The following is a 144,179-nucleotide window of genomic DNA, read 5'->3' as shown; positions in this document are numbered from 1 at the left end:
GCCTGCATGCACAGACCTTGGGGCTCATCCCTAACCTTAGAAAAAAGTTATTTCCCCGTCTTCTCTTTTATTCATTCTAAGATTTTATTTTTAACTCTATGTGTGTGTGGATGTGTACACATGAGTGCAGTGCCTTCAGAGGCCAGAAGAGGGCATCGGATCCTTTGGAGTTGGAGTGACAGGTAGTTGTGAACTGCCAATGTGAGTGTTGAGAACTAAACTTGAGCCCTCCAGGAGAGCAGCAGGCACTCTTAACTGCTGAGCCATCACCACAGGCTTCCCATCTATATTAAATATGACCCCTTGTCTACAAAAGATTTTTGTTGTTGTTGTTATTTTTGTTGTTGTTGTTGTTGTTGTTTTTGAGACAGGGTTTCTCTGTGTAGCCCTGGCTGTCATGGAACTCACTCTGTAGACCAGGCTGGCCTCGAACTCAGAAATCTGCCTGCCTCTGCCTCCCAAGTGCTGGGATTTGCTTGAATGTGGCACTGCTACCCAAACTAAACCAAGCAGAAGCCATGCTCCAGACTGGCCTTCTCAGTCAGTCCCTTCCCCTTCCCTCTTACTGTAGTAGGGCAGTTTATGGTGAGACTTAGATGCCAGCTTCTCCTTCCTCTTATAGGGCTGTATACCTCTGCACTTGGAAGGAGGGTTGTCCCCCACCCTGCCCTATCCCCACCTGAGTTCCTCCTGGTTTGTCTCCCTCTAGGTTCTGTTCTCTTTCAGGAGCTTTGGGTTCTGTGTGGACCACAACTAGGTGAGCCACCCCAAGCAGCCCATGCCTTCCTGTGTATGTTCAGGGAAGGCAGCCATGAGGCCCTTCTCTTGTCACATGCTCACTCAAGAGAGAATGTGTAACTTCACTAGCTGCTAAAGGATGTTCCAACGTGCATGGAGAGGGTTTTCATAAGCAGCTGAGGCCAAGCTTCTGGTGCTCACAAGGAAAACTGCAGGCAGCAGTGTGACAGAGCACACCTGATCTGCCCTTGACCTTCTGTCTGCCTTCCGCTCAGAGAGAATGTCTTCTCAATACACATTCTCTTTAGAACACTGTGATTGGATGCCTCAGCCCTAACCGTGTGTTGGGAGAGGTGACGCTGTCCTTAAGGTGCTTCCCTGGGCTGGATCCTCAGAGCTGGGTGTCAAGAGCTGGGTGGGGGACTGAGGAGACAGTTCAGGGACTGAGATCATTTGCTGGACCTGAGTTCAAATCCCCAGTAGCCATGTAAAAAGTCTGGGTGTGGTCACATGTACCTGTCACCCTGGTGCTATGAGGCAGAGACAGGCCTAAACCAGGAGCTTGCTGGCCAACCAGCCTAGCCCAAAACTTGAGCTCCCTGTCTTAAGGGTGTAAGGTGAAGAGAAATGAAGCAGGACATTTGACATCCTCTGCTGATCTCTGTGGGTACATACCTCCCCTCCCTATCCCTCCCTCTCTCTCTCCTTTTCCTCCCTATCCCTCCCTCCCTCCCTCCCTCCCTCCCTTCCTCCCTCTCCCCTCACAGGCATGGTGTGGTGTTACTGGGGAGGTAGAAACAGACAAATTGTTTGGGCTTGCTGGCCAGATAGTCTAGCCTAATTAGCAAACCCCAGGCCATGGAGAGATCCTGTACATACATACATACATACATACATACATACATACATACCATTATATGACTACTGAGAAATGACACCTGAGCTTGTCTTCAGACTTCTATGTGCATATATATATATACATGCTAAATGTTCACATGAACGCAAACACACACACATACACACATACACACACACACACACACACACTCACATCAAGAGGTCAATGGTCAGTTTTAGGTATTTCCCTCAACTGCTTCTCTACTTTATTTTTCTGAGACACGGTGTTGTCTCAAGGAAACTGGAGCTCCCTTGTCCAGCTAAACTGGCTGGCCAGCAAGCTCCCAGGGTCTGCTGTCACTACCTTCTGCCTTCCAGTGCTGGGGTTACAGGCACGCACCACCATACCTGGCTTTGTATGTGGGTGCTGGGGCTTGAATCTGGGTCCTTACCCATTGAGCAATCCTCCCCAACCTCGTCTTCCTTAATAATAGCACTGCTCAGAAACTCTCTGGAAACATGAAAACTATTGAAGTTCTCAGAAAATGGAGCCAACTATTTCTAGGTTTCTGTCTCCATGTAGTGAAGGTACAGATATCTGTGTTTGTTTGCACATGTGCAGGAAATATGTCCAGTTATAATGGCAGCAAACAGGATGGTGTCTGACTCAGGTTTCAGTGACAACTCTTCTTGCTTGTCACATTGACACACCTGGAAAGAGAGGGTCTCAGTTAAGAAATTGCCTCCCAAATGGTTGGAACTGGAAATATCATCCTAAGTGAGGTAACTCAATCACAAAAGAATACACATGGAATGCAGTCATTGATAAGCGGATATCAATTAGCCCAGAAGCTCTGAATAATCAAGACACAATTAACATATCAAATGATTCCCAAGAAAAAGGAAGGAGAGGTCCCTGGTTCTAGAAAGGCTTGATCCAGTATTGTAGGGGAGTACTAGGACAGAGAAATAGGAGGGAGGTGATTGGGGAATGGGCGGAGGGAAGATGGCTTATGGGACTTATGGGGAGGGGGGAACTGGGAAAGGGGAAAACATTTGGAATGTAAACAGAGAATATAGAAAAAAAAGAAATTGCCTCCCTCGGATTGGCTGTGGGAACTATTGGTTGATCATTGAAGTCAGAGCATCCAGTCCACTGCGGGCGGTACCATTCCCTAGGTAGGTGGCCTTGGGTTGTATAAAAAACAAACTGAACACAAGTCAGAGGGGGCAAGTCAGTAAGCAGCATTCCACCATGGTTTCTGTTTATTCCATGTTCCTGCTTAACTCCTTCCTGACTCTCCTCAGCGATGGATTGTAATATGAAAGCATAAGTCAAATAAACCTTTTCCTCCTCAAGCACATTCCTTGTGATGCTTATGGGTTCCTATAACAGCGGCTATGGGGCATCTGTAATACAATTGCCACTAATCCATGGTGAGCTTCTAACCACATAGGCAGAGCTTTATTTTTAATGTGAAGAAGTGAATACGGTTACCATTGTACAGTGCCTGATAAACAGGACACACCACAAACACGGGACATTGAAGCACAAACATGCAGTTACCACCCAGACCACCAGATGGCGACACATCAAAGGATACTACAGAACAATGCTCAGGTCTGGACTTTTCAAAAGGAAAGAAGAAAGAATACTTGAACCTGGAAACGGAAGAGGAAGCACAAGTGACATTTTATTTTGGCCCTTTAGCTATTGTGTAAATGGATCATAAACACTCAAAGTAGTTGAAAAAAAGCTTGAGAGCAGTAAAGCCTGACCTCTGTGTGCGCACTGACTCTTGGGAAATCAGATTTGGTCTGAGGACTAAACTATTTTGTCTGTAAAGATAGTAAGTGGTCCCATTTGGTTGCTATGCAAACAAGTCCCTGCCAAGAATATTTACATTCCCATGTAGTTTCCATACCTCTCCATCAAGTAGGTGATAGGGAAATGGACTTGTGGAGACATGGATGTCAGGGTTGGGGGGGGGGGGGTCTGTCAATTAATCTTGGCTTCAGAAGACTCCTCTGTGCTGGATGCTTGACCTCCATGACCCTGGGCAGAACATCATGGCAGCAGGGGTGTGTGGAGGAGTCTCTCTACCTCACAGTAGATAAGAAACAGAGACAGCCAAGGGAGCATGAGGTCCTGAGTTTGAATCAGCACACTCAGATGACAACTGTACACAACTGTAGCCCTGGCACTGTGGGAGACAGAGCCTAGTGAAACTGTGAGCCTCTGGCTCAGTGAGATACTCTCTGGTGCAGTAACGCAGAAAGTGGGAGATAAGACATCCAGTGCCTCCCTTTACATCTGCACAAGAGCTCACACTTATGCATGTACCACACACACACACACACACAGTAATACTACAAAGAGCCAGGCCTGGTGGCTTGTGATCTCAACAGCTGGGCTCAGGGGTCCAATGTGTAGCTCACTAGCAATCATACTTGCTCAGCCTTGGGGCAATGGCAGATCCTGTCTCCAAAGAAAGAGGTGAGTGGCGCCTGGGGAACGACCCTGGCCTGTCCTTTGGACACTCTCGCACAGGAAGTCCTAGCCCCGTATCCTCAATAGGACCCTCAACTCTTTCCTCCACTTTTAGTCCCCTGTGCCTCCAGGACCCTTCATTTCAGAGGCACCACTGAACCCCATGTATGAGGGAGTGAAAGGGCTTCCCTGAGTGGTCACGGTCCCACAGGCTCGGAGCTTGGCTGTCAGGACAATAGTTTGCTATAAATTAAAAACAACAACAAAACAAACAAATAAAACCCACTTTTTACCTGGCCTCAGGTCCTACTGACATCATAGCTGGGTGTCATTAGTGTGTCTGCAGACCACCCTTCCCTTGGAGGTCTCCCTAGCCATACTCAGTCACCTCAGTGGTAGTCCCAGACCTGGAACACAGCTTTGACTATCCGTTCCCTGTTTCCCATTCCACTCCTCCCTCTCGGGCTGGGCAGCCTGGAGACCACGCCACATGAGGCCCATATACAAATAGCTTTCACATTTTCCAGCTGCCTCCAGCAACGACCGTGTTCTGCCCTGTCCTAGTGCCCGAGGCTCTGAGAGAAGCTCCTGCTCCTGCTTTTCTTTCCACATCCCGTGGCCTGCAGAGAATCAACCTCTGGGGCCTTTGCTGATGACCTCATGGGGAATCACGGCCTGCAGACTTCCTGTTTTTATACTCTTTTCTCCTCTGCTTATTTTTCCTACTTTCCTGGGCTTTGTGCATTTCTAGCTCGCCTCCCTTAACCCAGCTTGCAAAAGCTCAACTTTATTTTCTGTGATTATTTTAAATACGTATTTAGATAAGGAAAGGAATGCTCCCCTGTTTTTCCCTCATTTGAGGAATTGCATTCTCCCTCCTCATTCCCTGTGGTTTATTCCCACACTACAGTTTTCAGCTTCCACAGCTTAGAAGAGACAAACTCCAAGAGCTAGGTCTGCCAGTGCCAGGTACACACCAGGGTGCTCTCTCTGATGGAGATCCCTCTGCTGGATGCCACAGGAGACGGAGAGGTCTTCAGCTTCCCACAGTTGATCTCCTAAGTTCTTTAAAATACAATACAGAGTTTCAGCTTCAGAACCACATGGGCTCTCCATTTCTTGAAGATTGAATCCAAATTCCTTAGCATTTGTGGAAGATGCTTCATGGCCAGCCCAGTATAACTCCACCACTGGCCTCATGGCTGGTCTGTCTGCCTCCGCCCCACATCTCCAGCTCGTGTTCCTTCTATACGGTTCTCAGCCGTCCCCTACATGCTAAGAATAAATACCTTTATACTGACTCTAATGGCTTAGAGCCATCTTACTGTTCTGTTTTCCTGCTTTTTTGTTGGATTGCTTGTGTTTATAGGCACTTACTTGTGGTTATTTCTCCCATCCCAGCCCTAACCAGGACCAGTCTGGCTTTGCTTCAGGGATCAGAAGAGAATGGGTACATTTAGGGTAGTGTGTAGATGTGTGTTTATTTTGGAAACAAGTGAATTTCTCTTTGATTCTCTGTGTGTGTGTGTGTGTGTGTGTGTGTGTGTGTGTGTAAGAGAGAGACAGAGAGACAGAGAGACAGAGGTTTTGCTCATTGTTGTCTTTGGATATGGTTGTCCTCTACAGCCCATGAAGCAAGGCCCTGGGGGAAGGCATGAACTGAAAAGGTTGGCCGCTCACATGCTGATCTCCCAGAGCAGAGAGCACGGATCATTTAACAAGCCAGAATCTGGGCCAGGTGGGGGAAAGAAATACCATCTTCGGGGACTTACCTTGTTAAAGATTCAGATTCCTAAATTGGGAAAAGATCTTCACCAATCCTACATCAGATAGAGGGCTAATATCCAATATATATAAAGAACTCAAGAAGTTAGACTCCAGAAAACCAAACAACCCTATTAAAAAATGGGGTACAGAGTTAAACAAAGAATTCTCACCTGAAGAACTTCGGATGGCGGAGAAGCATCTTAAAAAATGCTCAACTTCATTAGTCATTAGGGAAATGCAAATCAAAACAACCCTAAGATTTCATCTTACACCAGTCAGAATGGCTAAGATTAAAAATTCAGGAGACAGCAGGTGTTGGAGAGGGTGTGGAGAAAGAGGAACACTCCTCCACTGCTGGTGGGGTTGCAAATTGGTACAACCACTCTGGAAATCAGTCTGGCGGTTCCTCCGAAAACTGGGCACCTTACTTCCAGAAGATCCTGCTATACCACTCCTGGGCATATACCCAGAAGACTCCCCACCATGTAATAAGGATACATGTTCTACTATGTTCATAGCAGCCCTATTTGTAATTGCCAGATGCTGGAAAGAACCCAGGTATCCCTCAACAGAAGAGTGGATGCAAAAAATGTGGTATATCTACACAATGGAGTACTATTCAGCCATTAGAAACAATGAATTCATGAAATTCTTAGGCAAATGGATGGAGCTAGAGAATATCATACTAAGTGAGGTAACCCAGACTCAAAAGGTGAATCATGGTATGCACTCACTAATAAGTGGATATTAACCTAGAAAACTGGAATACCCAAAACATAATCCACACATCAAATGAGGTACAAGAAGAAAGGAGGAGTGGCCCCTGGTTCTGGAAAGACTCAGTGAAACAGTATTCAGCAAAACCAGAACGGGGAAGTGGGAAGGGGTGGGTGGGAGGACAGGGGAAGAGAAGGGGGCTTGCGGGACTTTCGGGGAGTGGGGGGGGCTAGAAAAGGGGAAATCATTTGAAATGTAAATAAATTATATCGAATAATAAAAAAAAAAAAGAAATACAAAAAAAAAAAAAAAAGATTCAGATTCCTGGGCTTGAGCTCCACCCCCTCTAAATGCAAGTCTCAGGAATCCGCATGTTCATGAAGCCCTGAGTTCGGTTTGCCCTAGTGTGACACTCTGACCCCGGGGCTCTAGGAGCTGGAGGCCTCTAGGCACACAGCCCTGAGTGTAGACTTTCAGTGGCTGCGGTACAGCTCTTGTCAGTGAATCCATCCCTTTCCCCTCTCCCAGACCGTGCTCCCACAGGCTTGCTCCTACCACAGGCTTGCTCCTACCACAGGCTTGCTCCTACCACAGGCTTGCTCCTGGTGCCTGTCTGGTCTTTCTGCCGCTTCTCCCCACAAGCTGATTCTGGCTCCAGTCCTTGACTGTGTCCTTGACATTCTGTCCCCAGCCCATGTTTTCCGCCCCCTCCATGGTCAAGCCGAAGGTGTCAAAACCGATATTTCCAGTGCAGTTGCTCTCCTTGGCCTCCTGCCTAGGCACACACTGCCTTCCCGAGCTCTCCCCAGCGCGAGGCCAGGCATCTCAAATTGCACATCTGTTTTGTGTATCTTCTCCCTTCACTTCCTGTGTCTGAAAAGGAGGCACCTGGCACTGATCAAGACACCCAAGAGTCACCCCACCCTTTCCACTTACTAGCTGCCTCACCTAGAACAAGCTACTTGTCTCTCTTGCCTCCATTTCCTCAACTGAAATGCAGTCACAGTGGCAGTACCCACCTCACTAGGTTGTGAGGAACAATGAGGTTCTGTCCATAAAGTACCTAGAATGATACCCAGCATTCTCAAAGTGGATGATAAATGCCAGCTATTGATGTGTGTGTGTGTGTGTGTGTGTGTGTGTGTGTGTGTGTGTGTAACGACTACCACACTAATAAATTCTCAGTTCTTAATAATTGGGAACACCACTGTGCTCTCTTCCTCCTCTATTGTCCGCTGACAAGGTAGCCACTAAATCTATTTTCTATCTTCAACATTCCTTCTTCTCTGTAACCAGCCTCTCCTTCCCCCTCACCTCTACTCCACCAATCCTCATTCCTTCCCTCAAGGAGCCCAGGTTCTGCTCTCTCACCTGAATTCCTGAATCCATTATCATTCCTGAGACTCTCTGAACGCATCAGACTACCTCTCCTCCCCTCTTACCTCTGCTCTGGGAATCCGCATTTCTGCCTTCAACTAGTCCAGCTTGATCTCTCACCCGGATTCCTGAATCCTTTATCACCTCCGAGACTCTGTGAAAGCATCAACTGAGCATCAGCAAATCTGACTGACTAAGTAGATGACACGGGATGAGTAACTTTTGGACGGATGGATGGGTGGATGGATGGATTGATGGATGGATGGATGGATGGATGGGTGACTGGGTGTACGTATTACCAGTGGACACTGGACTGGGTGTTTCCAGGTTCTTAGTATCTTATTCTGAGAACTGAAGAAATCTCTAGGATGGTCAATGTTAATTGTCAGCTTAACAGAATCTAGAAATATCCTGAAAAAGAATCTCAATGAAAAATTGTCTAGACCAGTTGTTCTCAGCCTTCCTAATGCTGCAACATCATGTTGTGATGACCCCCAACCGTATTTACTTTAATTGATACTTTGTTGTTATAATTTAATTTTGCTACTGTTGCGAATTGCAAGGTCTGACATGTGGGATATCTGATATCTGACCCCTGTGAGAGGGTTGTTTGACCTCCAAAGGAATCACCACCCCACAGGATGAGAACCACTGGTCTGGATCAAGTTAGCCTGTGGGCACATCTATAGGGGATAGGTTATCTTGATTATGTGAATTGAGGTGGGAAGATCTGCCCACTGTGGGTGGCAACATTCCCTAGGCAGAGGATTCTGAACTGTGTGAGAGTGGCACTTAGCTGAGCACTAGTGTCCATGCATTAATTCCTTTCTCTCTGCTCTTGACTAAGGACCAAATATGACTAGCTGTTTTAAGTTTCTGTCACCTTGCTTCTCCACCAATGATGAACTACAACCTGGAATTATGTGCCAAATAATCCCTCTTATTCTTTAAGTTGCTTTTGTCAGGGTATTTTATTACAGCAACATGAGATGACTAAAGCTCACACAAATAGCATAGCAGCAAGGGATTTTGTTCAAAGGCAAGGTGGAAGCACATATTACATACAACCAAGGAGACAGTGCACTTCCAGCAAGGGTGCTCCAGAGCCTCTATTTACACCTCTAGCTACATTTTATGGATCCAGCAGGATAGGGAGTTGGTTCCTATGAGTAAGATATGGGTGGGTTTTCTGGAGTTTGGTGGTGGTGGTGGTGGTAGTGGTGGTGGTGGTGGTGGTTGGTTGATTGGTTTGGTTAGTTTGGGTTTGTTGTTGTTTGGTTTTGGGTTTTTTTTTTTTTTTTTTTTTTTTGAGACAGGGTTTTTCTGTGTAGCCCTGGCTGTCCTGGAACTCACTCTGTAGACCAGGTTGGCCTCGAACTCAGAAATCTGCCTACCTCTGCCTCCCATTGCTGGGATTAAAGGCATGTGCCCCCACTGCCCGGCTAGCTTTCTATTTTGATTGATACACTTGGGTTATGTAAGTCTTTGCTCATTGTGCATGCCATTTCCCATAATGTGTCTGATTTTACTCATTTGTAGGTATATAGAAGGTGGTAGGTAGGGGTTTTCCCTTGATTTTTAACTCAAAGGACGCTGGTTACTTTACTGGATAAATGCCCCAAACCAGCCCTAGTTTGGATAGGTGCACTTCCCTAGTTCCAGAGTGTGTTATAAAGGGGGTGCTAGAGACTTACTAGGGTGAGGTGAGCTGTAGCTTCATTTAAGAGGAATGTTTGTATATAGCCCAAAGCAGGTGAGAGTCCATGGTTTTGTAAATTAATCTTGCAAAAGACCTGCCTCCTGTGATTCAAATCAAACAGATTGTGTCAATCCCCACAGGGGTAAAACACCTTATGAATCTGGGAGGAGATGAATAGTCAGGGACTTGGGATAATGAAACTCTGATTATGGTGGATTCTCCACAAAGTGTTTCTGAACAGAAAAATGGCAATATATCTGGGAAAGCATCTGTGTGGCTAGCTTTAGGTCAACTTGACAGAAGTTAGAGATATCTGAAAGGAAAGAACACCAATTGAAGGAATTCCTTTATAAGGTCCAACTCTAGGTCATTTTTTAATTACTGGTTGATATGGGAGGTACCAGACCACTGTAGATGGTGTCATCCTTGAGCTGGTGGTCAAGCTGAGCAAGCCAGTAAGCGGCACCCCTCCATGGCTTCTGCATCAGCTCCTGCCTCCAGGTTCCTGCCATGCTTAAGTTCCTGTTCTGATTTCCTTTGATGATAAACTGTGTGATGTGGAATAGCAAGCCAAATAAATCCTTTCCTCCCTATCCTAGTTAGGGTTTTACTGCTGAGAACAGAAACCATGACCAAGGCAACTCTTAGAAGGACAACATTTTATTAGGGCCGTCTCATAGGCTCAGAGGTTCAGTCTATTATCATCAAAGCAGGAGCATGGTAGCTTCCAGGTAGACATGATGCAGGAGTTGCTGATAGTTCCACATCTTCATCCAAAGAAAGCTAGGAGAAGACTAGCTCCCATGTGATTAGGAGGAAGGTCTCATTGCCTACTTCTACAGTGACACACTTCCTCCAACAAGGTCACACCTACTCCAAGAAGGCCCCACCTCCTAATAGTGCCACTCCCTGGGCCAAGTGTATTCAAACCACTGCATTCCCCAACTTTCATAGGTCATGATGTTTCATCACAGCAGTAGTAACCCTAACTAGAACAGCCTGTCTCCCAGATGGTGTGGAAGCTGCAGAGACAGCAGAAGAGTCAAGGTCCTCATATGGTCAGAGTGGCTCAGTTATGCTCAGAGGAGAGAGGCTCCACACTGGAACCAGAGATTCCCCACTGCTGAGAAGGACACTGCAGAGGGGCAGAGATGTTCCACGTGGATTTTCTGACCATATGGAGCAGACCCTTTGACTCTATTTCCTTCTTATTCCACTCCCTTTGAGAGACCTGCCATTTTTGATGAGTCATTTACTCTGAGGAGCAGGTAAGAACTGTTCCAAGATAGCCTTCTCTTTGATTTTGCCATTAGTTTTTTGTATGTGTGCTTGTTTTGAGGAGTGTGCTTCCTGGGAGTTTGTTCCTAATAGTTCAAGATGTACAAACATGATGACTCTCTGGATCTATAAGATTGAGGACCAGATCGTTCACCATAGATACCAACTCATGTAGTCTTTAGGCATCATGAAGAACTAAGCAGAAAATAAATCGGGGGAGGAGTCTCTTCAATACGTAGTTATTCCCCAGTGACATAAACGATGTCTGGTGAGTCTTCTTACAGAGATCTGCCTTTCTCTTCACTGCTCCTGGGAAGTGTGGCCTCACTCACTGGGAACATCGATTACCAATCATCCCTCTTCCAATCGACAAGTTTGCTTTCCTTATTAATGGGCTTCTGTCTAGTTGATAACATGCAACAAAGATGAGAAAGATATAACATGCACACTGCCACTACTTCAGGTCATCTTCTAATGAATCATGGCTTTCTTTTCCATTATTTGGCCTATTAGCTCTTCTCAAGAAAGCACTCCAAGGGACTGGAGAGATTGCTCAGTGGTTAATAACATTTACTGCTTTTACCAGAAAACCCAAGTTTAGATACCAGCACCCATTCTCACAACAACCTGTAACTCCAGCTCCTGGAGATCCGATGACATCTTCTGGTTTCTATAGTTACTGAGTATGTGTGCTCATGCATGCATGCATGCAAGTGCGAACACACACACACAAACACACACACACATGATTTCATGTTTTTACAAGAGTGGTGTTTCAATGATCTATTATTATATAGCATACCGAGTGTCTGTGGCTTAAAACTATAATTCGGGTGTTCATGTTTGTTTGTTTTGCAGTCAAATTGTATTTCTGTAGCTGTGATTGTTTGTATATGCTTGGGTCTGGAGTGGCACTATTAGAAAGTGTGGCCCCGTTGGAGTATGTGTGTCACTATGGGCGTTACAACTCTCCTGCACCGTGACTGTCTGGACACTGATAGGCTCCCACCTTGATGATAATGGATTGAACCTCTAAACCTGTAATCCAGCCCCAATTAAATGTTGTCCTTTGTAAAACTTGCCTTGGTCATGGTGTCTCTTCACAGCAGTAAAACCCTAAGACAGTAGTAGCCCAGGCTAGCCTTCAACTCACAGTCTTCTCATCTTCACTACTACTAAGTGTTCCAGGCCTGCTAGTTTGCTTGTAATTCTAAGGACAGCCTATTGCCGAGCTAAGTGATTCTTCTGCAATAATGCCTGGCCCCAAGCATCAGGCATCTTTATGGTGACTGGAGGATGTCAAATGCTCTCTCATATGTCTGATCTTCAGAGCTGTCTATTGACTGGGCCTTGCATCTCTATCAGCTCCTGAGGCTTTGTCACATGGGATATCCCAGTGGATACATACTTTTCTATACTCCCCTCTCCATGTTTACAAAGGTCTCATTGGCCAAAGCTAATCATATGACAAAGCCCAGCATTAATATATAAAGGATAGCATAAGAACAAGACTCAGGAAGGCATGGCTCATGGAAGCCATGATGTAACAGTATATCCCACTCAGGATGTTATCGTATCAGAAACTCCCTGAGTATTTAGTATGAGCCTGGCCCAGCTTGGTGGTGAGCACAAGAAAACCAACTCATTGGGAAGACCTCTGGAGATCAAAAAGGCTCTGATGTGTAGGAAAGGCAGGAGAAAGACTCCCAAATACATAGCATCCCTGTCCGGGAGCCTACGGATGAAATGATCCTGGTGTGTCTGTGTGCCCTTGTCTATGTGTCTGCTAGGTAAAGGCTATGGAGTTAGATAATTTCTCCCGACCCTCCCTCGTGTTGTTCCGTGCAGTTGAAGCTCAGTAAAATATCCGTTGCTTCCCTGGTGATAAGTCCTTCCAGGCTTTTCTTCAGACTCTCAGACACTCAAAAACAATCACAGAAGTGTCTGCTCCACAAAGAGCTCCTTGAGCTTTTTTTCCCCTCTTCTGGAAGCCCGGCCAAGCCTGAGATGGAGGCCCATGCCTGCTGACTCTGATATTTCCTCCCTCCCCACATTCTTGCTACCCACAGCTGCTCTAGTCCAGAGTGAGTGAAAGTTCAGAGGTCACATACTTATGACCCAAAAGCCTCTCTAGAGTGATGACAGAGAGCTCACTCAGGGAATAAATAGCCATAACTCCTACTGATGCTGCTCTCGGGCCTTCTTGTGAAGTCTGCTCACGTCCTTATCAGATCACCCTGCTAGCCTGTGTCACTGGACAGGATGTAACAGACAGGGAAGCTGAGGCTCAGAGTGAGGACTTACTTCCTCAGTGAGTGACAAGGCTGGGAAGCAGAGCTCTGGCTTTCTGATTCCAGGTCCTGGCTCACCGTGAATAGGAATGCTCGCTATCCACAAATCTAGACGGGCTGCCTCCAGGCTCTTCCTGAGTTTTCTCCTTCCCACTGACAGCCACCTTTAAGCTTGCTTTCCTAAGTATCCGCATGCATGAGGAGACATCAAACACCTCAGAGGCTGGATTCTCAGCCCATTCTCCCAGGTCTCTTTGCAGGGTCAGCTTCCATCCTGTGAATGATGGAGCCAGGTTCCCTGAGCTGGGAGAGAGAGGGCCATTTTCACTCAAAGAAAATGTGATACAGCAGAGACGTTCAAAGCACCATCAAGGGCCGGTTTGGATGGAGCGAGCCATCAATCCAGGAAACAGTGCTGTCTGTGGAAGTTCAGGCCATCTCGCCTTCGTACGGGGAGTGGGACACAGGTCTGTTAGCTTGCTTATTTATTTTGTATAAGTATATATTTGTATGAGTATATATTTGTGTGCAGGAGTATGTGAGTATGTGTGTGTGTGTGTGTGTGTGTGTGTGTGTGTGTGTGCCAGCAAGCACGCAAAAGGCAGAGATCAGCACCAAGTATCTTCCTCAATCTCTTTCTCCAAAACTTTTTAAAACAGTATCCTGCCACAGCCAGTGCTTACTGTCCCAGTGACCCTTCTGTCTCACGCCCAATACTGTTAGTGTGTGCCTTTATGATCACCATTTTTACAACTGAGAAGACAAAGCTTGACTGGCCATCTCTTTAGAAAAATAACATGAGGCAGTTGCTGAGAATCTGTTTATAAGATTCGGAAGCACTAAACACTGTGAAAAATCACAAACAAATTCTCAGAACCGCACCAGAAGAATCTTACGTAATGAGAGAGGAAATGACCAAGAAGCCAGAGAAAGATGGTAGTGGCTCTTCTTTAAGAGTTAAAAGATGAGACCAGAGAGGGAAAGCAACTTTCTCAAAGCCCCACAGACTATATTGGAAAAACTGCAAGCCTGCGCCCTCACCCCAAGGCCAGCTCAGTTTCATTATATTCCTTCTTGGTTTTTCTATACTACAATGCATTTCCCCACCAACCTGCTTCTTGCCCCAGCAGCTCTTTGGCCACTTGGGAACTCTCTTCTTGAGAAAGGCTATTAGTTTACAGATTAAGAGACTAAGTGTCTCAATTTGATTTTTTAAAGATTTGTTTTATTTTTAATTACATGTATTGTATATATCTCTGCGTGTGCACATATGTGTGTAGGGGCCCACAAGGCCAGAAGATGCTGTCAGATCCCTTGGGACTGGTGTTACAAACGTTTATGATCCATAAAACAGGCAATCAAACTGGTCCTGTGCAAGAGCAGTGGGTGCTCTAACCTCCCCAGCCCCCAGATGTCTCCATTTAAATTGAGCTACTAAGGTGGTGTCAGAGGACTCCCCAATTGCTTTCTAATAAATATGATAACTTGTGCTTCCTTCTAAGGCCATGTTGGAACCCCTCCCCCAATACCTTGAAAACAGAGATGTTAGGAGAAAGGTGGTCTTGTGAAACGATGGGTCTGGAAAGTCCCATAAACTTAGGACCATTTAGACCCCCATTCACCTGAAGCCAGGATGAGCAGGAAGGTCTGGATGTGCGCTGATGGCGAGCACTGGCGAGCAGAAGGTTCAGCACACATGCAGGTGTCTCAGACCCAAGAGTGTCTCACCCAGCAGGTGAGTGATTTCTTTTAAGAGGTTTCAATCAGAAGCACCACACTTTTAACAAGCTGAGTTGTCACTGTGGCTCTGTCCCACTGATGGTGTTTCTGGGTCCCCAGAGGTACAGATGCTCCTTCCTTACCATGGATGGTGCAAACACCACTGTACTTGTGTGGAGTCCACTGTCTGGGCCATCTATCACCTCCTCAACCTCCACATTTCAATGCTTATGTCCTTCCGTATGCTGATCTTTGGATTGAGATTTCCTAAAGCTGGGTGAAAGAGCTTGGACAACTCTGAGCCTGGATGATCAGCTGAGCCAGCTGACCAGTGAACACCAGGCATCTGTCTGTCTCCACTTCGACGATGCTGGGATTACAAGTGCACACAGCCATGTCTTGCTTTGTACGGTGGTTCTGGGCATGGATCTCAGGTCCTCATGCTTGCGAGACACTCTGCTGACTGAGCCATCTTCCCAACCACCAATACAACATTTAGAGAAAAAAATGCCACACCCTTCATACCCAAAGACAAAACTCATTATATACCAATATATAGTATTTCCAGTGATGGGCAACTGGAAAGTTGACCTGTTTTTACTTTGCTTGAAAAATGTACATTTCTCTGTATTTTGTTTATATATGTATATTGTACTGGCTAGTTTTGTGTGTCAACTTGACACAGGCTGGAATTATCACAGAGAAAGGAAGCTTCAGTTGGGGAAGTGCCTCCATGAGATCCAGCTGTGGGGCATTTTCTCAATTAGTGATCAAGTGGTGAGGGCCCCTTGTGGGTGGTTCCACCTTTGGGCTGGTGCTCTTGGGTTTTATAAGAGAGCAGGCTGAGCAAGCCAGGGGAAGCAAGCCAGTAAGAAACATCCCTCCATGGCCTCTGCATCAGCTCCTGCTTCCTGACCTGCTTGAATTCCAGTCCTGACTTCCTTTAGTGATGAACTGCAACGTGGAAGTGTAAGCTCAATAAACCCTTTCCTCCCCAACTTGCTTCTTGATCATGATGTTTGTGCAGGAATAGAAACCCTGACTAAGACATATATATTATTAATATAAAATAATATATTAAATTAGAGTATTCTGATAATCTAACATGGTATTGGTCATGACTGTTTAAAGCAAGTGAGGTTGTGGCTATTTGAACATTTCTCCTTTTACTCATATGTATTTTCTTGAATGAGCAATAACACTTTTTAAAATTAAAAGGCAAATTTTTTGTTTTGATTTTTTTGGTTTTTTTGAGACAGGGTTTCTCTGTATAGTCCTGGCTGTCCTAGAACTCAGTCTGTAGACCAGGCTGGCCTCAAACTCAGAAATCTGCCTGCCTTTGCCTCCCAGAGTGCTGGGATTACAGGAATGCACCTCTACCACCCAGCTTGTTCTGATTTTTTAATGCATTGTTTGTTTTATTAATAGCATCCATTTATATGAAGTATTAGATTTGAATTAATTGAGTTTCATTTACTTTGTAAGCAAAAGTTTATCAAAGCTTTCTGCCTAGAAAGCTCTTCTAGAAAACTCTTCTAGAAAAAGATATTGAAAGCATATCTTCATTAAAAACAGCAGTTAAGTAATAATCTCACTAAGCTGAAAACAGAAATGCGATAAAAATTAGTGATAAAAGGCAACTTTTTAATGTTTAACTTTTTCATTATCTTTGTTCTAAATGGCACATCTATACCACCATGGAAAAGAAGCAATTTTACCAAACATATACTTAGAAAAAGAAGGGGCCTGGCTATGCTCATTAGAACTCAGGCAAGCTGAAGAACAAAGACAGTCCTCTGCAGGGCACTAGTGGGCTGGAAGGGAAGGAACCTTCATCTCGGACATCATTTCAAAGGAATTCTTCTTTAAGCACAGTACCCACAGGAGAATCCTACAAAAACTCCTTTTTCACTTAGTTCCAGCAGACAGATGGCTTAGACTGGCCTGGGAAGAAACTCGCTGGGCGCCCTGCACATGGAGCCATTGTTGCTGATGAGCCTGACCAGCTGGGAGGTGAACTCTGTGCCCTATCACCTACCCCAGGGAGCTAGGAGCAGCTGATTACATACCCTGCCCCTTTCTTGAATTCCCACTGTGCACAGAACTCTGGGCTCAGTTCCCAGTGTGCTTTGTTTCTAAGTAAAAGCAACAAATATTCGTGTGTATTCAGAGGTCACAGAGATGCAGTTTGACCCAAGGTTGTGGATTGACACTGTATGTTGGTAACTACCTATCCTGGGCAGTGGGAGGTAGATTCTACTCACATGTCCCCTCTCCTCTGAAAGTTGGGTATCTGTTTATCTCCTGTCAGGACACCCCAGAGCAGGAAGCTCTCCCACTCTCCTCCATCCTCAGCAGTTTGTGTGGGCTTCCACGTTCTTGTTGGCTGCCCCCTGAAAAATGCCTTGCTTGTGCTGTTATTTTTTCTTTTATGTTCAAGTCTCCTGGGGTTCCCTTGACTCTTGTAGTTGGTTAGAGTCCAAGTATGGACTCCTCTGCTTGTGACCAGAGGCAGGACAGTAGGGTAAGACTGGTGGGAATTAGGGAGAGGGGGCTTTTCCACATTTTAAAAGATAATATAATAACATGGTTGAGGTTGAGATAGAAATACTTCAGAAGAAGCGTGGCTGTGAGACAGAGGGAAAAAGACAGATCCCACCATCCCACCAACTGGTGGCTGGTGGGAACTCTGCTCCCACCCCCGCATCCCTCACCCTAGCCCAACACCAGACACCCTTCCAGACTGAGTAAGGCTAAGCCATGGAGTGGATCAAGGATTGGAACCTGCCTACCCGAAGAAAGTAAGAAAAGTGTCTATAAGGGCAAGATTGGATTTCCTTTAACATCGGAGGGATATAGTTGTGATGGGGCGGGGGAGGCAGGGAATGCCACCCTGTCTCTTCCTAGGAGATGCTCCTGTGAGCCTTCCCTGTTGGATGAGGTCCACCTTGCCTGGGTCCTTATCAATCATGCAATCTTATTTATCATACACCAGTCAAGTGCTGGTGGGTCCAATGTGGTAAGTGGAGAAACAGAGGCACAAGCCAAGGAGTTTGTCTAGCCTCTCCTACTAGTAAGTGGAAGCCATTGGACAGCCCATGTGACTCATGCTTCGGGGCTTTTGCTCTTCAACTGGATGCAGATGTTTGAGAAGATCAATGATTACCCAGGTGTTTCCTGGGCTTTGTTCCTGTTGCCTGTGAATGCTGTCCCTAGGTTCTGACTTCCCAGCAGCTGGGGTCTCCCAGCCTTGGGAGCAAACAGGACAACCCAGTGTCTTGAGTGGAGCCACTTGTGTACTTGGCTCCTACTCTCAGTCCTGTGGAGGCTTTACAGGTGGGGCACTCATGGAGATGAGTAACTTCACCTCTCATGCCCAAGACCAACAGCAAAGCAACAGCTGGCCGAGGTGTTTGTAAGTAATGTTTCCCCTCAACAGCACAGCCCGGATTTAGGTTCTTGAGACTTCCTGAGAGGCCACCCCCTAGGAGCTTTAATCCTTCCTCCAGTGTCCTTCCTGCCACCTGTAGTCTAAACTTAGTGGCAAGCACGCCTTCCCCACCACTTTGGCAGGCCATCTTGCTGCTAATGAGCAAGCACGTGCTCCTCCCTCATCAGGACCACCTGAGAGAGGAAGCTTGAGCAGGAGCCAGTGACAATGATCTTCCTGTGAGCTTTTAAATTTTCATTGATTCTATAAATAATACACAATTGGGAAACTGTACTTGTCTGTCTCTATCTATATGAAAATAAATAATGTCCTTACCCCTCTCTCACTAGAAGCCTTCACTACCAATGTTTCTATTCAGACTTCTGTATATTTGTATTTGAATACTATTTTTAATTCTCATAGCAATAAAAGCATACCAATAAAAGCTTTATTGGTTTTTAACCAAAAAAATTCAGATGAACAAGAAACACTCTAAACCTCAGAAGTAACAGTTAACGTTTTACTAGGTTTCTTTTCAGTTTTTTTCCCTGTTTATTTCATGTCTACTGGGTTGACATCATGTCAATTAATTCTCTTTCCATCGCCTCTTGACATTTGTTTTGGGAAATAATCAGTCACCACATTTTAATTCCAAACCGTTTCTGCCATTTCTCAACACAATATTCCATCATTCCAATGTACTATAATGTGATCATTTTCTTGGTTGTGGACATTTAGATTAGAATGCCTGCATTTCCCACCCCACCCCCACCCCCAAATTATAGCTCGGTGGTGTACAGCCTTATCCTTTTAGACAGCATTTAGAATTAAGAAGTGTGAGGCTGGGGATTGATGACTAGATAGAAGACTGATTATCTTGTAAAATACAATGGACATTTTTAATCACTATGACCTTTTGTATAAGAATTATTTTCCAAAAGAGCTTGAGACATTTTACTCACCCTCCTCCTGGAGGTTTAAGGAGTAGACAGGCAGGCAGCGTTCTTGATGTGCGTGAACCCAAGTTCAAAGATAGAAAATAAATTGGGGTGACTGGAGAATTGTGGTCTAAAGGGAAAAGTCAGAGAGGAGGAGCGGGTATGAAGCTCTGCCTCCTGCAGAGGAAAGAGCATGTAGGATGGGGATATGGGAATGCAAGCCTGTTGGCGCTTTCCCCCAGATTTAGTGGGGAAGTCATTATTCCTTCCTCTGCTCCTTTTCCTGGGCAACTGACTTCTGTCCACTTCTTGAGGATACAGGACTGGGGCAGTTGTACCAGCAAGCCCTTGAGGTGGCACGGGTCTCCCTAACTACATCACCATCTGCGATATGCGAGCAGAGCAAAACCCAGTAGGAACACGGAACCTTCAGGATCTTGTACCTAAGCTCACAACAAAGGCTCTAGTAATGAAGCAACTTGTCTAAGAGGTGACTCACAGGGAGTTTGTCTCTGCTTCTCCATTCTTGTGTGATGATAAGTAAAAATGACTGAATTTAATTTGAAAATGTTCAGTCCATTCAGACAGGAGTCTGTGTGTACATGTGCTCTGTGTCCATACCCTTGCTAAGAGTCAAGGGTGTGGCTGGTGCATGGCTACCTACAGCACTTAGGCAACTGCAAACATCTAATACGGAAGGCTTCGGTTCCTGCCTCTCAGGTATGCATTAACAGGGTGAACTGTTGTTCTTGTCTTTACTAATTTTCTGGATGCTCTCAAAAGAAGTCAATTAGCCAGAAGTCTCCACCCACCTGGGCTCTGGTTTATCCATGAGCTCCCTTATTTTGAAGTATTGTGATCTATCACGGAGAGAATTGTAGCACCTCTCTCTCTCTCTCTCTCTCTCTCTCTCTCTCTCTCTCTCTCTCTCTGTGTGTGTGTGTGTGTGTGTGTGTGTGTGTGTGTGTGTGTGTGTGTAAAACGGCACTTGGCATAGAATTACAAGAGACCCAAGGTCCAAAGATTGGGAGCTAGAGCCATTGTGCATGTATTTAAAATGGAGCACGAGTTCCATGATGTTGCTTGAGTTGGCACTTTTGTCTTCAAGTGAGACCTTTCATTCAGTCACTGAATCTTTCCTGAGAGCAGGGATATACACTTACATACACTTACATGCCCATATTTTGAGGATAGTATTTTTGAGACAAGTTTTATACTAGCGCCAAGCCTCTGCCTCCTGAGTACCTGGATTGTAGGTATGAGTCACTTCCAACTTGCTTCTGTGTATTTGTACATTCATTGCCAATGGACTGATCAGTTAAGGACCATGCCTGGGCACCAAGCACTAGCTATGTGCACTGTGCAGTGTGCAGTGTGCAGTGTGTAGCATTAGAACCCAAAGAGATAATAAGAGCTTGTGGAATGGCTACCTTCCATATCTTACAGTCTAGTTACAGACCCATGGCTGTGCCTAAACAAACAAACAAACAAACAAACAAAAAAGCACCCACATTTATAGCGTTAAACAAAATCTCATGGATAACCTGTGGAAGAGGGAAAATGGGATTATTTTCAAATGAGTTAAGCGGGCATAAGTGACATCTACACTTTCTCCTAAGATCTCAACAGCAAACCAAGACACTATTCTTCCAAGTCGACTCTGCAGAACCAATTAGTGTATTGGGCTTTGTTACAAAGCATGGGTGAAGGGTTATTTACAGGAGTTGGGTACTCTTCTCCCCAGCTGTCCACAGCTGGAAAGCCTTTACCCAATAGTGGCGTAGGTTTCCCTGTAGCTGCATAAATGAAGCCCCACAAGCCCTGAGTCCTCCCAGCCCACATACTCCAGACTCTTCCTCCTTGAGGATACAAGCTATTGTCTTAACAGTTGCCTGTACTGTAGGCTGTATACTCAGGAGGGTCTACTGACCATCTTACCCTCTGTGAGGGGATATAAATAATCATTAAAACCAGCTGGGATGATCCTTTTGAAAGGGATATAGTTGAACTTGTCAGGATGGTAGTTGCTTGGCTTGAAGAATAGTCACTCACAACAGGTAGTGAAAAGAAAGTTAACCATGCCACCTGTGGTGGTTTGAATACACTTGGCCCACAGAAAGTGGCACTATTAGTAGGTATGGCTTTAGTGGAGTAAGTGTGGCTTTGTTGAAGGAAGTATGTCATATGGGAGTGGGCTTTGAGGTCTTATGCTCAAATTCCTCCCAGTGTGGAAGAGACCCTCATCCTAGCTGCCTGAGGGAAGAGAGTTTCTTTCTGGCTGCCTTTTGGACCAAGATGTAGGACTCTTGGCTCCTTCTCCAGCACCATGTCTGCCTGCACACTGCTGTGCTTCCTGCCACAATGCTAATAAACTGAATCTCTGAAACTATAAGTCAGCCCCAATTAAATGTTGTAGTTTATAAGAGTTGCCTTGGTCATGGTGTCTCTTCAAAGCAATGAAACCCTAAATAAAGCACCACTCTCTGAATTGGAAAACTTCCAGAGGAGAGGTTGTGATTTCCAGATTGTGAGCCTGAAATATCACTAAGAGTTGACCTCTTTTTCCAGACCCTGGAAGGTACTTTGGAAATCGCTGGATGGATGGAAGGAGTCATTTATACAATGAAACTCTATTTTTAATTTTTTTCATTGAAAATGTATGTACTGATCTTGCAGAGGACCCAGCTTCCGTTTCTCAGCACCCACATGATGCCTCACAAATATCTGTAACTCCAGATTCAGGGGAGTTCTCTTCTGGTCTCCAGTCCTCCAGTCCTCCAGTCCTCCAGTCCTCCAGTCCTCCAGTCCTCCAGTCCTCCAGTCCTCCAGTCCTCCAGTCCCCTTCTGGTTTCCGAGGGCTCTGCATGCATGTAGCACATATTTATAGGTAGACAAAAGATTCATGTAAACATAATATAATTTTTTAAAAAAAACTTTTAAAAATTACTTCAGAATAAACTCATTAGTTAGGATGGCCTTTCATCTTGACATTTTAAACATGCCCTAGCCATCTTTACACACCAATGTCTTATATTTTATTATATGATTATAAATTCATTACATAATAAAATCTATGCCAAAGCTGGAATTATTGTTTCCAAAGATATGAATAAAAGTTGTCAAGGATTTCAACACACTCCCCATGACAGTAGCTCTCTTGAGAATGACTTCTCTTTTGTTGTGCGTTGTTACAACAGAACATCTGATGCTGGGCAATGAGGAAAGACCTAACCACAGGGTCTCAGCAGCATGCACCGGCATGGTGAGGGCCTTCTTGGTTGTCACAACATGGTAAATAAAGAGAAAAGAAAATGACTGTTCACAGAGAGGGCAAGTATAAAAGGAAGGAAGCAAGAGAGAAGCGGGGGAGGTGTTGGTTCTCTTATTACAACCTACACTTAAGATCCAGGAAGAGAGCCAGGATCAACCTTAAAGGCTCAGTCACGACAGACAAGCCCTGACCTTACAGAGGTTCTCTCACCTCAATGCCACACTGGGGACCAAGCTTCTCTTGGTGCCACCATACAGGGGATCAAGCTTCCAGCACCTACAGCTTTGGGGAGACAAACTATAGAAGTGGAGAAATGAGATGAAGTGACATTAATTATCAGCATGCATAGTACCACATCTTATTTATTATTCTACTACTGTGATGAGACACCATGACCAAGGCTACTCATGAAAACAATATATATATATATATATTTAATTTGGAGCTTGCTTTACAGTTTTTGCTTAGTCCATAATCGTGGTGGGAAGCAGACAAGTATGGTGCTAGGGCAGTAGCTAAGAGTTTTTCATCCTGATCCACAGACAGCAGACAGAAAGAGGGAGAGGGAGAGGGAGAGGGAGAGGGGGAGGGGGAGGGAGAGGGGAAGAGGGAGAGGGAGAGTGAGGGGAGAGGAAGGGGAGGGGGAGGGGGAGAGGGAGAGGGAGGGGAGGGGGAGGGAGGGGAGGGGGAGGGGAGAGGGAGGGGGAGGGGAGGGGGAGGGGAGGGTAGGGGAGAGGGAGGGGGAGGGGAAGGGGGAGGGAGAGGGAGAGGGAGAGGGAGAGGGAGAGGGAGAGGGAGAGGGAGAGAGAGAGAGAGAGAGAGAGGGAGAGGGAGAGGGAGAGAGAGAGAGAGAGAGAGAGAGAGAGAGAGAGAGACTGGGCCTGGCCTGGCCTTTTGAAACCTCAAAGCCCACCCTAGTGACACACATCCTCCAATAAGGCCACACCTCCTAATACTTCCTAAGCAGTTCCACTAACCTGGGACATAGCATATGAGACTGTGAGCTCTGTTCTCACCATCACGTACCAAGAATCAGGTAAGTGGCAGACACTATGTGACAAAAGCTTCTGGGAGGAAAAAGCGCCACAAGTCACAATGAACAAGAAAAACTCATGATGGCATTAAGGAGTAGCTATGGCCAGAAGTCACAGGAGTGGGCAGGGAATGGATGACTTGCAGCATGGGAGGCAGGTGAACTGGTCCTGGCCCCTTGGCCCCAGATGGGTGCAGAAAGAACATCTGTCAGGTAAACCAGCATGAAAGATCTTTAAGGTTCACAGGGTCCTTCTAGGCTTCTTTGGTGACCATCATTATGCATACTCCTATATCCTTTTGATAAACCTTTGGCTATCCCATCAGTGGGTTGGACACTTGGTCAGATAAAGGATTTGCTGCTGTGACATTCAACTTCTTCTCTGCCTGTTGTCTAGTTCAAACATCTAAGTACCATCGCAGAAGAAGAAAAGGGACTGGTGAGATGGCTCTGAGAATAAAAGGAACTCACAGCCAAGTCTCATGGTCTGAGTTCAATCCCTGAGAAGTCACCTAGTAGTAGAAGGAGAAAATTGAGTCCTGCAGCTGTCTGACTTCTCATGAGTTTATTGGGCTTCCTTACAGAGCATAGGTGAGAGGTTAGCTATAGGAGTGTGGATACTCTTCTACACAAATTATTCTCTCTCTCTCTCTCTCTCTCTCTCTGTGTGTGTGTGTGTGTGTGCATGTGTGTCTTTCAAGTGTACATATACACTAAATAAATAAATAAAGTAACTTAATAAATAGGTTTGCAATCAAGTCTGCACACCAGCAACCATACTGTGAAAGGTGCCTCAGGCTTCTTTGCTCTCTCACAGATGAAGAGCCAGGAGAGGATGGGCTGGGATGTGCTGTCGGCCATGTGGAGGAGCAGAGCTATCTAAGTCTGACAGATGGAAAGCTGCCGTTGCTGTCCGTCCGGATCACTTGCACTTAGTCCTAACTGCCATTTGACCTCCCTGACCTCGGAGTTGTTGCTTTTCCTCTTCCTCTCTCTGTTGCTCTCAAGCCTCTCTGCTTCAGTGCCTCTGCACACTTCCTGGACTTGCCCGGAAGCCAAGGTTTGTCATCCCCTCTGCTGCTGATATCCAATCCTTTAGCTTCAGTTCCAGTTCATCTTCCTGGATGCCCAGTGCAGCTCAGGTCTCTCTAGTCTAACAGCCCAACCAAAACCTTCCCCATCCAACAAACTCATTCCTCTGCGTGTCCATGTTTAGTCAGAGAACATTATTGCTAGGGGTGGAGTTCAGTACTAAGGAACTTGCCCAGCCTCTGTGGGAGTCTGAGTTCCATGCCCAGTGCTGTAACAATAGAACCAAAACCCCTGTGAAATTATTCATTCTTGTATTCAAGTTTAAAACTGGGAAGTCAGCTTTGACTTGGCATCTTGATACTGCATCTGAAAGGACTGTTCTAATTTAATTTCTGTTGCTGTGATAAAATATCCTGACAATAAGCAACTTAAAGGAGAAGGGGCTTATTTGGCTTATGGCTTTAAGTTATAGTTTATTATTACAGGGGAATCAAAGCAGGAAAGTAAATTGTCACATCCCCAATCAAGGGGGGAGAGAGAGAGTAAACACAGCTCTCAACAAGCTATATTCTCTCTTACTCTGTTCAGGATACTGTTCAGGAACTTCTCCTAAGGAAGGTGCCATCTGTAATGAACTGGTTCTTCTTATAGCAATCAACAACCAAGATAGTCTTCCACAGACATGCCAACAGGCCAACCTGATCTAGATAATTTCTCAGGAGGTGAGGTTCTCTTCCCAGGTGATTCTAGGCTATGTCAAGTTAATAATCAAAATTAAGCTGCACATAGGCCATAAGAGTTTATCAATTACACCTCAGAATCTCTTAAGCCCACCTGTACTTGAGATTCTGTGAGATAACCTTTAACCAGCAAGACTACAGCCTTTTAATTGGCCTTTGGTCAAGGACATCTTGTTGTTTTTCAGCATAAAAAAGACTAAAATTTTTTGTACAAAGTTCAACCTTACATTCTTGTAGAAGAGCCACATGTCACCCCCAGGCCCCATTATTTTCATGGTTTATGTCCTAGGACTCTAACAAGTAGCTTACATTGAGGTAGTCATCACTATCAACCCACACATTAAACAGTAATAAAGCTGAACTTATTTCTCTTCTATAGGAAAATAATTAAGTTGAATCAGAAACTTCAGTATTTTCTTCCCTTTCCACAAAGAATTGTCTTGGAGACTCTGAGGGGAGCCTTGTTTTACTTTGTAGACCACTAGTCCCTTCTATAAACTGTCCCCTAAAAGATGCTCAGTTGATAAACTACTTCCATCACAAGCACTGAGAATAGAGTTTGTTCCCCAGAGCCCATGTTTTAAAAACAAAAGCCAAGTATCATTTGTGGTATGCTTGTAATCCCAGAATAGGAGGAAGAGATGGGATGATTCATCGGGTTCCTTATCTGTCAGCTTAGCTCTCAAGAAACAATGAGAAAGTTTCCGGAGGAACCACATACAGGTTGTCATCTGGCCTCCATAACCAGGCTCAAATAGATACTCCTACACATATACATAGACACAGACCACACACACACACACACACACACACCACAGAAATATGCTTGGATCTAAACCTTGGAGCCTATGAATGTGCTCTTGTGTAGAAACAGGGCCATTGTGGATGTAACTAGGTAGGGTGAGGTCATACCTGAGTGGGGTGAGTTCACAGCTCGTTCTGACTGGTGTCTTAGTGAGGATACATGTGGATGTGTTTAGAAAAGTGACTGTTTGGAAACCTACAGAAGAAGACAGGCAAGGAGGGACCCGGCAGAGGCTGGAGACAAGCGATGCCTGCGTTTGCACACCGTGGCTGGAGAATAGCGTGGACTCTGAGAGACCTTGGAGGAGTCTCTTCTGCAGCTTGCAGAGGGAGTGCAGCTTTGTCACGCCTTGAAGTTCAGACCTGCGGTCTCGGAGACAGTCATTGACTAAGCCCCTTAATTGTCAACTGTAATATGGCAGCTGTAGCTAACCCTTGTAGGAGGGATCTAGAAAATGAGTGAAGGAAGTCACATCAGGATTGCCCAAGAGCCAAGGCGACCCATGAGCGTGCGTGCGGAGGAGAGAGTTCAGAAAGGCAAAGGCATAGACAACGAGGGAGGGAACTGGAGGATGTGAGCAAAGACCTTGGAATGTGCTGCAGAGGCTCCAAGCCGACAGAGGAAACACCTGTCCCAGTGGAGGTGCTCCAAGGAGAGCCAACCGCCTCCGGGGAGGACAGGCAGGGCAGCTCTCCAGGTGCCCATTCCTTCTACTCTTCTGGGCTTGGATTCCCTTCTCTGGCACCTGGGCTTTTCCCAATTCCTCCAAGGTGGTTCCCTGTCGTCATTTTGGTGACACATTTCTGGGCCACCAACTACCCATCTCCATTTGCTTACCCACACCCAGGCCCAGCCCTATGTACTCTGCCTCAAACTGTACTTCACTAACGTCTCCATCCTATGGTCCTTTTAATGAAGATTTGATTCATTGCCAAGGCTCTCTTAATGACACACCAAGCATCTGTTGAAATGCTGCTATTTCTAAGTAGAAAGAAAGGCACAGAAATGTTTTTAGAAGATAAATTCCATTTTTTTCATCTAAAAAGCTTAAAAATGTACACACAGAACATTCCTGTTAGATTATGTTCCCTTCTCCCCCAACACAAAGACCAAAGAAATAAACCATTAAGGCCAACTTGCTTTTCAATGTATGGATTGTATATCTAAGTTAAAAACATGTATAGCCTATTGAATTACTTTATATTTAAAGTCTTTACATTTATTTATTAATTGGTGCAAGGCATGAGTGGGAAAGCGGACAACTTGTGATTGTCAGTTTTCTCCTTCCATCATGTGGGCCTCAGGAATTGAACTCAGGTAGTCAAGCTTAGCGGCAAGTGCCTTTGCCCCTGGAGCCAAACCACTGACTCTAAAATTATTTTTAAAATTAAACATTCATCGTTCTGTTGGAGATGTCATGGACAGTTTCATATAGCTCATGGTGTGAACTCAGGGTGCTGGAGGGAGGAAATGTGCTAAAGATGGAGCGAGACGTGGAAGATAGCGCGATGTGTTCCGGAGAGGGTGCCTCATTTGGTTCTGACATCATCTGCTAAGCTGACAGAGATTTCTGCTATAGCGCTTCACATGAAAGACTGGGCTTGTCTTCTTCAGCTGCTCAACTGATGTTTATTGTATGCTGGCTTTCTGCCCTTCCCTCCTGTGAAAACTGTAAAAGAAAGGGAAACACTTGTAAATGTCATAATGAAAACCATTTAGGATTGGTGTTCCAAACATATTTATGTATCAGTCATTGCATATGATAGGCAGATTGGTGACCCATCTAGGAAGAAGTGACCATGCATGACCAAAAAACAAGCCTTTAAAAATGTGACAAAACTTAAGACTTTGATGTGGAAAGATAATATGATGATACTTCCTTGGAACAAAGAACCTTTATGATTGAGTTCAGAACCAGCAGGGAGATGACATGAGATGGTTCTTGAGGATGGAAGGGACCATAAGCTAAGGAACGTGAGCCTACTCCCACACACTGGGAAAAACTGAACACTGTGCCCTGCCTTGAATTCAGCTGGGTGAGCCTGTGAGAGTCTTCTGATTTATAGAGTTGAGTTACTTTGGGTCACTAAATTTTTGGTAATTTATTCAGCTGTGGTAGGAAATGAATGCTTCAGGTTGGCCTATCAGACTCAATAAAACAAAATCTCTCTCTTGAAGAAGAATTTATATACTATCAGGGCTTATTCAGGTAGAAATGCTTGTTTATTCGTTTAGTGTGTGTATGTGTGTGGGTGGGTGGGTGGGTGTGGGTGTGGGTGTGCACATCATAAGCCTGAGTTTACTTCTGTGCATCACATGCATGCAGGTGCCTGAGGCCAAAGGAGCCTGTCAGATCCCAGGGAGCTAAAATTACAGGCAGTTATGAGTTGCCAGGTATGAGTCCTGGGAACCAAGTTTGAACTCCCTGTAAGAGCAGTAAGTGCTCTAAACCTCTGAGCCTCCTCTCCAGCCCATAGGTAGAGATATGTTAAGAGTATACTAGAGTTGCTAAGGGGCTGTTTACAAAGAGCTATGTACATAATATTCTGTGCTAATATCTTCTGTCTTGGAAAAACTCCATCAACAATGTTGCTCATACTTCTGTAGCTCCCTTTCCTGTAGGATTCCTTAAAGAACTCACCCATTGATATAGTCAGTCCCCATTGATATAGAATTTCCTCTGAAAGGCAAGTGTAGCTGGCCATTTGTATTCGCCATGCCACCAGCCCCTACTTGCTTGTGGTCCAGGTGGACAATGACCTCCACTCAAAGTTATCATCGTTGTCCATCCTTAACCAGCACACAGATAGCCGCATGGATACAGCTGGCTCACCTGTTTCCTGGTTGGAGGAGCCCAGTTCCTTCTCAGCTTCCTGGACCCCATCCTCTTGGTGTTCCTCTTTCATTTCTCCATCTCCTTTGCAGGTTTCTTGTATTTTCCTGGGTGTCTTTATTCACATTGCTTTCATTGGTAACCTCACGATGTCTAGCACCAACTACAAGCTGATGACCTCCAAATGTATCACTCCATCTCAGACCTCATCTACAGCCTCTGGATGAGTAGATCTAGCCTGCTGTATGAACATGCCGCCAATCCACTGCTAAACATAGAAAATATGGATGTCCAGTCATCGCAGGTCCTCTCTATCAGCTGCTCCACCCAGAATCTTCCCCATCCACTTAGGAAGATTAGATTTATAATTAATTTTATTAGATTTATAATTGCCTCTTGTATATCCCATCAGCCAGTAGGAACTTCAACTGGTTTGTGTGTCCAGAATCCAGTCACTTCTACTGTAGTAACCCCAGTTGTCTTAGGTTTCTTTTGCTGTGATAAAGACTATAATCAAAAGCTTCTTGGGAAGGAACAGGTTTATTTCAGTTTACACTTCCAAGTCACAGTCATCATCATAGAAGGAAGTCAGGACAAGGCAGAGACTATGGAGGAATGATGTTTACCAGTTTTCTCCCCATGACTTGCTCAGCCTGCTTTAAAAATTTTTTTCATGTGCATTGATGTGTTGCCTACATGTGTGTCTATGTATGTATATGTGTATGTATGTATGTATGTATGTATGTATGTGTGCCAGATCCCCTGGAACTGGAGTTACAGACAGTTGTGAGCCACCATGTGAGTACAGGGAATTGAACTCAGGTCATCTGGAAGAACAGTCAGTGCTCTTAACCTCTGAGCCATCTAACTCTCCAGCTCTCAACTTGCTGCTTTTTCCCCCTTAATCCAACTCAGGACCATATATCTAGAGATGTCACTGTGCTAAGTAGGCTGGGCCCTCTCTCATCAATCGTTAATCAAGAAAATGCCCACAAGCCAGTCTGGTAGAAAATTTTCTCAATTGAGGTTTCTTCTTCCACAATGATTGTAGCTTGTGTCAAGTCAACAGAAAACCAGCCAGCACATTAATCTAGTCGCCATCGCCCCTTACAAAGCCTTGATGCCTGCCAAGTCAAGTCCCAAGCCCACACCACATCCTCCCAGGCAGGCTCTGCACGCTTCACATGCTTGCCCCACCTGGCACCTGCCTTCTCCGTGCTCATTCTGCTCCAGTTGCACCAGCGCGGGCTCCTGTTGGTGTTCTACAATCGTGTTTAGGTGTCATGTCAGAAGAAGGTATGTCAGTACTACAGGTGTGACTTTGGTGCCCCTGATGTGGCCTGGGTGGGGAACGCAGAATAGGCCAGGGTGGGACTCAATAAAGAGGGGATATTGCGAAGAGCAGAAGGACCTGGGAAAGTCTCTTTCCCTTTGGACACAGTGGTGGATCTCAAGTATTCCAAACAGCATTGGCTCAGTGGAAGTATTTAGTGAATGTTTAGTGAGCTCATGAGTACATTTTTTGGTCATAAATTCTCACACAGTCTAATTTTTTTCTATTTTGAAGAATGTTATTTGTAATGTAATGCCATTTAAAAAATTTTTATATTTACCTAGAATCTTGATTTGGAGACACCATTGACTAGGTTTTTAATTTACGTGACAAAAACTGTAGGTTTGGTTGATGAGAAAGCTCAGCAGGTAAGGGGCCTGCTGAAGGCCTGGGGAGCCATGTTCAATCCCTGAGGTCCACATGGTGGAAGGGAAGATCCAGATCCCCTTTGGTTGTTCTCTGATCCACAGGTATGCTGTGGTGTGGTACAGCCCTCCCTTTAATGCGCGCGCGCTAGCGCGGCGCAGCGCGCGCGCGCGCACACACACACACACACACACACACACACACACAAACAAAGTGGTGGCACACACCTGTAATCCCAGCACTCTGGGAGGCAGAGGCAGGTGGATTTCTGAGTTCAAGGCCAGCCTGGTCTACAGAGTGAGTTCTAGGACAGCCAGGGCTATACAGAGAAACCCTGTCTCTAAAAAAGCAAAAGACCAAAAAAATTAAAACAAACAAACAAATAAACAAATAAAATGTTATCATCTCTATATGACACCAGGGTCGCTGACATTAAGAAGTAGTTCTAGAGAACAGATCTAAAAAGGAAGCCCAGCTCTACCTAAAAGGGCTGTTTTAAGCCTGGAATCTAAGCCTTCCTTACCTGTTCCAACACGATCATGAAGGAAACAGGGAGGACACATTCTGAAGGTTCACCTCCCAGTCACCCGTGCCTCTGTGAATGCTCCTCTCTGGTAAGCAACTACTGCTCCTAAACTGGAAGCTAGAAGGTCAATGAATCCTTTGTTTAGATGGAATTAAGCTAAGTCTCTTTGAGTGAACTGCTTTTATACAGAAACCTCAGAGACGTACATGGTTGGATAAATTGACAGACTCCTATTCTAAGAAGCTGTGTCAGCTATTGTTCAAGAACATGGGCCTTAAGTCTCTCTCTCTCTCTCTCTCTCTCTCTCTCTCTCTCTCTCTCTCTCTCTCTCACACACACACACACACACACACACACAGACATATGATTCACACAGAAAATAATTACTCTGGACATCTCTATACTGAACATTTACACGCAAATATGTGCACACACACTCATACATGTTCCACACAGGAAGCAATCACTCTGAAAATCTCTCTGCCTCTCTCACAAAGTCCTTTCAGTACTTTGTGCAAAGGAAAGACCAGGACTGGAATACTACTGCCTGTCACACCTATTCCTCACTCTGAGATCAGCGATACATCCAGATGTCTATAATGTGTACTTGGGGGTCCCCTTTTCTGTTTCATTAACTTGGTCCATGGTGTGTGATGGGTGAAATGGGTTCTATAATTCCAAACCCATTCTCTTCTCCTCATAGATACCCCAGAAAACATTCCTGCCTCATCCTAGGCTCTTCTAGTGCTGAGCTGGAGTTACCTCACAGAGAAGTTTCCAAGAATTTGGGCAAAAGGGTTGAGGTCACATGATTGCTTGGACTCCAGGATTGAAGCATTTACACCCTGGAAACTGGCAACTGCTGAGATGAGTCAGGTCCTTTCCCACCCAGTTGCAAAAACCCAGTTGTTAAACAACTTACAAGTGCACCTCTGGTTGAGTCCTTCAACAGGATTGATGATGTCAGAATTTCCATTTTTTTTTCAACGAGGGCTGACTTTCTGTCTGAATATAGCTTTCTATGGCATATCATGCATATGTGTAAACTGTTTGAGCTCCATCTTGGTTTTCCAGTTTTCTATATGTACAACGTATTTACAGACACGAATACAGCTTCCAGTTGTGGCTTGATGCCCATTTACACTTTCAGTGCAAAGAGCATGGCCTGATTCATAATTGCTAACTCTTCATCTTTCTCCTGGACAACTCTAATGTTGATATAACTTAGCAGTGTAAGCTTCAGGTCCATCATTTAATAAAACTGGGATATTATTATAGACTACATTACCCAATTAGTTGCTGGGAGTATTCAAGTAATACTTGTAAAGAATTAGCACAGTGCTTGACACTGGGTGTTGTATTAATAAGTGCTACTTATAGTGCTTGTAGTGTAAGGGGCACAGAAGAGTGGAAGGGTTTTGATCAGGCTCCATCTAGCTTTTGAACATAAATAAACTGTGTTCCTGGTGGCTCAACTGTTGGGAGCTGGAAATATACTGCCCTTGGAAATACACCAGCTGAGAAATTATCTCCACTCTAGGAAGAACACGTGCTATTTCTGAGATATACCGAGCATGCCTTGCTGATATTCAGGGGCTCTTAGTTTGAAATGTCCTACATCAGACCTCGCCATTTCTTTTCAAGCATCCCCAAGCACCGTTCCCAGTGATGATAGCGGCTCACGGGAGACCACTTCCTTCTGCCTGCCAGCCCACTCACTTCGGTACCGTAGCTTTGCTCTGAATGTCCCTATTCTATGCCCAAGCTTCTACTTGAGGACTCACATTCCTCCTTGCCTTCTTAAGGTCTTGACTCTTACATATGAGAGTTGCCGTTTTACCAGCTGGGGCCCCCTGCCAGACCATTCTCTCAGCTGCATAAAAAGGAATGGCTCCTACCTCCAAAGGAGAGCTTCCCACAGATGAGCACTGCTCTCTAGACATGCTCACGTTTGCTGCTCCCTCCATACCACAGCCTCTACTCTGCCATTGTCCATCCTCCCTAAAGTCTATCTAACCGACCTTCCTCCCCCTCAGCTCTTGGGAACTGTTTTACCAAGGCCATTGGGAACACCTGTAGTGCAAAGCCTTTTGGCTACTCATCTTTCCTGTACTCTCTGCCCTTCAGAGGTGTCTGGCAGCCTTGGTCTTTGAAAAGCCACCCTCTCTTGGAATCTGAACTCACCTTTCAAACTCAAGAGCCACAATCCTGGGGTGTCTAATGTGGAGCACGTTCTCCCTTCCCAGGTTTCATTTTAATATCAGTGCTATGGTAATGAAATGAATTACCAGTCTTCTCAATTTCTTTTGGGGGAAAATCTTATTTAGAGGAGAAGGGGAAGCAGAAGTGTGGGACTGGTGATCTTAAGTTATAAGTAGATAGAAGAAATAACTTCTGAAATTTTGTTGCATATTAAGCTGATTGTAGATCATGATGTGCCACTTGGTGGGTTTTTGCTTGTATTTTGTTCTTGGTTTTATTGTTTTTTTTTTTTTTAAAGATTTACTTGTTGTTATATGTAAGCACACTGTAGCTGTCTTCAGATACACCAGAAGAGAGCATCAGATCTCATTACAGATGGTTGTGAGCCACCATGTGGTTGCTAGGATTTGAACTCAGGACCTCTGGTAGAGGAGTCAGTGCTCTTAACAGCTGAGCCACCTCTCCAGCCCTTGGTTTTATTGTTTTGTTTTGGCTTTTTGTTGGGGGGGGGGAACAGAAGAAGTAATTTAAAATTTTTACATAAGCAGGGTGGTGGTGATACACGCCTTTCATCCTAGCACTTGGGAGGCATAGGCAGGCGGATTTCTGAGTTCAAGGCCAGCCTGGTCTACAGAGTGAGTTCCAGGACAGCCAGGGGTATACAGAGAAACCCTGTCTCAAAAAAGCCAAAAAAAAATTTTTTTTTTTACATAAACCAATGGTAAGTGTTTGAGGAGAGAGATGAACACCATACACGTATATAGAGACATAGCACAGCTTTCCTTAAGTAGACACTGTGTTTATGTATTAGTCAACAATTGTAAAACTGAAATGGGATTTAAGTAAAACCATTGAAAACAGGTAGTGGCCAGCTGCTTGCTGGAGAGGCTGACGTGGAGCAGCGTGGAGCTGGATGGGAGCTCTCTGGTTGGAAGGACTATGTGGCAGCATGAGCAACCGTGCCACGGTTGTCAGGCAACGGCCCCATTCGGGAATTTCCCAAGAAACCACTAGTTAGGGTTTGATTTGCCACTAAGAGCCGGGCCACCTGAGTGTGAGGGGCTTAGATTCATTTGCATTTTTGACTTGACAGGAGTCACTGAAGAGCCATGAGCCAACAAGCTGTCAGGTTCCAGGCATCTCTCAGTCCTCTGTCACAGAAGTGGGAGAACCTACAGCTTTTAGTTAGCATTAGAAAGCCATGCCTTGATCTTGGGTAAGTGCATGGCTCCACCCTTCTGAAGTTCAAAGGAACGACTCTTAATTGCTGTTTAGTCCAAGGGTGGTTTTGAAGTTTATGGAGCATAATAGATACATACTTCTTCCCAGCATGATGAAATTAAAATGTAACTTGTTTGAAGTCCAGAGTGTGTTGGTGTTTTAGTTTATTGGCTATTACTGTACATATTCACTTGTGGTAGCAGCATTCATTAAAAGCAGCAATAGGAAAAAAAGGCAAACAAGTTCATTATGTTTGAATATTTGTTGATATTTATACTACATAAACAAAGGTGATAAAAAGAATTTATCTTCATAATGTCATGAAAGCACTCTAGCAGACGAAAATCTCAGAATAAAGAGCACTTTAAAAAGCAGTTCTGATGTCCTAGGTACAAGATTTGTACCTTGATTTAAAATTACTTCCCTTTGAAATATGGCAATGAAATATTACTTAGCAACTGGATATAAAATTATATCTTCAATGAAATATGTATTACTGTAGACAGTTTTCTAGAAAGAGGTACACAGGAAAAGAAATCCCAAGCTGTTCTCTTCCAGGGGCCAAAAATCTTAGTCTTTATAATCAAACTAAAAAAAAAAATTATCTTTGTAAATCATGTATCCTGCAAAAAAATATTTTTTAAGATTAATTTCTGTGTGGGCTGGTGTCTTCTCCAATCGCTCTCATCTTTTTTCTTGGACCTGGAACTCAGCCACATTGGCTGGCCAGGCAGACACAGCGATCCCTGTCCCTGCACCCCCAGTGCTGGGATTCCAAGGGTGATCTACTGTGTCAGCTTTTCACACACTGGGGTGGATCTTAGACCCCCATGCTAGCCCAGCAAGCCTGTTATCAACTCCACCAGCTTCCCTGGCCCCAACATTAATCTTTTACCATATACATTTATCTAGACTTAATATTTCACATAAAGTTGAGATTTACATAAAATTATATTCATTTGTTAGCATACTTGATGAAAGAATTCAAAGCAGCACAATAAAATATTTGAAGTGTTTCCTACCATCTCATTTAAATTATTCTTTCATGAGTAAAAAATAATACAATATATGACAAATGTTTACATATGATTTTATTCATGCAGTTTCTTCCAACAGAACTTAATATAGTCAAGAGTAATTTTCAATTTAAGTGTCTAGAAAACGGTAAGGTCACTCACTGTTGATCCCCGGGAAGCTTAATTAGGTTGCTTTTTATGTGCATTAGAAAATGAGATGGAGCTTGATTTTTTGTTGTTTTTGTTTGTTTGTTTTGTTTTGTTTGAGACAGGGTTTCTCTGTGTAGCCCTCCCAGGTTGTCCTGGAGCACACCCTGTAGACCAGGCTGGCCTTGAACTCAGAAATTCACCGGCCTCTGCCTCCAAAGTGTTGGGATTAAAGGTGTGTGCAAGCACTACCCAGCCGTTGTTTTTAAATAGGGCCTAGCTATGTAGCCCAGGCTAGCCTTGAACTTCTGATCCTCCGCCTCACCCTCCCTGTGCTGTGGTTACAGACTTATACCACCACACCCATCTTAGTTTGGCGTATTCCTTGTATTTACATTTATTTATTTATTTATGTGTATGTGTGTGTGTGTGTGTGTGTGTGTGTGTGTGTGCGCGCGCACACACACACAAGTGTAAGCGTGTGTATGGGTATATTTTTGCCACAGTATTCTTGTGGAGGTTAGAGGACAACTGCAATAAATAGTGTACTCTCTCCTTCCACCCACATATGGATCAGGCACAGGGTGCCAGGCTGGCTCTAGCCTCTTCACTGACTGAGCAGTCCGCCAGACAGAGCTTAGCCAATTCTTCCTATAGAGTTCTTCATTGGGACACAGAGCAGCGTGTGGTATGGAAATGGCTACATCATGCACTGGTAGTTTTAATCATCCAATCAAGACTATCTACCAGAACTTTGAGAGGTCCCTTGGAGATCTGAGAGAGAGAAAGAGAGAGAGAGAGAGAGAGAGAGAGAGAGAGAGTAGTCAGACTGAGTAAATTTCCCACTTAAGGTCTTTAGAGGTAGACCTTGCTATCTTTTCAATTCAAATTCCAAAACCTTTCCTATTATCTCACAGGGCTCCCCACTGGGCTTATCCTGGAATCCCAGCTAAGATAAGAAAACTCCAAGGTCCAGAAATCTTTCCTAAGATAGAGTTCTGATCCCTGAGCTGAATCCCTGGCAGTTATCTTTACTCTGGGTTGGATCTGCTTGCTTTGAAAGGGTGATCAGGCACTTCAGCTCTGAGCCTGGGCCCATCGATCATCTCATTAAAGGGAAGGCTCCTGGATTCCTGGAGCTCTACACACACAAGATGGACAACAAAGGTTAACGTTCGCAAAGGAAACCAGTTGGATTTTCTTACTGAATCCAATGAAACAACCTTTAGTATCTCTGGTATAAGGCACCAGGGGTGGGGGGATCTGGCTTCCATCTGGACCGTGACACCCCTTCTTCTTAGCTCAGTCTTTCCATAATGAAACTAATGGCTTGCTGTGTGTCACGGATCAACAGCAGTCTGTAAACGTCAAGGAAGACAGAAAGCAGCCCTTTCTGAGAGATAACTGGTAAACAGAAGCCATTGTTAAGCTAAACAGGAAGAAACCTCTGCAGGGCAGATGAGAGAGGCTATTTCTGTGACTAGAGAGATGGCTCCGTGGGTTAAGTGCTTGTCTTACATTCACAAGGACCTGAGTACAATTTCTAGAATCTATGTTTAATAAAAAAAAAAAAAAAAAAGCCAGGCAGGCTGGGCACTTCGCTAATCCCAGCATTAGGGAGGCAGAGACAGGTGGATCTCTCGGACTTGCTGTTCAGCCTACTAGGTGAGTTTTAGGCTGCTCACACATTGCCTCAAGTCCGGCCTCCATGTGCACACATGCCTATGTACACACGCCTGTGTACTCACCCATGAACGTGATCATGGGTAGGTATGTTTTCAGAAGTTGTTTCTAATAAGAGGAAATTGATAGGCCTAGAAGTTTTAGTGCAAACTCACACAAGAGTGTCAGGTTAGTTAAATGGAGCAGAAACCAGCTCCCCAGCACACATTCCAGTTTTGCCGGATGGAGTCACCCAACTCGGATGGTTTTACAATTGGAACCGAAGATGAGCTGTTTATTTTTTAATGCTCACTTACGCAATGCATTTTAGTTTTTAGTGTGGCAAGGGAGGAGGGTGTGAGAACTGCCTAGGGCCTCTCATTCTGGGGCTGAGTTCTGGTTCGAGGTTTCCTTCTTCCTGACCCCATGGCTGGAGGGTTTGCCAGCTATCTGCCTCTGCATCAGAAGTAGGAGAGGAAGATTGATGTCCTGGCCTCTCCATGGGGCTGCTGATTGCCTCCACGAGACAGGATCCCTGAGAAGCCTCCAGGCGTGATTCCTGAGGCTTGCTTGGGAGGCCATGGTCCTGTTTGGAGAGGGATCATTTGGGGTTTGATGGTTAGGTTCCCCGTGCTTATTGTTTTCACTCCTTCTCCTGAGAGGCCATCTTTGTCATGAGATACCATCTGAGCCTCTTTCATCTACAGTTTCTTCCTTGTTTCTGAAGGTCCCCTGAGTATCCTGGCCTACCTGGTTCTGTTTCTCACTCTTGCCCATTCAAGGGATGGGTATCCAACCGTGGGCTCGTCTCTCTCTGTTGGCCTATCTTCTGATTGCTTCCCTCTCTGACCATGGATCACATCTGCAACCCTGATATACTGTTTAGGAAGCAGAAACCCAACCAGGCTATGTAGGATGGCTCTGTGACCTTGTCTCGTGCACGTTTCTTGACAGGAGCTCAAAGAAACAGGACACTAAGGCAGTATGAGCCCGTTGTAGTGCTGAGACATCTTTGTTAGCTTGCTGTTTATGTACACACACACACTCCTACACACTCTCCCACCAACTACCAGTATGTCTATTGTAGCATACTAGAACATCGTTTTTTTGTTGTTGTTTTTCAAGATACGATTTTTCTGTGTAGCTAGAATTCCTAGAATTCACTCTGTAGACCAGGCTGGCTTTGGATTGAGATCTGCTTGCCTCTGCTTCCTGAGTTGCTGGGATGAAAGGCATGAGCCACCATCATTTGGCTACTAAAACACATTTAAAAGTGCATTACTATGGGGCTGGAGAGATGGCTTTGTGGGTAAGAGAACTTGTTGCTCTTCTAGAGGTCCCAAGTTCAGTTCCCAGCATCCATGTTTGGCAGCTCACAATGGCCTATAACTGCACCTCCAGGAGATTTGATGCCCTCTTTTGGCATCTTTGGGCATCTGAACACACAGGCATATCTACCTACAGAGAACTAAAAAAAAAAATTATTATTTTTTAAGTGCATTGTCCTTTCTATTTACATATATTGCTAAAGGGCAAAACTTAGAAACTGGCTTCTGCAGATTTAGTATAATAAATAATCTCTTAAAAGTTTCTCTAAAGATGTGTGTGCGTGTGCGTGTGTGTGTGTGTGTGTGTGTGTGTGTGTGTGTGTGTGTACGCGCGTGTGTGTGTGTTAAGACAGGTTTCTCTGTTTTAGTTCTGGCTGTCCTGGAACTCACTCATAGACCAGGCTGGCCTTGAACTCACAGAGAGCCTCCTGAGTGGTGGGATTAAAGGTGTGTTCTACCACTGCCTGGCTAAAATAATTTTTTTAAAAGTGAGAGTAATGAACCAAACCATACCAAGCCTGTCTGGCTAACTGCTGATAATAGTGACTCAACTTCACACAGGATGCTTCTAGATCAATACAGGAAACTGTGCTTCATATTCAAAGCAGTGCTCTCTACTTGGTTGCTCTCAAATGGGAATGAACAGACATCAGCTATCAAGTTTCTAGACTGGAAAAAAATCCCAAAAGGCCACTGGACATAGACACCATGAGGACATCATGTAGACAGTTCATAAAAATAACTTGCCCAACATTTTTGGAACCTGATGCAAACTATACTTGCGGCTGTGGCTGTTTCCTTTGCTTTATCCAGTAACAAACGAAAAGAAACCAGTCACCCAGGCTACTATAATTCTGATGCTCCAGGAGACACCGGCAGAGAGGAAGGCCACAATTAACTTGACAGTAAATTATGTAGGGGAGACATGCTATTGAAGGCTACACGTGTAAGATCCCATCAGAAGATGAGAATACAGGGTCAGGGTGCTCCAGCTCAAGGCCCTAACACAGGCGTTGAGTATTTGAGCAGCAGCACAGCCCCCAGACTCTTCCACCTGTGTTCACATCTGACTGGGTCCCAATTAAAGGGTGCATGGAAACTCAGAACAACCACAATTCACTCCACTAGGCACAAACCACGAATCACATCATTCCAAAGTATTTATTGAATATTGCCTATGCTAGCATTCCAGGAGGTTCAAAAACATGGCTTCAAGGCTAGGAGAAGACTCAGTGACTCAAGTACTTGCTACTTAAGCATGAGTCTGAGTTCAAATCCCCAGCCCCCATATAGAAAGCCAGACAGGCTGTGAGCTGTAATCCTAGCTCTGGCAGGTGGAGATGTGAAAATTCTGGCAGATTGCTAGTTTAACTGAACCACTGAGCCTCAGGTTCAGTGAGAGACTCTTCTTTGAGAAAAATAAGGTAAAGAATGACCAAGGAAGACACCCAGTGCTGACTTCTGGCCTCCACATAGTACACACACATACTCACCACTCATATTACACACAGCACACAAAAATACATATTAAAAGCATTGTTACTCTCTTATTTCATGGGATGAACTTCAATGATGATGACATCTGAGAGTCACAGAGCCTCTTCAGGAGGGTGGTGTGTGGGGAGAGGTAGTTGCTTCCAGCTGAGCAGTCCCAGGGAAGTTATTGTTAGGGAAACATGCTTGGGAAGGACTCCTGCTTATTTTTTAAATCACCTTTTAATTGAAGCATAGCACAAATGAGCTAGTTGTGGTGGCACATGCCTGTAATCCCAGCACTCAGGAGACAGAGGTAGAAAGACTGTCTCCCCCCCTCCCCACTCCACTGCCTCCACCAGCCTGACCTACATATCAAAAAAAAAAAAATAAGCTAACAAATTAATACTTAAGCATGCACAAGCCCCTGGGTTGTGACAAACTGCATATACTGATTATGTGACAGGCACCTTTGCATGGGGGTGCAGCGCTTCAGGGTGCTCCTGTGCCCTGAGGACCTGTCCAACCATTCTTGGAGAGCAGAATTTCATCAGGTGAATGCAGACAGAGAAGAGACTCTTCGAAAGTTGCTAAGTGTCTGCGCCGATGTGGACACTGGTAGGCATGAGTGAAGAATGGGCTGGGGTAGTTTGCTTTGTATGCTAGGGGGAGAGAAAGCTTAGTCTGTGCTGTAGAGTCTTGGGCGGTAAGTAGTTAGCTTTTATTCACAAGGAGCTAGAGTCCCTCTGTATGCTTCCACTTAGTTTTTCTTTTGTTTGTTTTTTCTCTATTTTCTAATTCCCCTCTCCCCTGTCCCCATTGCTTTTCCTCCTCCTCCTCCTCCTCTTCCTCTTCCTTTTCTTCCATCAGTGTCTTGCCATGTGCCAGCCTTGAGTTCACAGTTCTTCAGTCTTAGTCATTGAATATGTGGTCCCTAGTTGATCAGTTTGGGGAGGATTGGGAGACATGGTCTTGCTGGAAGAAATGTGTCACTGGGGACATGCTTTGAGATTTCAAAAAACTCTGATCATTTTGAGTTAGCTCTTTGTTTCCTGTTTGTTATTCAACATGTGAATTCTCAGTTGCTGTTCAAGACACAGTTGTCTGCCTGCTGAGTCTGCTAACACCATGATGGACTTTAACCCTCTGGAACCATAATTCCCCAATAAACTCTTGCTTCTATAAATCACTTTGGTTTGACGTTTTACCAACAATAAAAATGTAACTAGTACACCATCCTAAATGCTGGTTTACAAACACACTACCACCCTGCGATTCTACCTGAGGAGTTTGGAGCAAAGGAGGCTACTGGTGATGGTTACGTTTTAAGTTTTCTTTCTGTTGCAAAACAGGTTGGGGAAGATAGGGCTTATTTATTTGGCTTATATATTATTGCCCATCTTTGAGGGAGGTTAAGGCAGAAACTGAAGGCAAAAATCTGGAGGCAGAAACTGAAGCAGAGGCCATGGAGGAAGTCTGCTTACTGGCTGGCTTCCAGGCCTATATCTTCTCCCTTACACAGCTCAGGCCTACCTGCCTAGGTATGACACTGCCTACCATAGGCCAGGCCTCCTGCATCAGCTAGGAATCAAGAAAATGTCCCACAGACATGCTCATATGCTAAGATGATGGGTGTGTATGGTGGGGGAAGGGTAGTTCTTCAACTGAGGTTGTCTCTTTCCAGGTGTGTCAAGTTGACAACCAAGATGAGCCATCAGTTAGTCACTTGCTGTGATGGGCAAAGTGAGAACTAGAAACTGGGACAATGGCCGAGAAACGTTTCTAGGAGTCCAGCATGAGAGAATGCTGGCTTTCTCTGTCAGCAGTGGAGAGAGAGGAGAACCTGCCTCCCTCAAACAGCTGGATCACAGTCAGCTGAGTCAGACCAGCTGTGGGTCTTCACAGGGAGGGGGAGTCAAGAGTCCTTAAGTCTAACCAAGGGAAACTTTAGCCACTCCCTCCCCCCCCCCTCTCTCTTGTTACTGACTTTCTGCTGAGGATTTATGGTCTCTGAATATTGTATCTTCAGGAGAGTTCTGAAGCTTTTCTCACTTTTACAATAAAGCCTAGAGCTACTCTCAGGGAAAGCTGAAGAAAGAACTGCCCTTAGAGACAGTTCAGACTGATTGTCTTCCCATGTTGATGTATGTGAGAATTAACATTTTGCAGGGAAAATCTCACTTCAAGGAATATTTTCAAAGCCTCCTGTCAACAGGACATTATTATTGTTGTTTGATAGTGTCCTCATCCCAGCCTTAAATCATTTTCCTTGGTTCAGACTTCTGAGGCAGATAAGCTAATGTCTTGTGTACTTAGGTCTGTTGTGTCTACAAAAAAAAAAAAAAAAAAAAAAAAAAAAACAACAACAACAACAACAACAAACACATAGCACTTTAAAAGCATAATATTTTACATTTATTTTTTGAGAATTTTATATACAATATATTTCAGTTATTCCAACTTCTTCCAGTCCCTATTGGTCAATTTCTTTTCTCACTTTTGGCTACGAGTGAAGTTTTATGGACGACACTCTGTTCCGTCTTTCCCTCCACAGCAGTACACTAACACTTAACCACGTAGGCCAGAAGAGAGCATCACCTCTCCTGGGACTGTGGATAAAGACATTTGTGAGCTGCCATATGTGTCCTGAGAATCGAATCCTCTTCCTCCTCGAGAACTGCCAGTGCTCATAACTGCTAAGCTATCTCTCCAGCAGCACTGCATACACTGACCCCTAGCCTGTTAACTTTTCTTTTTCTTACAGGCTCGTTGGCCCCAGAAATCCCCGTGTGTGTGGCGGTGAGACTTGTGGTCCTGCAGTCCGTGTGTTCTCATTAAGATCCTGGATGGGAAGTTGTTCCTGCAAGCTGGTTTGTATGTAGGTAAGCTGGGACCCGATAGGAGGAAGATAATTTTAGCCTATAAAGAGCTCGCGATTGGGGGGAGCCTGGGGAGATAAGAACCGGTCTAGGCTGGATTTCTCTAACCTTAGACCACCCAAGTGTGCAGGAACCACAGGCCAGGAGCCGGCGCTGTGCCTCCGCTCACTGAGTAGCACAACTCCACACGCTGCATAGTTTAAGTTCCCCAACTTTTCCTCCAGAGGGGAGAGGAAGGGTGTTATGAAGTTTAAAAGGGAAGTCCCGCCCCCTTCCCGGTTTCCGATTGGTCAGAACCGACCCCACCCCAGATAGACGACGGGTCTGATTGGCTGCCGGAGGGGGTTGAGCGAGGCCCCGGGGCCCCAGGTGGCAGGTGGGGCGGGCCCCGCGCGCTCTGGGGCGTCAGCAGCTCTGGCTCTCGCTCTCGCAGTCCGCAACCTGGTGGAGACCCAGGCCCTTGAGAGCCGTGGCCATGAAGAGCCTCAAGTCCCGACTGTGGAAGCAGGACGCGCCCGGCCCCACGTCACCCTCTTCGCCCACCGCGGTGGCCAGCACGGTGAGCAGCTCCAGGGACCCTCTCTGTTGCGCCCCTCACCGCAGATCTAAGCTTCTCAGAGAAATCCTGCGTCCCCGTCTCACTTTGACCTTTGGGAGTTCCCTTTCCTCGGGAGGGACCCCTCTCTGTCTTCCCGTGGTGCCATCCTGCTCTTCACTTGTCCCATCGCGCTCGGCGCCCGCGATTCCGGAGCCAGGTGGCTCCCGTCTTCCACTCAGTTCCGCCGGTGCGGACTCCGGACTCACCGGGCTCCGCGGCTTTCAGCCGTGCCAGAGCTGGGAGAGACGTTATGTGTCCTCCGCTGAGGCTGTCACAGGGCAAGTCTGGTTCTCCGCCAGCCTGGGCAAGAATAGGGATCTCGCGAATGCAGACAAAGCCCCGCTTGTGTTTGACCCTGGAGATGGCGAAGTCGGGAAGGTGATTGTCCTGTTGGCAGAGTAAATCCCACCTGTGGGGCAGGTGGGTGCGGAACATGGGTGCCGAGCTGAAGTCTGGCCTCCGAGTGCGGGCGGAGAGAAGTGGAATTGTAAGGCTTCTCTGTAAGTTGGCAGAGAGAACAGAAATCTTGGGAAACATCCTGACTACAGATGTTGGAACTTGGATAATTTGGCAGGTTAGAATGGCCGTCTCATCAAAATTCTGTTATTAAGGAAGTGCTATTTTAAACGTCTTCCAGAGTCAAACACAGAGGAAAAGGAATGTGCAAATTGCACGATGTTCGTAATTAAAATGGATTTTTATAATTTTGTGCAGATTTCAGTTTGGGGTTATATGCTTTTTATGAGGATACAGATTCATTTGTGTCTGGTTTTGAATTATTTCAGATCAGTGTCTTTCTGACAGTAGTTTAGTTGGCCTTCATGGAAACTGGAGAAACTAGACTTTTTTTAAAAAAGGGAAAATGATTTGGAATCTGGGTGTGGTGATGCTTGTCTGTAATGCCTGCATTTGGGCGACAGAGGCTGGAGGATCACGAATTCAAGGCTAGCCTGGGCTATGTAGGAAGTTGGAGTCCAGCCTGGGTTACATGAAAATGAGACTCAAAAACAAGCAAACAAACAAAGGGAGAGAGCGTGGGGCAGAGAAAGAAATGATAATAGATTCGGGCGGCAAGCTTGCTCTTTGATGTTTGACCACGCCTAAATATGTTTTGTAAAGTCACAGTGAAAAAGGTTTTCTTTTGCGTGGCTTAAAAAATTTGGCAGAAAAACGTAGTGTATGGAGGGTGGGGGTAGCCATGGTTACAGATCAGCTTCTTCCCCAGTTCCTAGCAGATCTACCTTTCTCCAGACTTGCAGCTGCATTTCCCCTGCTTGGTTTGTACCAAGGGTTTATCTTCCCACTTAGGGGAAGCCCCGAGGTTGTAGCTGCTGCTGCTGCTGCTGCTGGTGTTTTCATTATGCACATTGGCTTGACACACACAAGTCTCGCTTGAGTTTGTCTTCAGCACACGCTAAACTGAGCATTTTGCCACTTCTTAAAATAACTGCCTAACAGTTAAAATGCGTGGTGTAAAAACTGTTCAGTCTGAAGCAACACACTCCTCTCGGTTTGTTAAGGTGCAGAATATATTCTGTCAGGGGTTTTTTTAATGAAAGGAGCTAGATAAACCAGCCAAGCGTGCGTGTCTGACCAGGCCCCTCTCTTCATCTCTTTTTTTGCCCTTCAACCTTTTGGAATAAATCCAGGATTTAATGTCTGCTCTCTCTCTCTCTCTCTCTCTCTCTCTCTCTCTCTCTCTCTCTCTCTCTCTCTCCACATGTGTCTGATAGGTAAGATAAAGTGTGTTCTGGTACTTTAATTTTTTAATCATTATTTATTTGTGTGTGTTTGCGTGTGTATGTGCGTGTGTGACAGCGTGTATATAGAGATGAAAGGACAGCTAGAAGGAGTCGCTCTCCTTCCACGTGGATCCTGGGGATCAGTCTCACGTCCGGCTTGGTGGCTCGCCCTTTTACTCACCGAGTTGTCTCACAGACCCTCAAGCTACATTAGATCTGTTTCCCTTGTGAGTGAGTTTATTCTCTTTAGGTGTCCTGAACCTCCTGCATCTTTTGCAAGGAACTGTTGGTCCTTTTTAACCTTTCTGTGCCTTGTTGACTTGTATGTGTACTGCACATCCAGGAGACTGATACCTTTTACAAAACATCTAAGATTAATTCTTAGCTATTTGCTGAGATTCTTCATGGTCCTAGCATTCCTTGTGCAGAAAGTGGTTGTTTTGATACAGTTAAACCTTTGGTTTTGACTTTATGTTACATGTTGGTTTTCTTAAGTGGCAATATTGAACACAACCCTTCCAAATTTCTTAGTATGCTTTATTATTATTTCTTAGTTTCATTACACATATTTATTTAATGATCTCACTATGTAGACCAGGCTATCCTGGATCACACTATGTAGACCAGGCTGTCTTTATAGACCCACCTGCCTCTGTCTCCCGAGTTCTGGGATTAGAGGCATGGGCCACCCCACACAACCAGGCTCAATTTTATTTTTAAACATTTATTCCCTGTAATTTAAGAGGGTTTACAGCTTGGTTTCTCTTTCCTTCCCCCACCCCCTTCCAAGTTCTGAATCTCTTAAGGTGAGTTTTAAAACATTCATTTAACATCCATGGAAATGATCGTAGATTACTACTTTGATACGTTTTTACTGTAGCTGTCTCTGCTTATATCTCAGTGTAACCATCTGAGCAGCAGACTGAAGCTGTAGATGTGTGAGGATTTGATGGCGGTGTGCCGTACACAGCATCCTTGCCTGCCAAGCTGCAGCTACATGCAGGGGAAGTCAGATTAACTCTTCTCATCAGCAGCAGTGTTCGATCAATGCCCAGGGTTGGAGCTCAGGGACCAGGCTGTGTTTATGTACATGTAAGTAAGTGCGCTTGCTTCACAGTGGTACATAGGTAGTAGGTATTTGAAGGTTGATTATCTACTGTTCAAGTTTGGAAATAGCCACATCAATTAACTACAGATTTGGAAATCTCTGTCTTATATTTGCTTGTTTTGAGATGAGGTCTCACTTGATATCCCAGGCTAGCCTGGAACTCACTAGATAGTCTAGGCTGGCCTCACATTCATGGCAGTCCCCCTGCTTCAGCCTCCCAAAGGTTGAATTAACAGGTATGAGCCATCGTATCTTTCTCACTCACTCATTTCCTTCTTTTAAGAAAGTGATTTATTTATATTTTCATATTACATGCATTGGCGTTTTGCCTACATATGTGTCTGTGTGAGGGTGTCAGATCCCCTGGAACTACACATTTATTTTTAATTACTAAATTGGAGCTTGCAGATTCCTTCCCAGTGGGGTCATTAAATAACAGGCAGCACTACATCAGATCTATATCAGTTATGAGATATACAGTAATAATAGGCTTGCTTATTCTCATGGAGTTCAGATTGGGACATTTGAGCAATACATTTAAGGGACTGTATTTCTAGATGGAGAGGGAATCCGCAAACATACTGTAAGCAGCTTTTGGTGGAGCCTGTCTCTTTCAAATTTTACCTATTCTTAGTATTGTAATTTATTAAGCTCTTTAAAAAATTACTCATATGCGCATGAGTGAGTCTGTCTGTCTGTCTGTCTCTCTCTCTCTCTCTCTCTCTCTCTGTGTGTGTGTGTGTGTGTGTGTGTGGTGTCTGTGATTGTGGGTGTCAGGTCTGTAGAGGCCAGAATATATATATTCTAAGATCTTAACTTGGATCCCATGTAAGAGCACCAAGTGCTCTCTCTTAGCTGCTGAGCTGCAGCCTGGTTTATTAAGTTCTTGGCTGTAAACCTCATTTTGCTGTTCTTTCTTGGGAGTGCTTGTTACACTGAACTGTGGTTTTTGTAAGTCAACTGTATCTCTTCTGAAGCATCTTGTCAGAGCATCTTGCTCAGTCAGTACCTAACCCACCCCCCAATGATGTTTCTAAAGGATTAGAGTTACCAATAGAGCCACTGGGAAAAACAAAAACAAAAACAAAAAAAGCAAAAAACCCAAACTATCCTCCCCCCCCCCGCCCCCCCCCCCCCCGGGGTGGGGGGGATAAAGGTTTAAATAGGTATTTGTCTTAGTTGTGGTTCTGCATTAGGTTCTGGGATTTGAATGTGCTTGATACACTGCAGTGGTATTGCTGCAGTGACTTTGGGATAATGTGAATAATTAAGATAGCAAATATTACACTTACTCTCTTATTCTAAACTCGGGATAAGTTACTAAGCACAGTTTACTCATTGTCAATGAAGAACCCACCCTTGAATTAACAATGTTTATCCTAATTAATGCTTTGTTTAGACAGCTTCTTATTGTTATCCCTGTGTTATTTCCTTGTGGCCCTGGAAGGGAGGTTACACATGAAGAGACTCTTCTTTTGAGGTTATAGAATGGCTCAGTTGGGAAAATACTTGCTTTACAGGCTTGAGGCCCAGAACCTAGGTGAGAAAAGCTGGTGTGGTGACTCCTGCTTGTCATCCCAATTCAGGGAGGCAGTGGGGCAGATGCCTGGGCAGTGCTGACCAGCCATGCTTGCATACTTAGAAACTCTACACCAATGAGAGACCCTCATTCAGAACAGGGGGACTGTCCTTCCTCAGGAATAACATTCCAGGGTGTCCTCTGACTTTCATGTGATGCTGGGTACACACATGTGCAGGCATGCACACAGAGTTCTCTTTTTATACTTCAACATTAGTATTAAGGCTGCATCAGGTTCACCTAGAAACTAATTCACATTTGAACCACGAACTCTTACTGTCTTTCCCACACAGTGTTCAAGCTCTTTCTTTTAATTTTTAACATTTATTTTTAATTGTGTATGTGTGTGTGTTTGTGTGTTGCACATGTGAGTGTAGGTGCTCTCAGAAGCCAGAAGAGGGTGTCAGATCCAATGAAGCTGGAGTTTCAGATAGTTGTGTGAGCCATCTGACATGAATGTTAGGAACCAAACTTACATCCTCTGCAAGACCAGCAAAGTACTCTTAACCACTCTTTCTAGCCAATCCAGATCATTCATTTTATATATACATATATAAAAACATACATACATATATATACACACATATATATATATACATATATATATACTGTGTATATACATATATGTGCATATATCTATATCTATCTATCTATCTATCCACTCTTCCCTTCAACGACTTCTCAATATGTCATCCTCCCTGCTTCATGTCTTTCCCCACATAGTCCAGAGAATTGAGTGGTAGTTTAAAATTTTAATTACTTTACTATGTATAGTATATGCACATTCAAAACCATCAAGTTAGAAACCAAAACTCACCTTATTTAATTTTTTAAATCTATGTGTGCATGTGTATTTACGTGTGTGAGGGTGCCTGTGTGAGGGTGTGTGCTCATGCATGTGGAGGGTAGAGGACAACCTCAGGTGTCATCTTCAGGAGTTTACCTTGGAGACCAGGACTCGTATAGACTGTTCTCATCAATTAAGCTAGCTCTGCTGACAGGCAAGTCCAGCAATTCTTCTGTTTCCATTTTCCTGGAGCTAGATTACAAGTACATGCTATCCTGGCTTTCTGTATAGATTTGGAAACTCAAATTCAGGTCTCCAAGATTGCAAGGCAAGCACTTAACCAGCCGAGCTATCTCTCCAGTCTCACAGTTACCTTGTTTTGAAACTATGAAAGCGTAAATTGGGCTCAAAAATGGGTTAATAATTATACTCTCTTTGGAGAACTAGGTAATTCCAAGGCAGGGCCAGGGAGAGCAAAGCCTAGAATCACTTTTTAGATTGGAATGGAAGAATGCTATCAAAGATTGGACTTTGGAACCACAGTGAAGAGCCCCTCCTCCCTTGCCAGGATGGGACCTTTTAAGCATCAATAAAGATAACGGTAGGGGCCCCGCAGTCTAGTAATGATTTAAGATTGAAGTCATTAGTCACCTTTGGAAGATGCTAGGACACAGCTGCACTCTTTTATGCTGGAGAAACAAACTGTTTCTGGTTCTTCCTCTGTGTGAGCTGTATCTCGGCATAACAAAATCTCTGAGAGGGAAAGCTCACAATAGACGGGGAAGGGCTGAACTAGTAAATCACATACTCTGTTCTAGCTAACGAATGAGCAGGGCAAGGAGGCTCCCACAGTTTTGCAGTTCTGAATGAGTTAATGGATTTAGAGTCAGGACAGAGTGACCATTAGAGGCCATCAGTGTCTTAATAAGCCACACCCGAATGCAAAACTCTTCACATTCATAACCAGAGTTTTTAGAAATACTGAGGACAGAGGGACATGAGAAATATTCACCAGGATTCTGGCTGTGGGAAACTCTTAGATGAACCAGTTTCTTTATGAGGGACAAGATGGAGAAGGAATCTAGAGATCCCAAGAAATTAAGGTTTAGAAGCCATTAACCAATCTGAACTTTGGGCATTTTGAGGCCACGAATAAATAGCTGTATAACATACATGTTTCTGAGACAATTGTGGAGACAGAAAAAGCAGTTATAAATTTAATATGGAATTTTATTCCGCAGATTCCAGTGTAACAGCGGTGGCATGGGATATTGTTCATGAAGGACATCTCTCGGAGAATATTTAGAGGAGCACTGACAGATGAAATGATAGCAAGTCTGGGATTTTCTTCAGAATGTCTTGGGGTGTTGAGAAGGGATATAGTTAAAACAGAATTCAGTGGTCTTACTGAGTCGGCTAGTGAATGTCCTAAATGTTAGGTCTTAAAGAAACCCAGAACAAATCTCACTCCCCACCTGTGGCTCCTCCCAGCACCTCTCACCCACCCTTCCTCTAAACCTCTCCTTCTCAGGGGTTGGACTTACACTTCCCCTCACCCAGCTTTACTTCATAGCTCCGCCATTTTGGCCATGCACCCTCTTGGCCTCTTGGTCAGCTTGCCCGCCTTTCTCCCCTGTCTCACTCTCCTATCGTATCCCCATAACCAGGTTCAGTCTGCTGGCCATATTCAGTCTGGGGCCTTCCAGATGTCTCGGGCCAAGTTCTCCCTCATATTGTAAGACCCCCCCCCCAAAAAAAAAAACCGAGGGTGCCCCAGCACCCCACACCCCGGAAGGCGACACCCAAATCACTCGCGAGAAACGGTCTCAATGCAATAGCATGAGGATTTCTTTATTCCAGAATTCTGGGTTCCACAGTCGTACACCACGCAGGGGTAGAGGACTGAGGACCACGAGTGCCGAATTGCGACAGCTTTTATAAGTTTACGACAGAGCCCTCGAATCACAAACCAATCATTTCTTAGCATGCCTGCGAAATGCGAGCCAATTGATTTGTACCACTCCATAGTTTTTAGGCCAATCAGTTTAAATTATCGGAGCCCGCGCTCAGTGGACCAATTAGTTTCCTATAATGTCTACAGCTGTGTGAACTCCTGCATAGGGGTAATGGCATTAAGTTTACAGAAGCAAGATAAACTTAGCCCATTTCCAGTTACCTTATGTGGCCAGGATCACCTATTCAAGGCCTGTCTGCTAGGTCTAAACAAAGGGCGGGCTCTGGAATGTGACCTTTTACCTAGTTTCTAACAAAGTGAGATAGCATTTTAAACTCCTGATTTCTTGGGGTCATTAGTGTTAGGTTGTATTATTTTCTATCCTTTCAATATCTACTATAAACCCTCTCCTCATTCCCACCTTAGAGTGTCGGTCATGCTCTCATTTTTTATTTACTATAAAGTTTCTATAATAAAGATCTAGTCACAGCCTCCAAGAATCTGAAGGGAGTTAGACATAAAACCCTAACAAGAAATGCTATCAGAACCATGATAGAGGTCTGTGTAGGTCAGGAGCTGAGGGAGCGGCTCTGCAGTAAGGAGCTCTGAAAGTATGAGGACTTGAGTTTGATCTTCAACCCCAAGTGTCATGGTACCTGCTTGTAATCCTAGCACTGGGGAGGTAGAGCCTAGGGGATCTCTGAGGCTCCTTGAGCAGCCAGCACAGCCTACTTTGCAAGCGAATCCCAAGACCCATGAGAGCCTCTGTTTCAAACAGCTAGGTGAGGGGCTGCTGAGGAAGGTCAACTGAGGTTGTCTTCTGCTTTTCACATGCGCATGCACGAGGACATGCACATACCTGCACACACTCTTTCACACACAGTCTATGCCCCAGAAGTCTGTATAGACCTCTATAGGCGCACAGATGTGTAATGGGCTCAGAGGAAAGATTGGAAGCTTAATAACTAGAATGGCCTTCAGAGCCGGAAGAACAGGTACTGTGCATGCATGCATATTAATTAAGCAGCCCGCTGAAGGAGCAACAAGTTTGGATTGTGTAGATGAAACAAACTATCAGCATTTAAGAATTCGGGAAGGGGCTGGAGAGATGGCTCAGCGGTTAAGAGCACTGACTACTCTTCCAGAGGTCCTGAGTTCAAATCCCAGCAACCACATGGTGGCTCACAACCATTTGTAACAAATCTGATGCCCTCTTCTGGTGTGTCTGAAGACAGGTACAGTGTACATACATATAATAAATAAATGAATCTTTAAAAAAATTGAATTCGGGAGGCGGTGAGTGGCAGAAGGCTACCTTCTGGCATTAGGAGTTTTTTCTTTAAAAAAAAAACTTGAATTAAATTTTTGAATTACTAGACAAATTTAAACGATTATTTGGAGAAATCTTGGCAGGGCCATGGAACTTTTCTTCTCAGAAATGATTCCAGTAGAGAAATAACAGCTCCGTCTCTTCCTTTCTCTTTCCTAGATAGAGCCAAGGGCAAGCAGAATTAAGTTATCAGCCATGCTGAACTTAGAGTGGAGTCTTGGGAAAAAGAGAGCTAAGAAGACTAGATACAACATTACAGCATGCGTGCACTGTCCAGACTCTCCCATCACTGGGGTCCTTTACTGGTTCCTATGTGAGCTAGGCAAGCATTTGCCCTGCCACCTAAGGGTGCTGAAGTTCCTACAGGCATGAACAGCTGTGGGAGGCAGGCCCAAGTGAGGGACCTTGCCCCAGAACAGATGGCTCCTTTCAGACACGACTCTCTGAAATCCGAAGGGGGGGGGGAATGGTTGATTCATACTGCCTTGCCCTTTCCCCCAATGGTAGCAAAATGAAAGTTCTACATAGCTGTTCCATCATCCAATGACGTATGTGTTTCTTTTAGCCAAACAACAACAAAAAAGAACCAACCCCCAAACCAACCACTGCAAATAAATTGGGTGGTTTTGTTGATACTTCCAAGGGGACATCTTCAAATGGTGACATCTCCAACAGGGTGCTCCAAAGAGAAGATGATGTGTTAGTGTGACCAAGGGCTCTGGCAAAGTGGCCTGTGATGAGAAGTGATTGTATAATCCAGCTTGACACAGCATAGATCCTTCAGAGAAAGAAAGCTCGGACTATACCTGTTAGGGTAAAAGACTGTGATTTAAAACCTTCCACGGCTGGGGAAGCTGTTCTCCGGTAGAGCCCTGACTGAGCCCATGTGAGGCCCTAGGTTCTATCCTCAATATCAGAAGCTCCTGCCTGGGGGGCAGGCTTTCCTTCCCATAAGATCATGCATGCTTATTGTAGAAAACAAAATATAGTTGAAGATAAACAGCCAGATAGGAGCGCATTCACAGCATCAGTAATGGTAGCTCTGTCTGAGAGATGCCGAACTCTCTTTTGGTTATCCAATTAGCATATGGTCTCAGTAATTAGCTTATTGATAGCAGTAATGATTTCTGATTCATATTTTATTCAAATAAACTTTGTACTTGGAAGCCTTGTCCATGGGCGGGCAAAATGCTTCTAGGTAAAAGTTCTTGTCCCTGAGCCTGAAGACCTGAGTTCCATCCTTCACATGCACATAGTATAAGGAGAGAACCAAGTTCTCCAGATTGTCCTCTGTCACATGAGCTGTAGTATGTGCACACATGTGTGTATGTGCAGATACATATGAGAAAATATTTTATAAAGCTATTAGTAACTTGAAATGATTTGAGCAGCTACAAAGAGCACCCCTGATTGCTCATGAATTGTTTGCACAGATATTACTTATGAGTAAGGAGTTTTGGCGACAGTACCCATAACTGCTACTTCCTGAGTGTGTTGCCTGGCCTGTGTCTGAGTGGGCCCTGTTCATTCTGTTCTCACAGCAATCCTGACAAATGGTCCTGTTGCCTTCATTTCAGATGAAGTTAAATAATTTACCTGCCTGTGGTTTATAGCTAGTAGCTAATAGCAAGTTTGGTAACCTGGCTCAGAAATTCAGGATACTATTGGCTGATACTAATGGCTATTCTGAACGCATATAATTTAAGATTTAGAAGGGATGTGGTCGTGTACCCCAAGACAGAAGCTGAATCTATGAGTTTCAGGTCTACAGAGCTCTATGTAGCCAAGGCTATATAGAGAAACCTGTCTCAAAAAAGGCAGAACAAAAATGTAAATCTGGGGATTTGTACCTTGAGGAGAGTTGTTTAAGGGCAAGGAAGGGCTTCGTATAGGAGCTCTCAAAGCCAGTTCATGTTTCTCAGTGATGTATGAAGCTGCGTCCCCGCACCCTTCTACTGACAAACAAGTTAGGATCTATGCCAACTTGATAGGAGAAGTATTGCTTTAAATGGATTCTGTTAATGGGATGTACACACGTGTCCCCTTGTCTCTGCTCCTTGATGTTTAGTGATTACTTGTTCGAGCTGTTTGGTTTCTTCCTCTGAGGTGTCATTCACATCTTCTGCAGGAGTGCTACATCTTTGTTTTGATGCTTGGCTAGTCACAGCCTTGAGAGGGAGGGGCTTGTGTCCTGTCTCTCACTGCAGCTGGGCCTCTATCTCCTCCGCTCCTATTTCTGAAAGTTTCTGTTTTAAGTGTTTAGTTTTGTGACAATTGTTATATTAATACTTGACAGTTTTATCTTCACTGAAAGTGTAACTCTCATGGGTCTACAGGTCTCTAGTGTGTAACTCGTGGGTTTACAGGTCTCTAGTGTGTAACTCGTGGGTCTACAGGTCTCTAGTGTGCAGCTCATGGGTATACAGGTCTCTAACATGTTCTGTTAGAGCTGTCACCTCTGGTTCCGCAGTGTCTGATGTCATATTCTCACTGTGCTCTGTCTGCCCTTTATGGACATGTGTGTGTACACCTTCATAGTATCCCACCAACCCCAGCCTCAGCAACTGATAGTTAAGGAGGTGTAAGTCACGAGGAACTAATCAAACTAAAACTGCCTGGCTTGTTGTCTGGAACGTTGTATACATGTTGGTGAGTTTGTGTGTGCATGCACACATGCAAAAAGGCATAAAGTGTTTTTGAGATGATATATGTTTAGGGTTTTGCTGTTGTGAACAGACACCATGACCAGTGTCCTCTTACAAGGACATCATGTAATTGGGGCTGGCTTACAGGTTCAGAGGTTCAGTCCATTATTAAGGTGGGAACATGGCCAGCACCCAGGCAGGCATGGTGCAGGAGGAGAGTTCTACATTTTCATCTGAAGGTTGCTAGTAAAAACTGACTTCCAGGCATCTAGGATGAGGTTCTTAAAGGCCACACCCACAGTGACACGCCTACTCCCAACAAGGCCATATCTACTCCAACAGGGCCACGCCTTCTAATAGTGCCACTCCCTAGTCTGAGCCTGTACAAACCTTTGCAACTGTATTGATTGGTTGTTAAGATTGACATTCCTTTCCCGGTAGGCTTTTCCTTCCGTGTGCACACAGAGGTAATCGTCATCATCGTCATTATCATCATCAACGTGACTAGCTTGGCATCACTAGAAGATGGGTGAAGATGCCTCTGCCCTGGTGAAGGCATTCTGAAGGGACTGAGGGAGGAAGATCCCTGTGGATGTGGGTGGCACCAGCCCATGGCTGGGCTGGGCACCAGACTCTGCTGGGGAAGCCAGTGTCTCTGAGCACACTACTTAGTGTCTGTCAGGCTGACCCAAGCTCCAGAGCTCTGAGACAGGAAAGCTGAACTGAGAAACACCTCTCTCAAAGTGGCCTGCAGGCAAGTCTGTGGGGTATTTTCTTGATTAATAATTGATGTGGGAGCGCCCAGCCCACTGTGGGCAGTGCTACTCCTGGGCAGGTGCTGCTGGGTTGTATAAGAAAGCAGGAGCTAGCCATGGGGAACAAGCCAGTAAGTAACATTCCTCTATGATCCTTGCTTCAGGTCCTTTCTCCAGGGTCCTGCCACCAGGCTCCTGCCTGAGTTTCTGCCCTGACTTACTCCAGTGATGGACTGTAATACAGAAATATAAGCCCTTTTCTTCCTGAAACTGCTTATGGTCATAGAGTTTTACCACAGCAATAGAAAGCACACTAAAACACTGCACTTCCTGGTGGAGGCCTTCTCTTTCTCCTTCCCCAGGCCCTGTTCTTCTACACACACACACACACACACACACACACACACACACACACACACACACACACACACACGGCTGGCAGGTGTTCTAACCACTGTACTGCACAGCCCCATACAGTAATGTACAGTAATGCTTTCTAAACCAACAAGAGTATATAGTTCTGCCTTTTTTATTTGGTTATTTCTTATTTTTCTCATTTGTAAGGGTGCTGCTCAGTAGAGGTTGGGGTATTTTGAAAGTAAACCTTCAGTGGGGAGCCAGTGAGGGTGGTTCTAGGAAAGCAGGCACACTACTGAACTGAAGAGGGACCGTAAGGAAGCAAGTGCTGCTGGTTTATGGAGGTTTGTCACTGGGTCTTATCTAGTTAATGCTGGCCTCAAACTTTGGTACAGGCCGGCTCAGAACTCCTGATCTTTAGCCTCTCCCTCCCAAGTGCTGGAATTACAGGCAGGTGTCACCACCCCCAGCAAGCATCTCATAAGTCAGGTAGCTTTTCATGAGTCATTTCTCTCTTTTTGATATTTTTTAAAAATGAGATTTAAATTTTTATTATTTGTCACTGTGTCTATGGGTATGTACACGTGAGCTCCGTGGGGGGGGGGGGGGGGCAGGAGGTTAGCAGCATCACACGCCTTTGGAGCTGCAGTTAGTTCAGCTGCCCCTGTGGTGCTGGGAATGGAACTTGGTCCTCTGCAAGAGCAGGGCCAGCTTATGACCACTTGAAACAAAATAAGACAAAACAAACCCAGCCAGCCCACTGTAAAATGTGAGCCGAAATCTGGTAATGGACAAACAGGTATGTGAGGTAAACGAAGGCACTTTTCAGTCTTAGCAAAGGCCTACTGTGGGCCAAGGGATGGCTGTCCGTAGCTTCTGGACGTGCCTGGGCAGTGGGAAGGGGCAGTGGGAAGGGGCAGTGGGAAGGGGCAGTGGTTGGTAGCACCCTGGTGCTCCGGAAGCAAACCCTGAAGCCTGGGCAGCTTGAGCTGAGTCTTGCCGCTCTTGTAACTGGGTTCATGACCTTTGAGAATCTACCTAAACACATTTATTTCCAAGTCTGGAAAATGGGAGCTAATTTTGCATGTTGCCAAGTAGTCGTGAACCAGAAGTGAGATATGGTGTAACCAGAGCTTGGCCTTATGGGCTGCACCCGTCCTGTAGTCGCCTCCTTGTCAGTCATCAACTGCAACATCTTGGCTCTGTTGCTTCCGCATTTGCGCATATGCAAATGTCTTCTCAGTATTTTCATTCCTAAGGAATACAAGCACTCTAGGCTCTTATTTAGCCTAGACTCCAAAATTCCCCCACACCCACCCCTGGAAGCTGCCTGGAGGGAGACGGCTGCAGCCTCTATTTATCAATGACAGGAAAATAATATTCTCGAGCATTCAGTCTCCTGGGTTGAGCATCGGGAGATGAGATGAGAGGCTCCCCGCTTTTTAAAGGAGCTCTATCAAGATAATGCAGCAGGTGTGTGATGGGAAGCTGCTACCCGGGAGGGAACTTGTGATACAGTGGGAAGTACTGACTGGAAGGAGCGTGTGATAGGGTGCAAGCTCCTGGTCCAGGGTGGGGCTGAGGCAGGGGGTCAGTCAGGTGTCTCTGTATTTTGAATTGCTCACCAACTCTTGGTGCACTTAGGATGCTCTCAGATGCAGTAAGTGTCTGTATCTGCTTAGGCACAGTCCTCACCTGGAAGGAAGCCACGTACCCATTAAGCACTCTCTTCCTACTCTCTCTTCCCCTGTCCCCTGGCAACCACCAATCTGCTTAGCCTGAAGCTAAAAGAGGTGGGCGGAAGCCATCCAGGAAAGGGTGACTGCCATTGGGAGGGAGGGCAAAGGCACAGGGAGGAGGAGTGGAGTGGAGCGAGGAGCGAGGAGCGTGGTGGCTGGCTTGGCAGCTCTGCATTGTTGGAGTCTAGAGTAATATCCGGGAGGTTGAGTGGCCAGAGGTAGGGAGAGGAAGTCAGTGTCTTAAAGGACGCCATCTTTGGGAGTCTTGCATTTGGGGCTGGATAGATGGGTCAGTTGTTAACTGACTGTTCTTCCAGGGGACCTGAGTTGAGTTCCCATCGCTCACAAACGGTTGTAACTCCAGACCCAGGAGATCTGACAGCTTCTTCTGGCTCCCTGGACATCTGGCCTGGTGTACATGTGTTGCACAGGCATACACTGTAGGCAAAATACCCATACAGATAAATACATATCTACATATTCTATTATATATGCAAACACATATATACACATTTATGTATATTTAAAATAAGAGAGAGGTTGGCATGTATGTGAACACAGAGGTGGGAATCCCATGTTTTATGCAGTTTTCATGGATTTCTGGGAGTTCTGGTGAGAACAGATTTGAGGGGGTCAAGCTTGGAACAGTTCCGAGCAGTTGTTCTGGGGCAGCCTGGAGCTGGCGAGGGACCAGGGCATACAGTGCTGGAGAGACTAGAGCGTCGATCATCCAAGGTCTACACAAGTGACTCACCAAAGCCATCCAGTCAACAGACGGATGCTCAGAATCCCACCCACTCCTAGCCTGAGAGAGTCTCACAAGCCCCGTGGTTGAAGTTAGTCTGTGACTACCTGGTAATTATACTCTTAGCAGGTAACCACACATCAGCAGCCCAGGTGGGTGTTTAAATATTCTTATCTGTAGTCAGATGAATGGCTCACTGTTGGAGTTTGGAAAAATACCCCGGACAGCTAAACTTAGTAGGCTGATAATAACTGTAAGCACAGAATAGGCAATAGGTGTTTGATGAAAACTTGAAACACAGTTAAAGAGACTAGCACAACAAGTGAGGATGCGCTTTCCTGCTAGGTTCAGAAGCAGATATTTGGCTGTATTTTCTCTTAAACTTGTGTTTTGTGGATTGTGTGTTTCTCTCTCTCTCTCTCTCTCTCTCTCTCTCTCTCTCTCTCTCTCTCTCTCTCTCTCTCTCTCTCTCTCTGTGTGTGTGTCTACTTGCATGTGCATGGAATTCAGGCAACTTGAAGGAGGTGGTTTTCTATCTCTTCCATGTGGGCTCAAGGGATTAAACTCAAGTCATCAGCCTTAGTACCAAGTGCCTTTACATGCTGAACGTCTTGCACTTCTGGCTATATCTTCTCTGCATTTGAATATGTGTACAAAATAGATAAAGTTTATATTCAATGAACCATTTGAAGGCAAGTTGTAGAATTTTATTTTAGCTTAAATACTACGTCACATACCATTTAAGGATAGGACAGCTTTAGTTAGAAAAATGACTCAACAGTTAAGACCACTGGCTGCTCTTCCAGAGGGCCTGCACTCAATTCCTAGTACTCACATGGAAGCTCACAGCTGCCTGTAACTTCAGTTTCAGAGGATCTGACTCCCTTTTCTGACTTTTGTCAGCATTGCACACATGTAGTGAGCAGGCATACATGCAGGCCAAACACCCACATAAAACAAAAATAAATCTTAAAAAAAAGAAAGAAAGAAAAAGGAATAGGACCCTTACATATCTCCAGCGTAAGGCGCTGTGTGAAACTGTAGCTCAAAGATGAGGAATTAGAAAGGTGGTGTAAACCGGGTGGTGTTGGCGGCCCATGCCTTTAATCCCAGCACTTGGGAGGCAGAGACGGGCAGATTTCTGAGTTCAAGGCCAGCCTGGTCTACAGAGTGAGTTCCAGGACAGCCAGGGCTACACAGAGAAACCTGTCTTGAAAAAACAAAAAACAAAACAAAACAAAACAAAAAAATCAATGGGTACAGTTTAGCCGGGCAGTGGTGGCGCACACCTGTAATCCCAGCACTTTGGGAGGCAGAGGCAGGCAGATTTCTGAGTTCGAGGCCAGCCTGGTCTACAGAGTGAGCTCCAGAACAGCCAGGGCTATACAGAGAAACCCTGTTTCGAAAAAACCAAATCCAAAAAAACCAAAACCAACCAAGCAAGCAAACAAACAAACAAACAAAAAAGAAGAAAGGTGGTGTAAGAGCCTGAAGGCACAGTGAAGCTGTTCTCGCAGGCGGTCTTTGGTCTTTGCTGGCCCGGTGAGCTGAGTCAGTGAGTTCCAACTTGAGTGAGGGACCCTGAGCCAGAACACAAGTGTGCAAGGCAGGGTGTGGCTGGTTTCTGTTGTACTGTGGACACTCATGCTCACTGGTAATGTGTTTTTGTATTGATTCCCTTAAGGCATTATAAATACCAGGATGGCCATTTAGGCAGGAAACTGTGTGTGGGCCAACAGGTGAGGAGGTGCTGGTGCTCCCTATAGACTCCCTAGGGAGCAGTCATGACTACTGACTGGGATGGGTGAGAACAGGATGTTGGTGTGTCAAACAGGTGGGCTCAGGTTGTATGTGGGCTTTGGAGCTGGCTCCTGTTGGGCCTTTTACTTCTGCTGCCACCCCCCCACCTCACATGTCACGCCCCAGAGCGCATTCCTGCAGCCGAATGACATGAAACTTCAGATGGACTCTCCAGAAGCCTGCTGCCTGAGAGGCATAGAAACAGCACACTCAGGGCTCTGATCTTTTACTCTGTGATAAGTGAATGCTTTCCTGAGTGGGCTGACTTGTATGTGTGTGTCTGTGTGAGGCCATTATATATTCTCATGTATGTGCGCCTGTGGGGGCCAGATATCTACGCCGGGTGTCTCCCTGCGTGGTTGCACACTTGTGTTCTGGCTCAGGGTCCCTCACTCAACTTGGAACTCACTGATTCAGCTCACCTGGGCCAGCAAACTGCCTGCCCTCCCAGCACTGGGGTTACACATGTGCATAGCACTGCTTGGCTTGTTTTCAAGATTTAATTATTTATGCACATGTGTGTGTGTGTGTGTGTGTGTTTTGTCTAGGGAATGTAAAAGAATTCAGAGCATGTCTTTAAATGTTGTATTAGTTTGGGTTCTCTAGAGTCACAGAACGTATGGATAGTCTTATATAGTTAGGGAATTTGTCGATGACTTACAGTCTATAGTCCAACTCCCCAACAATGGTCAGCAGCAGCTGTGGATGGGAGTCTAAGGATCTAGTAGTTTCTCTGTCCCACGAGGCAAGCAGGCAAGGAAGAGTGAGAGAACATCTTCCTTCTTCCCATGTCCTTATATATCTCCAGCAGAGGTGTGGCCCAGATTAAAGGTGTGTGCATCCATGCCTTTAATCCCAAATGATCTTGAACTCGGAGAGCTCCTTGTCTTAGCCACTATGCTTCAAGATCTCCATACCAAGATCCAGGTCAGAAACTTATCTCTCTGAGCCTCCAAATTAGGATCATAGGTGAGCCTTCCAATTCTAGACTGTAGTTCATTCCAAATATAGTCAAGTTGACAACCAGGAATAGCCACTACAAATGTCTAAAACTTGGTTTTTTAATTTTTAAAAGTTAATCAGTTTTAAGGGTATAATATTATTTTAAATAGGTACATAAACTATTGAAATATTCAGAATACATCATATGATTCTGGAAATTAGATTATTGTGTCTCATATTGTGACCATTAAAATATATTTTCTAGTTTATAATTTTAGTAGTTTAGCTAACAGTAGTACATTTTCTGCTGATTTAAGTAGGATTTTTATAAAGATAAAATTTCCTTTGATATAAATTATTCTATTGCTCCACCTTTTTAAAGATTTAAGGGTCTGAATGTGTACCATATGAGTGATTGGGAGATAGGGCAGTGGTAAACCACCACGTGGGCACTGGGAATTTAACTCAGGTCCTCTGCAAGACTACAAGTGTCCTTAACTGCTGAGCCATCTCCCAGGGCCGCCTACTTTACTTTTTTTTGTTTGTTTAAATAAAAAGGAAATTTTAGAAATGGCCAAAGCAGTAGTGTCTATTGAACAGAGACAGTCTATAGTGGACAAGATCAGAGACGGCAAGATGGCAGAAAATCTTGCCTTGGGCCCTAGCACTGCATCTAAAATGAGTAGATCTAGAGAAAGCACTTTATACCTCAGTGAGCTTTCACGTGCTTGTCTTGTACTTGACCAGAAAGTTTAAGGTCTACAAAAGAAAATATTTTGAAGTATTGGGGACTAATTTGTCAACCATTCATTCTTGTCAGGTATATCTGAGACCTAGATTGGACTCAGTTCTGAAAGTAGAAATTGGGGCTCACACCCGAGTGAAATTCACTGCTTAGATGCAGAAGAAAAAAAAAGGGTCTTCAGATTTTAGTTCAAATCACTTTGCATGTTGGTTCTATGAGTGGAGAATAGTAGGATTTTTTGTTTCTCTGTACAGTAGGGTTGAGTGGCTAGCTGGACAAAGCATGCTTGGTAGGGAATGATCTCCTTGAAGGTGATGGGGGCCCGTTTCTCCCTCGGCTAACCTCTGCACAGACTGGAACACTGTGTGTGGTGAAGGGTATCATACTTCGGACCGTCTGAATGTCACATCCCTTTGTGTCATTCATAATTGTCAATGTGCTCTTTCAACCGGCTCACACGAATGGGCACAATTGCCTCGTTTTATTGAGAATGAGTCATTGCATCAACTCGTAGGTTTGCCCGTGTTGAAGCTATAGTTCCTTCAAGAATAATAATTCCAGTAAAGATTTTAAGCTTTTTTTTTTTTCCCTTTTAAAATCTCGATTCTTTACTGCCTACTCCAGTGTTATTCCTGGGAGCTCCTATTAGACCCCTTGTCAACTGCCCCTCTCATAGCTTGGCAGTCCTCTTCTCCTCTCCTCTCCTCTCCTCTCCTCTCCTCTCCTCTCCTCTCCTCTCCTCTCCTCTCCTCTCCTCTCCTCTCCTCTCCTCTCCTTCCTTCCTTCCTCCTTCCTTCTTTTCTTTTCTTTTTTTTTCTTCCTTTTTTACACAGCTCTGACTAGAGGAGAGACAGAAATGCTGATGACTATAATGGTTTCATGGTCTACTATGTACTGTCTTTGTGTAGCATATATTTACCAGCCACTGTATACCAGGTGTTGGTGGTTTGAATAGGCATGGTACCCATAGGCTTATATATTTGAATGTCTGGTCATTAAGGGGGGCGGTGGCACTACTTGACAGGGATTAGGAGGTGTAGCCTTGTTGGAGTAGGTGTGACCTTACTGGAGAGAGTGTACCACTGGGCATGGACTTTGGTGTTTCAAGTGCTCAGTTCAGGCCCAGTGTCTCTCTCCTTGAAGCCTGTTCATCTAGATGTAGAACTCTCAGCTACTTCTCCAGTAAGTGTCTGCCCACATGACAACATGCTATTTGCCATGATGATAATGGACTACACTCTGAACTGTAAGCAAGCCCCAATTGCATGTTTTCCTCTATAAGAGTTGCCAAGGTCATGGTGTCTCTTTACATCAATAGAAACCCTAAGACCATGTTCTTCCCCTTTCTTTTTCTCTTTCTACCCCCTTCTTTATCTCTCCCTCTCCTCCCTTTTTTCATCTTCTCTCATTACTCTCACTTCCTGGTAGGGATGGGCCATCTTAATTGGAAGTCTACAAGCTGAACCCCTCTATGTTAAGAGGGGTTGCCTGCCTTCCCATCCCTGTTTGTGTCTCTTAGTTGTAATTCTTGTATGACCTGTAGGCAGGATGCCCTGTAAATGGCTTGGTCTCCGTCAGGCCTCTTTACCTCCTCTGACTTTGTAGCTAGAATTGGGCTGAAGTTTGCACTATGGAAATTGTCTTTGGTTCAGTTTTGTAGTTCTGACCTCCCCTGAGATATGACCTGTCACTCAAGTGGCAGTAAACTTCACCTTCACGTTTGTGCTTCATTCTCCCCCAGATATTCAACCTGTGACCAGACAATTGGTATACACACACACACACACACACACACACACATATGTATTGGGGCTATGCGATCAGCTCAGTTTCTAGAGTGTTTGCGGAGCCTGTCCAAAGCCGCCGGTTTGATCCCTAGCACTGGGTAATTTTAGTGCTATGGTGAGCATCTGTAACCCCAGCCTCAGAAGTTCTAAATCACCCTTGGCTACATAGTACATTTGGGGCTTGCCTAAACTACACAAGACTTTGACTTAATAATTATTAATTTTTAATAAATAAATAATAAATAAATAAGTAAATAGATAAATAAAGGTGTATTATATTCCTATTTGCTCCAGCATCCTTTTGAATTCAGATCAATCTATTCCTTTCTAGTACATTAAATTTTATTTTTAAAATATATTTATTAAGTGTGTTTACAATCTTCCCCCCCCCCCCCCGCCCGCCCCCCAGACAGGCTTTCTCTGTGTAGCCCTGGCTGTCCTGGAACTCACTCTGTAGATCAGGCTGGCCTCGAACTCAGAAATCCGCCTGCCTCTGCCTCCCAGAGTGCTGGGATTACAGGCGTGCGCCACCACCACCCGGCAAGTGTTTACAATCTTAATGATTTGAAGGGACCTTGCAATTTTCTAGTGCAGTGTCTAGGTGACATTTGAGCTTTGTGATTGTAGCCTCTGGGGTGTGATGCAGAGGTAATGGCTGGTGGGCAGGTCCTAGAATAAGATGAGGAAATGTGCTGATGCCTACTGAGGGCTCCTGGTCACCTTGTTTCCAGTGAGAGGCTCAGGTCTCTTAGCTCTGCTCGATGAAGGATGAAGGCTTATGGACCAGGCTGACAGACTCAGAGGAAGGCAGCTCTAAACATTGAGACTGTCGACTCTCACTTACGGCTCTGGGTACTGGTTTGAGGCCTGACAGTTGCCAGTGGCTAGCTCTTGGGAACCACTGAAATTCCAGCCATGTGTACACAGCAGTTAGCAGCAGCATCAGTCCATACCAGCTAACATTTCAGCTCTTGGCTTTAAACGTTGTGACTCTTAGGGACGTCTCTAGCCACTGATGTTGGGTCTTTGGCTTTCAAGACTGTAGCTCCTCAGAGCCTTCCAGCAGCTACCGCCTGTCGTCTCTTACCACCCTGCCTTTGCAGTCTGGACTCTGCCGCTTGTCTGTCTTGTATTCTACTGTCCTTTTTTGTATGTACCATCTTTGCCCAGGCTGACCCCGTCTCAGCCATTGCCTCTGCTGCTCACCTGTTACCGACTTGGCCTGCACTGTTTAGGAGAACAGTCACAAGCAGGCAAGGACAAAAAAAAAATTCCACAGAAATCATTTTTTGGGGTGTGGAATATTGTCATATCTAGGGTAGCATGGGAGGGGGGTCTCCCTAATGACTCAAAAATAAAGAAGGAAGGAAGGAAGGGGGAGAAAGGGGGGAAGAAAGAAAGAAAAGAAAAGAAAAGAAAAGAAAAGAAAAGAAAAGAAAAGAAAAGAAAAGAAAAGAAAAGAAAGAGAAAAGAACCTGGGGTGAAATGGGCAGCCCCGCTTGGGTGGGGCATGCAAATGAAGCACTAATGGCACCAATCACTGGCTTCCTAGTCAGGAAGTCCCCGCCCCTCCCGCGCGAATTGTCGGGTTATCTGTAGTTCACCAAGGCTTGCTTTGCCTGGTGTTCCCCTCCCAGGCTTCTCGGGTGGTCTGGTGTGGTTGTGACTTGGGTGAGACCTCTGGAGGAGGGCTCAGGCCTTCATTAGCCGTGTGGTCCTTGCTGCAGGAATGTTGCCAAAGTGTCAGCGGGATGTCCAGATCACCCAGGCTGCCCTGAGGGGTTCAGGCTGACCTGTACAACGGAAGAGTGGATCGGATGCTGTCTAAAAGCCTGATTGACTCATACTTTGTAAATTTCCTCATTCATGGAAAACAAAAGACAGGGAAGAAAAGCCATGTTAGGGAGCTTACCTTAAAGACTGAGTGAGAGCCTAACATAAACATAAGATTCTCAGCATTCCAGGTGCCCAGCTCTTTGCTCCTATGCCCTATGTATGTGTACATGCACAAGTGAATATATAGATCTTTTTTCCATGTAAAAAAGCAGTCTAGTCTTCTCTGCCTCAACATAGATCTTCAAGCCTGGGAGATGAGAAGGCAGGAAGGATTGTTCTGTTCTTACTGTTTTGATAATAGCAGGGATCACGGGATATGGAATGTTGATGGCCTTTAGTGTCTGAGAGAGTTTCCTTGGTCACAGGTAGTAAAGAAACAAAGACCACAGTTCTGTAACTGCAAGGAAATGTGTTCTGCCAGCAGCTCAAGTTACCCTGGGTGGATCCCTCTATACGGGTGCTCAGTCTTGCCTTGCCTTTTTAGCCTTGGGGAGACCAGACCTGAGGCAGAGTATGATCAGTCCTACCCACACTTCTGACCTACAGGACTGTGAACTTACATATTTGCAATGATTTGTTATATGGTATAGAAATTAATATGGGGAGCTTTTATGCAAATATACATATGTATATATGTGTGTGTATGTATACATATGTAAAGAAATATGTCAGAAAATCAGGATAGAAGAAGGTGCAGTCATAACACTAAAAGAGTCAGAAAAATATTGCACATGGGCAATGGCCTAGAACAGATTCATAGGTGATCAGAGGGGGAGAGGCAGGGTTTACAAAATGTAAGGACTTTCTTTTCTTTGTTATAACACATTTGTAATTAAAATAGAGTTTTGTTAGTATAATAAACATTTATATGATGCTAGGAATTTTATTTAGAGAGTTATTACTAGGAAAATACATATTGATAGGCATGAAATGACTCGCTAGATGTACATATGAAGATACTTTGTGGGTGACTTAATTTTGTTTAATCCTCAATATGATAATTGGTGTCAAAATCTGTAGGAAATAAAAACCTTGTATTTTAGAACACAGGCCAGGTCACTAGTCCAATGAAATGTCTGTAAACACATTTTAGTACATTAATAAAATTTATTTTCTGTGTATGTGTATGCCCGCATGTGACATATGCCAGAAGGCAACCCACACAAGTTGTTTTCTTCTCCCCACCATGTGGGGCCTGGAGATTGAACTCAGGTCTTCAGGCTTGGTTGCAAGCGCCTTCATCCACCAAGCCATCTCTCCAGCCCCTGGTTTTTCCGTGTTGGGAAGGGGGATGCACAGGCCTGCACTTATTTTATAAAGAGGTTCCATGTAGAGGTATAGGTGGAAAGGGTCATCTTAAGTGGCCTCTTCGTCACCACACTTACGGTCAGCTCTGTTGGTCATGGCTTTTCCTTGTGTATATCAGAGAATGTGGGAGGAATTGCTCTGCACTGATTGTGTTCTATCTGTGGGAACGATCATTATGGGCGAGGCGAGACGGGACGAGGAAGGAACTGCACTTTGGATCCATTACAGACACTTTAGGGTGTGGCCATGTGTACCTCCAAGAACATTCTTTGTCTCATTTAAATAGTGAGGCTGTCCTGTAGCTTTGTCACATTGGATCTACCTGGGAGGTAAACGTTCCTGTGATTGCTTCTGACTGCTTAGACTTGAGGATGCTCCTTAAGAGGACCATGCTTAGAGAAGGGGTTCTATTGTGCTCTGAAGAGGAGAACCCTATCTGTCCTCACTTTTGCATGAAGCTTACGAATTAAAACTAACATTGCTGGGGGCTGGAAAGATGGCTCAGTGATTAAGAACACTTGCTGTTCATCCAGAGAACTAGAGTTTATCCACAAACACATCAAATGACTCATGACCTCCTGTTACTCTAGGGGACCCAACACCCTCTTCTGGCCTCCTCAGGCACCACACATATGCATACACATACTAAAGCTTATATAAAGCAGTCTACAATTTGAGTTTGTGTGAACTTCTTAATTATGAGATTTAGGTAAATATTAGAGACAGGACTATTAGGCACCAGAGTTGCATGGCTTGGGTTAGGTTTAAGCAAACATTCTACAAGTCTAGAGAGATGGCTCAGTTGTTTCGAACCATTGTTGCTCTTGCACAGGTCATGGGTTCTATCCCCAGCGCCTCTGTGTGGCCCATAGTTATCCATAATTCTAATTCCTTCAGATTTCCATCTATACTAGGTACACATTGTGCATGTACATGCAGGCAAAAATTAAATACACCTAAACATTTTTATAAAAGGAAAACAGAGTGTGCAGAATTAACCTGTGGAGGAGTCAAGGGAGAAGCAGGGCCAGGGAAATCAGCCATTAATGTAGTCCAGGATGCAGAACCAGAAAACAGAATGAGCGGTCACCATCATTATTGCCATTTGATAATATGCTGGTTTTATTCTAGGCTATTTTTAAAGTTTAGTTGCTTATTTCCATATATTTGAAGTAAAGAAAACATTAGAGATAGTGATTAAAATAATATACGCACAAGTTTATTTAAAACCTCAATTTCCTTTAGACTTCATATTTCATGTGAAGTCTAAAGGAACAGCAAGCAACTCTAACTTTAAAGTATATTATAAGCTAACATAAATACATTCTAACAGCACTTCCTGAGTCTTCCAGGGCACTGGGTTCTAGTGTCCTGGAATATATAGATGCTATGGATCTACTGGTTCAGAATGATAGTAATATAAAAATATACAACTGTCTAGAATTTAGATATGTTCATTATTAAACATTTTCCTTAACCTTGAAGTAAAAACAAAGTCCAGGCCTGGTAGCCCACGCCTGTAATCACCCGGAGTCTAAGGAAGACAGACTTCTTATCCCACACCTTAGAGCTGTGAACTCTATGTTAATTATTTTGTAGGGTTTATATATTAAAATTGAGCTTCTAAGTAGTCGCCCAGTGTTCCAGGCTCTACGGCCTTATTCCTAGTCCAACTGAGAAGGAAATGGAAGCCAACTGAAGGGGAGGGATCATAATGGAGAAACCACCAAGTGAGTCTGTATTTTAAGTTGTGAATTTTAGACAGATTTGCTTGAATGGCTAAGAGAACAGTAGAGAATCTGCTTTTAGCTGTTGAGAAAAGTCAGTACTACTTATAACTTTCAGTTTTCTCTGCTTTTAGACAATATTTGAGACCACCAGAAGATCTTTGGCCACTTCAGTAAGTTCACCTTAGTTTCATTTAATCAGACTCAACACTGTCTGTGTTTTGAGGTCCAGAGTCTCGCTGAAATTTTGCTGATACATTAAAGGTCATCTTATTACTATATAATGAGAACCAAATAGCTGGCAGCTGGGTGGTACCTCCAGCTAGAGTCTCCCAGTGGAGCAGGAAGCTTGGCTACGGTAAGGTAGCCAGAATCAGAACAGTGGCAGTATGTCAGTCAAGGCTGCAAAGTGACCCTGACAGGTGTGGTCTCCTCCATCCTTTCTCTATCTCTGCATGGCTGGTGACAGAGTACCGGATAATTGTCCTGAATACCTCTGTCCTTTCCTCCAGGTACATCCATTTGTGTCCTGCTCTTGGTCCTCGTTTCTGGGTTAAATGATAATTCAGGAAGTATCTGAAGTCAGGTCAGGGTCCATCCATCTGCATGGAGACTGCTGAGTTAGCCCTTACATAGAGGTCCTGGTTCAGGTTGGAAGGACAGTGTGAAGGTGGTGGATTTCCTCCTATGAAGTGTTGGCTACTGCCTCACACAGCTGGTCAGCAGAATGTGTTCCCTGTGACAATTTATAGGACTCTGTATTTCTTGTATTACTGTATCTTCAGGAGCCAGGGAGGGCTTGGTCATAGTAATCAGTGCTAAGATTGAATTATCTGTTTTTCCATTGGAGAGGCCCACAGATTTACCACAGGCCAGTTCCTGTAGCTGAACAAGATGATTCTTGAGGAAAGCCCAATTCTATCATAAGTAAACATGAGCTATATTTAGAAATCTAATATTCTTTAATATCACAAGGGAAATTTCTTAGCTACTCTCGCTAAAGCTTGTGGGGGAAAATAATTACTGTTTCAGTCATTAAATTTGCTGAAAATCCATCAGTTAAAAGTTTCAATTATCCTAGCGGCACTTAATTGTGAAAGAAGTATGGGGAATCTTGAGGGTTTTTAAACTGAGCATTTTAGGTCTCCTTTCTCAAACATATGTATATGTGCATGTGATATGAATGCATATGTCTGGCTATATGTGCTTGGGATGTACATGCATATGCATGCATGCCTGGGACCAAAGCTGACATTGGGTATCTTTTTTGATCATCTGTTTATTTACTGAGTCACAGTCTCTCCATGAGCCTGGAAGTTACCAATTCTAGTCAGCTTGCCCTGGGGCACCCCTTGTTTCTGTCTCTGGAGTGCTAGGATTATAAGTAGAAGCCACACCTCTCTGGCTTTTTACTTGGGTTCTGGGTATTTGAACTCTAGTCCTCATGCTTAAATAGCAAGTGCTTTATCCACTGCGCCACCCCCCTCTATCAGGAGCCACTGTTTAAACAAATAGAGAAAAGTTATTTGGTGCCACACTCCGCTGTCTGCTTCGGAAGGCTTACTACATGGGGAAGTGTTCACTGTATAATAACCACATTTGAGGCAGTCCTGGGCATGCCTCGGTTTGAGTTAGTGCAGACCACGCCCCTTCCACGAAGTTCTGAGGCAGACTGCTGAGCTAGGCATCTACACTGCCTGCTGCTGACTTGATGCAGATCAGTAGAATCTGAAGGGAACAGTCCAGCGCAGCTTTGAAGCACTTCTCAGGTGAATATTTATTATAAGAAGCACACTATGCACCACTCAGAAAGATAATCTAAGACTTTTCAAGGCCATGATTCCTGTGACCTTAAAGATTCTTCTCCCTAGGACACAACTCAGTCCAGCTGTTTATCTTCCCAAAGTTATGTTGGATAATAAGAATATTCACTCAAAAAGTATCTATTGCACATGGTCTGCCCAAGCTATGCACTCAAATAATTTATGCATATGTTCTTTAGTAACAAAAACTAGTCTTGGTTGGATTGTGTTTTTGATTTTCCACTAAGGCAAAGAACAGACTTCTTGTAGTGGCCACCAGAGGGAGCCAGAGAGATTTATATTTTAATAAAAGCCTTGGCAGTTTCCATTTATCAGCACTTTCTGTTTAAGTTATATTAAGAATAATTACTTAAGTGAAATATACATATTATGGTCCCATTTTGCGTTTAAGGTTTAATGTGTCTCTAGGTATTTAAAAAGTCTATAAATATCAGTAACAAAAATATAATATGGATATAACCTTTTTAACAAATGATTTATTTTTAATTTTGTGTATGTGTCCAAATGTGGGCATGTGCATGTGAGTGCAGTGCCCACAGAGGCCAGAGTAATCAGGTCCCTCTGGAGCGCGGGCAGTCGTGAGCCGCCGACGTGGGTACTGGAAACTGAACGGACCCTCCACAACAGCATACATGTTCTTAACCGCTGAGTCACCTCTCCAGCTCCTAACGTAATGGTTTCCATGGCGATTTTTATTTTCTCCTCTCTTGCCTTTCACCATCTTATTTGGAATATATATTGGTATTTTATTAGTATTTGCTTTTTTTCCCTGCTGTGATCACACTGTTGTAGAACAAAGTAACCCTTTCCTGTGGTTTAGAAAGGGGGTTGAAGGCTTCTAAATAATTATTGCTGGAGTGTTTAAAATGCCTGAGATGCATCACCCATTATTTTGTTTCATCATTAATTTGCCTTAATTTTTTTTTTTTTTTTACATTTTGAAAAGTTATACTGAGGACGTCACTTATGCGAATTTGCAGTCTGAATTTCTGTGGCATAACTTCAGATTTATTGAGTAGAGAACAAAGATATATTGTTTTAGACTCTTGGCTGTTACATCTATAAGAACAATCAGTATAAAAAACCTGATAAATTCAGCCTTAGAGCTGAGTTTTAGGCACAAGTATTCTCCTGTCTACTTTGTATGTTTGTTCATAGCGTGTTTGTGTGTATGTGTGGCGGGGGCACATGTGTGCCTGGAAAAGCTAAAGATTGACTTGGGTGTCTTCCCCTGTCCCCTTTCATTTGCTGAGGCAAGGTCTTTGGCCAAAGTGTTCCCATCAGCTAGCCTGGCTGGCCAGCTTGCCCTAGGAGTCTGTAGTCACTAGTCAGGCCACCACACCTACCTGACTGGGTTCTTACATGGTGGACTGGCTGGTTTTGTGTGTCAGCTTGACACAGGCTGGAGTTATCACAGAGAGAGGAGCTTCAGTTGGGGAAGTGCCTCCACGAGATCCAACTGTGGGGCATTTTCTCAATTAGTGATCAAGAGGGGAGGGCCCCTTGTGGGTGGTGCCATCCCTGGGCTGGTAGTCCTGGGTTCTATAAGAGAGCAGGCTGAGCAAGCCAGGGGAAGCAAGCCAGTAAGTAACATCCCTCCATGGCCTCTGCATCAGCTGCTGCTTCCTGACCTGCTTGGGTTCCAGTCCTGACTTCCTTTGGTGATGAACAGCAATAAACCCTTTCCTCCCCAACTTGCTTCTTGGTCACCATGTTTGTGCAGGGATAGAAACCCTGACTAAGACACATGACAAGGGCTTTATCCTGAACCATCTCTCCAGCCCCTTTTATGAACCAATTAGTAAATCTTTACCCTTTGTTTTGACAGTATGGCACAGGAAAAAAGGGACTTCAGGGCTAGCCCGGGGCCACAGTTTTAGCTGGCACTGGCAGCTATGCACTGCGGCTAGTCACTGAGCTACTGCGAGGTTCTTTTCTTGTGCGGAATGAAGATAATGCATCTGTCCTGGTTACAGTAAAGAGCTGCATGAGTTGCTCCCTCAGTAAACGCGGACAGTCCTAGTTTTCTTTCCTGCTGCTGTGATAAAATACACTGACTAAAGCAATTTAAGGGAGAAGAGGGTTATGTTCACTTACAGTTCGAGGATATTGCCCTTCAAGGTGCGGAGTCAAGGACCAGGAGCTGGAAGCAGCTAGTCATCTTACATCCTTACATCCACAGTCGGGAGAGAGGGCGGGAAGGACACCTGCCTTCACGTCAGTGCTCCAGCTGGCTGGTCTCCGTTCTTACACAGATTAGCGTCCCCTACCCAGGGGAATGGTGCCACCCACAGTGGGCCCATCTTCCCACCTCAATCAATATGATTAGGATGCCCCTTGACAGACATGCCCAGAGAGAGGCCAGTCTCTGATGACTGACACTAACCATCTGGGAAATCTCGGGTTAATTTTGGCCAGGGCTTCACTTTTAGCAACCAATCAGACCGATTTACCCTTTAAAGAACCTGCATTTACTCAGTTTACCCCTTTCCCTTTGGCTTATTTATTTCTGTGCTAATCAACTTTGCTGCAGAGTAACCCCAAATGCAGGAGAATTGTCACCATACTCTGGTTCAGGTAGGCTTTGGCTTCTGTGCAGAATGGCTGAGACTCCGTGGTGGTTTGAGTGAGAACGGCCCCCACAGGCTCATGTGTTTGACTGCTTAGGGAGAGGCACTGCTCAGAATGATCAGGAGGTGTGGCCTTGCTAGAGGACTGGGCCCAAACCAGGCCCAGGGTTTCTCTCCTCCTGCAGCCTGTGGATCTACATGCAGAACTCTCAATTTCTCCCGCAGCTGGTCTGCCCGTGTGCTGCCGTGCTTCCCTCCATGATGATAATGGACTAACCTCTCAAACTGTATGCTGGCCCCACCTAAATGCTTTTATGCTGTGGTCATGGTGTCTCTTCACACTACTAATAGGACAGTGAATAAGACAGACCCCCAACTGAAGAAACTGTCCTTTTGTTCACCTGCCATTTGCAGGGTTTGAGCAGAACCCTGGGCTGGCTGAAATTTGGCATCCTTCCCAAAGCTGCAGATGGGTGTGAGGAAGCCTGTCCCCAAGGGGCAGGGACACTAAGAGCAGGGCATGCAGGCCTCTTCCAGTGATGGAGTCGGTAGTGGAGAGTAGTTACCACTCTCCTCTGCATTCCAGCTCCAATGTTCTTCTCTGCATTCAGGACATATCTATGCATCCCTGAAGGAAAGTCCTTCAAGGACATTCAGTCCTGTGGAGTTGGGTGTTTAAACCTCATTGGCATTTCTCTGTCTCAGAGCTGGAGAAATGAAGCCTTTGCTGCTCTTTCAGAGGTTCTGTGGTATGGTTCCTGACAATCCCCTCGATCTAACTCCAGATCCTCAGTACCAGATTCCCTCTTCTGGCCTCTGTGGGTACTGCACACACATGCACATATCCAGTCTCACACACAGAGATGCACACAGAGATGCACAAATTAAAAAATCTTCACAAGATATCTTTTATATACATAGATTTAGATTTTCGGGGACCAGAAAGCAGGAACTAAAAGACCAGGTTTCATTCCCAGTCTCCTCCACTGTGCCACGGGAGGGCGGGGTGGGAAGGCCATCACGCCGCAGACATTCCTGTCGAGAGGGAAGAGCGGGGCAGCACTTGGCAGCCCAGGCCCCTGCAGTTCTGAAAGTCACTTTGGGCACAGGTCGCGATGCCCTATTCCCTGCACTGGCCGTGCCTGTTGGTCATTCCCATCGTGGCTCTGTGAGGTGTTGTATTTAGGGGCTGTTATCCTCGCCCATGTTGAACAGAGGATTGAGGGGAATATCTCTTCTGACTAGACAGTAAAGTAGGGTTTCAGCAGCTTTCTCAGGCTGCATCCTGTTAGTCAGAGGCCACAGAAGAGTAGCATCCTCCTTCCAATAGCCAGGGCTGTTGGTGGCTGCCTGTTGTCTTTTTATCTATTTGGTTGCCGTCATATCTGTGTGCCAGTAGCTACTTCTAGTCTTGAAATGTACATTTTTCTTTTCTTTTTTTAAGTACTCTTTTTAATTAAATATTTCATGTATTTGTGTGTGTGTGTGTGTGTGTGTGTGTGTGTGTGTGTGTGTGTAGGTCAGAGGACAGCCTGCAGGAGTTGGTTCTCTCCTGCCGTGTGGATTGTAGGTTCAATGGCAAATGGCCTTGATCTGCTGACCTATCTCAGAGGCCCTGAGATGTCACACACAGTTTTAGTTTCTTCCCCCTTGCATGTGTCCTTTTCTAAGCATTTGTTTCACTGAAGGGTGTATTGGAGCAACATCAATTCAGAGGTCGTAGTCTGAGCTGCAGGTCTGATTTTGCCTCCGCCTTGAGTTTGTTGCCTGACTTTTGTGTGGAGGTAGAAATAGACCCTCACGAAGGGTTCACATATGGATTGATTTGATCCAAGCTAATAAACTAGGTGTGCTTGGCTGAGTACCTAAAACAGGGATGCAAACTCTGGCCTACTGCCTTTAATATATAACCCGTCGGGGCAGCACAGGAAGTAATGTACTGAATTGGTTACTGTGGTAAAACACCACAGCCAGGGCAACCTATAGAAGGAAAGTTTATTTGGGTGAACGGTTCCTGAGGAACCAGAGTCCATTGTGGGAGAGCAAAGGCATGATAGCTAACCGCCAGCACGGTGGAGGGGCAGGAAGCTGAGAGCTCTCATGGTGAACTGTAAGCACAAAGCAGAAAGAGTGACTTAGAAATGGCCCAGGGCTTTAAAGCCCACCTCCAGTGTGGCACTCTTCTAGCAAGGCTGCACCACATAAATCCCCCCACGCCCCGACAGTGCATCCACTGAGAACCAAGTGTTCCAGTATCTTAGCCTATTGGGAACATTCAAATGGCTACACATTCTGTCTGTGGCTGTTTTTATTCTACAATGGCAGAGTAGTAGAGAGTTTGTCTGCTAAGCTCAAAACATTGCCCAACCTTTCACTAAGAAATTTGCCAGTCTGTGAAGGGTTGTCACGGAGCAGGTGAACTACCTGTGCACCTTTGGGGAAAGAGGGAGAAGTATCTCTTCATTTCAATTTTATCAGCATCATATATTATTATAAATAACTATTGAAATGTGCCTACTTTCTCCTTTTGAGATAGTAAAGTGGTTGGCGATGGGGCTGGAGAGATGGCTCAGTGGTTAAGTGCAAACACCAGCGGAACAGAGGACCTGAGTTCGCTGCCCAGCACCCATGTTGTGGTGCTCATAATTGCCTGTAACTCTGTCACCAGGAAATCTGATGCCCTCTGCTGGCTCCCACAGGAGACTTAAAACATTTACTTCTATGCAGCCTAGTCTGTAGGTCAATGCTTGGTCTGCAGTCTGATCCACAGTTGTGCTGGTCCAGGGCACTCTCATGGCTACATCAGTGGAGTGGGACTACTAGGACGAGGACCTACCATGGTGGCACTTTGAAGTGCTTGCATGGCTGGGTGGCTGCGTGACTGCGTGGCTGGGCGGCTGGGTGTCTGCGTGACTGGGTGGCTGTGTGGCTGTGTGGCTGGGTGACTGCGTGGCTGGGTAGCTGGGTGTCTGCGTGACTGGGTGGCTGTGTGGCTGGGTGACTGTGTGACTGCGTGGCTGGGTGGCTGAACTCCTTTTCTTTCATGCTCACTTATCCTCGAGGCTCCAGCCTTGTCCAGTGAGCCAGTGATATTCTAAGAGTCACAGTGGCAAGCGCAGGTCTCTTGAGGCCTCACCTTACAGTCCCACAAGTCACCTCTGCTGCATTCTGTTGGTCAAGTAAAACAAGTTCTCAGGCCAGCTCACACTCAGGAATGTGTGCCAGGATGAGGAAGTGTGTGCCAGGCCCTGGTGGGAGGAATGGGTGAAGCCACTCTTCAAACGGATTAGCTTACCAGAGGGGAGGAAACAATTCTGCGTCACCACCCACCACTGTAAATGAACTGGCTTCCTTAGATCTCGTCTGCTAGGGAGGAAAAAGTGAAGAACCCAGACTAAGGGTTCACTCACTCCAGAGTGTAGCAGTTGTGTGTGTACATAGAAGTGTTTTGCAGACAACAAGCTGTTACAGATGCTACATTTTTTTAAAGATGGATGTAAATGTGACAGCACGCCATGTACTTTAATTTTCTTATATGTGTTTTTGTGAATGTATGTGTATATATATGTATGTGTACATGTGTGTGGAGGTGTACATGCTTCTGTATATACATGCATATGGAAGTCAGAGTGGGCATCAAGGCACTATCCTCAGTCACTCACTTCTTTACTGTTTTGAAACTGTCTCTGGCTGAATCTGTTGTTCGCCAATTTGCTATGCAGGTTGGTCAACGAGCTCAAGGTCCTTCTTCCTCTTCCTCCCCAGCACTGGGATGACGGACACAGCACCAGGCCTTGTTTTTTAATGTGGATGCTGGGGATCTGGGCTCAGTCCCTTGTAACTGCACAGCAAACACTTTACTGATAAAGCTATCTTCCCAGCCCCAGTCACATACCAGGGTCTGTGTGTGAGGCTTATACTAAGACTGCCTGGGACAGATCCTCCATAAAACAGCTATGTGGAAAGAGTTAAACTTTTGTGTAGAAATATTGACTTGATGTGTGAGGCTGAAAAAACACTTTCTTACCGTTTCCTTACTTTCAACCGTATCCTTTCCTGTGAAGCTTTTAATGTTTCTCGTTTTAGATAAAAAAAAAATATTGACTGGAATTATAAGGCTTGTTTTCAGCTTCATTCTTCTTTAGGGACAGAATTTATTTTTGATTATGTTTGCATGTGTATCTGAAAGTAGGTGTGTGCATGTGAGTGCAATGTCCATGGAGTCCAGAAGAGGGTATCAGGTCCTTTGTAGCTGCAGTTTTAGCTGTTTGTGAGTTTCCTGACTTGGGTCTTGCAACTGATCTTGGGTCCTCTGCAAGAGCAGAGCAGGATCTTCATCATGGACCCATTGCTCCAGGCCCTCTGCTTGATTCTTGAACAGTCCTTTGAGTTCTTGGGACTGTATTTATATTTCATTGTTGTTTGCAAACTGTTCCAAAGTGCAGCATGTGAAAGGATTAGACTAGCAATCGGTAGTTTTTCCTGCGGCCCAGCTGGAGGCTCTTTTGCTAGTATATGTGCTTTGCCTTTTATTTGGTGTGTCCTAAAACTGGCCAGTGTTCAAAACTGGCAAAAACATTTATTAAAATGTTTCACATATCTTTGTTGTCTGGTGTGTGTAGGGACAGAAGCTTTCAAAAGTCCCTCCTTGGTTTTTACCTCTATAATAAAAAAAAATTAGTCACAGTATTTAGACAATCTAAAAACTGATTTGGATATTTTTTCTGAAAATATTTGGGAGTTTGCATTTTTTAATTATCAATTACTAAACATTTTGAAGGGGACGCTGACTAAGATCTGAGCAGCCAAGAACTCTGTTCTGTGTACCCTAGTTTGTTATGTTTGAGATGCGTGAGAGCAGTTGCCTTGGAATTCAGTGCATCTTTTTTTGGAGAGGTGAAATAAGTAAACAAACAAACAAACAAAGACACATATTTGAATTAGAGAGGCATTGTGCTAGCTAATTTTATGTCAGCTTCACACAAGCTAGAATCACCAGAAAATAGGGAACATTAACATGCCTCCAGAAGATGGGGTGTGGGAAGCCTCTAGGACACTTTCTTGATTGGTGATTGATGGAGGAGGACCCAGCCCACTGTGGCTGGACCACCTCTCAATGCTGATGATCTTTGGATCTGTAAGAAAGCAGGCTGAGCAAAGCCAGGAGAGCAATCCAGTGAGCAGCACCCCTTTATGGCCTCTGCATCAGCTCCTGCCCCCAGGTTCCTGTCCTGCTTGAGTTCTGTCCTGACCTCCCGTTGATGATGAACAGTGATGTGGAAGCAGACACTGAGTAAACCTTTCCCTGAGTAGTTTTGGCCGTGGTGTCTTATCACAGCAGCAGTCACCCTAATAACTAAGGCAGGCACCTTCCAGGCTTGATTGGTAGCCCCTGCCCTTCTCTTTGTTTTGATCCAGGGCCTCCCTTACTCTAATTAAGTGCTCAACCACCAAGCCATGTCTCCAGCCCTCTTTCTACTTTTTGTTTTAAAATATAGTCTAGGTTGCCCCGGCTGGCCTTAAATTCACTCTGTAGCCCCCGCTGGCCTTGAACTTGTGATCCACCTGGCCCAGCCTCCAAGGAGCTAGGATTACACCCTGTGCACCAGTCTGGCTGCTCTATTTTTTTTTAATATACTTTTTTTGAAGACCAGACAGTGCTAATAAAGGAGCCCATGTCTGTCTTAGGGAGGGGTGAACAGTCTGGTATTTAAGCAACAGCCTAGAATAGAATCGCGCTGGGAGGCCAGAACTCTTGGCAGATTGTCGCTTTCTCTTGATTTTAGTTCTTTACAAGCACATTATTCCAGAGTCCATGGCCACTTGGGATCCTGAAGAGGTCAAGCTTGTTATTTAAACCATCATCCTTCTTGTCTTTGACATTTTTGTATTTATTCCTATGTATGCACACAGTGTGGGTAGGTGCATATGTACATGTACAGATGTAGGTAGCTGCACACGTGTACATACATGCCTGTTGGTGTGAGTGGAGGCCAGAGATTGGGATCAGATGTCTTCCTCGGTCACTCTCTGTGCTGGCTAGTTTTATGTCACCTTATCAGAGAAAGAACCACCACTGGAAAAAAAAATGCTTCCATAATACAGTTTGCATGTAGGCAAGTCTATGGGGTGTTGATTGAGTGTGGGAAGGCCCATCTCATGGGGTCCTGCCACCCCTGGGCAGATGGTCCTGCGTGCTATTAGAAAGCAGACTGAGCAGGCCACAAGGAACAAAGCAATAAGCGGCTCTCCTCCGTGGTCTCTGCAGCAGTTCAGGACTCTGGGTTCCTGCCCTATTTGGATTGCTGCCCCGACTTTCCTCAGTGATGGCGTGTGATGTGAGGCTATAACTGAACAAACCTCTTTTCCCCAAGTTGCTTTGGTCACAGCGTTTTATCACAGCAACAGAAGCCCCAGCTAAGACTGCCTCTACCTCATCCTTTGAGGCAGCGCCTCTCACTGAAGCTGGAGCTCACTGGTTTGGTTGATGCGCCATGGAGTCCCAGGGATCTCGTCTTTGCCTGTCTAGCCCTTGGATGAAGGGCCTGCTGCCTTCCCTGATGTTTTACCTGGACACTGAGAGCTGAAGTAAGATTCATATGAAAGCACTTTCCCCACCAAGCCACCCCCAGCCTGTCTGACAGTAGAGTCAGTACAGTGGGATGAAATCTCCGTGCCTCATTCAGAAAGAGGATGTAGAATATAATCTCTCTTCCCTCTGTTTGTTCCAGTGGGTCCTAATGGCACATGTTCTGGGCAGACAGTGGCAGCACAGGTGAGAGAGGTGTGGGGCATCAGGTGATCAAGCAGGAGCAAGGAAATATTCATATAAAGGAGTTCAGCTGGGACAGCTCCCAGCTGTGCAGCAGTTGTCTTCTTAGTCGTTCTTTCTCTTCCTCTTCTGCTAGGTCAGCTCTAATGCTGCTATATAAGAATGGGACAAAATGACCTCTGGACTAAATGGAAACCAGCAAATATTTCTAACCACCAGCCTGGGAGTGGTGGAGTAGGTTCTGATGAGCAGCCCAACCTGTGAGGAGTGCCCACAGTGAGCTCTGCTCTCTGCTGCTTGGGTCTGAGCAGGGTGGAGCCGGCCTTGGGTTTTATTAATGAGGCTGGTAATGGCAGGGTCCTCTAGAAGCCTGCTGGGCTGCCTTTCAGTTAAGCACCTGGAGTTTGTCTAAACTGACTTGTCATTTAGCATGTTCAAATGTTTTCCACTGCAGAAGGTCTTATTTAGTTGTCTCTATAGTTCCCTCCACCCTGAGAAAGACTTTTATCTTGAGATTGTGAGCCTCTAGTTTTAATTAAAAATATTCATGTATTTATAGACAAGGTCTCACTGGGAAGGAAGTTCAGTGGAACTCAGAGATCTGCCTGCTTCTGCCTCCTTCTGCCTCCTGAGTGCTGGGAATTAATGGCTTGTGCCACTGTGCCTGCTACATTTGTTTGTTTTCGTGGGTGCACAGGGCATGCGTGTTCCATAGTGCATGGAGAGGCACTTTGTTGGCCCAGTTTTATTTATTTTTTACTGTAGTTGAAATTTTTGTTTATATTTTTATAGGTGAGGTAGAATATGATATTTAGTGTAAACATTTCAAATGGTTATTACTCGATATAAAATCTTGGAAGTTAAAATATAGTATGTCAGGTTAGAAAAACTTTGGCGTGAGTGTGCATGTGGTCAAGTGCATATATGTATGGCGCATGCACATGTGTATGTGTGTATGTGTTTGGTATATGTTCTTGTCTGTGTGCTGTATGCACATGTGTGTGCATGTGTGATATATGTGTGTGGTGCATGTGTGTGTGGTAAGTGTGCATACCTGTGGTATATGCACTAGATCTTGGGGTAGGCTAGCAATAGTAAGCCTCTGTGCTTCTGTCTGTCTCCATCCCTGTAGGCATGTGAGGGCACATATCTTTTATATGGTGCTGGGGATTCAAACCCAGGTCCTATGCTAAGGAACGTTTGTGAAGGTGATTCTGACATGTCCAAAGAGTTTCACAAAGGCAGTCACCTCAGGCTCTGAAGAAATTGCTTTAGAAAAATGTTCATGGTAAAACTGGGGAATTCATACTTTTGGTCTCGGTGCCTGCCTTCCCCTCCATGATGTGTCTCCCCTGGGATACCCTCCACTTTCTTTGGAATGTACCAGGCTCCTTTCAGCAGTGGTTGCCTGTCTGGAGTGGAAATCCCCCTGGCTGGTTCTCATCACTCAGAGCTTGCTCTGCTGCTGGCCCCAGAGCAGCCTTTCCTGAGTGCCCAACCCCGAGTCCCGCCCAGCTCTTCCATCTCAGCTTCCCTTCCGGGTGCTTATGGATAGTTAGTTCCTCATTCCCCTTTGTCTCCATTAGAGCATCTCCTCCTAACTGGAGGGAGATTTGGGCTTAACATTCCCAGGACTATCTCTTACGTACAGTACATATTTCAGAATGGTTTGCTTATACACATGCCAATGTTTGTGTTTATTCCTTCATTATTTATTTATTTATTTGTGTATTTATTTATTTAGCTGTAAAGGACATCACATCTGATTTTATTTTGTCCATTTATTTATTTGAGACAGATTCTTAGTATGTTGCCCTGGCTAGCCTGAAACTCACTATGAAAACCAGGCTGGCCTCAAATTCACGAAGAGCTGTCTGCCTTTGCCTCTTGAGTGCTGGGATTAGAGGTGTGTGGCCATATGAGGCTTAGATTTATAAGAGATATTTGTATTTCTATGTCAGGATCTTTTTTATTTGTTCAATGAAGTGGAACTAGCTTAGCTAGTAGAAAGAACACTGGCCAAGAAGTCCTGACGGTTCCTACGTGTTCTGTAGCTACTCATGCCTGCCTTAGAGCGGAAGGGATCCTGGGGCCTGGGAAAGGGGGGACATAGGGCCTGAAGGATGAGTTGACAGTCTCCATAGAAACAGGAAAGGACAGGGCTGGGAGAGCTTCGAGCCCATACACCCCAGGAGATGAGCGGGCCCTGTGCATCTCTTTGTTCGGACTATCTGTACCCCTGACTACTCCTTTAAAATGAAAGAGTTAGTATGCCCACAGTTTTGGCTGCTCTCGTTGACCCGAGTGGAGGAGGGGATCGTGAGGACCATCCATGGTTTGAAGCCAGCCTGTCAGAAACACAGGCCACAACCTAGGGATGGCAACTGGCATCTGTCTTAGTCTGCTTTCCTGTGGCTATAGCAGAATACCTGAGACGTGGTCATCTTTTTTTAAAGCTGTTTTTGTTTTGTTTTGTTGACTCAGTTCTCGAGCCTGAGGAATTCAAGAGCGTTCAGTGGCTTTCATTCTGGTGGAGGTGTCCTAAGAGCAAGTGCGGGGCGTGCCGCTCTGCTGTAACTAACCCAGCCCTTCAAGAAAAGCTTAGTCCTGTCAGTGACAAATCACCAGTCACAAAGAAGACCAAATTCAGCATGAACAGTCAAGCCTGTTTAAATCACAGCATTTGGGAGGTGAGGGCTGCTAGACTCCTAACCAGGGAGAGCCGGAACTACCTCCAAGCGAGAGTTCAGCTCTAGGACACCCAGGTGTTCCCTGCTTGGCGTGTGGGGAACTACCCATGCAGCTGGGCAAAGAGTTGTTCCTCAGGGAGCTTGGGAGCGGTGGAGTCACACACAGAAGATTGCCTCTCACAGAAGATGGCTGCAAAATAAAATTATCACCTGGGAGGTTGCATGAGAACGCCTTGGTGTGTGTCGGGAGGGGCAGAGGGAGGCCAGCTTGGAGGGGTCAGCTCTCTCCTCCTCCCATGTAGATACTGGGGCGCAGACTCAGATGTCAACCTTGGCAGAAAGGCTCTTCACCAGCTGAGCCCCTCACTGGCCCCAATTTGCCTGTATTTTAATGTCTTCCTATTTCTTTACATATATAGGTTTTTTTCCCTCAGGACTTCTATCCTAAATACTAAGGAATTCACATTCAGTGTTGAAATCACACAGATTTAAAAAACAAAAACAAAAACCTCAACTCAACTTTAAACAAAAACACAAACAAAATGTTTAATAATGGCCATTTCTGATAGCAGGTATGCTAGTTAGCTCTTGTTCACTGTGACAACAGCCCTCAGGCTGTTGACTTATAAACACTGTATGACCATATGACCTGGGGGAGGGGCTCCCCACATGCCAAAGAATTTCCCACCAACCTCAATTGTGCATCCTGTGATTTAACTCAACCTGACACTATTTACTTAGTGACAATACCAGATCCTGCAGGCTGAGACAATCAATTTAGGCATTTTGGCTCAGCCTTAGAGTTCTGTGTCCATGGTTGGCCCTGTCACTTTTAGCATAGTGATGAGTCAGGTATCACACTGGAGCAGGAGTAAGCAGCAAATGCACTCATTGCCTCCAGGAAAGAGAGAGCTCTGTGGGGGAAGAGGAAGACAACCTGGACTTTCAAACGGGCCTGCTATCAGTGATCCAGGGCCTGCTATCAGTGATCCCGGGCCTGCTATCAGTGATCCAGGGCCTGCTATCAGTGATCCACTTCCGCCACTTGCCCTGCCTCAAGTGTCCCTTGCCTCCAGGAAGTCCAATATGTGTTCATTAATGAACAAATCACATCCTGAGGCTAGAGTCCTTGTGATCCAGTTACCTCTGAAAAGTCCCATTCCAAGGACTGTGCTGGGACCCAAGCCTTCAACACATGAGCCGTTAGGCAAATTTCAGAACCAACCTCTAGCAGGGAGGTTATGGGTAATCTCCATTTTCATTTGTAAGTGTGAATATACTCGAGGCTTTCTGGACTAAGAATGTGTTTCTTTTGCTGCTGTTTTGTTTTTGAGACAGGGTTTCCCTGTGTAGCTCTGATTGTCCTGGAATGCGGGACATAGGCCAGGCTGGCTTTGAACTCACAGATATCTGCCTGCTTCTGCCTCCCACGTACTGGGATTAAGGTGTGCACTGCCACACCTGGCCAAACACACATTACTGAATGATGGCCAAACATCATTTCTGAAAGTTACTGATGTGCAGTTGGTATGAATGAGGTACCCTTGTAAGACCTGGGCAGTATTTACTTTGTGTTGCTTAGCACTTGTATTAGTTACTTCGCTGCTGCTGTGATAAAACCACAAGTCCCAGTGTGGCTTAGCCAAGGAAGGGTTTACTGTTCTCACAGCTCCTGGGAGAGAAGCTGTCATGGCAGGGGAAGCAAGGCAGCAGGCGACTAGAGCAGGAAGCTGAGAGATAATGTTCCCATGCGTCCACACTTAGAAAGCCAAGTGGGAACTAGATGTGGGGCTGGACGTGGGGAGGGCTGTGCAGTCTAAAAGCAGTGTGAACTGGACGTGGGACAAGGCACTGTCCCACTAAACGCCTGCCCTGACGGACTTGCTTCCCCCAGCAAGGATCCATAACCTCCCATAGCTACTAGGGACCAACTTTGCAAATACCAGAGCCTCTAGGGACATTTCTCACTCAAGCCACCCAGTTAGATCCACCTATGCAATAGCTGCTTGGTGTTAGGATGCTGTATTTATTCTCGACAGACAGCTTTAATTTGACTTTGCCATAGGTATTGTGGATATTGCTCTTGGAGTTGATTATCTTCTTTTCAAACCAGTATAGTAACTAGCCATGAAATCGTCTTTGTTGGGGGATGGCTCATTTGGGGAAACTCTTGCCTTACAAGCACAAAAACCCATGAGAGAATGCTGGGAGGCATGGCGTGGGCCTGTGACCCCAACACTGGAGAGTCAGAGGGCGGGGTCCCTGGGGTCCACTGGCCAGCCAGGCTGGGAGGTGGGTGCTGTTCCTGAGCATGGTGGCTTCTGGAACCATGTACATACACATACACCTACAATTACAGGAAAAGTGCATTTGTTATATGGTCAACACTGGCACTTCCTGATAAAAATGGGCTTCTTGCTTTCAGGGGTTTCTCAGGATTACTGTTTCTGTGATGAAGCACTATCACCAAAAGCACCTTGGGATGGAGGAGAAGGATTTATTTCAGCCCATCACTGAAGGAAGTCAGGGAAGGAACTCAAGGTGGAAACCTGGGGGCAGAGCTGCTGCAGAGACCATGGAGGAGTGCTGCCCACTGGCTTGCTCCCCTTTGCTTGCTCAGCCTGCAGTCTTCTAGAACCCAGGCCCACCAGCACAGGATAGTCCCACCCACAGTTAGCTGGTACCTTCCCCATCAACCATCAACTGAGAAAATGCACCACAGGTCAATCTAGTGGAACAGTTCCTCAATTGAGGTTCCTTTCTCCAAGTGACTCTAGCTTGTGTTAAGTTGCCATAAAACTAGTGAGCGCACCAAAGCTTGTGCCTACCCCTGCAGGGCTGCGTACCGTGCTGGCTGTCACTTGCCAAGATACTCTGAGGTGTGCAGAGCAGAGAGGTGACTTCCTAAGGGACTGATGGGCTGTGCTTCCACTGCTAGTGACACCTTATAGGGCCTGGGCTTGCCTGGTAACCAGGTGGTGCAGCGGAAGGAACTCTCCACCAGGTGCACTGAAGCATGTGTGAGCAGTTCATGAGATGTCGGAGGCAGAGGCTGGCTCACAGTACACACAGCTGGCCGTGCGAGCTTTAACAGCTGCTGGCAGCTGGCAGTACACACAGCTGGCCGTGCGAGCTTTAACAGCTGCTGGCAGCTGGCAGCTAAGCTCACCCACCTTGGCACTGTAAAACGTTATGACTTTGTATCAATCATATTAATAGTATCTAAAATATCATATTTATTTTAGAGTTATTGCTGGGCCAAATCGTAACATAATGTAAAATCACCCCACTATAAACTGTAGCAGAGGCTCATCATTGTTCAGGGTTGTGTGTCTAGTGTCCAGCAGCTGATCTACGGGACTGTCTCAGCCCACAGGACCCAAACCGAAACTCTCCCTTTTCATCAGTCACGCCCCTCCACCCCCACTCACAATCACCATTGGTTTTGTTGTTTCTAGGAATTAAATTACCTTTGATTTTTAGGAAGGTGGCTGTATACACCATATGAGGGCCAAGGGGAGGGAAAGGAGAAAGAGAGAGAGGGAGGGAAAGAGTGGGAAAAGAGGGGGGAAGGGAGGGAGGAGGAAGAGAAGGAAGAGGAGGAGAACATGGAGGGGGTGAAGACTGACTTATTTATTTAGTGCAGTGTTCCCATGGGACCTGACCGCTTTCATTCCGAACTGCATACTCTTTATTGTATCACTTTTCCCCAACAATGCTTGTTGAGACATGGTCTTGCACTCATTAGGATAACTACTATCAAAAGAAGAAAAGAAAGAGATGTCAGGGAGCACAGGCCCTCTCCACTTCTGGGCATCCATTCAAAAGAATGCCCATGCCCACTGCAGCCGCCCCTCCCACCCCCACCCCTCCCCCACCCCCACATCGGCCAGGAGTGTGCTCAGCTGCAAAGAGTCCAGCGTCCCTTTTAATCTACACACTGCCGTCTTTTTTCTTGCTGTGTTACTTTTTAGATTTATTTTATGTACATGAGTTTTTGCCATATATACTACGTGTATACATATATGTGCACCACATGTATACAGTGCCCATGAAGGCCAGAAGAGGGCATCATATCACCTAGGACTGGAGCTACATTTCTAGATCCTCTGCCAGAGCAACAAGTGTTCTTAGTCACTGAGCCACCTCTTCAGCCCTTTTGGGGCTACAAGTATTTTTAAGAAACCGTGATTTGCCCTATGCTACATCTTTCTTTGTCTTCCTTTTAAATTTTTATTTTATTTTACTTCTGTGTAGACCAGGGGAGCAGTTTATACCTGAGCTTCGGGTCCCTCAGCTACAAAGCAAAAGCAGAGAGTACAGAGAAGAAGCCATCTGTAAAAAGCCCAGACTGCAGCATCCCACGATGCACCTGTGGTTAATCATATTTCTCTTTCCCCTGTATTGTTTGTAAATTATTATTTCTAAAGGTTTGAAGAGATTTCTATTTTTAAAGTTTTGCATAGACTATGTCAAAGGTGGTGGTATGCTTGGCCACCAGAAGATGTGAGTGTGGGTGACCACTTTTCTATGATGTCAGCAGTCATAAGGATCCTGGTCCAGAGACATTGACTGAGTAAAGATGAAAAAGTAAAGTGCCTTTCTGTCCCCAGTACCCATACAGAGATGATCGTAAGGGCTTATCTTAGGGTTTGCCTAGCTTGCAGGGAGCCCCGAGTTAGACTCCCAGTACCCCACAGATTGGGCATGACTACATACACCTATGCTCCCAGTATTAGGGAGGTGGAGGCAGGAGTCAGAAGTATAGTAACACCATTCTGGGCTATATAAAGTTCCAGGCTAGCCTGGGCTACGTGAGTAAAAGCATAGAACAAATCAAAACAGAAAAATTCTGTCAATGAGTTGGCTACCCCTGAGATGAAGCTGACATAGGAAAACAGGAAGAAACACTAGAAAATTTTTTTTCTTTATACTTCTGTCTTCATTTAAAAAAAGAATTTTCTTGTATTAGTATCCCTGGCCAGGAGCACTTGTAACTAACTGATCCCTTCCACTTTGAAGGCTATCATCTGCCAGTCCTTGCATCAAGCTTTTCAAATGCATCCAATCTTTGATTTTTATTTTATTTTATTTTATTTTATTATTTTTTTTTATTTTTTTTAATTTTTTTATTTTTTTTGCAGATGGCATTTCTGCCCTTGTCTTTGCTGTGTAGTTGACCAGACTTGAGGCTCAGGTATAATCTGCTCCTTTGATGTACAGAGCAGGTGTGAGCTCTTGTTTGTCCAACCCTAAAGCTCCTTCTTAAACCACAGCTGATAGGTTTCTGAGGGGCCCAGCAAGGTCTGTTGAGGCAGAAAGGCAGACCCAGGGTACATGGCCCAGGAGGGAAGGAACAGAAGAATGGTTTTTTTGACTGGGAAGTCTGTGGACTTACTCGCAACTAGCTGAGCCACCCACAGCTTCCTGCCTCTTCCTAGGGCAGTACAGACCCTGCCTAGTGACCAGGGAGTATGGGAGAGAGAGGACTCAGACTGGAATTCTTCCCACCCCGAGTAAGAACACAGTGGCTACCAGATTACCTATTTAATCAGTTTCATGGCTTCAAGACAGACAACTGAGACCTTTGTTGTGTATAAATGTTGGAGGGGTTGTAGAAGTAGGTGGAAATAGGGTATAAGGGCAGAGGTGACTGCAATTTGAAGAAGGGTCCATTGTACAAGTTAGGGGGATGGGTTGGGAGGGGTGGAGTGGTGGCCAGTATACTCAGGCAGAGGGGTTGCGGAGGCCTCTGAGGACGTGCCATTTTTGAGAGTGACTCAAGTAAAGTTAGGGAATATCCTTCCAGGTCTTCAGGCAGCAGAGTCAGGGCTGTACTCTGGTCCTTAGGAAGCCATTGTGGGGTGGGTATGAATAGAACTGGATGGTGGCGTGTGGGGCAGTCATCTTTATGAGGGTACATAGCCCATCTCTCCTAAACTGAGAGGCCCTTGTGTAACTTTGGAGAGTCATTCCAGGCTCCCCTCATTTTTTTTTTTTCTCTGCCTTTGCTGGCTATTTCTAGAAAGAATGTGCTTGCTCTGTTACTCAGAAGGCCAAGGCCTGGGTTCCAGCCTGGATCTCCCCTGAAGAAGAGAGACTAGGCTAGGCGGAGCCTCTGGGGCCAAGTGACCCTTGCTATCTTATGTGGTCTGGGAGAAAAACACCTCATTGTTTCCAAAAGAATTCAACAGGGCGTGTGACTATATGTGCTTTATAATTAGAATATGGGCCTCATGGCTTACATTACAACTGGAGGGAACCGGTTTCTTGTTGGAGCTCATGCAGCATTTTCTATAGGCAGTGTGATCTCTGGTGGGACAGTCACCTCTTTCCCCTAAGCATGGCTTGAAATGTGTCACATATTCAGGAAACAGTGTTCCTGAGTATGTCTTTTAGAGGATCTATAAGTTATTCTCATGCTGATGTGGTATGTAGAACACACAGTAAACAGGCATGTACACATCCATACACACACAGATACACTCTGAGTCACACAGACACACTGAGATACATACATAGATACATATACACAGGCACACACACACACACACACACCAAAATTAAACATCCTGAGCTGGCAGAGGGAGCAGCCTAGGTAATGTGGAGAATCTTGGTGTTGTAGAACATATGGAAGGATGTCCCTTCCCCACATAGCTGTGTCTATACCGAAGCCCAGCTTTGGGATTGCCTTTCTTCTGTCAGCTTTAATCCGTTTATTTTACCGTGTTTTGTTCTTCTCCATGAATCCAGATCATCTGACTTTCCACCAAAACAGTGCTTACTCAGTCTAACAGGCAGGGTGCTAAGCTTGGGCATGCAGTGCCAAGTGTTAAATTTAAAGTTTTAAATTAAAATTTGTGGCACAGTCTCCACCACCATGCCTGGGAGTGCCGTTGTCCCTTCTTGTTTGACATGTGAGGAGACAGACTGGCAGCAGTTGTAAACTGAAACCTGGTTGTAGGCAAAGCTAGCCAGCCGGGGGTACTAACTAACATTCAAGGTGGTGTGTGTGTGTGTGTGTGTGTGTGCATGCATTTCCTTAAATGAAAGCATGACACATTTGCTTTTAATAGAATTTTATATCCTGTTTGTTCAGGCTAGTGTAACTCCATGATAGATGACCCTAAGATTGAAACCGGCTTTAAATACTGTTTTGTTGAATAACTAGATTTGTCTGTCCCCCTCACACCCCCGGGTCTCCTCGTCACACACTCATACTGACTGTATTGACGTGGTCAGCGTGTTTCACAATGTGCTTGAGTCATTTCCCCAGGAGACCTGAGTTTAGTTACTCAGAGGGAAGGCATGCATTGACAACAAGTTCTCAGCCCCTTTCTATCACCCAGCTGTCAGGTTCTATGGAATCTAAAATAGAACTGCCCTAATGTGATGCAGGCCACACACTGTTTACCGGTCACTTCGGAGGTGGCCAGTCTTGTGCACAGCAGTGCCTGGGCTGCAGCGTGGATGAAGCAGGATGTGGGGTGTCTTTCAGTGGGGTCCCTGAAAGGGGAAGACTTTGGAAGCCAGCCGCTCACGAGAAAGAAAGAGGAGGAGGAGGAGTTACATACCTGTCTTGGGCAGCTCTGCATCCTGTGTTTGGCAGCAAAGAGGAGACCTTTACAGCCTTAAGAAGGTGGAGAAGGATCCGAAAGATGAAGAAATTAAGCCTAGAGATCCAAGCTACGTGCAGCACGGCATGCGAGGAGCTGAGTCCTTTGCTAGGCATCTGCAGATAGGCTTTGTGAGCTGCAGAGATTTGTAACTTACTGCAGGGTCGTTCGCGGTCGCAGCACGGATCGGGAGCCTGGCTATGATGCACTGTTGGCTGCCTTGCACCTCTAAGCACTCAGTAGGTATCTTGGGGAACGCAGATCTGCACACAGGCTTCTTGTGTGCTTTTAAAGTATCCTGTTTAATTAATGACAATTTCTGTGCCGATGATTTTCCTTCTGGTCTCCACAGTATTAATGGCAACTGACAAAAGCTTTTGTTTGCCTGGCCTTAGAAAGTACAAGATAGAATGTTCGCAACTGGGCGGTAGTGCTGTTAACTGACTTTGGCCAGAACTGGAAATGGTGCTTAGTGAAGCTGGACGTAAAATTACTCACTCGCATTAGACTTTAATCACATTAAAATTTCCTCCTCTTCCTCCTCTGCTGCTTCTTCTCCTCTGTCTCCTCTTTTGAATGCCTTCCTGTGGGATTTGCAGTGGTTTGTGAGCTGTGCAGAGCTGTTTTGCTGCCCAGCAAGTTTCTTTGGGGATTGTGGCTGTTTTAAGTCCAAGGATAAACTAATCAGTTTAGACCAGGTATTTGTGTGGTAAACATGACCTAATCCTTCAGGCATCTGACAGCCCAGTGTCTCTTCCGTCTCAATCCACTGCTACTCCCCTAGCCAGGCGCTGGGCTGTTCTGCTCTAAAGTAAAAAAGGTGAGGTGAAAACTCTAAATTAGGTTTGAGTCCGGGAGGTCAACATTGTTCACGCGTTGGCAGTTTGGACTTAGGAAGTTAGCGGAAGACGGGTTGGTTGCTAAATTTAACCTCAGTCCCTCATTTCTGAAGTCTATGGCTGCTCAAACCAGGGTTCATTAAAATAAATCTCAGGAGTGAGTAAAAAACGTCTTCGTGTTCAATTTTTGTATTTTCTCTTTCAAGTACTTCAGGAGTCACTTGCTAGAATTTATTATGAAGGTTTTTGGAAGTTTGTGATTTTTTTTTTTTTTTTTTGTTAAACATGTAGAGGGTTTTGTGGGCAAAGGATTGATTGACTTTGCCAATTACGTGAAAATGCTTACATCTTATAGAGTTACAGAAATAACACTTGCTTAGCGTGGGGTTTACCAGTGAATTAATGTACTATTACATTTTTAAAAACTTGATGTGTGTATGTATGAGAGTGTGCACACATCATGGCTGCGGCCAGAGATCAGAGGACAGCTTTTGGGAGTCAGGCCTCTCCCTTTGACCATGTGGGTTGTGGGGTGTGAGCTTCGGCTGTCAGACTTGGTGGCAAGCACCTTTAGTGTCTGAACCATCTTGCCTGCCCCAATGTGTTACTTTATAAGATTAAATCTTATGTGCTTAGAAGCATGTGTTCTATCACCCAATTTTAACTTCTCCTTGGTCTCCTTTCTAAATGTTAGACCACACTTGGGCTTATAGATGTTCACATATATGTAAACATAGAAGTTTATATTTTCTTTTTTTAGTAATTTATTTTTTATTTTATGTACGTTGGTGTTTTTGCCTACATGTATGTCTATGTGAAGGTGTTGGATCCCCTAGAACTGGACAATTGTGAGCTGCCATGTGGGTGCTGGGACTTGAACTCAGATCCTCTGGAAGAGCAGCCAATGCTCTTAACCACTAAGCTATCTCTCCAGCCCGTATATTTATAGTTTCAACCCATGTTCTGGTATATCTATGCACTGAGAAAAGATCCAAGTTATTGGCCTCACAGTATGCTCTCGGACCAAAGCCAACATAACCTCGATCTGATTAAAATATATATTGTGTGCTACTTCCTTCTGTTTTTTAAATGACCTTTACCTTCCTTTTAAGTTTATATGCACTAAGTTTTTGCAAAAATAAAAAGTTCTTCTGTCAATGGTGGTGCATGTCTTGGGAGACTCAGATTGAGGCCAATCTGGGCTCTATAGGAAGACCCTGTCTTTTAAACAACAATAACAACAAACAAATAAAAAGGCAATACTTTCTTCTTTATTTTCTTTTTATCCTAATGTGTAGGTTTGATTCGTTCCTTATTCTATTGAATACTGTATGTGTACAGTTGCATTTCCAACACCTTTGAAATAGCAGTCATTATAGTGTGCTACAGTGCACAGAGTTCCACTAGCTGCACCTAAGGGTGCTGGGAGATAGTAACCGGAGACATCTGTGAAAGCGTGGGCCACAGCAGAACAGGGAGCCATTGGCGCCACGGCCCAGCCCCACCACTCACGTCACTTGATGCCAGGAGTACCTCAGAATTGTAGTTCTCTGGGTAGCTTGAGGAGTTATGCCTGGCTTGGGCTGGGGGTTCATTAATTATTAATTTTTTCTTTGCCCCAAAGATGCTAACAGGATATTAAACATGTACAACATACATTTTCATTCAAGTTTAAGGTAAATAGACTTCTCATGAGTCATGATTTGGGAAGGTTTTATATACCTTTAATCCCAGCATTAAGGAGGTAAAAATAAATGGATCCCTGTGAGTTCAAGGCCAGCCTGGTTCCAGATCACCCAGGGCTACCTAGAAAAACCCCATCTCCAATAAGTTAGCAAGTAACTAATTATATACATAAATAAATAATCTGCTGTCCTGGCCAAGTGAGGATAGCAGAGAGAAAGGGAATTGGGGTAGAGCTGGGAACCGAGTGATGCTCTCTGCAGGGCCTGCTGTTTCCTTCGTAAGGAAAGCTGACTAACATGCCATGCCATTTCCTTCCTTCTCCTCCTCTTGTAGCATTCAGCGGAGTGGAATAAGTACGATGACCGGTTGATGAAGGCCGCTGAAAGGGGGGATGTGGAGAAAGTAGCCTCCATCCTTGCTAAAAAGGGCGTCCATCCCGGCAAGCTGGATGTGGAAGGCAGATCCGCGTGAGTATCCCCTGTCACTGAGGTCTGGGCAGAGCCCTGGGGTCCAAATGCCCCCTGTGGATTGTGGCTGTCCCTGTTGTGACTGGCCCAGAACTGTTTAGTAGGAACTATGTAGACAAGCTGACAATTGTGCTCCACCTAACACTTTCCTGTGTGCAGCTTTAGGCGAAGCCCAGCCTGTGCTCTTCCGGGCATTGCCACTGACAGACTTTTCTTCACTCCTTATCGTATTTTATCTTTGGAGCAGCCAAGTGACAGACACAGAGCTGTCTTCAGAATGTGATTAACTTCTTCCAACCACAGGAGGCCTGGAGCTGGGACAAGGCCCCGGCTTTCCACCTTGGAAGCTTTCTGTGAAGGACATCGTCCTTTCCTCCAAGCCCCAATTTGAGTTTTTAATTTAGATCATTTGTTTCAGCAAAACTGAGCAAAACAGCGAGGAGGTGGATACCTGGTGTGCCTCAGGGAGACACAGAGCACCTGCCCTCTTTGTATTTGTGTGAACTGGCTCCCTGTTTACTCTGTGCCTCTGAGCCAATGCCCTTCCCCACCCATCCTAGATCTGCCCTGCTTCCTTTCTTGTTGAGGCTGAGAGGCAGTTGGGTTAAAGGGTAGATCTTGATTCTGTTAAGACTCTAATTACAGGCCTGGCAACTGTAGCCAGGGGCCCTTCCAGCACTAGAGGTGAAAAGTCCCATTTCCTAAAATCCCCGTCTTAGCCTTGCAGGGGATTTTTTTTTTCTTCAAAATTGTGTAATTGGAAGTGAGATGCTAAATATAGAAGTGAATATTAGGAATCTAATCACTAATGTTTGGTGTAGATTATGACTTTGGAATGTTTCATTCGAGCAATACTACAAATTCAGGTTTAACAGCAATAAATCTTGAAACTGTTGGCCTCACAGTCTTTCAGTTTTGTCCAGCAGCTTTCTGTCTGTCTGTCTGTCTGTCTGTCTGTTTGCTTTCACCGAGACAGGGTATCTCCATGTAGCCTTACCTGACTTCACCAAGATGTAGACCAGACTGGCCTCAAACCTATGGAGATTCACCCACCTCTGCCTCCCCAGTGCTGGGATTAAAAGGTGTGTCCTATTGTGCCCAATCAAGTAGCATTCTTTTTAACTTAAAAACAAGTTATTTTTTATGTCTTTCTCCTATTATTATTATTTTATTTTATTTTTGGCAAATCTAATGCTGTTTGATGTAGCTCATAGCACAGATGGTAAAATGTAATTTCTACAAGTGAGTTGTGTTTGTCTGGTCTCTTCTTTCTCCAACGCTAAGACACTGGGTGATAGTGCCCTCTGGGCATGCGCCCACAATTCTCGTTCTTTTGGTGTTTGGAATGGGCGGTTGCTTGAGTGTCTGGTGTCCTCTCTCTGGTCAAAAGTTCATGTGTGGGATTATCTTTACTAACCGGGCCACACAGAATCAGTGTCATTTGGTGAACACTTAGGCCCTGTTAGACTTCCAGGTTTTCTTTGTAGGAAGTACCTTCTACCTGGGACTCACAGGGGAGAATGTTTCCCTTTTTATTCATATGTTAACTATATATTCTTTCTTAATGAAAGCATTTTGTATTTTAATTAACTTTAATGTGTGTTACAGATGTATCTTCTATATTATCTCTAGTGACAAAGCAATTTTAATTTGAAGTGTTTTATTTTCAATTTTGAATTTGTTTTGTTATGTTTTTCAAGACAGGGTTTGTCTTTGTGGCCCTGGCTGTCCTAGGACTAGCTCTGGAACTAAGCTGCCTCTGCCTCCCAAGTTCTGGGATTAAAGGTGTGCACCACCATTGCCTAGCTTAATTTTGAAAAATTTAAAGACAATTTCACTTTGAAAACATTTTGCTTTCATTTTTACTTTTGAAAATATTTTATTTTATTTGTATATATGTTTGTATGCACACCCAAGTGTATGCATGTGAGCATTCAGGAGCCCACAGAGGCCAGAAAAGTGCATTGGATTCTCTGGAACTGGAGATATAGACAGTTGTGAGCCACTGTATATATGTACTGGGAGTCAGATCTGTGTCTTCTATAAGAGTAGCCAAGTGTTCTTAACCTTAGAACCATCTCTCTAGTCCCAAGGTTCTGAAATTCTTTTAAGAAGCAACAAGTACTTCTTGAGCGTATTGTGGTTCCAGAAAGATACTGGGGAGGGTGGTAGTGGTAGAAATCAAGTTTATTGATCAAGGCTATCCAGTGCAGGTGCATAATCATGTAATTCCAGCTCCAATACTCTCAGTTCCTTCTTTGGCCTCGAGACATCCTCAAGCACACATGAGCGCGCACGTGTTCACACACACACACACACACACACACACACACACACACAGATGTACACATGAAGACACACAGCCATATAAAGACATTGCCCCCCATACACTACATATATTTAAAAAGAAGAGGTTCTCTTAGTTACAAAGAAGTATTTCTGTAAAATGTTTTCTCATATGTCATGTACAGCTCTGTGCACAACACGTGTCTGTGATTGACATGTCTTCTTCCTGAAGCATGCCTGCTATTTATAGCTCTGCAGTGTAGGCAGTGCTTGTGGATTAGCTGGGAATTCTGCTCTCGTGTGCATGGTCATCGTCAGTTGGACTGTTGTGAAGATCACAGTCTTTGTAAGTTTGTGAGCTGAGGAGTGCAAACAAATGAGCCCCAGCTGGCTTTCTCATAGTCTTAGGAGACCTTAGTAAGGAGGGGCACTCCTGCCTCCAGAGGGCCACACAATGTTGTGAGGTATGAGTTCCTTCCATGTCTCAGGAGACCAAATGATGCTTGTAGCCCAAATTTATTTTCCTGTTAAGATGGAGAATGGGTCTGTCTGTTAAAAACAGCTCTCCTGTGTACTTTGAGCTGCACACAGCCCTGCTGTCCTTAGGAGGGGCTCATTCCCTGGTTGTTTGTCACCTGTCTTAGTATTACTAGAGTCACCTAATAACCTGATATTTGAGAATGAATTTGCAAGCTATTCTGGATTTTGTCTCTTGGCTTTACTTGCTCAGACGGTTGAGAGCATGACTTCCCACTGGTGTCTGGGAGTGTAACAGAAAGTAAAACAGACAATAAACTCTGCTTTTATTGAGTTTACAGTTGAGTGGGAAGAGCCCACAAGCCACAGAAAGGATCAATATTGAACTTATATGGCATAAAAATGTTAATCCTACAGAGACTAGTGAAGGCAGGAACGGGGTGCTGGGAGAATAAGGCTTCCCCAGTGGGTGGGTGGTGGGGGGAGGGGGGATGTGCTCCTCCACTCTGACCAGGGAAGGAGCCTCCTGCTGAGAGTGAGCCCAGTGTGGGGCTGCACTTTCAAGCCCTCTTCCTGACATCTTCAGGGGAGGTCCTCTTGCCTAGGACTTCCTTCCTTTGTCCCCTTGGACTCTGTCATTTACCCACAATGCCCATCTCCCCACAAGTTTGGATTTGGATGAGTTCTTGTCAATACCAGTTTATTTGATAAAAGGTTTTATTTTATGTGTATGTGTGCACACATGTCTATGGGAGCCAATGGAGGGCAGGAGAGGCGGGTCCTCCAGTGCAGAGTTATGGGCTGTGGTAAGCCAACTGATGAGGGGGTTAGGAGTTGTCTGGAAGAGCAGCAAGCACTCTTAACTGTGGGTCCCTCTCTCTAGCCCCAAAGTTAATGTCTTAAGCAGGCTTGACCTTCCTCATTAGGGACCTTGATCTATGGGATCTGCTTGTGTGAAATGTTAGCCACATGGGTAGAAGAGGAAGAATTCAGTGTCAACAATTAGTCACCATTGGAGAGAGAAAGCTTGGGTTAGCTTGGTAATTCTGAAGAGACAAAGTCTGTTCTGCTGTGGTCTTAACCCTGTTCTGTAATTTTCTGGGATAGTTTCAGTATATTTTAAACCAAACAAAATAATCTTTAGAATTGTTCCAGTGTGGGTGCTGGGAAAGTGGCTTAGTGGGTGAATGCTTGTCACCTAAGCACAAAGACCAGAGTTCTTATCCCTGAACTGATGAAGATGCAGGGTCCAGGGAGGGGCCTGCCTATCAACTCCTGAGCTTGAGCTCAGAGAGTGGAGATGGGTGGGCCCTGGGCAGGCAGGCTGAGCAGGCTCAAGTGAGGAACCCTGCCTCAGTGAGTAAGACACAGCCTGATAAAGGAAGACTCCCAGCTCAGCGTTGGGTTTCCATATACAGTCACACACCCACACACACCCACACCCACACACACCCCCCCCCCACACACATGCAGACACACACACGTGCACGCGCACACGCACACATACACACACACATATCACAGGCATATACATATACCAAAAGAAAGCAAGGGGAAAAATTCCTGTGTATATTTATTCAGTTCCAAGCACCAGGGGTTTTGATAGCAAAATAATAAAAGTAGAGGGCTAATGACATAATATAATATAATATTTTCTCTTATCAAAGCTGTCCAATGTTAAAGTGCTTCATACTAAGGAGACATTTCTAGAGTGCCCTGGCTAGTTCGGGAATCAGAACTATTCCCATCTCTACTCTCTGAGCTCAAGCATTTCAGATCTGGGAACTAAAAGTGTTCTATTTGTAAAGGTGTTCTAACAAAGCAAAGCCTTTATAACACTGTGTATGTGTGTGTGTGTGTGTGTGTGTGTGTGTGTGTGTGTGTGTGTGTGTTTTGTGTGTTAATAAGAGATGATGTTGGTAGAATATTTTTTAAATGTGTGTCGTGTTTTGCCTGCATATATGTCTGTGCACATGCATGCCTTGTGCCCAAGGAGGCCAGACGAGCGTGTTAGATCCCTTGGGATTAGAGTTACAGATGGTTGTGAGCTGCCATATGGGTGCTGGGAATTGAACCTGCGTCCTCTGGAAGAGAACCAGTGCTCTTAACCACTGAGCCATCTCTAGCTCCATGAGCAGTTAAATTACCTTTGTTCATTTCCGTGGCATAACCGTGTTCTCTTTCATTCAGCTTCCACGTCGTGGCATCCAAAGGGAACCTGGAGTGTCTGAACGCTATCCTTACGCATGGCATTGATGTTACAACCAAGGACAGTGCAGGTACACCTCCTCTATTATTAACCCCTCCCTCCCCTCCCTCTTTCTTGCTAAAGATTGGGCCTTTCCATCCGCTGGGGCAAACACTCTACCTGCAGTTACACCCTGAGCTACTCCTCACATTCAAAATCTGAACTAACTTAAAAAGTGAAATAACACTTTCTGCTCTAGTTTATTTATTTACTTACCAATTATTTTTAGATTTATTTTACGTATATGTATTGTGTGCCTGGCTCTGTGAATGTGTACCACGCTAGCACACGCAGTATCTGTAGAGGCCACAAGTGGTTGTAAAATCCCCTGGAGCAGGCTGTGAGCAGGCTGATGTGGGTACTGGGACCTGAGCTCAGGTCCTCTGTAAGAGCAGCAAGTGCTCTTAAACCACTGAGCCATTGCTCCAGCCCTGAGCTCCTGGGTTGAGAAACCATTTACTCCAGAGTATCACCATCAGAGAAGTCAAGAACAGGGGATTTTGGCTGGAAGTGCAGCAGACCTGCCAGTTGGTGCTGGTGCTACAACGCCCGACTTTAAAGACTTTAAGGCGCTGCTTTGTTTATATTCACATCCTGTGCCATGTCCTTTCTGTGACAAGGGCATTTGACACTCGGTTAGGTATCTTCTGTGCTGAAGAGATAACTGGCTCCGCGGTGTCAGTAAGGATAGTGACCGTTCCGTAGCATCTGAGTACCTTACAGGCTTCACCGTGTTAATTCACCTCACTTCTCTGCTCCTCAGCCTACAAGGGTAGGACGAGCTGAGTTCTCAGTCACTTGTCCCAGGCTCCACAAGAGACCAGTGCCCATGGGGAGCCTGTGCTGGGTTTGCCTGGCTATATCATGAGCTGTTTAGACAGTTGGAATCTTATTTTTCTTCTTGGCTCTTGCTTACCCCCTCTGTCTCTTTAAATCTCAGTGCTGAGTTTGCACATTGAAGGTAATACGCAAGTGCTTGGACACAGCTGTTGCTTTTCCTTCACGGGGAGTATTAGATTTTGATGAACTCGGATGAATAGTTTTATTTACTGTTTGCATGGGTGGGTGCGTGCAAGGTTGTCCTCACACGCCCCAGTATGCACGTGGAGGTCAGAGGACAAATGCAGAAATTGACTCTCTCCTTCTACCGTGTGGATCCCGAGGATAGAACCATGGGTCACCAGGCAGGCAGGACTGCCTCTGCCCCCTAAGCCCTCTTGCCAGCCCTCTGAACTAAACACCTGCAGCTCAGGAACTGAAGTGTGACACGGCTGTGTCCCACAGACTAGAGGGCGTGTGGGTGCAGTTGGCTGTGCTGTATCTGGACCTGCTATAGACCTGTGCTCTCTGGGTTTTTTGTTAGAACCTGGCTGATCAGACCTGGGGAGGCGCACAGCTTACTTAAACTCACATTAAACTGTGTGGGTGCTGAAAGCCCATGTGTTTGTCCCTTCTGTAGCCAATGTGCTTGTGAAAGCAAGCTGCACATGAAGATATTTGTGATAGTGGAAAGAGCTAAAGGGCATGACAGGTTGGATGTTGGCCTTGCCCAGGAAACCCTTATGCGTTTCACTAAGTGAGTGTGTGTAAGGAAATACAGTTAGGAGGGACAACAGAATGGCTCAGTGGACAAAGGTGCTTGCCCTCAAGCTGGGTGACCTGAGTTTGATCCCCACATGGACCCACATGTCAGTAGAAGAGAACTGGCTCCTGTAGTTGTATCTACTCCACAGATACTTGCTGTGGTGCATGGATGCCTCTACCCACAAATAATTTAGAGAAAGAGAGAGAGAGAGTATCTGATGTTCTTTACAGGTCTTTCCTGTAAAGATAGCCTCTCAGACTACTCATGGCCTCCCCCTCCCCCCCCCCCAGCCTTTCATACATCATGGGTCATTAATTTCTTAACATCTTCCATTTTCTGTGCCCACACTGTACATCATGGTGAGGCCAGAAGAGGGTGTCAGATAATCTGGGACTGGAGTTACAGATGGTTGGAGTCACCATGTGGGTACTGGGACCTGAATCCAGGACCTCTGCAAGAGTAGCTGGTGCTCTTAACCACTGAGACATCTTGAGAACCTACCCTTTCCTTTCTAATCATCCCTGTGCCACTGTGTAGCTACTGTGTCTATGTGCTGAAGCTTTGGAGGCACATGAGGACAGACCTCCAGCCCATTAGGAACTTTCAGGATTCATTTTTAGCTGCTTTCAGAGGGTGTGTGTGTGTGTGTGTATGTGTGTGTTACATTAGATGTCAAACATCTTAGGAATTAAAAGCCTGATTACAAATTAAATATACTGTTATACTGTCAACCAATTGGGCAAAATATGTTGTATTTTTGTGAAGATTCCTGTATGAAGAAAATAACTCTTCACACAGACTTGAAATGTTTGCTTTTGTAGGGAGGAATGCACTTCACCTGGCGGCTAAGTACGGACATGCGTTGTGCCTGCAAAAACTTCTACAGGTAGACATGGCGGGGACACTCAATTCTAAATGAGACCCTAAAGATTGAGTGTGCTCTTGGTGTCTTAGAATGTGAGATCAAAGAGTGGCAGGCAAACCCTAACTATTCACTTAAGTGGTCATTTTTCCATCCTCTGTGAAGGAATGTGAACAATAAGACACAGAAATGCCGGGGAAATGAATCACATAACTCAGTGTATTAAAAATAAACAGTGAAGACTTGACCTTCCTGTTGATGTGAGCTGGGGGCCAGAGCTATCTGCTCCTAGAGCCGGCGTGGGACGGAGAGCATGGGCTCGCATGCGTCTGTGTCCACACAGATAACTTACGCAGCATGAGGGTAATGTCCTGGGTTTTCACCAAGCAGCTGCGGGCTTGTGCTAGCCACTTGGCTGCATGAAGCCTTTGGCCAAAGTGTCCAGCCTGTGTTGATCTTAGAACTGATTTGTTCTCTAGATTCATTTTACCTCTTGCTGGAAAAAACAAAAACCAAGCCCAAACAATACCATCTTTTCAGTACTCCCGGCTATTGTAAGGGCATATGTTTCCTGTTGGGTGAATGCTGTTCCGTTCACAGTTATGTGGCATTATTTTATTTGTTTCATGTCAAAATATTTAGTGTATTGTCTGAGTGTCTTTACTTTCTTTGATAAATGGAATATTTTAAGATTAAATAACAGCTGTTCATTCGAATGTGGATCTTGAATTTTAAGACAAAACCTTCCCACATCACCCCATCACTCTGTCTCAACAGTACAACTGTCCCACTGAGCATGTGGACCTTCAGGGAAGAACCGCCCTTCACGATGCAGGTGAGCCGAGAGTCCCTTCTGGACACGATGCTTTCTGAATACATTGAATCTCTGAAAGTAATTTTAAGGGTTTAACATTAATTCATTTGGATTAGTGGAGAAAAAGTAGTAACAAATTTGTATGCTTAAAATTGAAATTTACTAATTGCAGCTGAAGAAGATTCACTCAGAGGCGGGTGAGATGGCTCAGCAAATTAAGAGAGCTTGCTGTTCATCCAGAGGACCTGAGTTCAATTCCTTACACCCATATTAGGTGGCTAATGACAGCTCCAGAGGATCTGATGGCCTCTTCTGGCCTTCATGGGGACTGTGTGCATGTGCGCACTGTTCCCCCACCCTACACACATGCCCACATAATTAAAAGTGAAGTAAAACTTAAGTCTTGAAATAAAAGATTTCCTCAGTGACTATTTATAGGCCGGCCAGTTTGGTAGATCGTAAGGAAGGATGATGCAGATCCCTGCTGGCCAGGAGCAGTCATGCAGAGCTCCTCTTCTGTGCTGAGCTGAGGGAGGAGGGTGTGGAGTTGCAGCTGCAGAGAGCAGTATTTAGGCTGCCTTACTTGGACCCAGGAATGCACCCCCAGCAGCAGATGGTCACCGTGTGTCACTGTCCCTTTGTTTCTCAAAGCCATGGCAGACTGTCCTTCCAGCATCCAGCTGCTCTGTGACCACGGGGCCTCCGTGAACGCCAAGGATGTAGTAAGTGGGCTTGTTTCCTCTCCTTTCAACTGACTGTCGTGACACTCACTTCCTGGAGGACTCCTGCCTTAATGGCCATTTGTTTTTCTTGCCTCATAGGACGGGCGGACACCACTTGTTCTGGCGACTCAAATGTGCAGGCCGACAATTTGTCAGTTGCTGATAGACAGAGGGGCGGATGTCAATTCCAGAGACAAGCAAAACAGGTGACTCTTTTATGGTGGTTCCTTGTAGACACTGTGACACTGTTACTAGGAGGACATGGTCTTCCCACCTTGCTGTCCTCAGACAAATACTGAGAAAAAGCAGCAACTTGGGTGTCACTGTACTTTTATTCTGTCCCTTCCCTACCATCCTCCTCCACTCTATGCCTTCCAACCTCCCAACATGGGGTAGGAGAGAAAGAAGGTTAGAGGGAATGGGGGTATTGATGTTATTCGACTACTTTCTGCTGATTAGGGGCATCAAGTTCCTTGTGGGCACGTCCAGTCTTCAATGTCAGGATATTGCCAAGCAGCAAGCAGCAATCCAACAATGGAAGCCAGGGCAGCAGCCCCACCTCTCGCATTTCTATGCCCTCTCAAGAGTCCCCAGAACTCTGAGCATAAACTATCTGTATCTGGCAGAGCAGGACTCAAGTCACAGTCAGCCCCATATCCCACACCAGGGATTAAAATGAAAACATATTCCCATAACATAACTGCCTTTTTCAAGAAACCAAAATTCTCACTACTTTAGGGCCCATATTTGGGTCAGAAACCTAAGAAAAGAGGAATCCTACCCTAACTATTTAAAACTTTCTAAAGGTTTTAAATGTTATAGGCACACTTAAAGACAATTTAGAAAATTATACCTAAGTCTATTTCTTTACATGAGAGAATATCTTGAGATTAAAGAAGCTCTTGGGTATCCTGGAGTTTGACAGTGAGCCACATTGGGTTTTCCTCGGGGATTCCCCTTAGCCGGGACTCCATAATATTGCCTCCAGGCCTGAGTTCACTCTGTACCTAAAATGCTTCTTCTGGTTTCCTTCCTGTGGCTAGGATAGAGCACTCTGAACAAAAGCAGCTTAGAGGAGGGAGGGATGGGTTTATTTTAGTTTACAGAACACCACTGCGGGAATTCAGGCCAGGGACTCAAGCAAGAACTTGAAGTAGAGACCATGGAGGAACTCTGCCTGCTGGCTGACTCTCAGGCGCATGCTCAGCTAGTTTTTATATACAGTTCAAACTCACCTGCCTAGGCATGGTGCTACCCACAGTGGGCAGGGACCACCTACGTTAATTAACAATCAAGAAAATCCCCCATAGTATGCCTGCAGGCTAGTCTGGTCTGGGTAATGCTCAGCTGGGGCTTGGCTTCTCTAATGGCTCTAAGCTGGTTCACATGTCAATCAAAACTAACCAGGACAGGGTCTCTTCATTGATATTTCCTTCTGTATTTAATGCTATTTCAGTGGACATGGACTGGTAATTTCTATCTTTGCCTCATTTCTTGATCAATTATGTCACAATGCTTACTTACACTAGAATTATAATTTTGGTCATTTTCTATTGACAACTGGAAAATATTCCCTTGATTATTTATTATAATATTTTAGCCAAAATTTTTGAGCATTTATAATTACTAACACATGCCCATTTTCTTAATTTTATTCTTTTAAACGTGCATGCTATTGTTTGTAACTCATTGGAAGTAGACATATAATAATACAGTATTTAGGTATTAGAGTTTTTATCTTGAGTTTTTATTATACAGATATTTCTTTTTGAAGTGTCTTCTGAAAATCTTATGGTATATAGTCCTTGAAGACAGTGCTATGTTACATAAGGATATCTTCATACAAGCATATGTTGTATATTGATCATATCCTGCCATGGCTCCGTGCCCTCCCCACTCTGTTAAGTCCCCTTTATTTTCATATAATTCAAAGAAGGAAATTCTTAAGTTAGGCACCAGAGTGACTGAGGCATCTCTGCATTATCCTGTTTATGTAGATATTACGTGCCTAAGAAGATTCAGTTTTAAAGTTAAACTTAGGGTTAAAGAAGGGTGATCATGCAGACCCCATTATAATGTTTGATATGTCTATCAATCTTACATGTTTCAAAGCACTTTGCTTTCTTTGGAAATTCACTCCCAAAATGAAGAGAGGTGATGCATATTTTTATAAGTTTGTAGTCGATGGTTTGGGAAATAAAATTTTTGACACTAAGTTTTCCTTCTTGTTAAATCTTTAGCATATTTTAATCTTGTAAGAAAAATTTTATTAATTTATGTATAGATGTTTATGCTAGCAGCTACAGAGGGGCGTGGCTACAGAGGAGAGCATGCATAGAAAAACAAGACAAGGATATCCAGTGTTCACAGTTGAAACAGGAGTCAGATATAGGATAAGTTATTTTAGTGGTAATGGGGTAAGTCACTTGATTGGATATGGTCAGTCACATTGGTGGGTATAGGAGCAGACACTTTAGTGGATATAGGATTAGTCACTTCATAAGGTGTAGGATCAGTTGCTTTAGTAGATGGAGGGTAAGTCACATTAGCAGCTATAGGATCCATCAGTTTAGTAGATATAGGCTCAGTTATTTTATTAGCTATGGAGGGAGTCACTCATCAGATTAGTTCAGCCACTTCCAGAGATGCAGGATCTGTTGGTATTTCATTAGGGGTAAGGGTAAATGTGACAAGACTTTCTAGGATCCTCCTGACTTAGTTGGGGACTTAGTTGTACTGCCACGTGACTGTTCTTTGTAGACACAAGTCTGGGATGCTCTTGTGCTCATGTGGAAACAGGACAGATTCGTGATAGTGAGTGTGAGCTTCTGAAAGGCCTGCATGCGAGGAAGCAAGGCTCTTTCGTCCTGGCTCCCTTGCGTTATTTATTTATTTATTTGCATGCTTATTTATTTATTTGTTTATTTATTTATTTATTTAGGGCTGAGTCTCATGTATCCCAGGCTGGCCTCACAGTTGCTAAGGATGACCTTGGCCTTTTGATCCTCAGGCCCTTATCTCTTGGGCACTGAGATCACAGGCACATACAGCCCTGCCTGCAGGGTACTGGGGATCAAACTCAGGGCCTTGTGCATGCCAGGCAAGCACTGTGCAACCGAGCTGCGTCCCCAGCCAGCAAGACTCCTTTAAACAGGACATCAAGAGCAGACCCTGGTTCCCTCCACTAGGGGAGGGATTTGTAGGGAAAGTTTGTGTGAATTTGATTAGTTCATGGAAGCTTTCAAACATTTGGGCTTTGGGCAGACAACTGTAGTTAGGGAAGATTTTTGCAGTAGTTATTTATAGGACATCGAAGCACTGGAACAAACTAGGTTGATTTAGTGTTTGATGTGGTTTAAGTGTGTAAGAGGACGGAAGGACAGGTGTGGTGTGCATGTTTGTAAGCCTAGCACTGGGGCGGAGGCGGCAGGACAGGACTTCAAGATCATTCTCTGTTGCAGTGAATCTGAAGCTGGGAAAGCAACAGAAAGAAGTTAGATTTCTCTCTCTGCAACTAAACACAAAGCATCAGGATTTTTGTTTATTTTAGAAATGTGATGAGTTAAAGATACAAAAATATAAAGTAATATCTGAATCCATAGGAAATATAATTTCTTGAGGTGGCATCTGCTCTTTAAAGGGGGGGGGGGGCTTTCCTAACAGTATTTCTGGAATATTCCTTGGAATTTCCACAAGGTCTTGGGTTTTCTGTCTGCTTCCAGGACAGCTCTCATGCTGGGCTGTGAGTACGGATGCAGAGACGCTGTAGACATCCTCGTGAAAAATGGTGCCGACCTGACCTTGCTGGATGCCCTTGGCCACGACAGTTCTTACTACGCAAGAATTGGTGACAATCTGGACATCCTGAACCTACTGAAGATGGCGTCAGAAAACAAAGGTGGCAGTGGGCTTCTGTATAGGACATGTTTTTAAATGTTTTGAAGTTTTAGTTTTAATTCTGTGTGTCTATGCGCTGGTTTGTGGAGTAGGTACTGTGGAGGCCAGAGGAGGGCGTCAGATACCCCAGAGCCAGAGCAGCTGTGAGCTGCCCTACGGGGCTAGAGCTGAACTCCTGTGTCAAGGTAGCCGAGCCACGTGGTGTCTGACTCCTCAGGCTGCCCCCATCCCTGCCGCCTAACTCTGGCTAAGGAAGGAAGACGAGGCAGCACGGGCAGGCGTCTTGCTGTAATGGACACGTAAAGACTGCCCGGGCTAATGTTAATGAGGAGGAGTGAGGTGATCAGCTTTTACACTTACCAAGCTTTTCATTCCTTTGTTTTGAAACAAGGTCTTAGTGTGTAGTCCTGGCCATCCTGGAACTCAGTAGACTAGGCTGGCCCCACAGAGATCCTAAGGTTGCTTTGGGTTTGTTTAGATTTTTTTTAAAAAAAATATATGTGTGTATATATATATATATATATATATCTGTGTCTGGGGGTTAGTGCAGTTGGCCACTGAGGCCAGAGGAGGGCGTCAGATCCCCTGGAGCTAGAGTTACAGGCAGTTGTGGGCCACCAGCATGGATGCTGGGAACTGAACTTGGCTCCTCTGCAGGAGCAGTTAATGCTCTTGACCACTGAGCCACCTTTTTAGCCCTAGGCTGTCAGAAAAAAGTTTTAAAGATGGTATTAGTGTATTTAAAATATTCATCTGGCATGTGCCAAACACCTGTGCCAAGTACGTGCCTGTTTCTTCAGGAAAAGCTGGAAACTATAGAAGAACTTGGTAAAGTTAGCTGCTCACTTTATCTCTGGGGAGCCTCTATTAACATTTTGAAGCCTACCCCTTCTAGTCTGTTCCAGACCTGTGAAGAAACATGTCAACCACCTCACGCTGAACTGGACCTTAGCTGTGATATAGGATGCATTTGGAAGGCTGTTCATATATACATTTTGTTTATAGGATAATTCTTATTGATACACAAAATTTCATGTATTTAAACTTAACAAAGCAACTTTAGGTAGGTGGTATTTAAGTATTTAGGTTTCTACTAGTGTGTGTAGATCTTTTTACATATTTCATAATCACCTAGATTAATCCCTGGAGGGCGGGAGAGACGGCTTGGCATCCGAGAGCACTTGTTGCTCTTCCTGAGGACCTGAGTTCAGTTTCCAGCACCCTAGTGGGTGGCTCCACTGCCTGTGGCTTCAGTTCGGTGGGGTCTGCTGGCCTCTGTGGGCACTGTGCTCATGAATCCCCAACATACTCATAAAGAAAAAGAAAGCAAATCTTTAAAAAGATCATTCCCTACAATTTGAACTACTCAATTACAGGATATATATATTTAAGGTTTTGCATAACTCGATAAGTTACCTTTCTCCTTATATGAATATCATTTTTTTAAAAAAATCTCTATTTTGGTAGGTAAAACAGACTATCTCACTACCATTTTAAACATAAGTTTGGGGAATAAACTAAAAAGTAGTAAGCTCTAAAGGAAAATTAAAGCTGTAAAGGAAAATTGGATGTTGTCTCTGTGGTACAGTTGGGGAATGCCTGTCAGCCTCCACTGCCTGATGGCTTGGTTGGGGAGCCTCTCCAGGTTACCCCGATGGTAGATGGTATGGTTGGGAAGCCTAGGTCATGCTGCTGTCTAATGGGTCTTCTCTTTAAATCCTTAGGGAGAGAGCTTTGGAGGAAAGGACCGTCTTTGCAACAGGTGCGTCTATACTTACATTAAAAAAACTATTTAACTGTACCATTTAACTAATGTCTTTAAATGCTGTCTGTGGTTCCACGTGGGTGTTTTGAGTGTAACCACATGTCTGCCCTCAGATAGCCACACAAAGTGTGTGTTGGGGGGGGGGAGGGAGGGGGGAGCTCCTTAGTGGTGTCTTGCCATTCAGCTTGATGCAGGGGCTTAGTTCCTACTTTCCGTGAGGAAGTCACATCCTGACAAGGGCCTTGAACACCCACCTCTTCCTATGTGTGAGGCAGACCTTACTGAGATCCTTCAAGGAGGCATTTTGGCCTTAACAACAGAGCTGATGATGCAGTTATAGAAGATTCTTCCAATGAAATAAGGAATGATGAAAAAAAGTGGGTTTGTTTCTGTGTTTGGGGACAAGAGTCATGCTGTGTAGCCCAGGCTGGCCCTGGTCTTGCTGTCTTCCTACCTCAGCCTCCTCTGAATGCTGACATATAGGTGTGTACCGGCACACCCTCCTGAACACAGTTTAAAACTGATTGATTACATATTGTGATTTCAATACTACCGTTAATGTCTTATTTCTTTCTAGTGTCTTTTTTCTAGATGCATTTAAGGGGGGGGGCTTGACTAATTTAAAAAAATAGCACGATCCACAAAGCACTTTAGTTGGTACTAATTTTAACAAACTTCACTGCGACCCGCCCCCTTTTGCAACCCAGTTTGAGTGAAACTCTTACCTTGTCTTCTCATCTCTCCAAGTTAGAATGGGGTTTGGTTCAAGACACCCTGGCTCCAAAGCTTGAGCTGGCGGTTCCCCTCTGCTGGCTGCTCCCTTCTGGGCTCCCCACTTTGCTCTAGTCGGGGAGCCTGGCCACTTCCCAGCTCTGAGGAGGAAGGAAGCAGGTACTTTCCTAGCATCTCCCTCTCATCGCACCATCCCCCCATCACACCATCTGAAGGCTACGCCCACCCTTCACTCCATCAGAATGCATGGGTCTTGTCTGTTGCTGATGCCTCTGTCTGGAGCATCTGCTTCCGGTCTTCCTGTTGACCAGATAAACTAAAGAGTAGAGTTCCGAAATACACGTGTATTTAAAGTAAAGTGTTATTAATTGTCAGTTTGGAAATGGAACTTTGCTCCCTGATGTAGGGATTATCTCAGTGAATGCAAGGAACCAATAGTTTGATAGGAACATAAGACAAAATGGCTCCAAATCCCATATTTCTTTGATTTATTGAACATATTTATAGAGATCAGTTGTAGCTTGGATTTGTTCTTTCTGTGGGTCTAGTGCCTGAGGGCCCAGATGTAGCAGGCAAAGGCAGACTGGTCTTTGTTCAGGAGGGGATTTGTTGAACACCTGTAGGGTGCCAGTTGCCTTTCTAAGGGCAGAGGGGGTGTGGTGTGCTGAGTCCCTGCCCTCCTGGAGTGCTCTGGGGCAGATCTGTGCTAAAAGACTGCAGAGGGATAATGACACTGAGAGGAGCCTTCCTGAGGGAGGGCGTGGGCATGTCAGGGCCAGTGTGATAGCAGTGGTGTGCGCAGGTGTGAGGTCAGATGCCGGGGCAAGAAGGGCTTCACATGCTCAGGACTTTAGATGTATCTCATCACAGGGCTGCTGACTAACAAAGGCGGGATGGAAGTCCCCAGTCAGTGTGCAGCGCTGCCACTGGGAGCCAGTGGTGCCTGGAAGGTTCTCCCGAGCCTGAGTGGGTAGAACTGATCGTAGTACATGTCTGAGCCTGGCAGGGTGAGAGTGGGCACTGTGGGGGCAGGAAGGGAGGAGGAAGAGTGACCTGCGGGCTGTCAGATGCCATCTGGCGGCCAAAGCTGGGAAAATATACCGACCAAATAATGGCTATAGGACTCTGTAATGGAGGCCTGCCTTCTAATGCTCCATCCAAACCCGCTCAAATGATGGTCTAAAGCCCAATTAAACAAATCTCACATAACATGCAAAATATAGATCCTTGGAGAATTAAATCAGTAGCTTTAAGAAATAAAAACAACTCACAAACAGAGAAATAGCCTTCTGGATTAGCTGTTGTGCAGATTTAAAGATGGGTGTGGGTGAGCACTGAGGGAGGGTGTTTGTCCTCAACTGCTGCATTGTGGTTTTGGTAAAGCTACGCAGGCGTACCCAGCTTAGCTCTGCGGAGCTCTGTGCAGCTCCGGCTGAGCCATTGTCTGTCTCGTCCTCCACTGGCTTCTTGAGCTTTTACTCCAGCCATGCTCAGAGGAGTGAAGATTTGGCCCATACTGTCTGTCTTTCAAACTTAGTGTGACTTCCTCTCCCTCTACCAGTGTTTTTAAATGGGTTTGTTCTTTTCGTTGTCGGTTGGCAATTTATAGAATGCCTTTTTTGTTTTGTGTTTCTCACACATTTTTCATTTTTAAACATTTGTGACTTTGGTTAAGAGGTTTAAAATTCTCATTTACTTAATGTGGGTATCGCGCATGATGAGTTCCATTTGGCAGTTTTAAATGGAAACACTGCCACCTTGTGGTGAGGATGGAGAAGTGTAACATTGAATGAGCTGAAAGCTACCAATGGGTGTGATGCCCATTACCTTAGTGATTCTCAACCCCAGGGGTGGAATGACCCCTTCACAGGGGTCACCTAAGACCATCAGAAAATATATATAATTCATAACAGTAGCAAAGTTACAGTTATGAAGTATCAATAAAAATAATTTTATGATTGGGGGGTCACCACAACATGAGAAACTCTGTGTTAAAGGGTCTTAGCATTAGAAAAATTGAGAACCCCTACATTAAGAGAAAGTGTACTTTTCTGTCACCTACATTCTAACCACTGTTTTCTTAATGTTTGACAAAAGCGGACTTTGTCACACACTCAAGATGAAGGAAGTGTGCAGTCGACTCAGAGGGAGCACCACAGCTTTCAGGTAAAGAGAGAAGCAGGCGTGTGCTTCCGCCCTGGAAAGCACTGCACGGTCTGCGGCTCAGCTCACACAGGCGCCTGCTGCCAAGCGTGGTGACCTGGGCTCAACCCCGGGTCCCACAGAGTGGAAGGAGAAAGCTTATCTTCTGCAAGTGACGCCCCCATACACACTTTAAATAAACAAATGCTTGCAATTCAAGAGGAAAAATGATTTGAATGATGCTCACAGTGAGAAGAAGAGAGTACACAGATTAGCAGGAGATGGTGGGGACATTAAGGAAAACTCTCATGGTCTGCACTAAGGAAAACTCTCATGGTCTGCACTAACTCCATGCTGTCCCTTCCTTAGGAAATGACTTATGAATCTTATATAAGTAAGTTCGATAACATTGAAAATAAATATATATGTGTGGTATAATATATTATTACCATATAAACCATACACTTACATTTACTCTAGAAAATTATAGTACTTAAAGTGAGAGTCACTAATGCTAAGAAATAAAGCCCAAACTTAAAGTAGTATTTGTTTTGATTAAGAAAAATAATTCCACCGAGCTGACTGTACTTTCACTTCATGTTGGCTAAAGTTATCGGGAGGAGTTATTACATAGGTTATATTGTAGGAAGAGCCTTAATTAGTGAGTGGCCTTGATAGAATGACTTCGGACTAAATTGAACGCTGCTTTCAGTCTGACAGAATGAGGGCGTTTGGTTTTTCCTTTGTGGTATAGCATTAAGAAAGTAGGCTGTCGCTGGATGAGGCGCTCATGCCTGTATTCCCAGCCTTGAGAAGCAGGGGCACAAAGGTTGTCATGAGTTCAGGGCTAGCCTGGGCTGCTGAGGGATACCCTGTCTCAAAAAAGGGCTTGAGGAATAGGATGAGAGATGAGATGGCTCAGTGGCTAAGAGAACATACTGCTTTTTCAGGAAACCTGAGTGTGGGTCCCAGCACGTATGAGGTGGCTCACAACCTACTGTACCTCAAGCTCTTGGGGATCCAGCTCCCTCTTCTGGTCTCTCGGGGTCCTGCACTCACATGGGTGTGAGTGTACACACACACACACACACACACACACACACACACACACACGTGCACACGCGCACACATACACACACACACACACACACATACACACACACATCTCTAAAAATAAAACCCAAAGCATGCAAACGGAGCCCTTGTACAGGAGATGGTAGTGCTTTGTGAAAGCCGCCACGTGAGCATCGGTTAGGAAAGGACGGGAATGCTCTCCCGAGTGTGGGCCTCTTAGGCAGAGGCTCAGAGTGCATGTCTGTCTGCTCCTGTGTCTCCGTGAGGTGCTTGTATTCCTCACTTACCACAATGACAGTCATGTGTTCTTGTTTTGCTTGTGCTTTCCAGCTATTACTGCAGTGATTTTACTGCTGGTTTTCAGATTTTTTTTCAATCATGTGAGAGCTGTTGAAGCTCTTACATTGTGAATGAAGGATGTGGCTTGTGGCAGGGTGTGTGCAGGGCCTGAACTTGAAACCCAGCATTGCCAACAAAATAAAATGCACAGAAAACTTTTAAAAAGATTTATATTTATTTTATTTCATTTTATATGTGTGTGTGTGTGTGTGTATACACCTTTGTGCATGTGAATGTGGGTACTTCTGGACTAGAAGATCTCAGATCTCCTGGAGCTGGAGTTGCAGGTGATATCTGCCCACATGGTGCTGGGAACCTAATTCAGGTCCTGTGCAAGAACAAAAAGCACCCAACTGTGGGGCCATTTCTCTACCCCCCCCAAACCCCTTTCTATCATTCATTCTTTAAAGCTTTGTCTAGATGTGCCTCTGCATGTGGTCACGGTATGTTTTCAACATCTTGATGCACATTTGCATGTGGTAGCTAGCAGTGTGCTTTCTACGTCTCTCTGTGTTATTGCTCTGTTGTGTTGATTCATTTTCTTTATCTTATTAAAGGATTTAGAGATTGAAAATGAAGATTTGAGAGAGAAGTTGAGGAAGATTCAGCAAGAGCAAAGAATACTCCTGGATAAAGTCAATGGCTTACAGTTACAGCTGAATGAGGTAAATAGTCTGAATTAAAAGAGAAACTCCAAAAGCTGTGTCACCACCTGTAACAGTCATCCACAGTTAGTCACTGCCTGTAGTTCTTCTCTCCTGACCAGATACCAAAGGGGGCAAACTTGGCTCATGGCCCTTATTGGGTATTATAACCTTATAGGGACCACGAACTTCAATTGAAACTTTTAATGTTATATATATATATATATATATATATATATATATATATATATATATATATATATATATATAGAGAGAGAGAGAGAGAGAGAGAGAGAGAGAGAAACATTGGCCAGTTGACAGGCTGACAGTGGGCATTTAGATAAGAGGACAGATTACCATGGTGCACCCAAGGTGCCTTCTTGTGGGAGACTCTGCTTCATTGAGTTTTGAAGGAAAGCCAGATGGAATGAGGAGGTCGTCCAGGGCCATTGTTCCAAGCAGATCCCAGAAGCAGTGACATGTGGCGCATCCTCTGCTGTGTGCGAAGCCGGGTGTGTAGGCCTGATGGCTGTTCCGCAGTCAAGAGCGTCTGCTTCTCTTGCAGAGGGCTCCACATCCACGCCCAGCTGCTCACACCCTGTTACCCCAGCTCCAGGGGCTGTAGTGCCCTCCTCTGACCTCCACAGGCACCACACTCATGTACACATCTGCTTACATATAAGTACACATAATCAAAATAAAATAAAGTCCCTTCTCAAATGGATGTGTAAGAAATTTCAAATGTAAGAAATATCCATCATTTTTAGGAGGAAAGAAGAAAATACTTGTAGTCCAGTTTAGCTGAGTCACTCTTTGAGTGCACATCTTATCTAGGATGAGTTGTCCTGAGTGACACTTGAGTGGTGTTTGCGTTCATGAGGAAGAGGTATGCTACAGTTGTCTTTTTGATGCTACTGTTCTTTAATCTTGTAGCCTGAACTAGTGGCCCAATAGCATCATCTTGCCATGAGGCCTCTTTGGGACACTCAGGTGTACAGTTTCTGAGTTGTCCACTCACTCTTGTACTGAGGAAAATCCAAAGTGTCAGATATCCTAAGAGAGCCTCAGCCTCAGGATATGGATACCAGTGTATGGATACACTGGAGAAACAGAGAAGCAATGGATTGTGCAGGGAAAGGATATCCAAAAATTAAACTCCACACTGTTAGTATTATCCATGAGACAAGAGGATGTTTTATGTATGCATTCAAAATAGGATGTTTAAGGAGGGAACATTCTGATTCCAAAAATAAAACTGGAGAAATGTCCCATAACCTCTACGAAGGTAGGGACTTGACGAGTGTGGAGATCAGAGAGAGCGAGAGCAGGCGAGAGCCTCAGCCTCTGAGCTGATAGGTATCCCAGAAAGAGAGCAGAGCGAGGGAACCAACACTCAGACTGAAGATTGTTGACAGAGGCGGAAGAGCAGGAGAGTCTGGAGAAGCTTGGCTCAAGAATCAAGATGCTTCTGCAGTCAGAAGGATGACTGACAGCCCACAGGATGGCCACGGTGCCCAGAGACGGTTCCTCACACCCTGGTCCCCAGTTTTAAGGACATGCACCAAGCTATTTAATAGCTTCCCAAGCTATTTCCCAGGCTTATGCTTGCCAAAGTAAATGTTCAAGAATTAAAACATGTTTCTTCTTCTTAACCTTAGGAAGTAATGGTCGCAGATGATCTGGAAAGTGAGGTAGGCTGCCACGTTTTATTTTAAAGCTTACATATATAGAAACGGGGACTGAAGTGAAGACTCAGGTCCTGATTTAGAAGGGCAGAAACATGGGTTCCTATTTCAAAGCAGATGTTTACTGCATCTCAGGCGCAGGGTCAGAGAAGATGTTTGCTGCATCTCAGGTGCAGGGTCAAAGCAGATGTTACTGCATCTCAGGTGCAGGGTCAAAGCAGATGTTACTGCATCTCAGGTACAGGGTCAGAGCAAATGATGCTGCATCTCAGATGCAGGGTCAAAGCAGATGTTTACTGCATCTCAGGCGCAGGGTCAGAGCAGATGTTTGCTGCATCTCAGGTGCAGGGTCAGAGCAGATGTTTGCTGCATCTCAGGTGCACGGTCAGAGCAGATGTTTGCTGCATCTCAGGTGCAGGGTCAAAGCAGATGTTACTGCATCTCAGGTGCAGGGTCAGAGCAAATGATGCTGCATCTCAGGTGCAGGGTCAAAGCAGATGTTTACTGCATCTCAGGCACAGGGTCAAAGCAGATATTTACTGCATCTCAGGTGCAGGGTCAGAGCAGATGTTTGCTGCATCTCAGGTGCAGGGTCAGAGCAAATGGTGCTGCATCTCAGGTGCAGGGTCAGAGCAAATGGTGCTGCATCTCAGGTGCAGGGTCAAAGCACATGTTGCTGCATCTCAGGCACAGGGTCAGAGCAGATGTTGCTGCATCTCAGGTTCAGGGTCAGAGCAGATGTTGCTGCATCTCAGGTTCAGGGTCAGAGCAGATGTTTGCTGCATCTCAGGTGCAGGGTCAGAGCAGATGTTTGCTGCATCTCAGGTGCAGGGTCAGAGCAGATGTTGCTGCATCTCAGGTGCAGGGTCAGAGCAGATGTTGCTGCATCTCAGGCACAGGGTCAGCTTACTCTGTCTCTCCCTCCCATTTCAGAGGGAAAAGCTGAAGTCCCTTTTGGCAGCTAAAGAAAAGCAACATGAAGAAAGCTTAAGAACCATCGAGGCCCTGAAAAACAGATTTAAATATTTTGAGGTACAAAAAGATGAAATTAATTTCTTTTATTCTTTGTCTTTACAGTGAATAGTGGGAAGGAGACTGGTGTCGGGATTGAACTTGAATTATAAATCCATTCTATTTCATGTCCCTAAATGTATTTCCTAAATGCATGCCTTTTCTAGGTTAGGTAAGAGCATCTCAGCTGGTGGTGGTGTATAGGTGACATTTAATTCCTTTCCAGACTCTCTTCCTGAACCTTCTTCTTTGTCTTGTACTTTTTCAAACCCTTACCTGCTGTTTTATCTTGTGAGCTTGTAGTGGCATGACTTTAAAAATGGAGACACGCCGTGTAAGTGATCAGGGATGCCCCAGGCTCTTGGGCACGTCTCCGCTGGGCAGGTTTCTCTCACTGCAGTTGGGCATGGCGATGCTCTCAAACTCTTGATCTGGTTTGTGTTCAGATAGATGCGCACATGTGGAAGGTCATTGCACTGCACAGGTAATATTGAGATACCTCAGTAAATTTTGAAATTTAAAACAAAATAGTGTTTTAGATTTAGGAGTGCCTTCAAAAGGTTACTTAGAAACACAGCTTTAGAAGCTTCCAAATAAGTTGAGGAGCTAATGATATTTCCTTCGGGATCTTTATTCCCGGTCCTGGATGACATTTTAATAATGGTTGTGAAGTCTAGCAGTACTGGTGTTTTCACTCTCTGGCTGCTAAGTACAGCATGCAGTGACACACGACACGCGCTATCCCCATACGAAGGGGATCCCTTTTTATCTGTACTTAATGGGCTGTGGGACAGAGAGTTACCCAGTAAAGGACTCACATTCTGCAAAAGTCATTTAGAACTCTCAATAGGCTGTGATAGACTATAGAAAAGTAACTAAGATTTCAGATCTCAAAACCAGTATGCATGTTTTCTAAAACATGCATTTATGTGTATGGATGTGTTGCGTGTATGCATGTCTGTGCATCCATCACATACCAGGGAACACGAAGGCCAGTAAGGGGCACTGGATTTCCCAGAAGTGGAGTTACAGACAGTTGTGAGCTGCTGTGTGGGTACCACCAGGAATCAAACCTGGACCTTCTGGAAGAGCATGAGTGCTCTTAACTGCTATGTTTATGCGTTTAAATAAAGTTAAAAGTGGGTGGTGTGATCTTAGCACAGTGAGCACGTGGCCGAAGTCTTTCATCTTCTTTGCACAGTGTGTATGTTGCTTCCTCCTGCAGTGGGTGTGACCATGTCCTATGTCCGGTTTAATCACTTTCCAGTCAAGACAATGGGGACATTTTCCTCAGTCAGTACATATTTATTGTGATGAATTTCTATACAAGCAATGCTTCTTTAAAGCAAAAGGAAAATCCCAGGCCCTACCTATATATATTTATGAAATTAGTCAGTTAAATCCAGTACAAACTATTTCAAGTTAGCACTCCATATCCATGCTCCTGAGCTCTGCAGCCATAAATTAAAAGACAGTAAGTAAAAAAATATTTGGAAATTTCTCTATTGAACATGTGCAGATATGTTTCTTCTTATTATTTTTCCCAGAATTTCTGAGGCATTTCCCTTGTGCTGGACATTATAATAATCTAATCAGTTAAAATCTGTGGGCGGTTATACACCGTCCAAGCTGTGTTCTGTCCTATGTCCTGGGAGGGATCTGAGTGTCTAAGTCTGGATACCCATGGACACACAGAGCTGACTTTAGTGTTCACAGTATTCTGATGAACTGAGTGTAAACAAATTATATGAAGGCATTTATCTTGTTCACATTTGGGGGAAACCTGGGGACTTTAGGATGAGGCTAGTTTGTGCTGTAATTGAGAAATTAAGAAAAGACAAGAAAACCAAGTTAAGTTTTAAACTCCTGTATGTATCGTGCCCGCCCCACCCCCACATACACATGTAGGTTCATAAATGATTACAGGCTCTAGCATTAAATGCCATGGAGGAGGAACAGCTGGCATGGGCTGACATGTGTCTCTCCCTGCCTGGGGCACTGCATTAGGTGAAGGTGAGGTAGTTTAGTTGTGAAACGCTGGACTGTGGGTGATACTCACTCAGGGTTTAGACTCTGGGCTGGTTTCGCCGTGTTCTCCCAAGCTGGAGGTTGGTGCTGAGCTGTTGAAGCTGAGCCTCCCTGACCCTTGGGGTCTAATATTTTTTGCCTCTGTATTAGTCTTTGGACACTCTGACTGGGAAAAGGGACAGTCCAGGTGCGTTTTAGCCCTGGGCACCTGAGCAGAGGTGTCTCTCTGCTCGTTTTCCCTTGCCACTGCTATTCTGCCGTGTGCAGACCTTTGCCCCGGTTTAATTTGGCAACAACACCGTCTGAACCTTAACAGCCTGCATCTCAACAGCTTGAGAAAAATGGATTACAATACCCCAGAGTCAGCCCCAGCTGCGGGACTTCCAGTTCCAGGAAATCCAATTACGCATTGCCTCGCCTGTGGCCACTTCCTTCCTCCCCTCCCAGGCCCGGCAGGAGCAAGAGGGAGGCATCAAGGGTCCCTGCTATTTTGCAGCTCATTCTTCTTGTGTTCTGCAGTGTTTGCTTGAAGTGTTTGGCTGAGTTTGTCAGAGTGCTTAGAAAAGTACTTGGTCCAGCTGACCCTGTCACTAGCACTCTGTGCTCTGTAGGCTCAGGTGGAAGAACAGGCCAGAGGAGCAGGGCATGTGCCAGGGTGTTTTCAAGGATGGGATCATTTAGAACTGAAACAGATAGAGCATTTGACAATCCTCCGACACCTAAAATGTATTAATTCACACTTCTGATTTCAGAGTGATCATCCAGGACCGGGAAGTTACTCGAGTAACCGTAAGTATGAACATATGGGGTTTTGATACGGTTGAGAGTTCAGGACAAACAGGGATGGCTGTGCCTATAGGCCAGACCTCCCTGTGCACACTGCTGCTGCTGCTTCCTGCCGAGAGTCCGCAGCCTGCCTGCAGGTTACATCCCAGCAGACGGAGGGAGGGGGGCTCCGAGGATCACCTCAGAGGAGCACCATGGCCCAAGGTGAAATGTGATAGGCACAGAGGCCCTGTGTGCAGGGCCCATGGAGGCCAGAAGAAAGCTTTGGAGTCCCTAGAGATGACTTTTAGACAGTCGTGAGCAGCTATAGGGGAGCTGGGAATTGAACCTGGATCCTTTGTAAGAGCAGCTGATTCTCTAACCACTGAGCCAACTCTCTGACCCAGGACTTACTTTTTTTCCCAATGGAAGGAAACAAATATAGTTTTCTGATGTGGGGAGAAACTGATCTCAGTGTGGGTAGATGTTTTACATGTTAATAAGCAATTATTTGTTATTTTCGGATTACCCATAACTCATCTGCTCTATTGTCTTATTCTCTGGTTTGATAAAATTTCCCTGGAAACCTATCTTTTTGTTTGTCTATTAAGATCAACAGTAATGTTTAACCTGTAAATTTGACTTAATATATACATTTTATAATAATCATGTAGCCTATTTAACCTAATAGTCTTAGAGAATTTTTTTTAAGGTATATATTTATGGATAAGTATTCCCACAAAGGCAAGAAGAGAGCATCAGGTCCCCTGGAGCTGGAGTCACAGGGAGCTGTGGGCTACTTGCTGTGAGCTACTTGCTGTGGGTGTTGGAGAGTGAACTCATGAGGAGTAACAAATGCTCCTGATCACTGACCCATCTCCAGACCAGTCTTGTGTATTTCTAAAAACCAACCTTAGTAGCTGTTGTTCAGCAGACTGTAGGGACTTTCCTTTTACTGAAAAAGGAAAAATATGCCTACTTTAGGACAAGAACAGATTCATATTGTACTGCTTTTATTTTGATTATATAACACAGGCAAATTATACCTACTTTTTGCCTATACTAGTCCAACTTTGGCATGAGTATATAAAATATTATTTATTTGTTTTAAATAGGAAAAGAAGACATGCTTCATAAACAAGGACAATTATACACCACAGATTCACAGGTAAGACGTTTGTTATTTAACTTAAGAACCTGTCTAAAGGGGCAGGATGTGGAGGCGCTTGCCTTTGCAGGTGGGTCTCTGTGAGTTCAAGGCCAACCTGGTGCGCATAGCAAGGTCCAGGCCAGCCCAGAACAGAGTGAGACCCTGTCTAAAAAGAAGAAACCTTTGTATAACTACTAAGTATGTTATCACTGAGGAGGGTTTCACAGTCCAAGTTGGTTTCGCTTCCTTAGTTTAATACAAGTGCTGCTACTGTTTCCGGGGCCCTGTGTCTGTTGTGCCTTAAATGAGAGGGTGGCATTTCTGCCCGTCCTCTTTGATATCCAGCTTCCTCACAGAACGTTAACTCTCCTCGTGCACCCATGTAGAAGGGCACAAGGGTGAATCATTCAAAAACAGTTCAGGCATTGAAGCATATTTTTCTTTGCAATTAAATATCCTTTGTTTTGAAAATAGACTTTAAAATAAAATTCCCCGAGAGGTGGAATGCTAATTTCCGTACTGTTTACCCGACATGCATGGAGCCTTGACTCCCATCCCAGCACTACAGAAACCTGGCGTGCTGGCAAATGTCGGGGAGGTCAACACTTGGGCGGTGGGGGCAGGGAAAGCAGAAGCCCGAGGTCATCTTCAGATGCAGAGATTTTTGAGGCTAACCTAAGCTACTGAGACTAAGAAAAGAGTAGCAATGGAAGAGCACATGATGGAGAACCACTGGTCTTTAGGGGAGCGTGGTCAGGGTTTGGGATGACTGGGTAAATATCTGATTGTAATACTGTGATGGCTTGGAGGGGTGACTCTGTATATGCAATGTCTTGGTAAATTATGCTAGTGGTAACACTACTAAGTGTTAGTGCAAAGATAATTGAGCAATCGAGAGCAGGTCTAGAGGCAGGCCAAGGCTCGGGACGTATTCTATGTTCGCAATTACTTTCTCTTGATTCAGAGCAAGGTAGTTTTAATTTACCCAATAGCTTAAAACAAAAAATTCTGCCCATTGAATAATAGGATGTCGCCATAGCCCATGGAATTTATCGATGAATTAATACTTACATAAAGCATTGTTGCTAGATGGGAAAGTAAGAATAGTTCCATCAAGTCTTTCATGACTGTATGACCTGATGTTGAGCTGTCTCTCTCAGAAGTTTAATACTTCTCTTCTGTCAGCTTTAATTAATCGACGGAACAAGATATCCATCAAGTTTTATATTATGTGTTAAGATTTCTATTTATCTTCCTGCTAGAAGGGAAATGTGTGTCTTTTTTGTTAGCTGATTGACATTTCTCTGACAGTTCTCATACAAGGCGGGCTTATTTTGGTGAGATTTTTAAAATTTAAAGAGCATTATATTGGAGTTAAGAGTGAGGATGCTCAGAAGTCACATTATGTTTAATTAGAAATTTAGTAATGTGTGTGGATCAGCCAGGTGGCTTAGCTGGAAAAGGCGTGCACCTGCAAGCCTGAAGACCTGAGTTCAAACCCTGGGACCCACCCAGTGGAAGGTGAAAAGTGACTATAAATTTGTCTTCTTACCTCATCTCTGTGTACCTCACAAAACAAACAAAGAAACAAATAAAAGTTTAATAATATATAATTCTGTGAAATTATTTACACATTTAAAATACAGTATTTACTTGGAGTTCTGATGGCTGGCTTTAGAACCCAAAGTTCTGGGCAGATCCTACACCAGACATGGGGAATGGCGAGCGTGGATTGTTAGAAGTAGTGTTCTTATGTAATGCAGGCATGCTGACTGGAGACAGGAAACTGAGCCCAGGGCCTTAAACTCATTGCCGAGATGTTTTGAGTGTAATAAGGAAATCCTACCTAGAACTGTTTTTCTTACCCAAAATTGACCCTTTTTTTGCTCCTCCCATTTCTCCCATCTTCCTAATCTGAAAACCTTTTGATTACTGATGAAGTAAATACCGTGTAGAGCCCTCTGTAAAATAGAAGTCACCACAGTGACGTTAGGTTCTGTCGTTTGTTTGTTTGTTGATTTATTTGTTTATTTTCGGCAGTGCACATCACCGGGCGTACCTCCCCATATGCAGAGCAGGTCTATGTTAAGGCCTCTGGAGTTGTCTTTACCAAGTCAGACCTCATACTCTGAAAATGAGATTTTAAAGAAAGAGTTGGAAGCCATGCGAACTTTCTGTGACTCGGCGAAACAGGACCGACTGAAGCTCCAAAACGAACTGGCTCACAAGGTGGCGGAGTGCAAAGCCTTGGCACTGGAGTGCGAGAGAGTCAAGGAGGACTCGGACGACCAGATCAAGCAGCTGGAAGACGCCCTCAAAGATGTGCAGAAGCGGATGTACGAGTCAGAAGGGAAAGTCAAGCAAATGCAGACCCACTTCCTCGCCCTCAAAGAGCACCTGACCAATGAAGCGGCCACGGGCAGCCACCGTGTCATCGAGGAACTGAGGGAGCAGCTCAGGGACTTGAAAGGCAAATATGAAGGCGCTTCAGCCGAGGTGGGGAAGCTGCGGAGCCAGATCAAACAGAGCGAGCTGCTGGTAGGAGAGGCCAGGAGAGACGAGGGCAGGCTGGCAGAAGAGAACAAGCGACTGCAGAAGGAGTACAGCACGTGCGAAGTGGAGCGGGACAGGAGGGGGCGGCGGGTGGCCGAGCTGGAGGGCCAGCTGAAGGAGCTGGGGGCCAAGCTGGCCCTCGCCGTGCCCGCGGACAAGTTCGAAAGCATGAAGAGCTCGCTATCCAATGACGTCAGTGAGAAAGCCAAAAGGTTGGCGGAGCTGGGGCGGGACTACGAAAGCGCTCAGGCGGAAGTTCGACAGCTGAAGAGGGATCTGGAGAACGTGAGGGCCCAGCACATCAGACCCGAGGAGCACGAGCAGCTCAGGAGCAGGCTGGAGCAGAAGTCGGGAGAGCTGGGGAAGAAAGTGTCAGAGCTGACCCTCAAAAACCAGACGCTACAGAAAGAAGTGGAAAAACTCCACGCAGACAACAGAGTTCTCAACCAGCAGGTGCACAGCCTCACGGTGGAGATGAAAACGCGCTATGTGCCTCTAAGGGTCAGCGAGGAGATGAAGAGGTCGCATGACGTAAACGTGGAGGATTTGAATAAGAAGCTTTCGGACGCAACACAGAGATACATGGAGAAGAAGCTGGAAGCAGAGAGACTGCTGGCGGAGAACGATAAGTTGACGAAGAATGTCAGCCGCCTGGAAGCTGTGTTTGTAGCTCCCGAGAAACATGAAAAGGAGCTAATGGGTCTGAAATCCAATATCGCGGAACTGAAAAAGCAGCTGTCTGAGCTTAATAAAAAATGTGGTGAGGGTCAGGAGAAAATACGTGCACTTATGTCCGAAAACACCAGCTTGAAAAAGACTCTGAGTAGCCAGTATGTGCCTGCCCAAACCCACGAGGAGGTGAAGGCCTCCCTGAACAGCACGTTGGAGAAAACCAACAGAGCCTTACTGGATGCGAAGAAAAGGTTTGACGACACGAGCCAGGAATTTTCAAAACTAAGAGACGAGAATGAAGTGTTGAGGAGGAACCTGGAGAACGTTCAGAATCAGATGAAGGCTGACTATGTGAGCCTGGAGGAGCACTCAAGAAAGATGAGCACGGTGAGCCAGAGTCTGAAGGAGGCGCAGGATGCCAACACTGCCATCCTGGTCGACTACCGCCAGGGCCAGGAAGAGATCGTCACGCTGCATGCTGAAATCAAGGCCCAGAAAAAGGAGCTTGACACCATCCAAGAATGCATCAAGCTGAAGTACGCTCCCCTCGCCCACTTGGAAGAGTGTGAGCGCAAGTTCAAGGCCACAGAGAAAGGGCTGAAGGAGCAGCTGTCCGAGCAGACGCACAAGTGTCGCCTGAGGGATGAAGAGGCCAGGAAGGGCAAGCAAGAGAACGAGAGGCTGAGGAAGGACCTGGCTGCCCTCCAGAAGGAGCTGCAGGCTAGGAATGTTCTTCTGGAAGAGGCCAGGGAAGCAGAAAGAACGCTGAGCGGGAAAACAGAGGAACTCAGCAAGCAGCTGAGCGCCCTGTCCCAGAAGTACAGTGATGTGAAGAGCGAGAGAGAGACGCTGGTGGAGGAGAGGGCCAAGCAGACCGCCGAGATCCTTGCCGCCCAGAATCTTCTGCAGAAACAGCCGGTCCCACTGGAGCAGGTGGAGGCTCTAAAAACATCTCTCAACGGCACCATCGAGCAGCTGAAGGAGGAGCTGAGGAGCAAGCAGCGGTGTCTGGAGGGCGAGCAGCAGACGGTGAGCCAGCTTCAGCAGCTGCTGGAGAATCAGAAGAACTCCTCCGTGACCCTGGCGGATCACCTGCAGCTGAAGGAAGCCTTCGAGAAAGAGGTTGGACTCATGAGAGCCAGCCTGAGGGAAAAGGAAGAGGAGAGCCAGAAGAAAGCCGAGGAGGTCTCCAAACTGCAGACCGAGGTTCGGAACACCAGACAGGCGCTGAAGACCTTAGAGACCAGAGAGGTCGTCGACGTGTCAAAATATAAAGCCACCAAGAATGACTTGGAGACCCAGATTTCCACCTTAAACGACAAACTGGCCAGTCTGAACAGGAAGTATGACCAAGTGTGTGAGGAGAAGTTCTCTGCCAAGGACGAGAAGGAACTGCTCCATCTCAGCATCGAGCAGGAGATCAAGGATCAGAAGGAGCGGTGTGACAAGTCCCTGACAACAGTCATGGAACTGCAGCAGAGGATACAGGAGTCCGCCAAACAGATTGAAGCGAAGGATAACAAGGTAGGCCCGATGCAGATGCAGAGCGCGAGGCTGTGTTGAGGAACCCTTCGTGTGGGGCTGCGACCCTTAGCGTGAAGCGCCACCTTCCAGTTTGATGACAAGTGTGTCAGGAAATTCTAAATTGAAGCAGAAAAATCAAAGGCATTTCTTCTGTCTGTTCCCTCAGCTGACAGTGAGGGACAAAGGGGAGACTAAGGTTCCCTTTCTTGTAGCGAGGAGTCGGAATCTTGTGGACTTCTGACTGCTAGAAGTCAGAGTCACTGGGGCGCATCCAGACTCCATCTCCCTACTCACCTACACCAGCACACCGAGCCCAGGTCACACGCACTCTCTCTACAAAAGGTCTGGGATGTTTGGTCCTTTTTCTGCTCTTCTGTGCACCTTTAACCCTTCGCCTTTAACCCTTCACCTTTACCCTGCAGCCCTCAGTGGCCAGTCCAGCCTATAACCAATAGTTCCTCCCAAACTGCAGGTTCATTTTAGCTTTGCCATTCGTCAAATTAAAACATTTTAGGAGCAGGATTTTTAATTTATCTTTCCCTCTTGGTTTTCTTCCTTATGGCCCAGTTTTACAGAATACTGTACGCAATAATATTTTTGAAGCTGTTAGATGCCTAGTTTGTACCATGGAAATGAAAAATGAAGACTGATCATAGCTTAATGCATTCACTAAGTAATTATGAAATGGCCTGTATGCGCTGGGGAAATTTGGAATGAGTAAAAGCAGCCTCAGCCTCAGCCCTCCCCGGCAGCACGTCTTCCCGTAAGATCTAGCATTTAAATCCGCTCGCTCGGCTTATGTGCAAGGTTGTTAGGATGCAGTAACACATCATTGTGATGCTGATTCCGGCATCTACTTATGCACACTGCCAGTTATTAAACGGGCACAACTCCTGGGACCGCAGAGGCGGCTTAGCGGCTAAAAGCACTTGCTGGTTGCTCTTCCAGAAGACTTAGCGCTGATGTTTGGGTCAGCACACAACAACCTTTCACTCCAGTTCTGCAGTGGGGAGGACCCCATACACACAGACACATACAAATAAATTTAAAAAACTCATTTGAATAAATAATCCGACCCTTGATGAGAAGAAAGCACATCAGTTAATCCTGTGTGCACATGAGCCAAGCTTTTTTAGTTTTCCCGCTCCGTCTAATGAAACCCCTTTGCAGTGTTCCACACATCAGAGGCCCTTTCATGCTCAGAGAAAACTAAGCTTCTGCTCCAGTCTTAGGACATTCATGATGTTTATTCTCAATTTGGTGTTGCCTTTGGAAGAAATTTACTGGAATTAAGTCCAAGAAATTATACAACTAGTATGCTGTGTATTCTGTTGGTAGAGTCTTGGCAGCATCTTACCGGCTGTTTAAAGTTCATGTCTCAAGTGAGGAGTGATTTCTGTGTAAGGATTTTCATCTGCAATGATGGTGTATGTTTTCCTACAATTTCTCTCTGTCTCTCAAAAGATAACTGAACTTCTGAATGATGTCGAAAGACTAAAGCAGGCACTCAACGGGCTTTCGCAGCTCACCTACAGCAGTGGCAGCCCCACCAAGCGGCAGAGCCAGCTGGTGGACACCCTGCAGCAGCGAGTGAGGGACCTGCAGCAGCAGCTGGCTGTGAGTAGCCAGGACACTGAGGGGTGGGGCCGGCAGAGTGAGGCTAGTGTGTATGTGTGTGTGTGTGTGTGTGTGTGTGTGTGTGTGTGTGAGAGAGAGAGTGTGTATGTGTGAATGTGTGTGAATGAACATATGTGTGTGAGTATGTATGTGTGAGTGTGTGTATGAGAAAGTGTGTGTATGAGTGAGTATGAGTTTGTGAGTGTATGTGCCCATGAGTGTGTGAGTGTATGTGTTTGTAAGTGTGTTATGTATATGTGAGTGTGTGTGAGTGTGTTATGTGTGTATGTGTCTATGGGTATGTGTTGTGTGGGAATGTGTATGTTATGTGTGTGAGTGAGTATGTAAGCAAGTGTGTGTGAGTGTATGTGTGAGTGCTTGTATGTATATGTGTTCATAAGTATGTGTATCTGTGTGTGAGTTGTGCGAGTGTGTGTGTATGGGTGTGTGTTTTGTGTATATGTGTCTATGAGTATGTATATTTGTGTGTGTGAATGTATGAGAGTGTGTGTTGTGTGTCTGAGTGAGTATATTTGTGAGTGTGTATGTGAATGTGAGTGTATATGAGTGTGTGAATGAGTGTGTGTTGTATGTGAGTGGGTGTGTATATGAGTGTGTGAGTGTGTTATATGTATATACGTCCGTGAGTATGTATGTATTTGTGAGTATATGTGAGTGTGAGTGTATGTATGTTATGTGTGTGAATATGTGTGTATGGGGGTGTGTGTGGGTGTAGCTTCAATGAAGTTGAAATGCACTTGAAGCTGACTTCACACTCTATGATCTTTACTTAACATTACTACTACTTATAGTATGATAGTGTCATTTATTTCATGCCTAATGTCTGCCACTCCAGTAAGCATCCTGTTGTTTTCTCTGAACTGTGCCTCCATCACCGTTCTGCAGAGCAGGGTAGTTTAAGGAGATGCATGGTTCTATAGGGGTTGCATCTGGTGAAAACCTGGCTGTGTCACAACATGGCAGAAGCTGTCACACGGGAAAGCAAGAGCAAGAGGGGAAAAGCCCACTGCTCACAAAGACCCCATTCTGGCAGGAAGAAGCCTGTGAGGATGACATTAACAATGTCATCAATATTGAACCTAATCACCTCTTAACTATGGGTAGTGGTGACTAGGAACTATTTCTAACACGCAGAGTCTGGGAAAGGTTAGCATCGATTGGGAACTGGTTCTGAAGAAGGAAGAAAGAACTTGGCCTGAGTGTGTGGGCGAAAGGGAGGTAGAGGATCTTCCAGGCCACAAAAATAGTATGGAAAGACCCACAGAGGTGGGTGTAGCCACCGTGACCAGGGATGACAGAAGGCAGGCCTGGTGGGCACAGTAGTGCACACCTGTGAGAGGCACCAAGAGCAGAGGTTCTGGGAGGTGGCGCCGCAGGGAACAGCACTTGGTGTACAAACCTGACAACCAAGGAAGGCCCTTAAAGGTGGGGTGGGAGGGGAGAACGTCTTCTAGTGTCACATTCTAGGGGTCCAGGACTGAGCTAGCTCTTCCCTTTTTGTCAGTGCTGGCTCAGAGACTCTAGGGGGATGTCTCCTTATATATGAGAGAGAATCCACGCTTATCAGCTTGGTCTTCAGAGTCCAAACAGCAAAAGCCATGTCTTTTTAAAAACTATTATTTTTATTATTTTAAGTCTCTGTGTGTGCCCACATGCTTCCACATTTGCATTCATTTCCTCCTACAGTAAAATAAAATTCATGATAATTAAAATAGCAACAACAACACCTTTTTTGTTGTTTTGTTTTTTATTTTAAGACCTGGACTTGAGAGATGGATCAACAGTTAGAAGTATATACTGCTCTTGCGGAGAACTCAAGTTCAGTTCCTGGAGCCCACATTGGGCAGCTCACAGCCACCCATAACTCCATCCCAGGGAATGTGATACCTTTGGCCTCTGTGGGCTTTACCTAGACACAGACACACACTGCGATCCCCTGTGACTTGGAGTAAATGGCATTGCTTTCCCGGGAACATGAATATGTCTTAGGCAAAACCTTACACCGGCTCCATCATGGGTGATTCAGCATCCGCGCTTCTGTTCTAAGTGTGGCAGGAGCCCTTTAATAACCTGCCAGTCTGCAGCAGGAGGTCTCACACTCACTGCTACAAGTCTCCTGGTCTTGCACACATGGGTGCTAACGTTCTCCTCTGTCTACCTTCCCACGGCTCTAGGATGCTGACAGACAGCACCAGGAAGTCATCGCTATCTATCGGACACACCTCCTCAGTGCCGCACAGGTAGGAACAACTGTATCTTTGGAAAAGACTATTCATTTTAGGGAAAAATGAAATACTGTTTTTATTTTTTGAATAAACTTACATGCATGTAATTGACATTTGAAGTTGCTCTAGCCCATATGCTTATTTAAAAATAATTGTGTTTCTTTTAATCATGGCTTGCATATCTCCCAGAACAATTTACAAAGCTATACAGCAACACAACATCTTAAATTTAGTGTTGTCTCCATCTGCTTGCCATTCATCCGCTAGACAGTTTGGCAACACACTACGGCAGCTCACGTTAACAGTGTCACTAGCTGGGATAATGCCTTGACATCACACGTGGCTGTCAGCAGGGGAGGTGGGGGATGGGGGGAGAAAGAGCGTGGGTAGAGGGGGCTGCATATGCTTCCTGGTGACTTGGGAGGGGGTTCTTTGAAGTAGCGAACACTTGACATGTCAGAAAAGGAAAAGGGGGTATGCACAGAATCATAAGAATTCAAGGGAAAATGGGCCTGTTGTAATTGGTTATTTACTGATGGAGCCTTAAACTCAGAGAAGCAGAAGACTGACAATCCTCCTCTTCTGTGTTGTCCTGAGAAAGCCTGGAAAAGAAATATGCTAAGAAAATGTTTAGGGTGTGAGAGATTGGCCATTCCTGCTCTGTGGCAGCCATGCGCAGTCTCCCGCATCCTCAGAATAGATTGTGCAGGAAGATGTACTGAAAGAGACAATGTTGGCATCCCGAGTGAGGGATACTAAAAGCTATTTGGCTTTGAGATGTGTTAGCCACACTATTCTGTTAAAACAAAACAGCAGCAAGGAGGGAAGGCAGCAAATTTCAAAGGAACATGATTTTTTTAAAAAGAGAACTCAATTAAATAGTAAACATACTTTCTGACATCAGATTCTTAAAATCACTAGTCTATTTTTCCTATAGGGTTGGAGGGGACTCTAAAAAGAGGGACGGTGGGAAGGGTGCTCCCTGCTGCCCTGTGAATGGGCAGGATGTTTGCTGAGCTCTGAAAGATTATTCAGTTATTAGAGCTGTCAGTGGGCAACAGAACAGGATGTTTATGAGAGGACAGAACAGCTCAGATCAGGCTGCAGAGAAGGCTCAGTGGCTAAAGCACATGCTGCCAAACATGGGACCTGGGTTCTGATCCCAGAACCCATGGAAAGAGACAGACCTGGCTGCCTGAGTGCCAGTGACCGCAGCTCCCAGGGCGGCAGGAACAAGATCGCTGAGGCGTGCCACCAACCCAGCCTTAGGTTCAGCAAGAGATACTATCTCAGGGAATAAGGCAGAGCGTGGGAAAGCCAGACACCTGATGTCTTTTGCACACTTGCACATGCACACACTCATGTGTGCACATGTCTACACACAGACACGTACACACACACACATACACACAGATACACAGAAGCGTGATACTAGAAAGGATGAGAAACATCCTAGTCTTGGCCAGAGGGGGCAGAACAAAACACCACAACAGCTCCTGAGACCTTTGCACTTTGTATAATGTGCCCTTCTGAGATCTAAAATTGTTTCCTGCCGAGTCCTAATGAAGCGACAGCAGCACTTGGCATCTGAAGACGACTTGCCGTCTGGTGTCGTACAGTTAACCATGGATCCAGTGTAGTCAACTGTGGCTAACATTGGAAATTTAAACACCCTGCTGCTGTAAAAACAGATTTGGGGGGCAAAACTTTTTATATTCATAGATGTGTCCTGCCAAAACTTATTCAGATGCTCCAGTAATAAATTAATAATAAAGAAGAGAGTAGAAGTGTGTAAGCCTGCCACAGATTTGTATCTGCTTAACCCTACTACTTAAAAGTGTGTGTGTGTATGTGTGTGTGTGTGTGTGTGTGTATGACTGAGTCTGTGTATGACTGTGTGTGTGAGTGTGTGTGTGTGTGTGTGTGTGTGTGTGTATGACTGAGTCTGTGTATGACTGTGTGTGTGAGTGTGTGTGTGTGTGTGTGTGTATGACTGAGTCTGTGTATGACTGTGTGTGTGAGTGTGTGTATGTGTGTGTGTGTGTGTGTGTATGACTGAGTCTGTGTATGACTGTGTGTGTGTGTGTGTGTGTGTGTGTGTGTGTGTATGACTGAGTCTGTGTATGACTGTGTGTGTGAGTGTGTGTTGCACACACATGAGTTTGCAGGTGCATGTGGAGGCCAGGACAGGACACTGAGTGTCCTCGTCACTCTGCTGTCTGCCTCATTGCCTTGAGGCATAGTCTGCACTGAGCCCGAAGCTCACAGTTCAGCTAGGCTGGTCAACCAGAGAGCTCTTGGGATCCCCTGTCTCCACTCTGCAGAGCCGGTTGTAGGTTCATACAGCTTTTCCCAGAGCTTTTATATGGGTGCTAGGAATTCAAACCTGGGCCTCACATCTGCAGAGCAACCACTCCTACACACTGAGCCATCTCTCCAGCTCCTACTTCAAAACTTTTAAGTGTTTTCTTTTAAAATATAAATGATTTACACACTCAACTCTGCAGCAGGAGAGATGCCAGTATATAAGAGGTACCTTCTATTACCTATAGTTTTGGCCAAGTGTTTGGAAAATGGGTCTTTTATACCCAGTTTGGTGGAAATGTTAAGTTGTTATTTCTAATAAGGAAAATGTTGTAGTCCTTTGAAAATTCAAATATTGAGCTGGCTTTTTGTTACTGTGTCTTGCTTTTTTGAGACTGGTCTCATGTAGTCCAGGGAACCCTTGAATTCCTGATCTTCCTGCCTCTATTTCCTAAGTTCTGGCATTATAGTCATTCACCGTTATATCCAGTGATGAGCCCATCTCTTGAGCCAGCTACTTCTTCTCCAAGTGCCTGGCTATAAAGATATATATATATGTATGTATATGTATATGTATGTGTGTGTATATATCTATATAGATATATACACATATATTAAATGTCTGACATTAGGGAAGAGGCAAGGACATTTAATATGTCTGTATAATGGATATTACATAAACGTGAGCAGTCACCTGGCTCTGGAGGAGGATTGCTGTGGCACTGAGTGAGAAGATGCACTGCAGGGATGTGTCATCCTGCTTATGTAACATTATGAGTTTGGGAATTTTTTTCCTTAGTCACTTTTCTCCTCAAAGGGAGGGGGGCAGAGAGATGGCTGAGTGGGCAAAGCAGTTTTCCTTCAAGCTTGAGGGCAGAGCTCAGATCCCCAGCACCAAGGAAGTGCTGAGTGGGTGTGGCAGCCTGTCTCAAAGCCCAGCTGACAGGCCCTGGGCAAGCTGGGTAGGGATGCCCACCCCCCACACACACACACACACCACACACCACAACAGCCATGGGAAATGTTCAGGTAGCTTACTTACTGCAGAGGCCATTGTTGCCCGTTGGTTTTTCCTGTCGTAAGTGTTAAGAGCCCCTCCTGAGTACTTAGGCCTTGTGTCTTGATGCCTTTATTTACATGGTAGAGTTCCTGTGGGGTACTCTTACAATGCTGAGGTGAGCCGGGGATAAAGGCCTCACCTTTGGAGTTAAGATGACACGTGTCCTCTTCCTTCTCTCCAGGGTCACATGGATGAAGATGTGCAGGCAGCCTTACTGCAGATCATACAGATGCGACAAGGCCTCGTGTGCTAGCATCAGCTGACCTGGAGCCTGTCCTGCTGGTGCTATGCATTCTGGGTGCAACTCTCTGGCTCTGGGCCTTATTCTGATAGTATCAGTAAAATAAACTATATTTTGTTCTGTTGTTGAGTCTTATTTTTCTGAGATGAGTGTGTCACAGAGTTTTCCATGGATTTAAAGCTGATGTTCTATGTATGTCCATTTCACACCATGGCAAACAGTATAGACCTTGGCTCACCTCAACTATAGCTTTTTTTATTTGTACTGTTTAATTTTTATTCCTTTTTATTTTCTGTTTAGTCTTTTAAGACAGGGTTTGCCTTTATAACCCTGGCCATCCTGGAACTCACTTTAGACCAGACTGGCCTTGAACTCACAGAGAACCACCTGCTTCTGAATGCTAAATGCTGGGATTAAAGGCATGCACTACCATGTCCTTGTAATTCTACTTTTTAAAACTACATTTTAAAAATAGTTGAGTCCATGTTAAAATATGAGACATCTGAATGGGTCCATAAAAAAGGCGTTTAGGCTGAAATAGCCTTGAAAGATTGATTTTGGAGAACTTGATTTAGCTGATAGCTACTTTTAAATGGATCAAAAGACCTTCTAGAGGATGAGGATATGTCTCAGTGAGGAAAGTGATTCCTAGGCAAGCATGAGCAACTGAACTCAATCCCCAGGACCCAGATCCCCACCCCCAAGTGTAACAGCGTGCCCCTGTAATCCTAGTCAAGGAGGCAGGCACAGCAGACTCTCTGAGCCTCACAGGCTGTCCAGTCTCGCCAAATCAGTGAGCTGCAGATTCAGGAAGAGACGCTGCCTCAAAAAGTGAGATGGGAAGAAGTTGACAAAGATGCCGGTATCAGCCTCTGACCCACACATGCACACTCACCCGTGTGCACACATGTACTTACAAACAAGTCATATTTTTCTTCCTGTGATCCTTAAGCCTTACTTACTTAAGCTTTGCAGGAGCTGGCCAAGTGCATCTCTGTCGAGCCACCTAACGAGTGCTTTGCCTCTGTTGTTCTTCTTAATGCTAATACCTTTTCAAGTAGATTTCTTTTCGTTTGTGTTTTGCAGTGCTAGTTTACACAGCCCAGGAGCAGGTGGGAGTGGGACAGTGGAGGACTAGTGAGAGGCTTGCCTCCTGGTCTCCACAGCAGAGCTTCCACCTTGCCTTACTCAGGCTGGCCTTTCTCCCCATCGTCTTTAAAATGGGAGCAATCGCTTTGACGTTTGCAACTGTTGTAATCAAACACACTCATTCTACACGCGTCCTCCAAATGTCTCACACTTATTTGTAGAAGCATCGTCTGAATGGGATTAATAATGGGAGACACACATTTCCTGCAAAATTAGCATTAGTGATTTGGGGAACCGTCTTGAAGTTTTAGACAACAGTGCCACAATCAGTAACCCTTCCAGAATAAAGAGAGCAAGAAGATAAGGGAGCTGGGTATATTTTGTGGCAAATTTCCTAACAAGCTATTTCTACTTACTGCATCTTACTAAGGACAATTTATATTTTTATTTTGATTCATATTCTGTTTACAATTCACACTAAAAAAATCTCCAATTTGAAGGTTAGCAAGTAATTTCACAAGCGGATCATTTCAGCTGAGCTTGTGTGTGTGTGTAGTGTGTATATGTATATTTGTTGTGTATCTGGGTGTGTATGTGTGTGCGCGCACAGTTATGTGCACGTGTACAGTCTCTGAGTTGATGTTGGGTATCTTTTTCTATTGCTCACCACGTCATCTGTTGAAGCAGGGACTCTCAATTGAACCTAGAGCTTGAGAATCAGCTGGATTGTGAGCCAGCTTGCCCTGAGGATCCCGTCTCTGCCTCCTTGGTGCTGGGGTTACAGGTGGCCAGTATACCTGTCTGGCATTTATCAGTTGGTTCTGGGGATCTGAACTTTGCTCTTAACACATACATGACACATGTGTGGCACATGCTGTACTACTGAGCCATCTTCCTGGCCCCTGGGTTTTCTTCCATTGCAAACTGTGCCTTAATAATCCTTGAGTGTGCTGAACCAAGTTTTGTTTTGTTTTGTTTTAAATCCTATCTTTATAGAATACAGTTGGAAAAATCACCACTCACACTAGGGGTATGCCATCATATTTCTTTTTTTTGAAAAAGTATGTTTTAATACGGGTTACATAAGAGCATGTCCATGCCAGTACATAATAAATTTTAAGCATACTCATCCCATACCCTGATATCCAAACCACACCAATCTCCCTTATTCCCTGGATAATGTGTTTTCTGATTTCAGAACGCCTATGATTTTATGTCTCTGTAAAGTCTGGGAACCTCAATTGAGAGGAAACAGGTGCTCTCTGTCTTTCTGAGATTCACCTAGTAGCTTAATCTAGTGACCTCAGTTGTATGCATTTCCCTGCAGGTGGCAGGGCTTCGTTCTTTTTAAGTCAGCATGTTCCACTTTAGTGTATAAACAATGAAAAGTCGGATTGAGTTCCTTGGAATTCTTGAGGCTGGCACATAAAGTTTACACAAGGGACATCTGCTTCCTTAAGTTGTTTAGTATTGTCATTTGTCCTATATTCTTTTTTTAAGATTTTTGGCCAACATATTGCAGTCCAACAGATTGATGCTCTGAACTGAATACTTATGGTCTGAGCCATGTTCTCCTTGGTAGTTAGGGAAGTAACATTATGCATATTTTATTTGTGTTTTTATGTTTTTTTTTAATTTTTGTGTATGTGCATATGAGTGCAGTGCCCATGGAGGCCAGAGGAGGGCATCAGATCCCCTGGAGCTGGAGTGACAAGTGGTTGTGAGCTTCTTGACACAGGTTCTGGGAATAGCTGAAGTCCCCTGCAAGATCAGCATGTGTGTCCATCCCCTGAATTTTGTCTTCACCTGTCAAAAACTCTTCTTTAGAATTCCTTTGAGTTGCCTTATAGAAGACTTGAAAGTTAAGTTCATTTCTTGTCTTTGGAGAATTTGGAGTAAACACTGACAGGGTCTCAGATATGGAAGATGATGCTCATTTTGGTCAGCTGTCTGAGACCCTCTTAGGCTAGTCCTATTGTCACCCACTCACCTCTGGACATGCCAGGCCGAGATCACATTTAAAGCATTGGTGATAAAGGCCTTTTAGTTAGAAGTCAGTAGAGCATAGATCATGGACACTTGTCTTTCTGTTTTATGTTCAGAAAGACTGTGAGACCTGAAGTGACCAGTTGTCATCTAAGGATCTGCAAGGTCTCTGGGAAAGTTGCTGAATTCTTTTTTTAAAAAAAAATTTTTTTTTTAATTTATATCTGTATACTGTCACTGTCTTTAGACACGCACCAGAAGAAGGCATCAGGTCCCATTACAGATGGTTGTGAGCTACCATGTGGTTGCTGAACTCAGGACCTCTGGAAGAGCAGTCAGTGCTCTTAACCGCTGAGCCATCTCCCCAGCTAGATTCTGGGAATTCTAGCAGGGATGTGATCCTTTATTCTCCAATCAGGGTTTTTTTGTTTGTTTGTTTGTTTGTTTAATTGATTGATTGATTGATTGATTGGTCCTACTCATCAAGCAAGCTCATTCTTATTTACCTGCTGTCAGAATTAAGAGTTATCTATTAAGCTTGAGCCAGAGGGGCCGGGGAAATGGTTTGGTCCCAGATCATCCCTGTGAGGTGACTCACATCTACCTGTAGCTCCACTACGCTCGTTGGGTCTCTGAAGGCTCCAGGCATGCACATGGTTACACATATGTAATGATACTCACACAAAAAATAAAAATTTAAAGGTTAGGCTGGTAAGATGGCTCACCAGGAGAAGGTGCTTACACTGAACTTTAGAACTCGATTTGATCCCTGGAAGTCACGTGGTGGAAGGAGAGAACCTACTCCCCCAAGCTGCCCTCTGACCTCCACACACTTGCAAGCATGTACCTTACACCACACACCCCAAACTCCCATGTTGTTATCTCTTAAAGCGAAATAGTCCTGCAGTGAGTACACTGGGTGTACCTGTATGGCTCTGAAATCTCAGGTAAAGTTAGTATAGTTTTGTTATGAGTTGGATCTTAAGTGTTGGTTACCAAGTGCTGTGGGGGCTGACGAGGAGGGGTGTTTGGCAGGGCCGAGTAGAGGGCTGTTAAGGCATTGGATGGTACCCAGAGAACAGCTCCCCCCGCCCTGCACTCACCTTTGCCATAAGTGAGGATATAGATTTTAAAATAAAAGCATGAGTCCAGGACAGAGATGGCCTCCCACAAACCTCCCGGGGCAGTGCAAGGGCTACGGTTAGCATAACTGGGCCTGTGGCATCCCTTATGGATCACAGTGGCTTTCCATTATTTATGCCTGCTTGAGCAAACATTACCAGTGAATGGATCCAGTCAAAAGAAGATAACAAAATGTCATATGTAAATGAAAAAAGGGAGGCTTTTGAAGTCTGCAACCCTAGTTATATAGACACATAATTTGGCCACATATATATGTATACATATTTATATGTATATATGAATTTATATTTAATGAAACAGAGGAGACATCAAGAAAACAACGTCTCCATAATTGTTATTCGCTATCAAATTGTCTTATTTAATAGGCGAGATTCTTATTTATTGTATGCAGGTTTGCAGATTTATTTTTTATGGTAGCAGACCTGGGAATACCCTGAAGTCTGAGAAGAGCTTAGAGAGGTTATTGCCTTCTTAATAATTTAGAGCATCTATTGCTGCGCCAAGTCAGAAGATTAACATTTAATAGAAAAAATTATATATCTATAATTCAGTCACGGCTATTAGATCAGATGGATTTTACATTAAGTGAAAAAGATGTTGAGCATTTAAGGACCATTAAACTACAGGACTCTTTTATTAGGTTTTAAGGCCTCGGAGCCAGGGTCCTGCTGTGAGGAGTATTTATTTTACATATACAGAACACATTAAGGATAGGGAAAGGGCACACATTTTCAAAGAAAACAGGCCATGAAAAATTGTGATTTTCCACATTGTGAGCAGCTGCCGTGCAGAGTCCGCCTTATTTTATAATAATTCGTTTTATGCATCATTAAGTAGCTTTCTCGGAGACGAGGCACATAGGGTGAAGGCCACTTCCAAATGGTACCCTGCAAGAAGGCAGAGTGACTGCAGCTCCTCTGTGGTGATTGGACTTTGAAAAAAACATCTCCCTGAGAGGATCCTGAAGGTTACAAAGCAGTGTGAGAATGCCTTCTCCAGAAACCTCTAAGGCCCCTAGAAGCAGAAGAGAGATGCTAAGAAACCTCTCTCTCTCTCTCTCTCTCTCTCTCTCTCTCTCTCTCTCTCTCTCTCTGTGTGTGTGTGTGTGTGTGTGTGTACATGTATGTGTGTGCATCCACCTCTATGTGTATATGTGGATGCCAGAGATTGTCTGCGTGTCTTCCCCATTGTTTTTAACCTTATTTTCGAGTCAAGGTCTCACGAGTGAATGTGGCTGGCCAGCAAGCCCCCTATATGAGTGCTGGGATTTGAACTTGTGCCTTAGGCTCGCAAGAAGTGCTTTGCCAATGGAACCACCCATCTGCTGGCATTACCCTCTTCTAATGGCATGTCCATTACCAGTGAAGGACTAGAATGTGGCCCCTGAGAGGGACTGCATGCTAGTGAAGAGAATGCCTGAACTGTCATTTTTATTACATACATGCTCGGAACACATTTTACATGACTGGAGCAAAAACATAAGATATCTGACATGTTTTTCTTACTCCCTATCATTACTGCACCCCCCCCCACATTACTGCACCCCCCCACCCCCACCCCCCAAAAAAACCCTGGGGACCAGGTTCACACGAGGGACTCGGAGACGGTGTGGGAAGGAAGCTGGTCTCATTGGTAACCTTTTCTCTCCACGGTGTCCAAATGCATTTTGTGCTTTTATCCCCCCCCCCCCCCCGGCTTACTATTCTAAGCTTTTTTTAATTGCCTGAAGTGGGACCTTATGGGCTGTTTAGGCATTTTCCTCAGGATTTAAAAATGAAGCCAATTTATATTCTCAGTCTTCTTGCTAAAAAATCTGTTAAACCACAATAAAAAGGACTGCTACTTAAACCCTCCCCGCTTTGTCGTTGCCATAATTATTGGCTCTTTGGAGCTGCAAGATCTCGTTTATGCACAATTAAAAAGGTGGGCAACCGAGGAGTGCCCAGGTGGAGGACTCAAATGCTAAGGTCCTCCTGCTGCGGAGGAAACTGAGACTCTCGCTAGCTTGGAGGCTTTTTTCTTTAAAGCAAATTGTTCCAGTTGGCCCTAATCCCTAAGCAGTTCAGCTCCTTTAAAACCATCTTTATTCATTCACACCAATTGACACTTAGGAGGAAAAAAAAAAAGCCCCAGCGACTATTCATCTGCGTCTAAATATATCCGTCAAAGTCGAATGTGTTTAAGGGGATTTACCATCTGCTTATTCAAAATACTATTTGTTGTCAATATTTTTGGTGTACCGGTGTCGGGCTTGTTATTATAATGTGCATAGCCACTTCGCAGCGCCAGAGCCCCAAAGCCGTGGCAGCACTGGGAGGCCTGGGGGAGGCTTTCCCCCACCTCTGCTCTGCCATATGACATTGCACACCAGGCAGAATTCCTTAATAGGCGTTCGCTCGCTCACTCGCTCGCTCGCTCGCTCTCATTCCAGACCCTTTTGGGCAATCACACCCCCCATGTTCTCTAAGTAGCGAGCAGTTACCAGGACAACAGAGACTTTGAGGAAGGTTTAATTGTGACTTGATGTCTAGCCAGAATAAAGCACTAGTGCCTTTCTGTGTGGATTCTAGGTCCCCAAACAAACGCCAGTGTGCTTATTTTATTAGGTTAAGGTGGCTTGCAATTTTTTTTTCTCAGTATGAGAGAGGAAAAGGCAAAGATAGTCATTGCTAAAAAGAGTAGGGACAAAAGCAGCGACTTTGACCCAGAAAATATTTGGTTAAACACATCCTGTCTTGCTTGCTTTGCTGGAATTGACCTCAGTGCGAACTTCCTTGTACCGAACAGGAGGATGAGAGCGCATGCGTGCGAGCACCTCCAGCTGCATCCATTAGGAAAACTCTGGCCTTGTGGGTCCAGCACACCAGTTGGGATTCCTCTTAAGCCGAAGTACCTACTTCTGAGGGCACGTGCTGTGGATGGCGCAGCTTGCCAAAGTGCTTCCACTATGCTGGAAAGAAGGCTCAGCAGCTAAGAGAGTTTGTTACTCTTTCAAAGATGCAAGTTCGGGTCCTTGTTTTTGTCCATGTTTTTGGCTCACGACTAACTAGCTCTGGGGGATCTGGCGCCCTCTTCTGGCTTCCATGGGCACCTACATACATGAGACAAATAGGCAAATGAATTATAGATAAGATGTATAATATATAATACATACACACACACACACAGGTGGACAGTGCCTTTGGAACAGCATGCATGGTTGCACATTCATGGGATTTAGCTCAGGTCCCTGTGCAGTCTCCTAGACTGGTGAGTGTTATGTTTTTTAGGAGTAGGTGTCCACCCTGTGAGTCTACTTGGCAACACAAGGAAATATCACTGTTCTCACTTTACTCCTGGACCACAGTGTTTTAAACAAACAGAGTCCTAAAGTCTAGTGATTTTTTTTTGTACCCTCCTCTTCAGGCCTCCTCTGTGCTTAAAACTTTTTTTTTTTTTTTTTTTTTTTTTTTTTTTTTGGGTTTGGCTAAACTTAAGGCCGGCTCCACAAGTGTCCTCTGGGCCCCTCCCCATCTATAACTTGATTGTTTCTATTTTATCTAAGAGCACTGCTAGGTCAGTCTTGAAGGAACCTCTGACCCTAAATATCTGTACAGAGCCTCTTCATTCCCCTGGTGAGGTCTGATTCTTTGGGAAGAATCGGGTTTAATCTAGTCGGGTGGAACCCTGTGTAACCCTGAGGTCTCCTCTTAGTAATTCTCAGCTACCTGACTCCCACCCTATTTTTTAGATATAAATTCCCACTGGTTTAAGCTATTCAGGTCTAACCCCATCTCCCTTCCAGACACAGTAGTTCTGCCCAGAACCTTGCCTTGCTTTAATGAGTGTCATTGACACCGTTTTCTACCCTATACCCTAGAGTCCCCATTTTGATGCTGCCATGCCCTAGTCCTAAATGCCTGTGTTCTGGTTTCCCTCCACTCAGAGATAGAAATCTGTGTCATTTTCTGAATGCAGTGTGTCCAAATCAATCCATATAATTGTAATAAAATTATCACTAACATGTTAAGTTTTATTTTAAACAGGTGTAGCCATCACTCTGCCTTGTGAGGCTGGAGAAGATGAGGAGCCGTCTACCCAAGTGGAGAGGCTGAATATGTCAAATAGTTGCTTTCCCTCAACTTACTGCTTCTGGTGCAGGCATGCGATGGCAGGCCAGTCCATTCCGTTCCCCAGATCCTTAGTGTTGATGATGGGATGAAGTACTATTAGAAGCAGAGGCAGGGCTGGGGAGATGGCTCTGTGGATAAACTGTTGGCTGCATGAGTGTGAGGAGCGTTCAGATCCTTAGCTCCCACATAAAGCTGGGACGCACATTTATAATGGCAGTGTCCTATGGTGAGACCTGAGGCAGAGACGGGAGAAGCCTTGGGCACTCACAGGCCCGCCAGCCTGCCGCACATATGGGCAAACAATGGAAAACCCAAGATGCGCATGCGCATGGACCAACTCTACACGCTCACAGACACGAACCCGCGGAGAGAGGGATACCAGCTGCAGCAGCGACAGTAAGAATCCACTTTTGTGACCAGGAGGGTTGGGGTCACACCAAAGTTCAGTTCCTGGTGCGGGCATGAAGAGCTCAAAGAGCATCTCATGTATGATGAGGCAACTGTTGTATTCTCAAGAGCGACGCTTTCAGCATTATCTGGAAGCCCTTTTCTGTTGTTCTGGCTCACCAGCTTGGGATAGCGCCATCCTTACATCAATTAGCAACCAGGAAAAAACCCTCCAGACTTGCCCACAGCCATCTAAAGGAGACAGTTCCTCAGTTTAGGGTCTTTCTTCCCAGGTGTGTCAAGTTGGCAGCTAGCCGTGGCAGACTATAGTTTATTATCCATGGAAGCAGAGTCTCTCCTAGAACTGGGCATTCTCTGATTAGGCCGGTTTAGCTTGTCCTGGAGATCCCTCATTTCTGCTTCCCAAATTCGGGGGTGACAGGTGGCTACAGTACCCATCCAGCGTTTTACCTGGGTTCCAGAGATCCAAAGTCCAGTCCTTGTGCCTGCACAGAAAGTGTTTTATCCCCTGCAGTGTCCCTGCAGCCCCTGGTAGCTATACTTTACCTGGTTCTTATATATTATTGTTGACATTTAAACCATTATTTGAAATTCATTTCATAGTCTAGTATCTAAATTGCTAGATTTAATCTCACATTGAAAAACTTTGACTCAATAATCTTTATTCTATTTACCAGCTTATTATACAGTTGAGCAGACCACCTCCCCATGTCTGGGGCTGCTTTGTTTGTCTATTTCTTTCTTTCCTTCGTTATTTTCTAAGCTTTTTTTTTTAAACTTCCATTCTGGAATCTATCCCTTTCCCTCAAATAGTTTTGTGTCTGAAAATATTAAGAGACAACCTTGAACAGAAGATGGGGATTTAGGGCGATCTGTGAGTTCGGGATTGCCCTTAAGGAAAACAAGGCTGGGTTTTTAATTGCTGTTCTAGTTTTTGAGATAGGTATCATGTGGCCCAGGCTGAGATGTACCCTACACATCCAAGGATAACCGCATCCACTCTCAGAGTGCTAGAATTACAGGTATAACCATCATGTCCTGCTTGTGGGGCTCTGGGAAGAGAACCCGGGCTCCATGCACACGAGAGGCAAGCCTCCATCATCAGAGCTCTGTCTTTCTTTAAAACTACTTTATGATGTGAGGGAGAACGTATATTCAGACCATCTCTGGATTCTCGTGCATTAATTACTGTATTGAAGAGATTTGCTTTGTTTTTGAGCAAAATGGGACCATCTAGTGACATCACAACACTGGCCTTCACTGAGATATAGAGCGATGTGCTCTTCACAGACGCCAGTCCCCTGATTGACCGGTGGGTCACTTTGTCCACATCAAGCAGGTAAATGATCTGCCTGACTCAGGACTATCCCACAAAGGCGATAAAAGAAAGACAGTTGGTCAGTCATTCACTGTCTCGAAAAGGAGCCGAACCGGTTCATAGAGGTCAGACTTGTATATAACTCGTCAGAACTTTGTGGCCAACAGGCAGGCTGCAGGAGACCAAGCTGACACCACTGGCATGTGTGAGGAGAGCCTGCGGGCGCTGGTGTGTGGACTGAGAAGGGAGCCAAGGCACAGGGCAGCGTGGTTCCCCAACACTTCCCTAGTTACTAGCATGTCCCCCAGGTTCTCTGGCCTCAGTGCCCTGCTCAGCGCATCCCCACCAGTTGAAATCTTGACTGTTCCATTCATGAAATATTGGCTGCTCCATTCAGTCCTACTATAACTCCCTCAGCCTTGAAGGAACAACTCAGATTGTACTTCTGGAAGCCTTCTGGGAATCCCCTGTGAGAGAATTTTCCCCCTTGCACTTCACTGGGAATGCTGACCACTGGTCCTCACAGAACATCTGTTCTCTCCTGTACTCTGCTCTGGGGTGTCAAGAGCTCTATCTTCCTTTGCTCAGTTGTCACGAAGGGCAACAAGAGAAGCCAATGCCCACAATGGAAAAACAATGCAGAAAAATTCCCTAAGAGGAAGACTTGCCGAGAACCTTCTAGAAGAGCACTGGATTGGGGAAGACATAAATGTACAGTGGAGAGGAATTCACTTTGAAACAAGTGAGAGGTGTATTTTCTGTTTCAATGGGCTTACGTGGAATTTTGGTTTTCCCTTCTGTTCTATATTTTAAATTTTTGTGACATGGAAGGCCAGGGCCTCCCTCTTGCTGGGCAAGGTGCGGAAAGTGTCTTGCTTATCATCAGGCCAGCTGGTGCAGGCCTGTGTTGTAGCTATTAGAGGCATAAGCAGGAAGGTTGCAAGCTGGGACCTCCCTGGGCTACACCGTGAGTTCAAGGCCAACCTGAACCACTTGGTGAGACCCTGTCTCAAAATAAAAATGATGGGGCTCTGAGTGAAGCCACTGGGAGACACACCTGCCCAGCACGTGCAAGGCCTTTCCCTCACAGGACACCCTGTGAGCGTGGAGAGTATCAGAGGACTTGACCCTAGCCAAAAGCCAAGAAGCATCTCCCCCCCACCCCAGGACATAGTTAACGATGAGGACTTATAAAGCTCTGTGAAGGGCGAAGCGTCAGCAAGATTTGGTTCTGTCTCTGAGCTAGACTGGTTATTGGCGTGACCTTGAATAGCTAACTTAGCCCAGTGCCTGGACCTGAATAAAAAAGAGAGATGCTTTAATATCACAAAAACATGCCTTAGAACACCCGTGTTATGAGATTCTAATCTCGCAGTGATTATCCATTCTCCACAATATTGAACTAATAATAGTCTCATCCTTTTCTCTGAATTACCAACCTCGGAGTTGCCGATCTGCCAACGAGCTCAGCTGAGATGTATGTGTGATCACACAGGTCTTGAACCCTCGAGCAGAACGGAATACAGCAGTTCTGGAGGTCAGAGCCCCGTGCTGCCTCCATGACAGCTATGGGAAGTAGCCCTGCATGGAAGGAGAGACTAAAGGCAGAAGTGTTCGCTGGTGAGGAAGGGCGAGCCCCTTCTCAGCCATGCACAGGCTTCTGAGCAAAGCTTCTCTCCAAGTGGCTCTCCTCACTTCCTCAAAGGCTCCACCTCCCTCTCAGAGACTGCGTAGTAGGAGGAACTAAGAATTTCAGACACATGAATATTCCTGAAACAGGAGAAGTGTTTGTTGAAAATGATTATTAAACAGTTAATGGGATCACTGGAAAGACACAATACTTGGGTTTAAGATCTGGACAGCCAAGCCTTGGAAGTAAGTCATTGCTGCTCATGGCTACTGCTAGATGCTGGGCTCTGGGAAGCCTTCCCATCCTGGTGGCTCTGGGCTGTGGAGCTGAGACACTAGTTACTAAGGAGTCCAGGATGGTGGGTGCTGCGGGTTATCAACAGAGCCCCCCTAAGAGGGAACCCCAATGAGAGAAATCAGCTCAAGTCTGGAAAGCTTGATAAACAAAAAGCTTAAATAAACAAAACACACTTTATCTTTGGAAGTCTTTCTTATAAAAAACAAAAAACCAAAAAACAAAAACAGTTGTAAATTATGGGCTGTGATATCGAGAAGTAGACTTAACAGGGGGAGCAGCCCAGGTAACTGCAGGCTCCGAGAGTCCCATGACAGGATTTAGTTGTGTTCAAGTTCTGCGGCCTGTGTGCTGCCATTTGGGGGAGTTGTGGGCTCTGGTTTAAATGTTCAGAGACTAGTTCCAGGTGCCTCAGTGAGAAGGGATTTGGGGACAGTGCAGTGATTCTAGAGATGTTCAGCTGGGCTGGTCCCCATGTCTTTGTCCTGCTCTGGGAAGAGAGCAGTGATGCTCTCCATCTCTTGCTTCCACGCAGGGTCGCCTACCATTTCCTCACTTGCTTTATTCTGGGCCCTGCATCCCCTGATCTTGCTGCAGAAGCATGAGCTAAGAGAAGGGCCAGTAGATGGCCACTAGAGCATCCTGGCCATCACCCACTGT

General features: G+C 45.1%; 1 protein-coding gene across 2 annotated transcripts; it reads left to right on the top strand.

Moving 5' to 3' along the window:
* Positions 1–43,513: 43,513 nt before the first annotated feature.
* Positions 43,514–131,663, top strand: Uaca (uveal autoantigen with coiled-coil domains and ankyrin repeats). Of its 2 annotated transcripts, none has more exons than XM_052188129.1 (19): positions 43,514–43,708; positions 92,963–93,096; positions 98,050–98,138; positions 100,514–100,578; positions 101,332–101,389; positions 102,020–102,090; positions 102,190–102,296; positions 105,813–105,988; positions 107,712–107,749; positions 110,582–110,650; positions 112,597–112,704; positions 114,342–114,374; positions 115,302–115,400; positions 118,160–118,196; positions 119,288–119,340; positions 121,363–124,071; positions 125,536–125,688; positions 127,884–127,949; positions 131,480–131,663. In XM_052188129.1, exons 1-19 carry the CDS (start codon positions 43,625–43,627, stop codon positions 131,549–131,551), a joined length of 4,221 nt encoding a protein of 1,406 aa, XP_052044089.1. In that variant the 5' UTR covers positions 43,514–43,624; the 3' UTR covers positions 131,552–131,663. The 2 variants fall into 2 exon arrangements, with proteins under 2 accessions (XP_052044089.1, XP_052044090.1); XM_052188130.1 differs by lacking the exon at positions 43,514–43,708 and adding an exon at positions 89,854–90,343.
* The last annotated feature ends 12,516 nt before the right edge of the window (positions 131,664–144,179 follow it).

Source organism: Apodemus sylvaticus, chromosome 7, assembly GCF_947179515.1.
Source record: "Apodemus sylvaticus chromosome 7, mApoSyl1.1, whole genome shotgun sequence".
Classification (NCBI taxonomy): Eukaryota; Metazoa; Chordata; class Mammalia; order Rodentia; family Muridae; genus Apodemus; species Apodemus sylvaticus.
This window is presented reverse-complemented; position numbering and strand designations above follow the sequence as displayed.

Excerpts from the sequence above, each read along its gene's own strand:
- Uaca (XM_052188129.1), top strand. The coding sequence starts at position 43,625 with ATGAAGAGCCTCAAGTCCCGACTGTGGAAGCAGGACGCGCCCGGCCCC. Across the intron at positions 43,709-92,962 it reads CCACCGCGGTGGCCAGCACG|CATTCAGCGGAGTGGAATAA; the intron begins GTGAGCAGCTCC and ends CTCCTCTTGTAG. Across the intron at positions 102,091-102,189 it reads CCGTGAACGCCAAGGATGTA|GACGGGCGGACACCACTTGT; the intron begins GTAAGTGGGCTT and ends CTTGCCTCATAG.